The sequence below is a fragment of the Diabrotica undecimpunctata genome, chromosome 2 (assembly GCF_040954645.1).
Source record: "Diabrotica undecimpunctata isolate CICGRU chromosome 2, icDiaUnde3, whole genome shotgun sequence".
NCBI classification, from domain to species: Eukaryota; Metazoa; Arthropoda; class Insecta; order Coleoptera; family Chrysomelidae; genus Diabrotica; species Diabrotica undecimpunctata.
This window is the reverse complement of record NC_092804.1, coordinates 147,770,576-147,914,754: the sequence shown is the minus strand read 5'-3', so window position 1 is coordinate 147,914,754 and position 144,179 is coordinate 147,770,576. Positions and strand designations below refer to the sequence as shown.

Genomic DNA, 144,179 nt, shown 5'->3' with positions numbered 1-144,179 from the left:
TATTAGTTTATATGGATGAATGGAAGTGGCTTAAATTTCATCCTAAAACAAGCACATATGCAGTACAAGTCTATATTAATTATGAATTTTATGTTTGCGTATTTTTGTTGATTTAATATTTGTTATTATAGACAGTTTCAAATAACCACAGTAACTAAAACACCCTATCAATAACAAATTTTAATATATCTTTAAACATCCAGTTTTTGCTTATACAGACTTTTCAGTTTTAGGTCCTCATTAAAATAGCATCTTATCTTCATTTTGTAGCTTATGGTTTTTTCATAATACGATATAATCTAAATCCAACAACAAATTAATAACACATCAATAAATAGATGTAAGCTAACCATAAAAGTTATTTTTATATAGTCAATATTAGAATAATATCACAGATTCAGCTACTACAGATATAAAAAATCCTCCATCAAAGGAGATAGGCTCTGGTAATCATTCAGCATGACTAAAATTATTAAATTACTAAGGAATTAAGGGACTGGTACGAATATCTGAATATATATTATATATATTATATATATATATATATATATATATATATATATATATATATATATATATATATATATATATATATATATATATATATATATATATATATATATATATATATATATATATGTATATAGATCTCATATCAAAATAACAACAAGCCACTAAAAAAGGCAGAATTTCACAACTTCAGAACTTGTTCAGAGATACAGATATGTAAACATTGGTAGACACAATTCTTTATTGAGAGCAATACACTCCAGCTACTGTAAAATACTAGAGTTAAGAGATTAAACATTACCTAGGTGCAGTTATTCTGTTCATAAATAAAATTTGATAGGTTACAGATGCAACCCTACAGTCCTTCACATTTTCAGAAATATAAATAAAAAAGCAATTTGGATGCAGAATATCTGAGGTTTTATATAAGCGCTACTGACATCTATTCTCTACCATTAAAATAGTCCAAATAAGTAGCGCACATTCAATATTCAATGGGAAAACTACATAAGAAGATATAGATCACTTGGAATACTTAATTCTGTAGAATTCATTTATATACTTGTTTCCCTAAGAACACATGGTAACAGTTGTTCAATTCATTTTGTCAAAAAGCTGCCTAAGACCTAAGTCGGTATGTATAATATTAGCTGTTAAAAAAATCGAGCCTTTTATATTAGGCTATTTTAAGAATTTTTAAATTTATATGCTAACATTGTCACTCTAATTAAAATATTGTGAAATGTGATCAACTCCCATGAATAAAGTTATTCAAATTCAGGAATATCATCGAAGGAGTACCCAGGTACTTTTTTGTAAGCATAATATGCAATTCTCACATGGTAAGCTCCCGGAATAAACATTAGAATCCCTAAAACAATCATAGGCCACATTCGACTAGCATACTCAACAACTATGTGTCCAGATACCACCATGCTACCAAATACTAGAAGAGTGGTACCCACTACAAGAAGTAGGGTAGCCAGAACAATAGCCCTCCACGGAATTTGTTGAGCTGGTGCTTGAAATTGGGCATCTGTAAATCCTTGATCAGTTGTTGGTAATTTCGAATAATTAATGTCATTGTTTTTTGTTCCTCGTCGACGTGACATTGATATATCATCAAAATATTCTAAAACATACAAATAACTAGGTAAAACTTTATTAATATGAATAGAAAGGAACTTACCAGTAAACGAATATAAGCTCATTTCCTTTGTCAAAATTTAAAATAAGGCAAATAAATAAATTTGCAATTAGTAAACAGAATTAGTATATACTAAAAAATTAACCATTACAATATTTTAAAAATCAATTTGTCAAAAAACAGTTACTCTCAACTTGTCAACTTGCTTGAAAAAAACATTTTCCCACCTCTAGAATAATAAATAAACATGGCCCTGATTCTATTTCATTTCGATGTCGAAATTTAAAAGCGACTACGCCATGACAGTCGCAATCGCTAGCGATTCTCATTCATTTCGATTGTAGTTAAAACTGGGGATATTTACTTTATCATTTTGACACTGCTGAAAATTTGGGTTGGCCCTGTTGTTTATTGGCTGCACTACGCTTGTTGAATGTTTGTTTTGTTTACGTTACGTGAACGTCTTTTTTTTCTTGTTTGAGTTGTTAAATCATAAATAGTGGCCATTCTCAATTATATTTTGAATTGAAAGAAAAGATGGCAAGAAAAAAAAAGGCGATGTGGGAGATCCTTAAGTTATAACCACTAAGATTTCACTTAGTGGTTATATTCTAATATATTTTTAAATTTACTGCAGCTTAGTAATACTAACCCTAAACATTTTGGGTATCCTAGAGGCATAAACATCTTCCAAATATGGTTCTAATACCCTTATTAAATAATTTGCAGCTTGTTTATTAAGCCGGAATTGCTGCCTAAATTGAGCATCACTTGGTGAAAAAGAATTTTGGGTATCCCGTAACATTCTTCTTATCCTCCGTTATGAGCGTCGGATATCTATCCTCTCTAATTCCTCCAAAACTAGCAAATGTCCGTAAAACACAGCCATATTAATACTTTTTGCCTCAGTTTTCCTTGCAAGGATCAAAACACCGCCTACCTAAACTGAACCTAAGTTCACTTCTCCCAGTCCAGTCAGTCATGTCAGATTAATTTCGACTCGAAATTAAATTTCAACCACTTTCTTGAAGTTGAAATTAATTTCGATAAATCGAAATTTAGTGACGTCGTTTGGTTAGTTCAGCTGAAATCCACAAGGTTCGCAAAGTCGCATTTCGACGTCGCCATATTAATTTCGACATGTTTTGAGTCGAAATCTCAATTAGAATCAGGGGCCAATTGACAGATGGCATTATGATTATTTTGACATTTGGTGTTTCTGTTCTTCTTTATTTTTGGCCTTTACAGGAATGCATCCAACTGAAGATTGAATTCATTTTTTCATCTCTTTTTTACGTGTCGTCTTTTGCAGTATTCGGCAATCGTTTTTTTTTACTTTTTATTATATTATTTATTCAATATTTTGTTAACATATAAAACATATTCATTTATCATAAGAACTAGATAAACCATTCAATCACAATTTTCTATGGGTTTTGAAAGAAACAAATCTTATTTTATTTCTTTGGAAGGTAAAATTATTTTATATCTTCAAAGGAAATTATATAACAATAAAATAAATTTACTAAAACATAATTGTACGTCTAGGCCATGCAAGTCTCATGCTATGATCTGTTAACATCAGAATCAGAGGCATCAGAGCTATTTTTGTGCAATTTTGAGATATCTTATCACTTTCACTGTTGCCAACAGAAGATATATATCAAAACAGTAACTTTAGATTATTTCCATTGTTTGGATATTTCACTTGTAAAATTTCAGTCCAGCATCACGGTTCGTAGAAGTCTACGAACCGTGGTCCAGCATTCTGTACGAAAAACATGGCGGCTGATGAAACGTCCCCTTGTTTAAGATCGGGTTCTGTGGTTTTGACTGAGCCATTATTCTGTCAATTGTCACCTGAAATTTAAAAGAGAAAGATTGAAGACTGAGATTGAAAAGTTGTTACTTTTGAATTTATTGAACTGTTTTAAAAGAAAATTTTTGATAAAATGGATGTTCAACAGATAGACTGTCCATTAGATTTTAATTCTATGAAAATAGATTTAGTAAAAGCAATTCATGCTTGCTCACAAAGGGGATTATCTCATGCAGTGAAATGGTTATCTGAAATTAATTTCTCTTTAAAACACATACAATTATCTAAAGAAGACACTGCGGCCATATCAGACGATCTAGATGAAGAAATAGATGCCTATTTAGTTGCTAAGTCATATTTTGATCTAAAAGAATACGATAGATGTTCTTATTTTGTTAAAGACTGTGTGAAACCCAAATCGCGGTTTCTCTATTTTTATTCCAAATATTTATCCATTGAAAAGAAGAAAATAGAAGACAATATGATAGATACAAATTCTTCTCACGATCCAACTAAAAATGAGACTTTAGTTGAATTGTATACTACTTTAAAGATAGAATGTTTTGAAAACAGATTAGATGGATATTGTTTATATCTGTATGGAGTGATTTTAAAGAAGCTTGATTTAGTATCTGTTGCTATTGAAGTGTTCGTCAAGTCTGTTATTGCTGAACCTATGTTATGGAGTGCTTGGTTTGAACTGGGAAAGATAATTCCAGATAAGAATTTTATTTTTTCAGTTGCATTACCAGAACATTGGATAAAATCCTTCTTCTTAGCACACACTTTTCTTGAACAACTAAATAATGAAGAATCTCTTCAGATGTATAATAACTTTTTCTCCCTAGGTTTTCAAAATTGCACATATGTGTTATCACAAATTGCAATAGGGCATCACAACAGAAGAAGTAAGTAATATTCATTTAGATAGAATTTTTGTTATCTTTCCTTTCTAATTAAGTCACAGACAGTTAATTGGAGGTAGTCTTGTATGACCTACTCTTATTTTCAAATTCCTATTCAGGCAAGTTTCTGATATTTTCAGGCAGAACATTACATTTTATTGCCCAATAAGCTGGTCCATTTTGACACCTTTTCAAACGCCAATATGCTAGTATCATATTCTGTTTGTACCTAGTATTGTAACCATGCTGATCTTCGTGACTTCCATAAAGACCGTCTTTGTGGAACAAATTTACTATTTGTAGTGCTATGCACTTTTCCACAATTTTCGAAATAATGGGCAGATAATTTTTTGGCAGGTTTGAGACTCATTTTTTTGAAGATTGGACAAATTGCTTTTTTTAAGGGCAGATGGAAAATGTTCTTTGATGCAGATATTAATTAGATTTGTAAGTGAAATTATTATGCTATTTTTTATTGTTTTGATCAACTTTACATTCAGTCCAAGATTGTCATGGTTGTTTTTATTTTTTAAATTATTGATAATATCCCGTACTGTATTGAAAGTGACTATTTGAGTTATATCTATTTGATTCATATTTGAAACTGGGATATCTTTTATCAAGTTGGATGCTATCTGTGAAAATTAACCATTAAAGATATTTGGACTGATATTAAAAGGTTAGCTAGTATTTTTCTTAACAACACAATGTTCATTTATGATTGTTCACATAGACTTTATTGGATTACTGGAATTCCTGATGACATTGTTATTTGTCATGATTTTTGCATTCTGTATTGCGTCGATCGGATAGCCAAGCGGGCTGGGCGGCTGGCTTCTCCTTCGCTTCAATGCGAGAGATGTCAGTTCAAATCCCCGGCTCGGTGAATAGCAAACAAAAAGGCTAACGCAGTAGTTTAAAATTCTAAAATGAATCTGCGGCTTAGTCTAGAATATGCTGGTATCTGATCGGCCTATGGTGGAGCAGTACGGCAAGAGATAAGGGCTTGCGGCTAGGTGATACTCCTCCATAGATCCCTACCGGAAGGGCGTGGAACGCCTAAATACCGGGTATATATATATATATATATATATATATTGCAAGCTGTTCTAAAAAGTGTAGTTGATCAGCATTGCGGCTAAATAATTGTTAAACCAATTAAGTAATTTTATTATTTAGATTGGCCCTTACCTTATACCTCTTCTCTGGGAAAGATTCCAAATATGCTTCTTCCAGAACATTCATAAATCTGTTCTTGAACATTCATAAAACTTCTCATTCGCATCCATTTCTCTCACATTCACAGAGTCACAACTTATTTCAGATATTATATTATGAAACAGAAATAGACTTCTCTGTGTAATTGGCCTAAAAGTAATTTTTTCTTCCTGATACTTATCAACTCAGTGCAATGAAAAACCAACTGGCGTCCTGTGTGGTTAGAGAAACCCAGTTCACATACTCCATCTCCATCTCACACTGTATCTCAGAATCCAGGAGAATGTTATCAAGACAGTTTTCTCCTCAAGTCAGCTCAAAAATTGCTTGATTTAAATTATTACCTTCCAGTACATCTGAAGTCACCATTGAAGTTGTAATAAGTTGTTTAAAATTTCATTATAGAAGACTGTATGTGTTAAAATGAATACAAAACCTTGTGTGGGAAAAGATTTCACAAAAAACTATAGCTAACTACTTTAGATGTTCAGGTTTTAAATACTTTTTAAAAATATCCTCATGATGAAGTGACTGATGTTGATATAGAGGACAATATTTCTTTGGTTCAATTAAATCAGCTTGACGAGCTTTATCTACTACTGAAACGGGAGTTCACTATGGAGAATGATATTGTACAAGAAGTTCAAGAGGAAAATGGCGAACAGGAAGACTCTGAAGAACCATATATACCTTCAACTTTGCTGATAGTCTCAATGCTGTTAGTGTATTGCAACAGATTGTTCTTTTTAATAAACATTTTCACATGCAGGGAAATTATAATCTTCTTCTTCTTTTGGCATCATAACCCTGGATGGGTCTTTGCCTGTCTGGCTATGTCCTTCCAGGCTATGTCCTTCCATTCAGATCTCTCTTGTGCCCTTCTTCTCCATTGTCTTATGTTCATTGTTTTCAGGTCGTCTTCCACGTCATCCAACCATCTCGTTCTGGGCCTTCCTTTTTTTCGCCTTCCTATGGGCTTCCATTGTAACATTTTCTTTGTTGTTTTTGCATCGTTTTGTCTCTGCACATGTCCCAGCCATGACAGTCTTTGACTTTTCACAAATCTTACAATGTCATAACCTTCATTTAACTCATTAACCTCGCCGTTTCTCCTGATTCTCCATGTGCCATCTTCCTCTTGTACCGGGCCATATACTTTCCTCAGTATTTTTCTCTCGAATGTCCTGAGTTGGGCTTCATCTTTTTTCGTCATTACCCAAGTTTCACATCCATAGGTTACTACGGGTCTAATCAGTGTTCTGTAGATAGTCATTTTGGTTCTTTTGTCTAATAATTTCGATGTCATCAATCTTTTATTAGCATAGTATGTACGATTCCCGCTGGAAATACGTGCATTAATTTCGCTACTTACGGAGTTATTCTGATTGATTTCTGTGCCGAGATATGTAAAGGCATCCACTCGTTCGATAGTATAGTTGTCTATTGTGATATTATTTTCATTGTCAGTTATTCTTTTGACTGTCATATACTTCGTTTTTGCTTCGTTTATTTTGAGACCTCTTTTTCTTGCTTCAGGATCAATTTGTTTGAACACTTCCATTAGTCGTGGCTTATTCCTACTAATGATGGCTACATCGTCTGCATATGCAGTAATTTGTACTGATTTGGTGTTTATATGGCCGGTTATATTGGTTTTTCTGATGACTGCCTTAAGAACTAGGTTGAATAGCATGGTTGATAGGGCATCTCCCTGTCTTACTCCCATGTTGATGTTAAACAAGGGAGTCAGTTCTCCATCTACTCTGACTGCGGCTTTTGAACCCTGCAATGTCATTTTTATGAGGCTGATGTATTTCTTATAGGGAAATTATAATGATACACCTAATTAAAATCCAACATTGTTAGTATGTTTTGTCCCTTCGATGTTGAAGATTTTTTTTCTCTTCAGATTTTGACTGTATTTAATGTATTGACTATATATTTTTAATGAATTATTTTGAGTTTTGCATCAAATACTGTAGTTATTTTTGTTTCAGATTTAAATGATGCTATCGAAATTTTCCAAAGAATATTGGAAATCGATCCATATCGTTTGGACAACCTGGATACTTATTCAAATCTTCTGTATGTACTGGAGAAGAAAAAAGAACTGGCTGATTTAGCACACAAAGTTGTTAATATAGATAAATATCGTGTCGAAACATGCTGCGTTATAGGTAAATATCAAAATGCTATTAAAATACCTTAATATGGGAGAACTTATGCTTTATTTGATTCTTAGATATAATTTATTATCAAACCATACAAAACAAAACCGATATGTAATATTTTAGGTTTTTTCATAGGCCCTAATCTTATTATTGCACAATAAAAATTATTCCAGTCCATTTACTTGTGCGTCTTCTGGTAAACTTTCATCTGTAGAATATGTGGCATAAACAATAAATGTTTTTATAATAATAATCTTGGAGAATTAGTATTAAAGCCAATCACATATCATATAATATAAGAATGTACGAGTGTATGTTTTGTAGTGTGTGTGTTGAATTAATGCCTTGTTACTAAGAAGGACGACTGCAATAAGTCAGGTGATTTGACAAAGAAGAGATTAAAAATAAATGGTTATGTAGATTTTTCTATGGCAAGCGTCAACATCACAAACATACACACTAACAAACACAAATTTGGCAGTAGGTATAAACATTATTTTAGATGATTTCAACGATAAGTTAGATCAAGAAACAACTTATCTCCTAACTGTTGAACATCAGTCTCTATATCTTCAGATCTTATACTTATTGATAGACGACACGTTTCTGTGTATCGGATTTAAGAGTATATAAAGAAGGAATTATAGGAAAGAATTATCACTACCTTGTAATAACAAAACTTAGTAGTGTAGGGACCAAAGCTGTCTCGTGGTTGATCAAAGTCCATGAAGTTTCAGCTAAAACATCGGAATGAAATTATATGTAGATAATTTTGTAAATAACATAAGTCATGTTAAAAAGAGGAATGCTGCTAACAAAACTAAAATTTTTGTAAAGTTTCCAGAGTTGTAGCCACTAAAGTAGAAACCCTCTATTTAGAAGAGTGATATCATAGTTTAAACGCGGAATATCCGCGGAATTAAATGTACACAGCGGCCCTCGAAAACTGCCTGTTTTCTCGATTGCAATTTGCGTTTCCTCATAAGAAATTACAGAATATATAAAGTAGTATATTTATTTGTGCTTCTCTATAGTAGACTTGACCAGAAGTTGTCGTACAATGTAGCCAATTCTTGTTCATAAGTAGTAATTATGGTCATACAAAACCTGTATTCTTCCATGCAGCGATTATTACCGTCATAAAAATACAAAAAAACCTGATTTTTTCAATAGTAAAAATTAAGCACAAATTTGTAATGAAATAAATTTTATTTATATGTTCCGTTTCGTTACATATTTAAATTTATAAAATAAAAATCGATATTTTAAAACAATATTTTTCAATCGTTTGGCAACTTTGGAATTAGCGACGGAATTCCGTTTCAATTCAGATCCACAGAAAGCCGTAAGACTAGTTTTTGTCGAGCGAGTGCCCATCAACAATAGGTTATTTACATTGGCGTTTCTGAGGGTAGGGTATTTTATGCGATAAGTTTGTGTTATTGATAAAACATGTTATTGATAATACGAGTGTTATAGTTTGTCGTTTTATAGTAAATTTTTAGTTATATTCTGTGATTATTTGGTTTGAGTTTTATTGGAGTTTGACGAAAAACCGAGTTGTTCCAAGAGAAGACTGCAAAATTCTGATTTTGATTCCAAAAATGAAATGCCGCAAAAGAGACGGAAAATGTTAACGTCCGAAGAGAAGGTAATAATACGAAACGTTTATGAAGGAATTGTCGGCAGAAAAATGGAATTAAATGTTAGCCAAGCGGTCGACATTTGTAGCAGTTTAACAAAAGTATCCGTTAGCTGTATTTATCGTGTACTTAAAAATACATCGGAAAATAAAAAGCAAGAAAAAGGTAAAACTAGAGGTAGGAAAAGCATTGTTTTGGATGACGAGACAAGGAATATTATACGTCGAAAAATTCATTCATTTTATTTTCGGAGTGAAATTCCAACACTGAAAAATATTTCTCAAGAGCTCGAAAACGATGACTCCTTACCCAAGATATCTCGTAGAGTCTTAACCAGGACCATGCGTGAAACGAACTTTCGATATGTAAAACTCAACAGAAAAAGTATGTTTTTATAGAATTTTATTTTGTTTTATAGGATTTTATTTTGTTTTGTTTTATACTGTTTAAGTGTTTTGTTCATTTTATTTAATAAGACAATATGGCTCTTGGCGAACACCCATTTAAAAAAAGTATCGCGCCACAAGACATACCTCTGGGGTGGTGTGGAAACTGTCTTAAAATTTGTTTTAAAAAAATTTCATTGTGTAACTCTTTAAAGACGGGTCACGTCAAAAGACGTTTTAGCGTAACTTCCGCGACAGCCGGTTGGTATCAGTAAACTTTCTGCAAAATTACTTCTTTTTTATAGCTTTTTGTTTGTGACATTCTGTATTTTTAGGGGAATGTAGGAAATGAGCCACAAAATATTTATTCATATGTTTATTTATTGACGTTTCGATCTCTATATCCAGAGACCGTTTTCAATTATACAAATGATAGTACTATTTATTTTCTATGGCTTTTCGCTTGTCGTTCTGTACTTTTAGAAATTATGTTGGGAATAAGCCACAATATATTTATTCAAATGTTTAATTTACGGACGTTTTGATCTCTATAAAGAAACCGTTTTCAAACATACAAATGACAGATATATTTATTTTTCTATAGCTGCTTGTTTGTGGCATTCTGTATTTTTAGGGAGAAGGTTGGACATAAGCCACAATATATCTATTTACATGTTTAATACATTGACGTTTCGATCTCTATTCCGTTTTTAAAGATAGAAAAAAAAAATAAACAATATAAGATTATAAAAATATATAATAATAAACAAATAAAATCAATATAACTATCATTTATATCTTTGAAAGCGGTCTTTGGATATAGAGATCGAAACGTCAGTAAAAACTTGTAAATAAATATATTGTGGCCTATTTCGAACATTAATATTTGAAAAATAATATATAATTAACGTTAAAATAAAAGTAAGTGTACGTCACTGGATTTCCAAACAGCTTTCCGCATTTCTGGGCCTTTAAACGATGACTCACTCTCTCAAATAGTGAAATTATACCATAGTGTATATGTACATTCATTCTTTTTTATTGTAGGGAATTACTACAGTTTAAGATCAGATCATACAAAAGCTGTCCTATATTTTCGTAGAGCATTAAAACTCAATCCACAATTTCTCTCAGCCTGGACGTTAATGGGTCATGAATTTATGGAAATGAAAAATACAAATGCTGCTATACAAAGTTATAGACATGCTATTGGTAAGTCAAGAGAGGAATTCCTATTTATCTATTTGAATTTTGATAGTATAAGGAGTTCGCAAAAATGGTATATATTGCATTAAATGAACTTTCTGTGACATTAAGAGAAACTTGTTTTTAACAATAGATTTGAATATAAAACACTACTTTTAATTTTAACTACATTTATTGACAGCTTGTATATGTTTCGTTAAAAATTACTCCATCAAAAGGATGACTTCAATCTTAAATATGTTCTAGTACTTCTTCTTTAAGTGCTATCTCCGTTACGGATGTTGGCAATCATCATAGCCACTCTCTAGCTTACGAAGCAGGTGCTTTAAACAGTTGTTTTGAGCTGCAACGATACCATTATATGTCAGACAGTATACATCCTTGTCTATCATCATAAATACATTAAAAATTAAAATTATTATATAAAGTTTTTCATTTATTTGTTTTTATTTTTTGATTTTTAGAAATAAATTCTAGAGACTACAGAGCTTGGTATGGATTAGGTCAAACTTACGAAATTTTAAAAATGCCCAACTATTGTCTACATTATTACAAACGAGCACAACAGTTAAAGCCAAACGATAGTCGGATGGTTATAGCATTAGGAGAAGCTTATGAGAAATTAGATAAGACTGAAAATGCGTTGAAATGTTATTATAAAGCTTGTAGTCTAGGTGATGTCGAAGGCACTGCTTTACTAAAACTGGCAAAGTAAGTATGCTTTTAATATTTGTTTGATTATTATTGTAACGAGAAATATTTTCGCGGTTCGAGTTATACACGCTTTTTATTTACTAAGTACTTGTACAATTGTTATTACTTTATATAAAAAACAGTTTAAAACTACAATCTATAACAAGTAATCTCTATTGGTCGTTCTTACAAATCCGGTTTAGATAGGGAGAGTTAATTTCAAAATAGAGATGAAAATCAGTCGATTTCTATTACTTTTTATCGGTTTTTTAAGGTATGAAAATATGTATATGTATATACAAAATATGTATAACAGTATTATTCTTTTTTTACTATTAGACAACACACACGAAACAACACTTCTCAATACGTAAATAAACTTCAGTTTTTATCGATTCACAGATAAACTATTTAGAACATGGCGGATTGTCACAGAAATTTGGATTGCGAAAAAGCTCTTCGTTTCGCTTCTTGTTGGGTGATGTATTCTGTGATAGTATACCCATCAACAGCTTGTCGGCAACATTCATAATACTAAAGATGTGTGGCGTTGGTTCTTCCTAGCTGGCTATTACTATATTTGATATTAGCAGGCAATACTTAATTAGTGATTTTTTAGATTATATGATAAATTAGAAATGGTTGACAGTGCAGCCGATGCATTTACAGAATTTTGCTTGAGGGAAGAGGATAAAGAATCAAGGTGTGTAGATGACCGAGCTGAATTTTTTAACGCCCTGCAATACTTAGCCAATTACCATTTGAAAAAGGGAGAACTAGATGACGCATACACATATGCCTATAAGTGTATAGAATGTGAAGAGGTAAAATAGTTTATTCTTGTATATCTTTAAAAAAATTTTCGAATTTTCTATCCAAATATGTGTAATTTATAACCAATAATTTTAAAAATTTCTTGTGTTTTCAACGCCTTTGCTGTTGGTCAATACATCAGCAGTCATAAAGTCAGTGGCTGTATATTATACATTGATAGTTGCATCGGCAATTAATTCTCGTAAAAAATGATAGCGCGTATCATTGTGGTTGTTCAATCACAAATTAATCCCTTAATTTGTAATCTCACATTATTCTTACCTTCTTAACAGTGGCGGCTTTTGGGGGTAGGCAAGATAGGCCGGGCCTACCCAATAATTTTAAGAGCTTTAAAATTGAAAATCATATATTCAAAAATTATGTTAATGCATGTAAATAACTTTTAAATGTACTAAATCACTCAATCCATTAGCGTCCGTTAAAACAACTATGTTATTATATTACCACAGAAAGCATCGAATCGTATTTAGGCATTTTAAATATCATTAATAGGCCCGATCTGAACTGGCCGACCCAGCTCACATAAGATCCTCGTACAAAAAGCGTTTGAAGTTAAGCAGCTTGCCGGACAACGATTTATATTGTCGTGTTTATGCTTGCTGTTTAGGCACCAGACGATCGGACCTACGACGACCATCTTTGTCACTTGTAACGTAATTATCGAATTGTAATATAAATTTTCTTTTAAATTATGATAAAAAAATATGTAACATTATCTATAATTGTAACATATTTTTAAACAAACAACACAATTGAAACAAGTGCACGGTTGCCCAAATAAATTTAAAAAATTTCGTAAAATTCGAAGAAAAAAAATCACAAAAGGTAAAAGAAATAATAAATTAGACTTACTCACAATCAATTTAATTTAACTATCTAGACGACCGATTTCGCTTTCTACAATATGCAAAGCATCTTCAGGTCTCGATACAAAGTTAAATAAATGCTGAAATAATAAACCCATATTAGGATGTTGTCTAATAAAGATAAACAAAGATAGATGATATAAATTACAGTAATTATGCCAATATTACATGTCTGTGGTTTATCAAAATGAATAAAATGTTTAAGCAGACAAGGTAAGACCCACAAATTGGTAAAATAGTCTATTAAACTGTAATGAATTAATAAATGAACAAATAAATAAAACATTACTTACATGCCGGTACTCTATTAATTGATGGTTGAAAGAACATGGTACAAACTATCCTGTATTGTTGATTGGAGAACTCAAGTCTGCTATTGTAATTGTTTGACAGTAAACGGGGAAGTTCTTGAGGAGACAGATTTTATCCAATGAAGTAGAGATAGGTGTAATGTAATTGTTTGTTTGATGAAAGTAATGTTCTATACCATTGAGTTATTTAAAAGTTATTTATTTTTATTCTAGAGATATATTTATGAAAAATGTGTTATTTATTGAGATTTTATTTTTGAAGGTGACTGTTGTGAGACAATGAATGAGCTTAGATGTACAAATTGTGTGGGTGTGCAATTCTATTAACTTGTAAATATCAAATTTCTTTGATAAAGTATTGCTGTAATATGTGGCAATTGGTTGTAAAGTCCAATAATTAAAGTTAAAAATTAAAATTGAGGACACTTTAAGACACACAGAAAACACTTAAAAAGGGGACGAAACAAAAATTTAAAGGGGGGGGAGGATTTGGAAGCACTACATCTCTTACTTGGAGACAATGAGTTTTTTATGTTATTTATTAGATTTTAAATAAATAAAAAGATAAGATAAAAAAAAACTCATTGTCTCCAAGTAAGAGATGTAGTGCTTCCAAATCCTCCCCCCTTTTTAAATTTTTGTTTCGTCCCCTTTTTAAGTGTTTTCTGTGTGTCTTAAAGTGTCCTCAATTTTAATTTTAATTTTAAACTTTAATTATTGGACTTTACAACCAATTGCCACATATTACAGCAATACTTTATCAAAGAAATTTGATATTTACAAGTTAATAGAATTGCACACCCACACAATTTGTACATCTAAGCTCATTCATCGTCTCACAACAGTCACCTTCAAAAATAAAATCTCAATAAATAACACATTTTTCATAAATATATCTCTAGAATAAAAATAAATAACTTTTAAATAACTCAATGGTATAGAACATTACTTTCATCAAACAAACAATTACATTACACCTATCTCTACTTCATTGGATAAAATCTGTCTTCTCAAGAACTTCCCCGTTTACTGTCAAACAATTACAATAGCAGACTTGAGTTCTCCAATCAACAATACAGGATAGTTTGTACCATGTTCTTTCAACCATCAATTAATAGAGTACCGGCATGTAAGTAATGTTTTATTTATTAATTCATTACAGTTTAATAGACTATTTCACCAATTTGTGGGTCTTACCTTGTCTGCTTAAACATTTTATTCATTTTGATAAACCACAGACATGTAATATTGGCATAATTACTGTAATTTATATAATTTATATCATCTATCTTTGTTTATCTTTATTAGACAACACCCTAATATGGGTTTATTATTTCAGCATTTATTTAACTTTGTATAGAGACCTGAAGATGCTTTGCATATTGTAGAAAGCGATACCGGTCGTCTAGATAGTTAAATTAAATTGATTGTGAGTAAGTCTAATTTATTATTTCTTTTACCTTTTGAAATGGACTCACACAAGCAACACATTCATGATTAAAAAAAAAATCACATTTGCATGATTTCTATATCGCCTGATTGTATGCAACTTATATATGTGAGATTGTTTTATAACTGATAGATAAAAATGAGTTTTTATGACGCTTTACCAGGTTGCAGTAATAGTAATGTTGATAGTGAGTGTTTGGACATTGTTGTTTCACTATTGGAATCGCCATTAATAGAAGAACTGAAATTGATAGAAAAAAAATTATTATGAATGAAAGGCCTACTCCAACATTGCGTATTTACCAAAAAGATGGGAAAAAGGTGCGTACTTTTAATTGCTCTTGGTATGATGTCTACAAATGGTTGTCTGGAAGTATTACGAAAAACAGACTATATTGTTGGCCGTGTTTGTTATTTTCTAATAAGAAATGTGTATGAAATTGTGAAGGATACTTTATTTAAAAAATATGTCTGCCTCTTTAACATTCCAGTTGCAAGGAACATTTAAGTAATTTCCTGTCCTTTAAGGGGGTACAGAAGAGGGCGTTTTCTGTTCACGATTTTCTAGATGAAAAATCAAAAATCGCAAAAATTAGATACAACGCAGAAGTTAAAATAAACAGAGACATCATTAAAAAATTAGTTAGGGGGGTCATGACCCCTTGACCTCTCTCTCTGGATCCATCACTGATTATACATAGCTATATAGAAGCACTGCTTCTTAACCTTTTATAGTTTCACCGTGTATAATTGAAACATTGTGAAACATACCGAGTAATATTTTACTCGGTAACTTCCTAAGTGTTGCAATAACGGCCTAGATTGAATTATATTGTAAGCTCATATTTCAAAGTTTGTTACTATGATAGAAGCATTAACCTCTGTGCTGAGGTATACATTATTTGTGAAATTATAAATTGGGGATTTTAACTAATTTGAGCGCAGTCTATTATTGAAAGTTACCTAACCAACAACTAGAGTGTAATTATCAGTAGCTGCCAATAAAACTATAATTTTTATTCCACACTTCAACCATTTATTTACCATCGTCGATCGAGAAGAATCGGACAAAGGGGCATTAGAAAACGATTCGATACTGATATTTACATCGAATTGTCCAGTGGTCCTTCGACAAAACATTTCAACTTCACTGTATCCAACACAAGACGATACTTCGCTTCATCTGCAACGCGAGACGATTTTTTATTATATCTTGCAACGCATCATAGGTACTCTGATACGTACCTATAATCTTAAATATTACTAATTAATATATTTTAAATTTTTTATCATAGGTACGTAATTTATTGAGTAACGAATTTAACCTTATTTTTAGACCAAAGAACAGGGTAAAGCACTATTAAAAACTATAGCAGCAAAACGAACTGAACAAGAAGCAGCTCCACCGAGAATGAGTGAATCAAGTACCAGTCATATGGATATGATATTTTCCCCCAATCCATAGTTTTCAAAGTAGTTAATATTTAGAAAAGTTCTAATTACCGAATATATTTTTTGTATATATCTAATATATAATAAATAAATAATCATACATATATGTTTATTTTCTTATTCAGGTTGTTAATTATAATACAACACAATCAATTGCTAGGAAATTTATATTCACTACATATCCTCTACAATAATAATGAACGAATATAAAGCTATACTGAAACTATTTTTAATTGAAGGTGATTACTTGGCAACATCGCATTTAACGAAGCTCTTAACGATAACTTTTCAGCGAAATCATATTCCACTTATCAATTTTGCAGAGGCGTACCAAAAAAAATTTAATTATTTATTTAAACACATAAGTAATTACGTAAAAATTAAATCTAAGACCGACATAATTATTAAATTCATCATCATCATAAGTGGATCGAGAATCCGTTGTGAATCTTGGCCTGCTCACAAAGAAGTCGCCACTCCTGTCGATTCCTGGCAAGAATCTGTAGGTCTTCTTCCACATCATCAATCCATCTCATTCGTGGTTGTCCTCTGCATCTTGTGCCCTCTGGTTTTGAAAATGCAATCTCTTCGTGTATTCGTGATCTGACATCCTAGCAATGTGTCCAAACCATCGAAGTCTCTGTCCTTTAACGAATTTTACAATATCAATTATGTGTCTTTTGACAGGTATCTTATAGTTGTATAACAAATTAAAGTAAAATTTTATTCTTATTAGAGAGTACCTAATACAGAACTTCTAAAAACAGAAAACTTTGGAAAACACTTATTTTTTCATTAGGCTAAACAATCTGAAATCTTAACATACGATCTCGTCATTACACATCATTCTCTATTTATAGAATTGCTGTGTGCTGTAAACGTTATATTTGTTTTTTTTTTAACTTAATTTGAAAGTTTCCTGGTGTTTATTTGTTTATATAAATATAAAAATATATTATGAAATTCATATAAATATTAAATGAAGTAAGCTAAACTATTATCATGTGAATGCGTGTATATAGTAGTGCATTTGTTTATTTCAGTAAATTCTTGAAATATGAAATGAAGATGGCACTAACTACTAAAGAGTTAATAGCTTTGTTAGAAGAAGACTCAGATTGTGAAAATGCTGACTCACTTAATGTGGTTTATTTGCCGCCGAGATTAGATTAGAAAGTTTCTGATGTAGAAAACATTGATAATATTATTTGTGAAGAATCAATAAAATCGGATATTGCAGGTTGTAACGAGTCCGTTACTTAAATAATCGTTTACCTTCTTTTTGTGACTGGAATCTTTTAATTTAATTCTAAATTAAATTCATATTAAAATATTCTTAAACTAAATATTTAAATAACTCCCAGTAAATTTTATTTTCTGATATTGGCATTAAACTGCGCCCTCAGCGGTGAAATTCTGAAAGTACATTTATTCTGCGAAGTGTAAAATCTCAACTTGTCACTTGTTAACTGGATGTGAGTGAATAAACATCTCAGAGTAGAGCGGCTGGGAGTCCATTTTTTTTCCCGAATTTAGTTTAAGTTTATTTTTTATGTGAAGAGCTGTTATTTTAGAAGAAACCATTTGAGTTATTTTGTTGTTTTGTACGAGGATATTTTCAGTTGGATCACCCTAGCCGGTAAGATAACATTACAAATAAATTATAAGGAAAAATCCTTCATACCATCCGCCATTGTTAGTAAAATTCAGACTTATTTTAATTTCGTCTTTGATAGGTATTTCATATATTTGAAACATGTTATATTTCACCTTATTTCATTAAGGAAAAGTTTTATACCTAAATAAATTATAAGTATTAGATTCTATATCTATCTCAAATTTTTATTTCCTTTCAAGAGTTAAAGTAAACAATTATGTATTTCAATTTCATACCGTTTAGACCGGCTAATATTTCTTTTTTTTCCTATTCTATAATATATATAGATCATGTTTTCCGTTAAAATTATCTATTTAATATATCCATACATTATAAAAACATTGTCACACCATTCGAAGGTCACTATTTACCGAAAACCATTAAGGTTTTTATTTCAATAAGGTCACTTCCTGACATTTTTTGTATCGCCTTTCAAGATTGATAACCCTTGTGTTTTTCCTTACCTTTTGTACGTACAAAAACTTGGAGTAACACAACTGTTTTTTTAGCCTACTCAAGAATCCAGTTACAAGTCAGGGGAAGAATTATTTTTTAGTTGGGGTTATACTTAATAAAGATAAGGGGAAGGAGTTTCAAGTTGGTTTTTTTTATGGGAAATTAAGAAGCAGTTTAAAGGGACGTATTTGTCCAATAGTACCTGATCCAGGGAATACAGGTTTGGTATCTTGTTACCACCTGAGTCCAGTTCTCCACTCTTCGAGGGAAACCGACAGGAAGAACTGACTTATTTTTTTATTATCATTCAATTACTTTAAATAATTTTTTTATGTCCTCTTCAAGGTTTAACTTTTGGTTCAATTTTTAATAACAAAAACTATCCTTAATAATAAATATTTTCAATTTTTCCTAAAAAAAAACATTTTATCATTGTAATCTAATTTAATTATTTATTGTTTACCAAGGGATGAGGTTATAACTCTCTCTTGAATTTCTCTTTGTTAGGTTATTGTGTGCACACATATCCCAGAGAATTTTTTTCTTAAAAACCTAAACAATTTTTGAACGAAAACTAACTATTAGTGAGTAGTATATAATTATATTTATTATTTATACATTATTATTGGATCTAACTTTTGTCACAATTTGAAATTTTTAAGGGGTATATCAGGGGTAAATTGTTTTATAATTATTCAGGGATTTTACTGTAAATATAGATAAGTTAATTGTATATAAGAGGTGATGGGTCATATATAAGTGTTTAAAATAGTCTGTACATAAAATTGGTATTTATTAAAGTTGGGTTAAAACAATTCAATATCTCAATTAATACCTATCTTTCATATTTCAGCAATACAAGATATCTCGGAAGAAAACATTTAACTTCCTGGCGCCCAACCATTCACTAGAGCAGCTTTTATTTTTTTCATCTGTTTATTTCTTGGTGGTTTTCTTGTCATTAATTCTTATATCTTACGGTCTCTGTAGGGCATGCAAATTGGCCGAATCCTTCTTTGAGTGTCAAGTGGTCATTCTCCTGCATAGTCGCTAGCCAACACTTAATTCTGCTATAATTTAAAATTCATATTTACTCTTTATTTCTTTTACATAATTTATTTCTATCTAATCCCTTCCATCTTCCGTTATTCCCCATATTAGTTCGTTGGTGTATCAAGGTGCATTTTAGAGTTCACCCTTTTGCTACACTGGATAGAGTCACCCAGACTTCCTCTAGCACAATTGTTGCTACATTAACATATTTTTGTTACATTGGCGAGCCCAACGTGGTGCCTTTTCTCAGTTCAGACCGTACATTCTGTAGTATATTTCTCTTTGCAAAATATTCTTTATTATTTCTAATTTGTTCATGTTGCTCTTTGTTCATTTTTTTTAACTTCCTTATTTATTTATCTTTTCTTATTAGATTTACATTTATAGGTATACTTGTATTGCTGCAGTTTACTTATATTCATATTTAAACCCTCACCTTCTTAATCATTGTGTACAGTTAACAATCTATTTTACTATTATTGAACTATAAGAATTTAATAATTTAGATATTACTATTTTTATATATATATATATATATATTAGCCAATATTGGTGGGTTTTTATATTCAATTATTTGTTAATCATATACTTGTTGAAACCATTGTGTGTTGCTTCAAGGATTGTGTTATATTTAACTTAACTTTACTTAATTTTTTAAACGCTTAATTATATATAGATATATATTTTTTGGATAACTTTAGTTCCTTGGATTGATTTTGTGGTGTGTTGGTATATATATATTCATATTTTTTTTGGAAACTTTAGATTGTTCTTCGATTGACTTTGTGGTGTGTTAGTACATTATTTCTTTTGTCTATCCTATCTAGTCATCTATTATTTTTTTTTTTTGTTTTCATAATGTCTGCATTCAAGGTAGAACATTTATTAGTCAAGGAATTAGATTATGAGTTGAGAATTAGGGACATCAATATTGATGAGTCTTCCAATGTGGATTTAAAACGCAAACTATTGCGTGGAGCTTTAAGGCAAGAAGAAGGAAACAGAAGCTTTCGACAAATTTCTGCCACAAGTATTCCTTTTCTAGAACAGCAAGAAGAGATTGATGAGACTGTGGATGATTTGGCTAAAAGGATATCCGATTTTAGAGGGACTGTCCAAGATAGCCTATACTCCAGGCTGATATCACGTCTAGCTCATGTCTCAGGCCGTGTTCATTTATTGTCGTGTTCAAATGAGGATCAGCAATCTTATAAACGCTCAATTTCAATCCGAATTCTTAGCCTAGAGGGTGAACTTGATTCACGAGTAAATCCAATTGCTACTTCAACTCCTATTTCTTCTGTCCAAGCAGCTAACTCATTTCTACACCCCAAACCTGTTCAGGTACATAAATGGGGCATTACATTTTCTGGTGAAGGTCATTATGACCAAGTAATTTCTTTTTTGGATAGGGTGGAATGTCTTCGAGTATCGAGAGGAGTAAGTGAAGATGATCTTTTTGCAGCTTCTGCTGAATTGTTTACAGGCGCAGCTTTTACGTGGTTTAGAAACAACCGCAATAATTTTTCTAATTGGTCTGATTTGGCTCAGAAACTTAAATCTGATTTTCTTCCATATTCATTTCAAGATGACCTTCTAGACCAAATCAAAAATCGTAAACAGAAGCCAAATGAGTCTGTTACGATGTTTATCAATAACATTTTGGGTATGTGTAGTCGCCTTGAGACTCCTCTAACAGATTCTGCAAAAATTAAGATTATTCTAAAATGTCTATTGCCTTTTTATCACCAGCAATTAGCTTTAGTAGACATCACCAGTATAGCAGACATCACCGAGAAATGTAAACGTTTGGAGGAAACTTTATCTTGGTCTTCTCAACCTCCCACCACTTCCAAACACTCTTCTGACTCTTTCGGTCACCAAAATCCTTTTAGGCACCGTTCTTGGCAATCTAAGGGCCCTGAGCGTAATATCTCAGTTGTAAGTTCTGTAGTGTGCTGGAATTGTCGTGAGTCTGGCCACACTTTTTATGATTGCGGCATCCCTCGTACCCGTATTTTCTGCCACGGTTGTGGTAGGGAAAATACCCTCAAACGAAATTGCTTTAAGTGTTCGGGAAACGAACGATCGGAGGTCCGTCCCCTGAGCGTTTCTCCGTCCACACCCCCATCAGGGAATCAAACCGTTACATCAAACGAAATCACTGGTCCAACCACGTCAAACCACCCAAACCCACCTTCCAGTCGGAAAGGGAAAGGGGTTGTTCCAAAAAAACCAACACACACCACACCAAGTCATTCCAAGAAGTAACTTCTCAATATAATACATTTGATTCGCATAGATTATCTTCCCCAAATATCTTCCCAAATTTTAGTAATAAACATAATAGTAGCAGTGTAGTAGTTCCAGTATCTATACCAGAGTCTACCACAATTCAGGAGGATTCTTTTATTTCTGATTCTTCTTGTTTGCCTATTGCATCCTCTGATTGTGTAGGTAGAGATAATAAGTTTAGTTTAGTACCACTTAAAATTTTTGATCAATCAGATAATAATTGTTTTGATTTGAATTCGTTATTAGTGAGAAAACATAATGATAATAGACCTTATCTTCCTATTAAGATTTTAGGACAATCTTGTTTAGCTCTTTTAGATAGTGGCTCGAACATTTCTGTGATAGGTTCACATTCATTAGTTTTACTGAAAAATGCTGAGATTTCTATTATGCCCATTTCTTCTCTGCAAGTGTCTACTGCAGATGGTACAGTTCAGTCTATTACAGGCAAATTTGAAACTGAAATCACAGTAGCAGATTTATGTAAACAAATTACATTCTATATTATTCCTTCAGTTCAGAATTCTATAATTTTAGGTATGGACTTCTTAAATGCTTTTAATAGCACACTAAATTGTTCTAATTTTTCCTTTTCTATTTCTCAATTTAATCTGTCCTTACTTAGTGCTATTCAGGATTTTACTAGTTTATCTAGTTCAGAACAAAGTCAATTAGAGAATATGATCTCTAAATTTACAACCCTTTCGTCAAAAGACAAATTAGGTCGTACATCCTTAATATCTCACACTATCGAAGTGGGAGATACCACACCTTTTAGACAATATCAGTATCCTATTCCTCAGGCTTGGCAAGTTGACTTGGAAAAGGAAATTGATTCCATGTTAGAGTTGAATATCATTGAACCTTCCACGTCTTCTTACTGTAGTCCTTTGTGGTTAACCAAGAAAAAAGATGGATCTTTTAGGGTTTGCTTCGATGGTCGAAAGTTGAATAATATTACTACAAATCGGGATGCTTATCCTATTCCCCGAATAGACGTCATTCTAAGTAAACTCCAGAATGCTAGGTATATTTCTTCTATCGATCTATCTAAAGCTTTTTTACAGATTCCTTTGAGTGAGGAAAGTAAAAAGTATACAGCTTTTGCAGTTAGTGGGAAAGGATTATTTCAGTTTGTCACTATGCCTTTTGGTCTTGTTTCAGCTCCTCAGACAATGTGTCGTCTGATGGACTTAGTCATTGGTCCTCAGTTAGAGCCCTATGTTTTTTATTATTTGGATGACATTTTGGTTGTCACTCCTGATTTTTCTCTTCATATGGAAATTTTGGATAAGTTGTTTTTACGTCTCAAAGAGGCTAATTTAACTATTAATTTAGATAAATGTCAGTTTTGTCGTCCTAGTCTTAAATTTTTAGGATATGTAGTCGATAGTAAAGGTTTAAGGACTGACCCTGATAAAGTTACAGCTATCAAAGATTTTCCTATACCTAAGACTACTACTCAAGTCCGTAGGATATTAGGCATGTGTGGATATTATCGTCGGTTTGTGCCGTCTTATTCTACTTTGTTGTCTCCACTTACAGATCTCCTTAAAAATAGGAAAAAAGGCCAAACTATTACATGGACCTCAGAAGCCGATGATGCTTTCCGGCGTATAAAAGAAGCTCTTACTAGTGCACCTGTCATGACATCTCCGAATTTTAAAGAGCATTTCTATCTCATGACAGATTGTTCCAACACTGCTTCAGGTGGTGTACTATTTCAAATGAAGGATGGTTCGGAACATCCAATAGCTTATACCAGCAAAAAGCTCAATAAAGCACAGAAAAATTATTCCACCACAGAGAGAGAACTTCTTGCAATTATCCATGGTCTTGATGCCTTTCGGTACTATCTTGAGGGTCGTAAGTTTACTATCATCACAGATCATAGTTCTTTATTATGGTTACATTCCATGAAAAATCCGTCACAACGTTTATCCCGTTGGATTTGTAGGCTTTCTGTCTTTGATTATAATATTGTTCATCGCAAAGCCAATGGTGTTGTGGTTGCAGATGCGTTGTCACGTACATTCGATATCAATCTTTTAGATCTGTCCACTTTATCTCCAGATAATTGGTATCGAAAGATGATTCATAATGTCACCCAAGAACCTACTAGATATCCTGATTTCAAGGTAGAGAATAATATCCTGTATAAACATGTAATCAGTCCAGTTGAGTCTTTATCGAATATGTCTGATTGGAAAATAGTAGTCCCAACAGCAAATAGGGATGAAGTCTTGAGAACTTTTCATGATGATGTGACATCAGGTCACTTTGGTTTTTATAAAACATTTAGTAAAATAGCTGAGTTATATTACTGGCCTGGTCTGCGCAACTCAGTTAAGAAATACATCTCTAGATGTAGAGTTTGTGCAACATGCAAGCCGAGTAACCTACCTCAAGCTGGATTAATGGGTTCGTTTAGGAACATTAATTTTCCTTGGCAAATGATCTCTTTAGACCTTATTGGACCGTATCCACGTAGTTATTCAGGTAATACGTATTGTTTGGTTGTTGTAGATTACTTCACCAAATTTCCTTTAGTTTGCCCTCTTCGTAAGGCTACAACTCCAGCTATTTTGAAGTTCTTAGAGGAACAAGTGTTCTTACTATTTGGTGTTCCCCAAATAGTATCATGTGATAATGGTCCACAATTTGTTTCTAAAGCATTTAAAGATCTTTTAAGTAAATATAAGGTCCAAAAGATATTCTACAATGCAGCTTATCATCCGCAAGCTAACCACACTGAACGTGTAAATCGTAGCATTGTTACTGCTCTTCGATCTTACACTTACACTGATCATAGAGCTTGGGATCAGTACATTCATTCAGTTGCTCAAGCCCTTCGAACTTCTGTTCATGAAACCACTCAGTGCTCTCCAGCTTATGTTAATTTTGGTAGGCATGTTCCATTGTCAGGTGATTATTTCGGTTTAATTTCTGAAAATTCAACAACTCTTCCTCAAATTTCTGAGAAACTTCACCGTATGGAAGATCTCCAAAACTTACCTCCAATATTCGCTGACATTAGGAAGAAGTTGAAAGCTTCTTACCATAGAAATCAGCATCAGTATAATTTGAGGAAACGAGATTTGCGATTTTTTGTGGGCGATCGAGTTTTGAAACGGAATTTTGTAAAATCAAATAAAGGTGATGCCATTTCTGCTAAGTTTTGTCAGAAATATGTTCCCTGTACTGTCGTTAGGGTAATATCTCCTTTAGTATATGAATTAAAAGACAATTCGACAAATAGACGAATTGGTCAATTTCATATAAAGGATTTACTCCCTGATAATACAACAGATGAGGCAACATCTTCATCTTCAGAGGAAGATTAACTTAATGTCTATTAAGTTAACTTATTCCTATGAGTGTTATTGTTTTGGCTCGGTTTGGTTACGATTTGATATTTTCTTAGATTTTTGTTATTAATCACCAGATTTGATATATCTACAGCTTATACTTTGATTAGTATCTGTTTATAATTAGTTAAAATTATTAAGGCCATTAGAGTGTTTACGTATATTAGATGTTGCATTGGTATGGAACTTAATATTGTAATGCTACTATACTGTGCTATATGTTTATGTGTTGTATAACCTATGTTCTCATTTTACTTACTTGTTTTGCCAGTTGGAAAGAATGTTGTATTTTTTTTTATGGATTTGATTCAGTTATTGGTCATAATCAAGTTATATAGTAACATGTACCTGAATTTGCTATGTGGGATGTTTTAGTCATTAGGAATTTTTATAGACAATCATTATGCATAATTTTAGGACACTCCTATATTATATAGACTATTCTGCCTGTGTATAGGTGAATGAATACGTGGGTTCGAAGTTTTAGTTCAATTGTTGGCCTCAGTTGTTCAATGAATTTCGGAATTCACCATTTTCATGACAAGTTTACAGTTATCTAGGCAGTAGAATGTCTTCCATAGACAGTAAATTATTGTTAATGTTAATTAGGATTTGAATATTTAGCTTTAATCCTTAATATTTTCAGACTTTGGTCTAATATAAGAATTGTTCCTTAGCTGATTTATTATTCTTACTTATATAGTTTATTCAAGTCATGGATTGCTCCCTTTACAGCTAGCATGTTTAGATTACAGTTATGGATAGTGATTCCATATTTTGGCAACAAATGACCATTTATAGTTATTTTCACTTCTTTCCTCAGGCACTTATCTATATTTTGGTATATTGAATTAGGAATTATCCTGTTCTCTTTTATTAATATCAGAACGAATTATAAATCTGCAGTTTCTTCAGAAATTGGTCTACTCGTTCTTGATGTTCTGTTTTGTTATTACTCCTACCTTAACTCTTACTATTTTGCTATGGTTGTTAGAGTTACTGGCACATTAAACTCTTTTTAGTGCTCTTATGTTAGATATTCTTATAAATTTGTTGTAGCTACCTGCTATAGTTATCGAGTATCAGCATAAGTTAATTTTGTTGTTTTTTCTAGTTTTTATTTTTGGTCTTTATTTTGGATCCCAAATGTACTGATGGCAGATCATCAGGATGGAATCGATTTTATGGCTGTCCTTTTGTTTAAGCCGTTAGTCCCACATTTTGATCCAATAATTTATTTGATGAATTTTAAGGTTAGGCACATATTACCGGATGTGGGTATATGTGGACCTACCATATTTGGTTTATTTGGTTATAGTGTGAATTGGGTCATTATTTGCCTGATTGATTATCTTTGGATATGCTACTTTATAAATCTGTTGTCCACTGTATGGTCAATTTTGGATTTACCATCCAATTCGACACTTATATTGTTGTCTATACATTTGGTATTTTTTATTGTTACTTATATTGTTTTATATAAGTATGTTGGTACTTTTATTATTACTTATTATTGTGTATCGGTCCACCCATTTGCCTGATTGATTATTCCTTGGATATGCTCTTCTATAAATCTGTTGTCCATTGATGAGTCAATTTTGGAACCAGGGTCCGATTGCACATTATTTTGGATTATTTGCATTGAGTATTTGTAGTACTAGTCTATACTATGCTATGTTAAAGCTTTACTTTAATTTTACTCTAGATAGTATGTGACTTTGTACTTAGTTACATGTGGGTATCTTTATATGAAACCATATCTTTGTTTCTACATCACTCATAATCTGTGGTTAATGATAATCGTGTGAATCGATGTAGATTGTTTTGGAAATATTTTAGTGAGTTAATATAGTTTATAGCTGTACTTGGCAAATTGTTGCCATGGCTATAATTTATATATATATATAAGTTTATTTTTTCTTCTCGATTCTTGATTGCTCCACATATGGTTAAAGTATTGGTTAACCTACATCTAACCAATCAGTCAAGTAAAAAAAAAAAAAAAAAAAAATTTTTTCACTAAAAATTTTTTTCTCCAAGTAAGAGGGGAATGTAACGAGTCCGTTACTTAAATAATCGTTTACCTTCTTTTTGTGACTGGAATCTTTTAATTTAATTCTAAATTAAATTCATATTAAAATATTCTTAAACTAAATATTTAAATAACTCCCAGTAAATTTTATTTTCTGATATTGGCATTAAACTGCGCCCTCAGCGGTGAAATTCTGAAAGTACATTTATTCTGCGAAGTGTAAAATCTCAACTTGTCACTTGTTAACTGGATGTGAGTGAATAAACATCTCAGAGTAGAGCGGCTGGGAGTCCATTTTTTTTCCCGAATTTAGTTTAAGTTTATTTTTTATGTGAAGAGCTGTTATTTTAGAAGAAACCATTTGAGTTATTTTGTTGTTTTGTACGAGGATATTTTCAGTTGGATCACCCTAGCCGGTAAGATAACATTACAAATAAATTATAAGGAAAAATCCTTCATACCATCCGCCATTGTTAGTAAAATTCAGACTTATTTTAATTTCGTCTTTGATAGGTATTTCATATATTTGAAACATGTTATATTTCACCTTATTTCATTAAGGAAAAGTTTTATACCTAAATAAATTATAAGTATTAGATTCTATATCTATCTCAAATTTTTATTTCCTTTCAAGAGTTAAAGTAAACAATTATGTATTTCAATTTCATACCGTTTAGACCGGCTAATATTTCTTTTTTTTCCTATTCTATAATATATATAGATCATGTTTTCCGTTAAAATTATCTATTTAATATATCCATACATTATAAAAACATTGTCACACCATTCGAAGGTCACTATTTACCGAAAACCATTAAGGTTTTTATTTCAATAAGGTCACTTCCTGACATTTTTTGTATCGCCTTTCAAGATTGATAACCCTTGTGTTTTTCCTTACCTTTTGTACGTACAAAAACTTGGAGTAACACAACTGTTTTTTTAGCCTACTCAAGAATCCAGTTACAAGTCAGGGGAAGAATTATTTTTTAGTTGGGGTTATACTTAATAAAGATAAGGGGAAGGAGTTTCAAGTTGGTTTTTTTTATGGGAAATTAAGAAGCAGTTTAAAGGGACGTATTTGTCCAATAGTACCTGATCCAGGGAATACAGGTTTGGTATCTTGTTACCACCTGAGTCCAGTTCTCCACTCTTCGAGGGAAACCGACAGGAAGAACTGACTTATTTTTTTATTATCATTCAATTACTTTAAATAATTTTTTTATGCCCTCTTCAAGGTTTAACTTTTGGTTCAATTTTTAATAACAAAAACTATCCTTAATAATAAATATTTTCAATTTTTCCTAAAAAAAAACATTTTATCATTGTAATCTAATTTAATTATTTATTGTTTACCAAGGGATGAGGTTATAACTCTCTCTTGAATTTCTCTTTGTTAGGTTATTGTGTGCACACATATCCCAGAGAATTTTTTTCTTAAAAACCTAAACAATTTTTGAACGAAAACTAACTATTAGTGAGTAGTATATAATTATATTTATTATTTATACATTATTATTGGATCTAACTTTTGTCACAATTTGAAATTTTTAAGGGGTATATCAGGGGTAAATTGTTTTATAATTATTCAGGGATTTTACTGTAAATATAGATAAGTTAATTGTATATAAGAGGTGATGGGTCATATATAAGTGTTTAAAATAGTCTGTACATAAAATTGGTATTTATTAAAGTTGGGTTAAAACAATTCAATATTTCAATTAATACCTATCTTTCATATTTCAGCAATACAAGATATCTCGGAAGAAAACATTTAACTTCCTGGCGCCCAACCATTCACTAGAGCAGCTTTTATTTTTTTCATCTGTTTATTTCTTGGTGGTTTTCTTGTCATTAATTCTTATATCTTACGGTCTCTGTAGGGCATGCAAATTGGCCGAATCCTTCTTTGAGTGTCAAGTGGTCATTCTCCTGCATAGTCGCTAGCCAACACTTAATTCTGCTATAATTTAAAATTCATATTTACTCTTTATTTCTTTTACATAATTTATTTCTATCTAATCCCTTCCATCTTCCGTTATTCCCCATATTAGTTCGTTGGTGTATCAAGGTGCATTTTAGAGTTCACCCTTTTGCTACACTGGATAGAGTCACCCAGACTTCCTCTAGCACAATTGTTGCTACATTAACATATTTTTGTTACAAGGTACATATGAAATACAAGTGATTGGAAATTCTGACGATTCTGATTATGATATTCCTCTGAACCACAGATAAAACGTCCAAAGGAAAAACCAGGCAAAAATAGTAAATCCAAATTTGTCCCAAGTTGTAACAACAGATACTCCTTCGTGCTCAGTAGTAATTCAACATCAGTCTGATTGATATTTAGACAATATAAAAGCCAATCATGGAAGCAAGTCATATTGAAGTTGTTTCACTCTTTTTTTATAAAAAAGTAATTGAGTGCATTCTATATTTTACAAATATTTATGCATCCCAGAATAACCGTCACGATTTTAAAATGAATACCATAGATTTAAAAAAAAAATGATTAGCATATGTATATTAGCTGTTTCACGCCCTGCTTCAAGTTGATATGCATTGGTCAAAGGATGAGGATAAAGAAGTGCACATTATAAGAGAAAGCATGAGCCGACATAGATTTATATTTATAATTTATAATAGTGAAGAAACCGCTACATCAGTGTCAAACTTAGTACATGGACGTCAATCTAAATTTGCTTTACCAGATAAAACTCGATTCGACAATATTGGCCACATTACAAAAAGAGACGATAGTGCAAGATTGTAGGATATGCAAAAGTAATACTATTTATTTATGTAAAAGGTGTAGAATGCATCTACACCTCGAATGTTTCGAAAATTTTCACATTAAAATTTAATTTACATTTAAGATACAATATGTTCCTTTATTAAAAATTGTACTGTTTTCCTTCAAAATGAGAAAAAAATCTTTTTGGTTGTAAATTAGTCTTAATTTATGTGTTTTTAATCCAGTCTAATAAATTAATTGTCAAATTTCTCTTTGTATATTGAGCGGCCGTTAATGGGTTAATACTTAAGAATAAACTTGCCTCAAATTTACTTTACTTACCTCATAACTATTTTAAAGTTAATAATAAAGTCTAATAAATATATTTTCAAGAAATAGAACACACTACGCCTATGCACATATAAAATGGGGAACGAATAAATTAAAATATCATATTTCTCTCATTCCCATTCTTTCTAAGAACGTAAATATATATAGACCAGCAAAATATTGATAAGTTTACCGATCTTGCAAACTATTCGATGAACTTGTCTCACTATACACTAGTGAATCGCACCAATTTATATTGTTACGGGGACAAATTTTATGGGACCGATCTTACTTTTTCACTTATTTACATGGGCGAAGCATACACAATAAAAATGACCCCGGTAACAATTTACTGCTGACATTTTACATGGTTGTCGCTACCGTTTGGTTCAATTTGTAGATTCTTCTTAGAGTGCCATATCCCTAGGGAACGTCGGCGACTACCATGCTTATAATATTGTTATACTGATCTCGGTCTTGCGCTACGTGTACCAATTGGTCCGCTGTCAAACCTGTCCACTGCCGCAAATTCCTCAACCAAGAGAGTTTCTTCCGTCCTATCCATTTCTTTCCTTCGATTTTACCGTTGAGAATTAGCCAAAGGAACTCATATCTTGGTCCTCTGATTATATGTCCAAGATATTCTAATTTACGCCTCTCAATAATATTTAATAGAGTTCGTTGATGTCCCATTCTTCGAAGAACTTCTTCGTTTCTGGTTCTGCTAGTCCATGGAATTTTTAGTATCCTTCGATACAACCACATCTCAAACGCCTCGATTTTATTCATGATATCGGCGTTTAAAGTCCAAGTTTCACATCCATACAAAAGTACAGACCACACGTAACATCTTGTAAACTTTTCACGGATTTCCAAATTTAATGAGTTATTGGATAATAGAAGCTTGAATTTTTGAAATGAGTTTCTTGCCTGTTCAATTCTATATTGAATTTCGAAGGATAGATCCAGATTTTGGGTAATCCAACATCCAAGGTATTTGAATCTCTGAACTCTCTGCAGCGGTTGTTGGTTTAATATCAGTTGGGTTTCGCCGATATCCACTTTACTGGTCACCATGTATTTAGTTTTATCGATATTTATTGACAGTCCCCAATTTGTGCATTCCATGTCAACTCTATTGATTAGCTCCTGCAGATCGTCGATGTTTTCAGCTACAATCACAGTATCGTCGGCGTACCGTATAGTGTTAATTATTTTTCCTCCTATGATAATTCCTTTTTGATCTTTTAAAGCTTCCCTAAATAGATTCTCAGAATACACGTTAAAGAGGGTGGGAGACAGTACACAGCCCTGTCTTACGCCTCAATACTGATTGGCTTTGATTCTCTGTTGTTGGTATTAATAATGGCTGTTTGGTTCCAGTAAAGTTTGGCAATAAGTTTGATGTCTTTCTCATCTAGTTGGATGCTCTGCAAGGCGGTAATTAGTCTGGTATGCTGAACGCGATCAAATGCCTTTTCAAAATCAATGAAGCACATATATACGGGTTTTCTTACCTCCCAACATCGTTGAAGGAGTGTTTGCATAGAAAATAGTGCTTGTCTAGTTCCAAGGCATCTCCGGAACCCGAACTGCTCTTGACTAATTATTTCTTCGCACTTGTTGTTAATTCGGTTTAGAAGAATATGCAACAGTATTTTAACGGCATGGCTCATTACACTAATGAGTCTACAATCGCTACATTTCTTAACGTTTGGTTTCTTAGGTAGAGGAATAAAGATCGATTTTAACCAGTCCGATGGAATTTCACTGGTATATATTTGATTGAGAAGTACAGTGAGTTCTTTTATATTGTCATTTGAGAGTAATTTTAGCCATTCGCTGTATATTTGATCTGGTCCACTGGCTTTGTTGTTTTTGGCTTGGTGTATGGCTTTTTCCACTTCAGGTTTTAAGATTGATGGTCCTGTATTTGCACTTAAGTTAGGTAGTGATCCTCGATCATCCTTAAATAATGCTTTAATGTAGTTTTCCCATTCCTCCATTACTTCGTCTTCTAGGGATAGTGCATGACCTTCATTATTCGTTAATGTTATGGGTGTATTTCTTTTGTGTACTGTAACTTCTTTTATTTTCTTATGTGTGTTAAATGCGTCATGTTTTCGTTGCAATTCTTCTAGTTCCTCACATTTTGCTCGCATCCATAACTCTTTGGCTTCCCTGATTTTTCTTCGAATCAGATTATGCTTTCGTTTATACTCTGAGCTATTTCTATTTTTAAGCTGTCTTCTTTCGTCCATCATTTCGATTATTTCATCTTTCATCCACGCTTGCTTTTTATAATGGGTGACAGTTCCACTTTGCGTTGCTGTATCGATGATACCAGTCTTTATGTTATCCCATCTTTCTTCGACTGTTGGTACATTGTATACCTGTGTGATGTTATATTGAATTTTTTCGTTCATTGTCTGCTCAAAGTGATGTTTAAATTCTTCTTCTTTTAGTTTTTGTCTATCGTATTTCTTTGTAATGGAAGGCTTTTTGATTGTCTTTAATTTTAGGTCAATCAAAAAAAAAAGCCCTAATTTGTAGATTAGTCGCCTTTAATTGAATATTGTCCGACTATATCCGCCCGTCTCTTGCCTCTTGGGATTAATTTGTATTTTTGTGTGGTTTACTGGAATTATATCTGACGCTATCGATGTCATCATTTCCTTTGGATTCTCTTTGTTTTTCCATTAATTCCCGAGAAGTCAAATGTAGGACAGAGAAAGCAAGATCTGTCTCTTGTCTCACTAATACACAAGGCATCACACAAACGTTATGTACGGATTGAATTGGTCGCAAAGGGTCTCCATTGGCTTTTTCAGTAGTAAAATAAGCGTGCCTCCATTCCAAAGCTGGTCTTTTCCAAATAAAAAAAAAAAGAATTTGTATTTCCTACCCGTCACTGCACAATTATTATAATAGGATTAGTTTAGGATTAATAGAAAGTCTAGTTATTGGAAAAAATAAAGTGTCACAATTAGCAAATCAATTTTTTTAATGGATTATTCTTATGATATCTACCTGTACCAAAAGGAACAACGAAGCGGTGTTGTTATGGAATATGTAAGAATGATACACGCTCTTAATCATTTAAAGACAGTCCATATATTATTTTATAAATTTTCTAAAGCCTTTATTTCTTTATAAGCATTGTTATTTTTTTAATAAATAAAAAAAGATTTATTTAATAAATATTTCTTTATAAATTTATAAACGTATGACGTATAATATATAGTATACGTCATTGTGAAATCTGTCTGTACAAAAAACACGGCGGCTGATGAAAAGTCCTATATCTATCACACGAATGACTTGAAAACATTTTGTACTGTTGACATTTAAACACTTATTTGACAAAAAATATTTAATAACATTATGGATAATAATAAATCATTTTGTTTACCCGTGGATCAAGGAAAAGGGAGACGCCGTTCCAGTGATCCTACACCTGTTTTCCCAAAGTGCAACCATTCAACGGGAAAAATATATCGCTGTTTAATGCTCACAATCATAGATAAATAATATAGTATATAGAAACTCACAATGCAAGATATTAAAGATTGTCATGCTCTATTTTATTCTCTGAAAACGAAGACTGAACATGACAGCTTTATCTTGAAATATATGTCTGTCGGTGTTCCTTCAAGATCTAGACCAAAAAAAAACAGGTTCATCTAGAAAGTCGGTAGCTATCCAGTACTTTGTAAAAATAAGGGAAACGAAGGACTTTAAGTACAGGTATGTCAAAATGCATTTAAGGATATTCTTCAAGTTTCCAAGGATCGCATTCAAATAATTGGTCGCATTTTTTTACAAAAAACGGCTTACTCCCGAAAGAAAATCAAAGAAATAGGCAGTCAAAATATTTCTTAAGAAATTGCAATGTTCTGATGCCCACTATTGTAGAGAAACCAACAGTATTTGGCTTCTGATTTAACTATTAATAAACTATTCACAATGTTTAATAACTAAGTATCTGAAAACAATTTGAAAATTAAACAAACTTTTTAGAAATATATTTTGCCAAGAATATAACATCAGCTTTGGTCCGTCAGCATCTGATATATGCTCCCGGTGCAGTTCTTTAACCCTTAGTCTCCCACGCCGTTTAGATTTTTTTTACTTACTTACTTAGACGTTACTTCCCAACGTCTTATTTTAATGGTCATACATTTTTACAATAAGCTAAAAGCGTTGTTTATTGCGGACGATCCTTTCGAGTACCTACAAGTCTTATTGTGTATTTAACACAAAATAGTTTGAATAACATTCGAAGTTTTAAACATCAGCTAAAAACTACGGTTGTGAGTGCAGTTTTATGCGGTAAGTATTAGTAAATGTTATGCCTGGGATATAAGGGTACCAGAATTTGATGGTACTTTCAAAGTACCGTCGGGAGGCTAAGGTTTAACTGAGAAAATAAAACAAGAAAAGGATACCGAGGTACGTAATCAACCTTTCAGGATACTGAGGCTGATAACGTGCTTCAAATTGAGACAGGCATTCATGTACTTAAAGGTAAAGCATTTTTCACTACGAGGATATCAAGGCCAGATATCGTCGTTTTATCTTTTGACTGACAATTTGAACTACAAGACAAGAACAAATCGCCTATTACAGCTGCAAACTGTACACATAAACTTTACTGTCGTACAAGGTTCCTCAAAAGCTAAACTTTACAACAACAGTATGTTCATATTTACCTGGATAGATAAAGAATTTCGCAAAGCATCAAATGAAATTGCTTCAGCAATTTTTCATTACTTATTAAGGTATTTATTTATCTACTTAAAACAAGCTAAAATTATGTGCGGACGACAAAACAGAAACTTAACTATAGTTGCAATATGCATTTATTTTCTAGTTCAAAACGCACCACCACACACTGAAAAAGTTGAAGTGGTATTTCCTATTAGAGGACATTCGTTTCTACCATCCGACTAAGTTTTTGGTATCATACAAAAGAAATTAAGAAAGATTAGTGAAATTACTAGCCCTGAAACGTATCTTGATATTTTTATGCCTATATTAAATTGACAGATTGTGGAGTAAAGCCCTGAAAGGAAGTTGCAAAGCAATACTTGAAAAGTGTTCAATCCTGGCATTTAAAGTTTTCAACTGACAAAATAATAATAATTGAAAGAAATGAAGACAAAATAAAAGTTAGAAGCGAAGAAAACTACAACAGCGATATAGGAGAAGCAAAACCAATTTTTAAACGTGGGAAACGAGTAACCCAGATAAAAGTTGTTGAGGTTCTGACAGGTGTGGGTGTGGCAGTAAATAAAAAGAAAATTTAGGACGTCAAGAAATTATTAGACTCCCACTACAAATATTCTCTATCCGACTTGTGACAGTTGGGTCAAGGAAGCGGCTACGTCACTTCAAAGAGAATCTTTCCCTCAATATTGTAGTTATTTGCCTTTTTGCTTCCCTTTTTAAAAAATACCGTTATGTTTATATGTTTGCGCCGAAAATGAAAATAAGTCGGTTCTTGTTAAGAAGTGTTGATTATTCTGTTCTAGGGGATAGTTTGTCCAATTTGAGAAAAAAATAATCACTTTTCGTTTGGTAGTCTAAGAGATTAGACTGACTTTTGGTTGCGTCGTCTAAAAGTTTGAACGTATTTCTTTCTCTGGGAATTTATATATAAGTGTGTTTATATAGACGCTTCTATTGTATCTAAAGTAGTTTGATCTAACACACGAGAAGATCAAATATACATTATAAACTATAGTGTTTGATACTTAAGTTGAATAAAGTTTAAATTCAGTGCGATTTAAGAGGCAACATTATCTAGAATTACTGAAGTGGTCTTAATATTAATATTACCTCCAACTATCTCCAAAAGTAGAGTAATCTACGGGCTATCTTCGACAACATTTTCCTGATCGGTGGTTAAAGCTAACCACCGATGCAATCAATTCCTCTAAGGAACAACTATTTCATCAATACAACTTTCATATCTTTTCCTTAACAAATATTAATTACAAACATTCACTATTTAAATAAAAGCTGTGCGAGTAGTTTCTTGTGAACCAAGTGCGGTTTCAATTGTACTTGCAATAAATGATAACTTTTAAAGCCAGTTATCTCGAGATAAGCCTAAAACATTTAGGAGAGATATTTATATGATTTACTCTTTTGGAATTTTTTAAAACATCAAGTTCTCCTTAATGTTATATTTTATTTATATGTGCATGTGTCATATCTATCATATTGAAAGATTTCACATCTTTTTACATGTTACGGAGATTTATTTGTATTTCTTGTTTTTGGAATTCACCCTTCTGGTGATTCATTTATTGAATATGTTTTGTTTTGTTTACCTACTGAATTTTATTTATCTACTCCTAATAAGTTTCCTGATAATAGAGTATCTCTGAATATTTTGCTAATAAAAATAATTAACTATCACGATATCTTCGACCAGGAGAAAGATCAGGCTGTATATGTTTGTAGGTAAGCACACTTATTTAATAATTAACTGTTAATCTTTTCTTGTATTTGGTCTCAGAACCTAATTATCTCTCCTTATGTCTTTTCGTTTCTAAGGTTTCTTAATTTTACCCTTGTAACCTCTAAAAGTTAAGTGGCGCCCTTTTTCTTATCTTCTCTTATCTTTGGTAATTTTACCTATCTCTCTCGTTATATATTTCCCTGTCTTTTCTAATGTATTTTATCATGTCTTATCTTTATTATTTCTTCTGTTGGATCCATTCCCGGTTCCAAAAGCTAGTTTCGAACCCCCGACTCGCTCTCCACCAACCATATAGCACCATCCAACAAAGGTTTCCGCCGAGGTTACAAGGATAAATTTCATGGTTTTATGTTCTGTGAGTTGAAAAAGTACATAATATAAAACAGTTCGTAATATATATATATATATATATATATATATATATATATATATATATATATATATATATATATATATATATATATATATATCGCACCCCTGCGAGAAAAGTGACACAAACCAAAAATACTGAAGTTGAGATAAATCAACTTAAAGGTTGCTGTAAAACTTATCCTTATATTTTAAAAGGTTTTTGCTCAAAACAGTTATATTGGTTGATTATGTTATATTGTATAGCATTATTGTATGCACATGTAGGTCTACTTTTGTGGAATTTGCGTCATTATCAGGTAGATATAGGTAGGGTCTTTGAGTTATGTCACTTTTCTTGCTTTATTTGTTTATTTTTTTTGTTATGATCCTGTACTGTTAGTTACTTTATAACACCAAACCATTGTATATTTTAACTGACTGTAACATAATACGACTATCAGACCTTATATACCTGGAAAAACTACAGCTTAAGGAAGATTAAAAAATAAAACACGTCGAAAATTATTGATTTATTAGAAAAATGCAAAACGCAAAATTAACACAATTTAATAAAGAATAACTAATAAGATACAACTAAAGTCATCAATACAATTACAACTAAACATAGAACTAAAGTAATTAATGCAATTAAAGTAATTAACGCAACGTCGAAAATTGATTTATTAGAAAAATACAAAACGCAAAAATGAATACAATTTAATAAAGAACAACTAATAAGATACAACAAACGAAAGTAATTAATGCAATTTAAGAAAACATATTCATAGATGTGCTTATACAATGTAATAATGCTTTTCGCTGAGATAAGTGATTCAATTTGAGCTTTCTTTAGATGAGAAATTTGCATTTTTTCTTATACGCTACAACGCACTCCGGTGTAGAGTTCTGCATGCTTCTTCTGTTATGATTGACGTTGATCTGCGCAAATTCTTTTTGCTCGTATGTAGTTTTTACAAAAATAATGCCTGGGTTATTCTTCTGCACTTTAAGTATTTTTATGTCACTTGTTCGGATCAGTTCATTGTCCGATAATTTATTATAGTTTGAACCTATTTGCTGAGACAGTGTCTTCAAATCCATAAAGTCCTGGTTACCTAATTCGGTTACTTTATACGGATTTCCCTTTTTTCTTGCAGACTGAATTAATCTGACGTAATCAGTGGGAATATAGATGGGACCTGATTTAAGTGCTCGCTTAATCTGCTTTTCTATGACATAATGAACATTATCTCCTTCATTTTGCGTGTGACCTGCAATTAGAAATTTATGTGTAATAGATTTAATATTATATTTTTGTACAGCGTATAGGTACATTCCCATTATAAACTTGTTCTTTTGCTGACCACAGCAATTGTCTGAATAAAGTATGATTTCAAGATTATTGTTGTTGGTGACGTTAGCTTTTTCTTCTAGGTATTTCAGAATGCAAAAACCTATCTCTATTGCTCCTCGAGCACCGTCACCTTCATGCCAAAAAAAACACTGTACATTATCTGACTGCAGTTCAGTGACAGTTAAATTGTAGCTATTAATTTTGCTTTTATAATAAAATGTTGATGAATTCCCTCTTGGTGAAGGCAGAACTGCTTGAAGGTCGTAAGCAGCAACTATAATGTTTCCTTCGCTTAGTACTGCTCTTTTTTTATCTTCCTCTTTCTCTGCTCTGGATAGATCTTTTTCCCTTAAATGTGTATCATATTTCTGATTTAATACCACTTTTTCGTCTTCTGTGGCATTGTTGTAAGAGTTGCAAAGATCACACATATCTTTTTTCAGGGTGAAAAATGATATATTAAAGTTGTTGTTGAAAATTCGTGAATACATTGTGATATTTGCATAAGGAACGTTTTTTTGAATACATTCATTTTTATAGTCGCGGTGTAAGTCAATAAAATTATTATAGTAGCTGTTAATAATAGAAAATTTGGATGAAATATAAACCGCACAACTTCAAAATCGCATTAAAATAATCTGCATAAAAAGAGACCTTACTGTATATAATAATAATATAAAAAAGTGATTTAACACCTAATTAGTTTAATATTACTAAGATAATATTACTAATTATGACCGTATAGAAAATTACATTAAACTTACCTTATTCACGAAAAGTGACACAACTCAAAAGTGACGATTTTCTTGATTGGTTTAGGAACACCTTCCAGTACTAACGCTGAAGTGACACTGTTCTTGCTGTAGCGAATGACGAACTAGCCTTCGATAAAAGTGACACAACTGCCCTCACGTGGACAAATTTATAGTTAGAGATGTGACGGTTTTCGTGAACGTTGGGACACTTCATTGATACGTTTCCATGGCATAACCCCAAAATTCCCAATTTTTGACTTGTGTCATTTTTCTTGCCGGCGTGCGATATATATATATATTACATACGAGTGAACGAACCTTATATTTAGATTTATAACAATAAAAACTACGCTCAAAGGGTAGGTACCTAATGTGACAGGAAATTCGATTAAAAAAGCGGTAATATTATGTATACAAATTTATTGAAACATAATTTTAAATTAAAACTACACTTTTGTTGTTATTCAATATAATAACTGCGCCTCCTCTCCAGGCCCAGCAAACTATACATTTGGCAATAATGCAAAAGTTAGCATTCAATAGAATTGTTCGTTGCGACACTGTATCACTGTACACTTGTGTCCATTGCACTTATCAGTCAGATACCCCCTTGAATGAAATCAAATAAGCAATTCCGTTTCAAAAAATCAATTTATATTATACACAATACGCAATTTCCTTATATTAACATTTCAAAATATTTTTTATATATACAGAAATCCACGAGACTACCACTATTTTTGTCTACTAATTGTTAAAAATAAATAACTAATATAATTGGTTTTATGTCTATTTGATTTACAATGAATAACTTAACACGATAACAATTATAACTAAAAATAATAAGGATAACTAAAAGACATTGATGTAGGACCATCCGTTTGGATTCAGGACGTAAGACTAGACAGTAAAACAAGTAGATACATAGATTTGTTAAAAGAAATATCAAAATGTTTTTTCAGTAAATACTGGTCTGCAATCTTTTCCAATATCAACTATGATCAGAATATACCAAGGTCGTTCAATAAGTCTTTAGAAAATCTCATAGATGGCGCCTTATTTTATTTTTCATTAGCATCTCAGCAGATAGTTATGAAAATTTCAGTTATATTTACTACACAATAAACGGTTTTAAATTTATCGTCATTTGTTAAAACGGTATTTTATTTTAAAAAATGGAAGGAAATGAAGTTTAAAAAGCTTAAAATCAAAAGTTAACCACAATAAAAACAGCCAAAATTGAATACCTCGGTCACATCATGAGGAACAGCGAAAGATATGGGTTGCTGCAATTAATTCTTCAAGGAAAAGTAGAAGGAAAACGCGGACCACGAAGGCGAAGAATTTCCTGGCTGAAAAATCTACGTACGTGGTTCAACACAACAACCACAAATCTTTTCAGAGCAGCAGTTTGCAAAATACAGATTGCCATGATGGTCGCCAACATCCGAAATGGATAGGCACTACAAGAAGAAAATCAAAAGCCCTGTACAATTGTACATCCACAAAATTATTGATAAAATCGCCGTAGTCTTTTCAGATTTACGCGAAAAATTGGGTGTAAACATCTTGGCAAGATGTGTACCGCCCTTGCTCTCCCATCCCCTTCAATATCTTCCCAACCACATTATCACGTCTATTTAGCTCTTCATCTTTTTTCCAATCTTGCTTCCCACATTAACAGGTATTTGGCTGTTCATAAATCCTTTCTATAAACTGTGTTATTGATTCAATATTCTGGTCTGTCGTAATTGTTTTATTTCTCACTCTGTCTATTCCTGAAATACTATTTATTCCTCTCAAATATTCAATTATTAAAAAAAATATATTAAACTCCTTTATAAAAGGTATATAATTAAAACACCCAATTGGGCTACATCACAAAACGTTTTCGGAATCTATGTTCCGTCATCAGTGTGTCTAGGTGAGTTGCTATCAACAAGTCCTCGTAGATACTTTGTCTCAGGACCAGCAACCTCATGTAGAGTCTTACGTTGCCATGTCATCAATTCCACTTGTAACTTTAACATCATAACATATACGAGCGAATAATGTAAATTAAATTTAAATTAATAACATTTAACGGGTTTTTAACCAAATATTTAGTGGCTCAAAACATGTACACCTAGACACACTGATGATGGAACATAGATTCCGAAAACGTTTTGTGATGTAGCCCGATTGGGTGTTTTAATTATATACCTTCTATAAAGGATTTTAATAATTTTTTGTGATACATGGTATACTGCCAGCTACAGGAACTTAGTTTCCTTGTGAATTCAAATATTTCATTTCAGCCTCTTGTACCCTATTTTTTTCCGGAATAAACCAAACATAAATATTGGATGCTGAAGCATCAAGAAGATGACGACGATTCAAATAGATATTCTATTGCTAACATAAAAATACTAAAAACTGATTAAAACGAAAATAGAAGGTCTCCAATAAAGTGTCGCAATTTTTTAAACCACAATCTGCAGAATACAAAAAATTTAAATACAAAGTAATTTGAAACGAAGGTAAACTAACTACAGAAAACGAGTTAATTAAGCAATACATAGACACGACTAATTTCGCTAGCAGTGAAAGAAAAACTAAATAAGAGTAACTTAAATGCTATCCAAAAAAAGATTTTAAACCTGAAAACAACTTTTAAATTAGTATTTTTAGTGTTTAAAATATTCATAGAGTTTCATACGTTACTGAAAACCTAGATTAGTAAATATTTAAAAACTCAAATTGTATGAGGTTCAATGAGTGTGGGATTGATAATATTATACAATATTTATAACATAATGAGAATAGAAATTATCAAGACGAACTGGTAACAAATTCTACAAACTAGCTTGCAATATTCCAGCTAAATAATTTTTCTTTTAAAGATACTGCTACAAAAGGGAATACCAGTCTACTCAAGAATTTTGAAGATGTTATGGGGTTCAAGGTAACATGTTGTAAGAGCTAATGATATATTCTCAATGAAAGCAACATTTAAAACATATTAATACAGTAGAGATATGGCAATAAAACTGTGATATTGATTTTTCAAAAATGTATGTATTCCGTATATTATTTGCGTTATTACGATGAAGTTTGTATTCTGTATTTTTCCGTTGTATTTTAGAGCACATCATTTTGAGACAGAAGTTTTAAAATGTTTAGACAAAGGCTTTAATATTCGAAAAATCATAAATTCGCAGACAAATGTCCAACGTGGTGGTTAATTAGAGGCGTCTTTAACGAAGATTAGACTGTATAGACTATTACATTAACAATTTTTTAAATATAATGTAACCAAACTCTAGTTTTTTAACTGTTTATTACAAGAATTATTACTAGAATACCAAAAAATTTTTACAAAGTTTCATAAATATATTATTACACGGAAAATTTACAGAATTCTTAGAGAATAGTATTTAATCCAATAATATACCATAATGGGCTATACCAAAGTAGGTTGTACGGTATTATTGATTACTTAGAACGCATATTTAAGCACCGTAATATAGCTGTGACACGGTGTCTCTTTTCGTGAAGCTTGCTTCATGCGTCTAGAAGAAGAGGTCTGCGCACACTGCGCATGTCATGAAATATAGTTAAAGCTAGAGACAAGGTATCGCCTCTGCTCCCTACACTAAATGGAGATCTTTTTTCTTCTCCATATTCTACAAGTGTTATTACTGTTTATTTGACTTGTGTTAACTTGCTTGATCTCTTTAAAAGTGATTTTAAATATTAAAGGAAGATTTTGTACCTGTGCTATATCATCATTAGTAAAATAATTTCGGTGTCATTTTACGTATTTATTTTTTTGGATGCATAGCTTTCTTATTGCGGGCTACGGACGGAATGAATAGATCGATGCAAAGGATTGCGCCGAGGTATGAAAAAATAAAAACCAAAGAAACGCAATGTACGACAGATCGCGAGACCACACACTACGTGGCCCATGCGTGTTTCTCAATGAAATAAAATACAAAATAAAATCGAATGGAATTGAATTAATTACTATTTAAATGGGAATAAGCCACAATTAAAGGTTAAAATAAGTTTATTGACGTTTCAATTTTCACTTCGGAAATCGTTCTCAAAATACAAACATTAGTAAATTAAATTGTATTTTGAGAACGATTTCCGAAGTGGAAATTGAAACGTCAATAAACTTACTTTAACCTTTAATTCTGGCTTATTCCCATTTAAATAGTAATTACTTTAAAATGCCACAAGAAAGTAGCTTCAGAACAATATTACGAATTGAATAAAATACTATCACTCCGTGCATAAAATTAGACAAGAATTAGACTAATCACATACAAGCTCGTGGTCAAGAACCAAACTGGCCTCTCCAGTGGTAACGATCCCGCAAAAGATTTAAAAACCCTAATCAAGAAAGCAGCAATTTTGTCGCTATGTCTAAGAAATGTTATTTGGAATGATAGATACAAGAGAGAAGAGTGTAAAATTAGAATATATAAAACTTGTAACATGCCTATTGACACACAATATGGTATGCAAGATATTAATATTGAAGATAAAGTCGCAAGAAAGGCAGTCGAAGAGATGGAGGATATCTCTCAATGAATCGGTATTAACAGATCCAAATATCTTAAACAGCAAAATTGTTTTTTTCGAAGCCTTAGTTAATTTTGAATTTAATTGCAATTAATTCCACGGTTTAGAACGTTAAGGAGTTTTATTTTTATATAAGACTACAAAAAAAAAAACATGTTTTACTGAACAACACACGCCGATTACAAAATTCTAAAAATGTGATATGATTGTCCAATATTGTTGTAAATAGGATAGAGTTGTAAAGAACGTGTCCCTCTTGATGCATGTAACAACTTACTAAAAGTGACACCGTTTAAACAAACTTTCATTCACACAGTACTTAATATCCGCAACTATTTTTGTTCCTCGTTTGTTCGCTATCAAATATTTTTTGTAACAAGCTGCTACGGAGAAGATATTACTGAAGCGAAAGTCGCAACTATTGAATAACATTTATTTATGGTTATTTTGAGACCAACTAAACCGATCCTTTTGATTCACACGAAACGTTTATATACTGTTAAATGTCTACAGTACGCCACCCCAAATTGTTTTCTGAACCATAATAAAACATAACCCTAATACATTAATAAATTATCGGATGTATGAGTTAAGGCACCCGTACATTCATTTTATTGTTTTAGTGACGTAATTATTTAATATGGTAGGCGGGCCCCATTTTGTAAACTTATTTTAAACGGGATCATATGGCAACTAATATCTCATTGCAAAGCTCTTGTCACTTAATACGGTTTTAGTTTTTTGTTATCCCATCGATCCGTTTCAAAATGGCGACCACTTCATTGTCCAATACTGCCCAAAATTATGGACCGCCACTAAATATTTTGATGAGTCTTCGATTTTATGGAATACGCTGAAACTAGTGTGTTTACCTTTCCAATTACCCATATACTAATAGAATTCTTGTTTATATATTAATATCTTTCAAAAATATGACGTCATCTATTTTTTCTTAAAGCACAATATACGGGATGTTATAAATAATTTTACAAAATAGTGCACATTCGCCATTTTGCACAATTACCTCAATAAAACTTCATAAAAACAATGTATAGGTGCCTTCATTAAGTTGTTCTAAAATTTATTAATTTAAGTTTTATACTTCAGGAAATAAAGGCGGAACTTTAGACACAACCTGTGTAACAATTTGCTTAGGTACCACCCACCTCTAATCATATGATCCTGTACAAATTAAGCGCGATTTAGTAAGGTGAAGGACTAGTGAAGAGTAACACAACTCTTTTTTGCTAATTAATCTAGACTGTACTCCAAGTACCACATTTATGTTCACTGTTTCATCAAAAATGATAATTATGCTTAAGAGTATTTTTAATTTTTGAGTTCAGGCAATAATAAGTACAAAATGTATATGCTAGAAACATCTTGTAGATAAAATTTGTTGAATTGCTTCAAAAAGTTATCTATAATTGTGACGGCAAAATAATTTTTTTCCACTTTGGACTATTACATAAGGAAAATGCGTATTTACATTCAAATAAAATAAAACAAGTAAGGGACAACCAAAATTCAATTCTTTAAGAATAAATTATACAGCAATATAGTAAAAAATGACACATTGCCTCACTAGGTGAGTGCTAAATACAATATTTTATATTATTCGATTGTATATTTTACGTTTTCAGGCTATTACACAATTTTTCCGACAAATAATAAAGAATCGATAAGGATATTTTAAAACTTTTGCAGTATTTCAACTGAAGTATAGATCGGTTGGTTTAAACCAACAATGAAAGAATCTGAATATTATATGCTGTAAATATTTCAAAACAGTGCAATAAACATTGAAGATCAAATACTTTTAATATGAAGTTTTTATCATTTGTAAAACATAGTCAGAATCTACTCCATTTTCGTAATCGAATTCCTCATACAACAAGTGTTGTAATCAAGCAGTAACAAGCAGAAGTGCTAAAACTATATGGTTTGACTTATGTCTTATCATATCTTAAACATTTCCAATACAAGGCTTACAAGATTGATATTTTTATTTAACATTTTTTACCAATTCTTTATCGAGTACATTCAAACATTTCCCCAATATAAAAAGGTCTACCATTATCCTTCACAGAACGAACACATCTAAATATATAACATAAAATAATTCTAAGAGGCGAACTTTTTCTATTAATTTGCTTATCCATGTCTGTTTAGGTTATTTGAAGCAAATAATATGCTTTGTAAAATTGATTAAAAACTCGACCAACTATATACTTTTCTTAGACCAATTATATTTTTATATGCCTAGATAGTCTTTGAGGGTACTCAAAAAGAACAATAATAACTCTCCTGTAGTAATAATTAGAAAAGGAAGAAGGAATGCTATATGTCGCCTAATCTAAGATATATGCGAAAGTTGCGTTACAAAAATGGAACAGAAAATCCTCTATGGGAATACCAATAAATAATATAGGACTATATATACCTTATGTTTTGCAGAGTAAGGAGACAAGCACACGAGTAATTTTTCTGGTTTGACAGTGTCATTGAAAATGGAATTGGTTGTTTTAAACGCCATGGTACAGATGAACTACTAATTTTTATCGATATTGAGCGAGCATTTCAAATTGCTTTAGAAAACAAACAGCAGAGAATTAAAATAAATAAGGTCATAATTAACAATATTTGTTACGCCGACGACACAGATATTCTAGCAGTTAAGACAGAAGATCTACAAGCGCTGGTTACAAGTATTAATCATATAGGAAAGGGATAAGTCTGGAAGAATAACGTCAAAAAGACTAAATTTATGATCATTCGCTGGCAGCAACATGAGCCAGCACACCTCATAGACGATCAACACATTGAAAGAGTTGAGGAATTTAAGTACCTTGGATCCACTCTATCATTCAAGTTGGATTGTGATGATGAAATTAAAATGAGGGCAGGTACGACAAAGGCAGCTTTTATTAAAATCAAGAAATACCTCATTAGCTAAGATGCGCCTTTAAATATTAGACTTCGTGTGGTTAAGTGTCATGTGTGGCCAATATTATTGTAACGTGCATAGACACGGTCAATAAAAGTACAACCAATAAATAGAATGAAGCACGCGAAATGTGGATTTTGACTATTTAAAATATCGGATGGACCGAGTGACCAATAAGGAGATGTTGCGACGGGATGGAGTAAGCCGAAGAATGTTGAGTGTAGTGAAACAGCGCAACATACTCCCTCTTAAAACTTATATTCGCGAGCAAGATTGACGGCAGAACAGGTCCGAGAAGAAAATTACATCCCTGGATTGGAAACGTAAGAAACTGGTGTGATCGAAGATTCTGGGTCCATTTTCCAGCTATCTAAGGAGGGAAACCTTAGAATAGTTGATTAATACAGTAACTGAAACGCCTACACGCTGCTAAGCGTATGGAAAAACAAGAAAAAAATCGAAGCGCTACATTTATTTGATAATAATTACTACAAGTGCTAAGATAGTATATTATACGGAAAATTTAGTATAATCATATGATTTTATAGTCATTCTAATATAGCCAAAGAACTCACTTTAGAAAACTGACCTTTTAATAACCATTCTCTTATTATAGTGTGTACTGTCTTCTTTGTTAACATTTTCTTCAACATCATACTGGAGCAATTGCAATACATGCACTAGACTCTGCAGCCAGTGGCAAAACTGTCAAACCACAAATAATCGCACGTTTGCTTGGACCTTAATTAGTTGTAATCACCAGCCATTATGATGACCTGAATTATATGACAAGGAAATTGATAGAGGAATATAATGAATGAGGTTTTTAGGTAGACGTAGATAAGACGGTATTAGAACATGAACATTTAAACAAACACGGAGAGCGATAAGTTTCCTAAATAGTGTGTTGTGGGATTAAGTCATCACAAGAGATAACAAATAAAAAATAATATATTTATATTTTAGTTAAAAGTATACGGACATAACAAGGCAGAAAATATGATCAGAGCCCATATACTGGTCGAGATTGGCTGGGGTATCTTGAAGAAAAAGAATAAAAAACGAAATATCGTGACATAAGACTTAAAAAGAAATACTGGTGAGGTATGGATATGTATAGTGCATTGATATAAGTTGACCCCAAAACAAGAAACAATTACAATAAAAAGTAATGGAAATCGGGAGAACAAATATGACCAGGAAGATCCATAATGAACTGTAGGAAAGGAATTGATAAGGAGATATGCGGAAGAGACCTGAAGGAGGACTTAGAAGTGCCTGTGCTGGAGACTGGAGATCACAAGACGATACGTTGTAAAACGTTTTAAGACTTCAAACTTTGAGTCAGTTAAAAAAAAAACAGCCCGTTGTGTGTTTAAAGAACGGACGTCTATAAGAGGCATACTCTACAAGATCGCAATGAATACCGAACAATATATTTAATAAATAATGTAATCCTGTACAATGTAAACCATTTTTGAAAGTATTACATTGGTCGCGAAAATAAAAATTGAAAGGATTATATGATAATTAGTTTGGCCTCGAGAAACAGATTAGCAACCAGGGAGACAGTGTTTGCACTAAACGTGATGCCCCATCGATGCTTAAATGTGAATGCTAATGTACATTTATTTTGTTAAGTTCGAGAAAGATATGACTTTCGATATGGTAAGAAAAGAGTCAAAATTCTACAAACAAATAATAACAAACCTTTGCTGGAATTAACGCTTTTAAGTAGTAATAACTAACGAACCCAGTCCACAAATAGAAACCAAGGTAGGGGTGATCCCAAGATTGTATTATATTTCGACTCCTCTTCAATGAATATAGCGAATAATTTGTTCACCAAGCACTATTAGCTGAATGTGATGATATAATAATAAACAAAAAAACTACTACAGTTACTATTTAGAAGACTGTATAGAAAAATTTTCGTGCACAGAATAAATGCATCCAGGAATACGGACGGGGATAAAATATAGAGATCAGATGAAAAAATATAAATAATACTAACTTGTTTCATTAAACTTTTGTTTTTTGCATGCGCCGTATAATATATTCCTAGTCAAGAAACAGAGAGCCAACCTCGTAAACAGTGTGTGGCATATTAATCATTTCTAAGCAGCTGGCGTGTCCTAGTCCAGTGAATAAGTTCGAAATCAGGATGTGTTCAGGGTGTAATTATTTGGACTCCCATTTTCTTGACTAAGAATAGACTCCAGTGTAGTGTAATTACTTGTTATCTACTTGTTTTACTAGCATATGATCATTTTCAGTACATATCCGATGTTGCTAAATATAAAAAAGAATATTTTTAAGACGATGGTCAACTGTGACAACTCATGGTCCATTCATATAGTATCAATATGTATCCCATCAATATACTACTGGTACAATTGACCCATTTGAATATGATATGTCAATCCATTTCTGCCGAAATCTATTTTGCATTTTGCCAATATGTATGCTGAATAACTGACAAGTAACATAAATTGTTTAAATTATTTTCTCACGACAGTCAAAATGTCATTTTGTATTATTTATATCAAGTCAATTGTAATTGCTAGCCTAGAATACTTATGGAATAGTTATATACAATACTTTTATTTAACTGTTTAATACTTCCCATATTTATATTTATACACAATTGTTGTGACATTTTAAATGTTGTTTATATCACTACATTTTAAACTAAATATCTCTTAAACAACTTTAAAAAAACTAGATAAAACCCTTAGAAAAGAAATATTAAGCAATTTATTTATATATTATACAGTACCATAATTTACATACTTCAGTTGGAAAATTTTTATTGATATATCTTAAAATATCCTCATCAATAAATCAAGAAAAATATAATCTGAGCAATAGCCTGTTCTGAAAGTTGCATACACTTTCTTATGAAAGGTAGAACGAGTGTTGACCTTCTGAAGCTGCTAATTTTAATTTCTCTCTCATCACTTCAATACTTGTATAATCCGGTAATTTGAGGTAGTTCACGCATGTCATCACAGATGGTAGAAAATCGTCGGGGTTCATATTCCCTTCTAGAGTCTTCCTTACTACAGTCAGTGGAGGAGATAATGCTTTAAAACCTGAAAAAAGAAATTTGCAATTTTTATTCTGTGGTTATATGATGTAAAACAAACAAAATTCTACAAATTAAAAAAGAAGAGAATTATACTAAATTATACTTTGACACATAAATTTCGGGAATGTACATGTGTTTTTTTAAACTATTTTATTATCGTCTAATCAATATATCATCACATAAATTTTTAATCTCAAGAATTCATGATTTCCTGAGCTTCAAATTGCCGAATTGGCTCTGGTTTCTAATATATCCCAACCTAAAAGTGCAAAAATAGCGAGTTTTGTCCATTTTTGAGGTTATGTCGACCCGTTAATTTTTACTATGCTAAAATAATACGCATAACACCTTAAAGTATAAATCTTCCTCTTTCAAATGGGTATGGGTAAATAAAAAGAATGGGGATACATTTAGGTGTACTTTTTTTATAAAATCGATCTCGCTTTAATTCAAACTGTCGTTTGAGTGTCTTACGTCTATGTTCAACTGAAATGTGTAATCTGTCACACATTTCCAGACTATTTAATAAACCGCCAATGGAACTAAAAACCTTGAACTCATTTAGATTATTAAAAAAAAACTAAAACAATATATTTCAAGTGCAAATAGATACATGGTACATATATTGATAGATATTAAAAATAATTAAAAACAAACTTTTGAATTTTTTAAAAGCTATTGTTACTCTAACTATAAATGAGTTATCCATAGTATATAATTTTATCTTAGTAATTGTCATATATATGTATAAAGACCTCACAAGTTTTGGGCTATAGTCACGTGCGGATTTATTTCCTTGTGGATGCCTATGGTTACTCTTATCAATTTTACACTTCAATTTATTTTTAGATTTATTTAAATCTGTTAAAGATTTTATATTTAATTATTTGATGTACATTGTTATATTTATGTCGAATAAACATTATTATTATTATCCAGATTTAGCCATACGGGTCACACTCCCTCTGTGGAAAATTCACTCATCCTAAATACCTACAGTATCAAAGGATTGAGCTCTGGTGAGACTCTTTCCGTGTTATCGAGCCCTAGGCGAATTGGTACGTCGGAGTATTTCCCAAAAATTTTCTTACGCATCTGGATATTAAGAGCAGTATTGCTTTCCGCATGGTCTTATAGAGATGTTTATTAAGACTCAGCTGTTTTATGTTCTCTAATAGGCTCTTCGGAATAAGTCCAGTAGTAGAGAGAATAGTAGATATCGTCTGGGTACTTGCCATTCTCCATTGTCTCCTTATTTGTATTTCCAGATCTATGTCATCATCATCATTCTCTCTTTACAATCCTGCGTGGGTCCTAGTATCCTAAATTTCTCTACAGTCGTCCCTATCCATCGTCTTTCTCCGCCAAGCACGTATTCCCATATTTCTCATGTCTTCATCGATGTTATCAAGGAACCTTGTTCTGTGTCTTCCTCTTCTTCTCTGGCCAATGTGTCTATCAAGGAGCGTTTTTCTAGCCGGGTCATAACGGGCTGCGCCGAGGGGAGAGAGGCTCCCCTCGGCGCAGCCCGTTATTTGTTTTAAATGGTTCAGACAGCCTAGATCTCTGTACTGTAGGTAGATTATTATTATTTGTACATCCCCAAGACCTTGAAAATGATACAGGACGCTCTTTCTACTTGAAGTCTTGGCGTAATCGTTCTCCCATCTCTTCGCTGAATGCACCTACATTTTCTGGGAAATAATTTAAACGAGAAAACAGAAAGTGGTTTCTGTTTTCAGTTGAAGGTGAAATTTCAAGCTCATCAAGAAGCCTAGATTTTCAAATTTTTTTAGCATTATTGATACGATTTGTTGGATTTTTACAACATTAAAGAAGTTTCGATGGTGAGAAGGCTAGGAATAATTTAGGCAACTTTTCACGATAAAACCTTTATTTTACAAACACAACTTACACTAAACTGATTGGATTCCCAAAGGGAAGAGCCATTTATATTTTTATGTAACTTAATATATTTTTCTACTATCAACTACAATTTTTTTTTGTGTTGAGAATTTATTTCGCCAACACGATTGTTTTGTAATCTGCATATCAATGATTTCCTAGAAAATTGTGGACAACTAACCCCATGCGTTTTATTTTTTTAAACTTTGATCAGATAAAAGGCATATATCGAGCACAGTTTAATTTAATCTTGCCCAAGTACTTTCGATCCCTAGATCATTTTCAGGGGCATTTCGTCAATTGCGGCCTATCGAAAGTACTTTGGCAAGATTAAATTAAACTGTGCTCGATATATGCCTTTTATCTGATCAAAGTTCATTTATTCGAGCATTCAACCTTATATTTATTTTTTTTTTATTTTTTTGTTTAACTGTCATAGTTTTCTCAAAATTGTCATCTTTCATGAGCTTCCTAACGTCAGGGCCTACAAAAACAGTAGGGGTGGTTTTTTAATTAATCTTACGAATTCCAGGGTTAGGTGAGTTTGCCTGCTTGTAGACTGAAAGGGATGGTTTCTAGGAGTTGATTGGGTTTGGAGTGTGTACATTTGAGATTGTTGGATTTGAAGTTATTTGATTTGGGTTGTCAGGTTTGAGGTTGTTGGTATACGGTTTTATGAGTTTGGTATTTTTAAATTTTCCTGTCATACTATTAATCATATGGTTTGTAGGTTTTTATGCGATATCTCGGCGAAAAAATAAGCTAAGTAAACTCAAATAATTTAAAAGATTTAAGATTATTACTATACTTTAAGATTATTAGAACAGTTTCTCGGGAAAAAATTATATTACCATGCTACATAACCTCACAACGACTAAAAACCGCTATTTTTGGGTTAGGTTAGGTTAAATATCTCAGAAACCAAAGAAAATTTGGAGCTCAGATTCGCATCCAGCGCACAGAAAACCTTCTGAAAAATATATTCTGATTATAATCATATGGTTTGTGGTTTTTCTGGGAGAAAAATTATATTACGATGCTACATAACCTCAAAACGACCAAAAAACAGCTATTTTTGCACTTTAAGGTTAAGTTAAATATCTCAGAAACCAGAACAACTTTGGAGCTTAGATTCGCGTCCAGATTACAGAAAACCTTCTGAAAAATATATTCTGATTATAATCATATGGTTTGTGGGTTTTTTAAAAACTGATTAATTTTAAAATGCGAATCTCAGTGAAAAATAAAGATATCTGAGTCAACTCAACGTCATTTAAAAGATTGAGACTTATTCTTTAAGATGGTTTTACGAGTTTCTGAGAGAAAAATTATATTACGATGCTACATAACCTCAAAATACCTAAAAACAGCTATTTTTACACTTTCAGGTTACGATATCTCAGAAACCAGAGCCAATTTGGCAATTTGGAGCTCACTCACTGGGCCCGAATATTGATAGCCAGAATTAAATTTTGCAAAAACTATTAAAAAGTATGCTGGATGGATGCTGATAAGCAGGAAGCAACAGCCTGCTCGACAGGTACGGATAAGTAACATACTAATTGACCATGTAGAATCTTATGTGTACCTTGGCACCAACGTAAATGCAAAATGGGAACAGGCCACAGAAATTAAGGCGAGAATAGAACGAGCTAGAGCAGCATTTAGCAATATGAAAAAGCTCCTCATAAGCAGGGATTTGTCTCTTCCCCTAAAACTACGTCTAGTTAAATGCTACATTTTTCCGATCTTACTGTATGGTGTGTGAGGCCTGGACGCTGACGGAGACGCTCACGAGAAAACTAGAAGCATTCGAAATGTGGGTGTACCGACGCATTCTTCGTATATCCTGAACCGAACATGTCACCAACATAGAGGTAATCCAAAGAATCGGAAAGGAGAAAGAAATCGTGAATACAATTAAACAAAGAAAGCTTGAATATCTAGGCCACATATTGAGACACGATAAGTACCGTCTACTGCAATTGATTGTCCAGGGAAAAATAGACAGTAAGCGAGGGCCAGGCAGGAGAAGACACTCGTGGCTCCAAAATCTGAGGAAGTGGTTCGGGCTCACATCGGTCGAACTATTCATAAGCGCCGCAAACAAGATCAGAATTGCCATGTTAATAGCCAACGTTCGCAACGGACAGGGCACTTGAAGAAGAAGATTAAAAAGTATTATCTCATACTCCACATTTCACCTGTCAGACCCGTCTATATAGTTGTGTCGAGTAAAAATCTATCTTCATAGACCTTTATAGACTTTAACAAGTATACAACTGATCGTCCAAGGGAAAATAGACAGCAGAAGGGGTCCAGGGAGGAGAAGACACTCGTGGCTCCAAAACTTGCGGCAATGGTTCGGATTGTCATCTGCTGAACTATTCAGATCTGCCGCAAACAAAGTCAGAATAGCCATGTTGATTGCCAACGTTCGGAACGGACAAGGCACATGAAGAAGAAGAACAAGTATACAGTGTGTAAAAGCCAAATGGAATAAATTCATTATTTAGGTTACTGTACATATTTATAAAAAAATCCCGAAACACGTCAAATTTAAATAATAACTTGACATTCTTTAACGTGAAAATGAAACCCCTACCTTCAACCCCCTTAGAATGAGAGGTACAACCCCCAATTTTTAAAATAGGAAGTATAGGCTTGCGATATATCGTTTGAAAGGTCTTTTCATTCTACATTCAAAAATGTTATCGCTTTCAAGGTTATTAAGATTAACCCCTTAACGTACACATTAATTTTGAAGTTATGGTCAAAAAATGATCGAATTTTTTTTTTAGTAAAAATGTTTTGTTTTGGTTATAATTGAATAAAAACATATTTTCAATGGCGTAAAACCTTTACTTTTTGTGGGGGGGGGGTGTATGCAAATCCGTTGAAATTTAAAAATTTTGTTCAGACGAAATACTTTGAATAGGTAAATAGTAGTAGTATGATTTATATGAACAATACAAATATTCCAACATATTTTATTGACACACACACAATATTGTATTTTAGATGAATTATAATGAAATTTAGTAAAACAAAAAATATACATATTACTCTAACCTACCGAATATTATATACAAAATTTACTTACCAAACAATATAATAATATGTTGAAAATAAGGCACAAATTAGTTCAAATGCAAAAAACAGTAAATATCGACTTCAGACGACTTTACACCGGCAAGACAGAAGGCTTGTATCAAAACAAAAGTTCGACAATATTCGTTATAAATGATGATGATTGCAAATTGCAAGTTATGAGATAATAAATATATTTTAAAGTAACTCAATACTGACTGAGTCATCTATTTTATAATAGAAAAATAATTTAGATATATGCTTACATATGTCTCTTTATACAAATATCCACTTTGCAAGGCTTGAAAAATTTTATGGATAAAATTTAACCAGCGCCCGTGTCCCAGACGAGCGCGTACAAAATTACCAGTAAGGCGCGCCCGTGTCTGAGACGGGCACGTACGTTAAGGGGTTAATAAGGATAAAATAAATTAAAATCATGTGGTTACCGAAATTCGCTAAAATATACTCAAAACTTATTTCCCGTTTAGGTCTTGATAATGAGAAAGTGAACAAAAACCATAGCAATGTGGTTTTTAAAAGGTAACCATTAAAAAACTTTAAAGAATTTCCGTGGCAACGTTATTTTAACACGCATTAGTAAATTGTTTTATTTAAGTTGTCAGCATTTTAATTTAAGTAAAAAGTTCGTTCAATTCAATTCTGAAAATTGGTTAGATTAACGGAAATGCATAAAATAACAGTTTTACAAATGATTGGTTACGGAGATATAACACCCGAATACAACAGGAAGTAACTCGCCTATTTCATGAGAAATTTCCTAATTTACCGCCTATATCCCAAGGAACAATAAGTAAAATAGAGAAGCAGTTTCGCGAGTTTGGTCATGTAAGGCAGATAAAAAAAGCAGCTGCCAATGCACTGAGTGATGAACTCAAATTAGATGTGTTGCTTGAGTTTCAGGAAATCCACATACATCGAGTAGACAGGCATCCACTACATTCAATGCTAGCCATACATCGATAGTAAACATATTAAAAGAAAATAAATTGCATCCCTATAAGATGATACCTACTCAGGAGCTCATGGAAGACGATTTTGATAGGAGAACTTTTTTTTGTGAGCAAATGATGGACATGTTGGATAACAATATTATCCAATTAGAAGACGTTATGTTTTCTGATGAGTGTACTTTTTCACTTAACGGTAATGCTAATCGGCAAAATTACCGCTACTGGGCCACGTAAAATCCTCACTGGATGAGAGAAGAACACACTCAATACCCTCAAAAGGTTAATGTTTGGGAAGGGATTGTAGGAAACAATATCATTGGTCCCTTTTTCATTGAGGGCAACTTGAATGGCAACAATTATTTGGCACTACTTCAAAATGATGTCATTCCAACGTTGGCAAATTTATATCCTGATCCAGGAAACCCTCAAGTTCCAGCGAATACGATATGGTTTCAGCAGGATGGAGCACCACCACATTACCAACTTAATGTCCGGCAGTACCTCGATACAATATTTCCCAATCGGTGGATAGGGAGGCGAGGATCGATTGAATGGCCAGCGCGATCACCTGATCTTACATTATTAGATTTCTTTTTATGGGGATATGTGAAGAGCCTTATGTACAAAACTAAACCTTCTGATTTAAATGACTTAAAAGAACGAATAACGCTTGCGATTAGGTCGATCACGCCTGTTATGTTAAATAATGTTAGAAGACAGTTTTATTTGAGATTAGGATGTTGCCAAGACGTTCGCTGAACATTTTGAACATCTACTTCATTAACATTCATAGTTTTTTTTCGTGTTCTACATTTTATTACGTTTTGCATTACATTTTAGTTTTTGATTGTATTGTAGCGAATTTCGGTAACCACATGATTTTAATTTATTTTATCCTTATTAATCTTAATAAACTTGAAAGCGATAACATTTTTGAATGTAGAATGAAAAAACCTTTCAAACGATATATCGCAAGCCTATACTTCCTATTTTAAAAATTGGGGGTTGTACCTGTCATTCTAAGGGGGTTGAAGGTAGGGGTTTCATTTTCACGTTAAAGAATGTCAAGTTATTATTTAAATTTGACGTGTTTCGGGATTTTTTTATAAATATGTACAGTAACCTAAATAATGAATTTATTCCATTTGGCTTTTACACACTGTATAGACTTTAAACAAGCTTCTGATAGTGAAGAAAACAAAATTGTGAATGATATTCGAAAATAGGTACCCCAAAAAATATATCAGCCTAATAACAATGACGTTGGTGTCAAAAGCTGCAGTAGGAGTAGATGAGAAAATTACTCAACGTGGGTGTGAGACAAAAAGCACTATCAACTAATTCTTGAGATCATAAAAAACAATGTAACCGACCAAATTAATACCTAATCGGTACAACTTAGTGCATATGCAGATAATGTAATGATAACTATCATTACCAGTGTCAAGCTACGACTAATGGAAGCGTTTAGGGAAATTAATCAAGAAGAATGAAAAAGGGGGCTTAAAATAAGTAAAAGAAACACCAAGTACATGAGAGTTAAAAGGACACCTGAAAATGGAAATAATATCGCAATTATTGACCACTATACCATCGAACGCGTGGATGCCTTCGATGGAAAGATTATTTGGGTATAAAAAAATCAATCAAAAGAATTTCCTATGTAGCGAAATTGAAAAGACCCAGAACGAGATGGTTGGATGAGGTGGAAAACTACCTGAAAACTATAAACGTAGGACAATGGAGGAGGACACAATAAAGGTCTGAGTGGAACGACATAGCCAGACGGGCAAAGACTCATCCAAGGTTATGATGCAAAAAGAAGTAGGAATTTTTATGTTGTATGTTTCAGACAGTGACTCAAAATATTGATAAGCTCAGTGTATCTACTGTAAACAGGTTATATTCAAAATGATAGATTAATTATGTTTGCCATTCTTTACAAGTAAGTGAAATCACTTCATTTTTATTTCAAAATAGTAATCTGAGGTTTTTTTTCGGTGACAAAAAAAAAACGAATATTTTTCTTTTTACAATATCATAAAATAGTAACGAGAATTATTTTCCGATGAAACATGTAAATTATTTTACACAATGGATCGAACATAACACGTAGATTTAAAAATTCTGATTTTATAATATTTATTTATTATGTGTAAACTTACCTCCAACCGGAAGTCTTGGACTACCAGTTAAGAACTGTACAAACATTCTCTGCTCTTCTCTATCATACGAACTAAGCACTTCAAACAGGAATCGTATAGCTCTAGAATCCGCTGTGTATCCATGATCAGGTCTACAACACTCCATCAATGTCTTAACGTCCCAACCAAGAATGTAATCTTTCGGACTTCCACAGAATACAGACTCTAATTCTTCAGGTAGAAACACCTTCAAATTATGAAGGGGAAATACCGATTCGAAACCTTCCCTGAGCGATTCCATTTGACGTGAAACGCCTTCGTGAAGTAACCAGTGAGACATTAGTTTTACATATAGGTGGAGATTGTGGATTGTCACATGTGTAGATTTTCCCCCTTTCATTAATTCTATATTATAACCAGGTACCACAAAGTCTATGCCGAGATCATCTATGGAGCAACCATCGAATTCCAGTTTCTCGATCTAAAATTGTAATTATAACTGTAGTGTTATATTTTTTAATAACAAGAGTACTATCAGTATACAGAACTAGTTGAATATAAAATATAAATATTTATTAAGTTAAACAAGAAAAGTTTTTATTTACCTCGCTCATTCTCTCATCTTGTGTATAATCCATATTAGCTAAAATCTCATCTCTCTCCTTAACGATAAAGTGCATTTTACGTAGTGTTCTGTGCAGTTCCGGATTGACGTGCCGTAGATCCGACAGTGTCAAGCAGCTTTCTTGACCCAGAAGCCATCGATAGAATGCGACGGAAAATGGAAGATCCAACTAAAAAATAATAAAATAGTTGATTCCAAAGTATGTAATTTTTAAATAAATTTTCGGTATTTCAAAGCTTTGGTATGAAATCTCTTAAGAAAGAAACCGGACTGATAACATACGACTAACTCGAAAATAGACAATGGCCTAACGGATAATGACTTGAAAATTTGCACGTGGAATGTAAGAAGACTTTATTAGCTTTGAGCTGCAGCTCTGCCCATACAAGAAATACACAAAACCAAAGCAAACTCGCTAGGGAATCCTGAAAAAAAGAACTACAATATTTACTACAGTGGACACCTTACCCGTCACGAGTTTGGTACCGGAGTTATTGTGAGCAGGATTAAAAACATCGTAATTAACTTCTAAGGCTATTGATCACAGAATACGTCAAATAAAACTTTGGAAAGGCAAGGAAAGTTTGCTAATATTAGCATTCTAAGTAACGCCCAAGCGAAGAAAAACAGAACGACGAAAAATACATGTTCTACGAGGCACTGGACGAAGAGTACGAAAAGCCCAAAAAATTATGTTAAAATAAGAGCAAAAGACTTCAATGCCGAAGTCCAAAGAGAGAATTCTCGCACGATCGTTAGAGCCTACATGCAGCTACAAATAACAACGGAATTAAAAAAGGGGAAGAGAAAAAACAAGAGAAAAAATAATATTCAAAAACTGAAAGATCTGGACATAGCAAATGTATAGAGAGCAAATAGAAGATATAATAAGGATAGAAAACGTAGAAGATATTAACCAGCTATGGAAAAAAATACGAGATATTGTAGAAATCGGTTAAAATATTGGCTAAAAACAGGACATAAAAAAGAAGTCGGTGGTTTGATAATGAGTGCGAAATGGCAACACACAGAAAAAACGCTGCATACAAAACAATTCTTGAAGTAGGTTGCACATGGAGAAAAAAAGAAGAGTATAGACGCCTCAGAAGAGAGGGCTAGCGTATCCATGGACTTAACAAGAGGAAGTATGAACAGAAAACATTAAATGAGATACAAAGTTTATTTGATAAAAATGAAACCAGAAAATACTAAAAATCTCTAAATAGTAGCAGTCAAGAATTTAAACCAAGACTAACAAGTTGTAGAGATATTACCGGCGAAATTCTACATGCTACAAACTCAGTTCTTAATAGATAAACAGAACATTTCAGCGATCATCTAAATTTAAATTACGTTGAATTGGCGTTACCCTTGCGGATTCACTCCTGGAAAGTGATAACCAAATACACGCACATTGGCAAATTTTAGAAACTAGAATATAATATAGATGCACATCACCTCTTCATTAACTTTCGGCCCTCGGTAATAATGTAATCTTTCATTCTGCGTTTAAATTTTTCAAAAATACATATTAGTTTTCTCGGGATTCGAAAAAAATGAATGCATTTAAAAAAGCATTGGCCCGAAATTTTGCGCCTACGCTCTTAACATATTACAATATTGGTTAAAAAATTTTGGCAGTAAAACAGTGGATGTTGCAAGTCTATATGAAAAACAGAAAATAACTAATATTAAGCAGTTACAAAGACATAGTAACGAAACTGGATGAATGATCGCGAGCTCTCAATAGTTTGGCCGGTGGGAAGAGTTGATTCGAAAATGCGTCATTCGAAAAAACAACTATGATATTGTAATTTAACTGCGCAAAGAATACATGGAAACACATGACGGTACTTGACATTTCTAAAACTATTAAACCTTTCTTCGAATTCTCAATAACGTATGATCTGCGATGTCAAAAATCCTCATGAAATTTGTCGTTTTATTTAATCAAAATTAACTTACCATTCTTGAATCCATAACAGCTTTAGCCATGAACTTTCCTAAAAATCTGAACTTGCTCTTAATTTTTGTAATTTGACTAACTTTTGCACTTCTAGATAAAGGCATCGGGAATAATCCAGTCGGACTATTAACATATTCACTTTCACTCGCACTAAAAGCATTCCATAACTCCAAATTAACTTTCTGTAACTCTTTTGAAACCAAAGCGTAAAATTCTAAGGTTGGTCCTAATCCGGTACCAACTTCATTTTCGTATTGCACTTCAAGTAAGGCTTTAGACGACGCCAAATCTTGCATTACTTGTTCGGCCTGTTTTAGAATATCATCACGAGATATCGTACGTTTTCGTCTATCCAGTCTTGGAGTCACACGTTCTTGAGAATCGCTTGAACTAAGTTCCGGTGACATGTCAAGCAATCTGCAAAAATATCAATAGTTAATAATTTAGATTTAGCCCATGTATAAGCTTTATCACTTTTATTTTTATAATTTATAAAATTATATATTGCCTAAACTTGTAACAAATAAGAATAAGCAATATTCAATATGACAAATACTGTCGTTCCGAAATGTAAAGTATAAAAAATGTATACCGAATACAAATTAATAAACAAACTATAAATAATTATACTGTATTGATAATATATTACTATTCATAATAGTCGGTACATCTTTTATAAAGACGGATAAGTTTAAATTAGATGTCCAATATCAGTGCCTTGTTATAAAATTGGATAGCGTTGAAAAGGCTGTTAAGAATGTTATTCAACGAATCGCTGACAGTTTTTGTAAGAAAAATACAGTAACAATAACTTAACAATTGATTCGTAATATATTACTGTGTAAGATAATTCTGACTTGAAACATAAGGCATAACAATTGAGAGATGGCAAAGCCAACTCTATTTCTTAAGCCATGCTGTTGTACATTTAGCAACGTTATGAGGTAAGCCGGTTTTTGGAATGCTTGTTTTGTTGATATATTATAGTTGATATTTCACAAATTAAGGCAATTAGAAGGGTTAATGTTTTTTGGTAATTACTGGTAACGTTGAACTGATAAATTGTGAATCATTGAATTACTAACATACCTGAAGTTACGTTTTAGTAAATTATTTACATTGATTTTCTAAATGTACAGAATTATTATGTATAAACGATAAATGCATGTATTAACATCTCGCTAAAACAACATGTTTCAGATACGTAGGAAAAACGTACTTTGCCAGATGGCAAAAGACGTGGGGCAACTGTCTACATTTGCTATACCAAAGGATTATACCAGGATGGAAATATGGTTAAAAATCATTCCAAAGACCATAGGATGCCAAATGACAAAGTACTTGTAGAAAAGAAACATTTTATTTTCTTGCCAACCCTACAAAAATCATGTATTACGAAAAGTGGAACGGATACACTTGGAATTCCCAAAATTGGCGGAGGATGTTGAGCCACCTATTTTCTCAATGTGGTTTCATATTTGCCCCACTTAGAAGTGAAGAAATCGAATAATTCAGAATCTAGGAGACAAGAAGCATTTCAATGGCATGCAGAGAAAATGGATATTTTTCTTTAGATTGACTTCATAGCAAGTTAGAAGTAGGAACTAAAAAGGATGAACTGGAGAGACAGATCTATAAAAATTACATTAGATAGCCAGGCGGCATTAAAGGCACTGGAATCGAATCGAACTGACTCCAAGTTAGTTTGGAACTGTCTTCAGAATCTGATTGTGATCGAAAAAAGCAACAAAGCAAGTTTCCTCTGGGTTCCTGGGCATACTGGTGTTGAAGGAAATAAAAAAGCCGACTTACTTGTCAGGGAAGGGGCAAAATAAACATTCATAGGGCTAGAACCTGTCGTTGGAATAACAAGAAGCACAGCCAAAAGGACGATATTGGACTGTGTGGAGCGTATGAAACGTAACTACTAGTACGAACAAATGGATCTTAAATATTTGAAGGTTTTATACCTTTAAAGAAGAGATTCAAAGATCTACTAGATATGAAAAGGAACGATCTGCGAATTATCGTAGGTGTCCTAACAGGACACTGCCGCCTCAAGGGGTACATGTATATTTGAGTATATTCTGTATATTTGAGTATTATCAATTTGAGCCCTACAGCTCCGTAGAATTGTCACCAAAGGCCATAGTACACTTTGTAAAAAAGGCTGGACTGAAAGGACAATTTTAACCTAGGGATGAGCCATAATAGTCCTCTTAGGGAAGCGGAAGGGTGATTACGAGCACACTCGTATGGAACGTGACCTTGAGTTATGAAGTTATGAACGTTTCAAAAGTGAAATTAATTCGCATTTAAATAATTTTAAAACAAAGTACAGTAGGCGACTGACAGACAATGGTGTTTGATTTTTTTATTTTAAATTTTGATGACGAAAGTGGTTTTTATTCTGGCTGTGCCCGTGAAGTTTCTTTTTTTTTTTTTTTTTAATTGTAATTTACTCTTTGCGTTCATAATTAATATGTCTTTTATTAATAAATTTAATGTTAAATTAGCCATGTAACTTGTTTAAACAATTATTGGAAACAAATGTTTTAACAATATTTTTAGGACGATTTTTATTGGAAAACATAGGTACACTTGAATTTACTATAAATTGTTGTAAATAATTGACAATCGTTAAATTTTATATAAACAAAACAAGCTACTCTACTATATAAATTTCCTTTGCTCCCGATTTATTTTATTTTAATATTCTTTTTATCATATCAAAATTTATTAAATATCTTAATTTTTGTTTTTTTTTAAATATTGAAATTATTACTAATATATTATACAATGAAAATAGTCCGAGTCAGTGTGTCAACAGTCCGTGTGTCTGTTGTATCGTAACATCATCTAGAATGATGGTGATGTAATTATTGATCATATTGATAATAGACTACCTAAGCCCTGAGATCACTATGGGCGGTGGTTTTAAAAACCTTCCCAAACATTTCTAATTTGTGTGCATTTGTCCCATAAGAAGTTGGAAATATTGGTTTTTTAATTGCTTAAAGAATAAATAACGACTTTTGGTTGTGAACAGTATTGTTATTTTAATACAAATTTATAAAAAAAATAATTTACTAGCTTATAATATTAAATGTACTTACCTCTGTAAGGCACGATCTCTATCAAAAGATGTAGCATAAAAAAGTAGTTGACGGGTTTCGAAGGGAAACAAAAACGGACAAACTGAAGCAATTTGTTGTAACCAATTGGGCAAATTGCCCGTCATTATGACTAGAGGATCCTGCAACTGTCTGCTGGCTTTGGCGGCAATTTTGCTATTGAGGAATTCCAGAGGGGGTAATATAGCCTTATATTCAACACTAGGATATAAATAAGTCCAATACATATTAAGAGCGTTTAGAATGCGTAAGAGGCACAACACATCCAAAGAGGCATCTTGAATGGTAACTGTTTCCGGAAACTGGGTAACCAAAAAGGGATCCAAGGGGGATTGGACTAGAGGTGTAACTCCTTCTGAAAAATGGGAAACATGGTTAGATGATAATTTATTTGGATGTTTTAATAATATTACCATTCCACAGTTCATCAGCTCTACGCCTTGATGTGCTCTTTCCAGAAGAACCTTTTCCTTTCCTGCTAGAATGACTTGTCGAAGCGCTGCTACTACTCTTCATGGAAGTAGAAGGTTCTTCTTTTAATGGTCGATAATATATTATATGTGTTTGGACCCAAATACCAGCATTGCCTGAAAATTTCAATAGACAAAATTGAATGGCAACTATACTTGTCACAATTATATGAGATATAATACTCGTGAGAGTTTGAGAACAATTATTTATAATAACAAATAAAAGCGTCTCTCGACAGATTGTTTTTTATGCTGGTAGAAGGCTAATTAAAGGCTATAGTACTTTCGCGCAGTAGCAGCCTTTAAATTTTTTAAAAAGTTTTAAAAGTTTAAATTGTGCTTAAAATGTGGCTTCAAATATCATATAAAAGTTTATAACTTATTCAAAAAAGCAAATAGTATGCTAGTACCTAATAAAGTAGTCTTGGAACTGATGGAAAATTTCCTAGAAGGAGAACATTATAGTAAACAAGCGTTGAATTGGCGAGAATAATTGTTGAAGAACTAACACACCTAGTAGTCTAGCCAAGAATTGAAAAAAAACGAAGTTCGTTATAGTGAATGTTGGATCTTGGATTTTTGAAGAAATATCTCCGTAAGTAGGATTAGAATATGCCCCAGTTGAAAAAGAATTCAGGAAAAATTATAGAACGAAATATTGACGTGACAGACCCTTTCTATTTAACAATGTATCCTAAATATCTCGAAAAATCTGTCTACGACAAAAATGGACAGAAGTAACATTTTTCGCAATTACATTTTCTATCCAAAGTTGCTTTTACAGTGAGTAAACTTGTTTCCATGGCGAAGCGATGAAAATCAGTTAAACAAATTAGTAAAAATTAAGTTTTGGAAAATTGCTTACGACAAAACGGACCCCTTCAAAAGTTTATGAAAAATTAGTACAACAAATTTAAAGTTATCGCACAAAGAAAAATGTTTTTTTTCTGTTTTTGCACAATAGTTTGGTAATCCAGCTCTGTATGAAAAAATCGAAAATTTTCAAAATTTAGCTTCTTATAAAATTCTTTGTTATATAAACTGCTGATTTTTTTTCAAATATAACCAGCCCATAAAAATATTTTGTGACCGGTGTCTACGCGCCTTTTTGACTTAAATTTCTACCCCTAAAGCGAGAGAAGGGGCAAAGAGAAGAGATAATTATAACAAAGGTAAGTGGTTATTCATATTGTTTTTTTGCTGCTAATAATTTACGAAATATGCCAATGGCTTGTACCTACTTGTATTTGCATTTATTTGAACTTATTTGAAAATCAGCTAATTTTATATTTCTTACAATAACAGCTGTTTGGAACGAAAATGTATGAACAGAAAACATCACATTCTTTTTGGAGGCAGCTTCAAATTTTTGATACCAAATTTTAAAAACTTGAAGCATGTTCTGATTTCCCTTAAGCTAATTTCCAAAGCGTTATTTTTTTTTCGAATTTTCATTTCGACTAAATAAATTTTTTTAAAAATAATTATACAAGCAACTTTCTATAGAAAATTTAATTACTAACAATTTTACTTGTATCCATTTTCGCCGTAGAAATATTTTCTGAGATATTCAGGATAAATGGTGGAAAATAGGAAGTTAACATTGATTTTTTTCGTTCTAAAATGGTTCCCGAATGTTCCACATCTTTTGCGGCTAGATGATATTCAAATTCTAATTATAACAATCTTTTGGATATATTTCACTACAACCAAACCTAAACAAATACCGAATGCAGCAAAATCATTTATATGTGATTTAATGTCTTCATAATCTATTTCACTTTACAAGTAGGTAAAATGGTTTGGTAATTGAACAGTAGTGGTATTGATGTGTTGTGGGTGTTCCTTTTCCCCAACATAAGACGAGAACCAAAACTTCTATGTACATTTAATACGTAGAGATAATGGAGACATGTGATATGATTCTATGTTTAGAGCGAGTTGCGATATGATGATCTTAACTGAGAAAGACGAGATTAGACGCGCAATAGCGTCGGAATCTCCTACTAAGGACGAGATAATTGTCATTAACCGAGAGTGTGAGATAATTCTGATTCTGTGGACAGGTAAACGAACCTAGATTATTATCGCGTCGGCTTGACGCTTCTTAGAATATATATGAAATGGTCTGATTTATGAGGTAATATTAACTTAAAAAAGGCATTTAACAAAATTCGTTTCAACAAAATTTTTTGTTGAAAAAGTCGCATTAGGTTTGTTGATAAAGAAATATGTGAGGGCTGGATTGTGATATGTCACAAGACTGTAACAATAGGAGCATGACATTTGTATAAAATTGCTAATAATTCATCTATAAAGATTACAACTTTGTATTAACATCTTGTTATTAAATAGTTATAAACAGTCGGGCCCAGAAGAAAACGATGCAAATCATAAACTAAAGACATTAAAAAAAGGGAGCGATGTAAGTTTTCTTACAAAAAGCATATAAATGACCATGACAGAACATATACTATGCCCCATAGTAATTTAGAGAGAAAATGAATATAATTAATTTATTACTATTCGCCATCTCTTGACGGCGACCTCTTGAAGGTTGTTCACGTTTTTAAAAATATTTTAAAATTCGCTAAAATCTTGTTTAAGTAGTAATAAATGAGTAATGATTACATTGTCTCTAAAACCTACAGCAAACGTTAGTACACTAATTATTCTTGATACTAGTGATACCCTCCAACTTTTTCATTTATTTTCCTACCAGAGAAAATTATACAAATAAAAACTTACCTAAAGGAGTTTCATTATCAGTATCAGTCTCACTCTGGTCATTTCCGTTGTTACTAAATTGTCTCACAGCCTGATAAACAGTCATGTTGTAAGGCAGCACGTTGTTACCAATAAGAAATTGCAACTTGTGCCTGGTACCAGTTTGTGATATCACAACACTGGCTAAAGTATCGTCTATATCGTCGTCCGTATCAGCATCGTCACTATCCGCACTATCCTTATCTCGAAGTCTACCATAACCTCTTACAACTAGATATCGTTCGATTGCCTGCACTAGAGCTAAGGGATCGATCTTCACCGTACCTCCTTTCCACTGTTTTAGATTGGAGCAGTCTGGATGTCTTTGCAGATTACACTATAATGATAGAATGTTTTAGTTACATTGATTATTAAATGTTTCAATATTTTTATTGGTTTGTATGGTTAAATATCTATAACTAGATATAACTTTTCAAAAGTTCATGGTAACCATCCCCCTAGTGTTAAAATACGTTAAGTTCCTAAACTAAATGAAAAATGACAACTTAACATGTGCGTCCTCCTTCAAGAATATTCTTTGAGGCACACAGATTTGTAGGTCGCTCTATAATCAGAAATGTTATCCACAAAGGGCTAGGGTTAAGGATAAAACATGATAACAATAAATAAAATGATTCAATACTGATCTAATGCCCTAAAGTTAGAAGTAACATCTTGAAAATAATAAGTATTACTTACTTTTAACTGATGTGTATTGAAAAATTTTAGTGCACTAGTTCCACCTCGACCAGCACCTGAGCTGGCAGGTAAATCATGTACCTTGACTGGAAATTGTTCCAATTGTGAAACACACCCATTCAATTTAGCGACTAGCGCCCCCATCCATGTGGAATTCAATTCCGGTATGTCTATAATGTTGCCATCAATTGGACAACCAGCAAATACGTTCAAGAATACCCTGAAAATAAAGATTATAAGCAATTAATGGCACTTTTCTTTGATATTACACGTATAATATTGAAGAGTATTTATTGATTAATTTAATTTTAAACAAGGATATTTTAACAGTTCAAATTAAATTAGAACTTCACCAAATGTATTACCATTACAGTATAATCAAAATTTGTTTTAGCGGCCCGGTCAAAAGCTTAAACCCATGGTTATATACGACATCTACAGTCCCTGGCCAAATTATTAGACGCACTCCTGTTTTTTAATAATTTAATGTTTTATTCGAGTTTATGTGCAGTTATTTCACATACAAACATACATGAAATGGATTTTTATTCAGGAAATTTATTATATATTTCGTATTTGTCATAAATGGCAACACGGTCTTAATCAATTCTTACCGGAACGTAAACAAGTCTAAACCTGCTCCCATCGCGTTCGCAGGTGCTTCGGTTGCGAACGTGTCTCTGTGGCTTTATGTGCTGTGTTTGTTTATTAAACAGTTTTATATTACACAGTTATTTGTTTATTTCGTGTGCAGAGTTTAAATAATCTGTTTGTACGCTTTCATCATGGGTAAAAAACGCGATCTTTCACCACGTAAAAAAGCTGAGATAAAGGTCCTAGTGAATACTAAACGTAAAAAAGCTGAGATAAAGGTCCTAGTGAATACTAAAATATTTTCAAACCGCGAAATATCACGAAGATTAAAGGTTTCTGAAGCTAGTGTACGACGCATAAAGAAGAAGATTGAATTAGGGAAAGAATTGAGCCCGAAACGAAAGAAAAAATGCGGCAGAAAGCCTATTTTCACTCTAAGGTCAGAAAGATCTTTAAAGCAGAAAACAGATTTGCTATCACAAAATTGATAAAATCGCAACTCCAAGATGTCAATGTAAATGCTTCTGAACGTACTGTGCGAAGAAAATTAAAAGATTTGGGTTTTATGGCCTGCCGCCCCGCTAGGAAGTCCAAGTTAACACCTGCAATGAAAGCAAAGCGTCTGAATTGGGCCAAACAGTTGCGTGATAAAGATGTGGACTTCTGGACGTCGGTAAGTCTATAATTTCTTGCATATTTCATATTTCTTTCACAAATAATGCATTTAACCAACATAAAGACCAGCACATAATTTTTTTTCTATTGTTGACAGGTCTGCTTCGGTGATGAAAGCACATTTGAAATTTTGCAAAACAAAGCTCAGTTTGTGCGTCGTCGTCATGGAAAACAGTTTCATCCTGACTGTGTTGTTCAGACTGTGAAGCACCCTACAAAAGTGATGATTTGGTCAGTCACTAGCGGCAAGGGTACTGAACGTCTGTACGTGGTAAAAGCAATGATGCGGCAAGACGGTGCAAAAGCGGATGATTCCGAAGCTCCAAGACTGGTTTCCAAATGGGGAACCATTCATTTTTATGCAAGATGGAGCTCCCTGCCATACAGCACGGCCTGTCAAAGCTTTTTTGACAGAACAAAATATCTCTTTGTTGGATTGGCCGGGTAATAGCCCTGATATGAACCCCATAGAAAACGTTTGGGAGTTGATGAAAAGAGAAGTGGCTAAAGACATGATTACAAACAAAACGCAGCTCTTAGAAAGAATAATTTACGTGTGGAATCATCATCCTCAAATGCAAGAGACAGTACAGGCTTGCATTAATAGTATGCCGCGAAGAATTAATGCTCTAATAGCGGCAAAATGTGGCTCAACAAAATATTAACACTTAATTGTCGTTATTTCTGTTTTCTTTCAAGAGTCAATAAATACATATTTGTTCATTAACAATGATGTTTTATTGGTAATAAAATATAGACAATTAAATGGACAACCAAATAACATACATTGTTTCTAGTATATAGAAAAAACCTATTTAGTATCAGCTAATAATTAACATTTTTTATAAAATCTTATAGTACGTCTAATAATTTGGCCAGGGACTGTATTCTAAACCTTCGTTCACAACTGCTCCAAAACCAGCGATCTTTCTGGGATACGAACGTAATCAGTAATTTTATTACTACAATTTAATTTCTCTAAATAAGTGCAACTCCAAAAGTTCAAATAATGCAAAGTCCTTTGGAGATAAATACCACACGTTAAATTAATTTTAAATTGCACACATGAATTAAAAAATTGCTTACTTCAGAACAGAAAAAAGATTAGCTTAAGAGCCCCTTCCCATGTCAGTTGGCCCACCTATGGAGTTTACAGTTTATGGCGATTATCATAAACAAATCATAAAAGTCATAAGCTCCCACATTAATTAATACAGCATTTTTATCAATATTTATTACCCTTACGATTTTTTATTTATCTTCAACAATAAAAAAGTTTTTTTCTCTAACTGGTGGCTTTTCATTAACTTACATCAACTTTACTTTTCATAATTACCTTAAAACCAATGTAAAGTTTGTTTAGCAGTAAATGGTTGACTTCAATGAGTACTAACTATAAACATTCTGGGTTAACCGATAATAGTATAAATAAAAGGCCCGGTTTCAGGTAAAATTTAAATGTTTCCTGGCAATACTTGTCAATCTTCATTTATTAATGTTGATTTAATTGCGTACAATCCAAACTCATTATAATTTCATTAATACAGATAAGGCTCATATTGACGAAACTGTACTGATAAGAGGGTTTTTCGAATTCGATGGTAGTGGGCGACGGGTTTGCTAATCACCTTTTAAGTGGTTTTCAGGTATTTATATAATAAGTTTATGGAACTGAACACCAACCAGTATTTAAATACGAGTTCTTGATAAAATTTGTTTGTCTTTATGTATCACGGGAAGTGTTAAGTAGTATTACTCATTTTATTCATTACGTTTTCTATCATTATACGGCGTCCGTGGGATAACAATAATGGGGCTTCTTCTAGTGTTCCGGTAAAGAAGAAACATTTATCTGTAGATGCAAAGCAAATTGTAAAAACTATACACAGTACCTTACTTAAAAGAGGATTTGACACAACTTCCGCTACGAGTGAAATATGCGATTTGACGAAAATACCTCTGACCACAGTAAAAAGAATTACATCAAATACTATAGAAACAAGAAAAAAAACGTAGATTCCAGTTCCACCAAATGTATGGACGAAGCCGATAAGGACTTGATCCGTCGATACCATGATACCGTCGATACGTTGATACCAAGTCTATACCATGTACGAAGAACAACGCATACCTACATTAAGAGCTCTGAAGCAACGGCTTAATGTTGACGAAACCCAAATAAGCTATCGCCTCACCAGCTTATGGAAAATTTTTGAAAAGTATGGGCTTTCGATATCGTATAATTGACAAAAGACAAGTAATGATGAAATCTCATAGATTGCAAAAATGGTGTTATGAGTATATAACTTCGATAAGAAAATTCCGTTCTGAAAATCGTCCGATAAAATTTACCTCGACGAGACATGGTTTGACACACATTCAACGCGACCTAAAGGATTTGCCGATTCCTCCAAGAAATGTAAGACAAAAGCTACGTCAAATAAAGGGAAAAGAATAACGATTTTACATGCTGGATCAGAAAATGGTTGGGTTCCCAATACCCTGTGGCTTTCTGCAAAGAATATTATATTCCTGCGTCGACTACCATGAAGATACAACGGCAGGACTTTTTAAAGAATGGTTCAAAAATAATCTTATACCAAACATTCCTCAAAATAGCGTGATAGTAATGGACAATGCAAGCTATCACAGTCGCCAACTAAGTAAGGCTCCAAACTCGAATAATACCAAATTGGAAAATACAAAATTACATGAAGACGAATGATATTTATGTATTTTGAAGAATGTTACACCAAACAAGAGCTTTTAGAAGTTTTAAAGGCATTTTCCATAAAAAAGTATATGTTTGTGATACATTGGCAGAGGAAATGGGATATACAGTGCTGCGGCTTACACCCTATTATTGTATGTTTAATCCCATAGAACATATCTGGCACGAATTGAAGTCTAACGTGAGGTCACAAAATATTTCTCCAACGTTAAGTAGTACTGTTGTAGAGTTAATAAGAAAATGTGTCAAAGATATTCTTCCAAGTAGTTGGAGAAATTCAGTCCGAAACGTAATAAGTAAAGAAAATTCATACGTTCATGTAGATCATAATATAATTGAACCGATCATAATTAATTTAGATGGGGATAGCGATGGCGAAACAGAACTATGTGTGGAGTCATCAAATCTACAAATGTTACGATTAAAAAAACGGTTCTTTTCAGAACCACAAATTATGATTAATGTTTGTTTTTCTATAATCTTAGCAATTAAAATAGATTTAATTTATTTTAAAACTCATTTGAAAACATTAATATCGGGTATATAATTTTGTGGATCCTTTGCTTTATTATAGGAGTACCGTCTAGTCAGTGTTAATTGTCAAAAGACCAACTCTGTCTCTTCATTTGCTTATCGCTCCGGACCGGTCTAAACAATGGGCCAAGTCTGATAAATTTATTAATATTTACGACCGCACTAATTGAAGTTAACCATTACAATGTGATACTGTAAAACTTATTTTCATTTCTACGTTTTAAAATGGGTCCGAGGTAAACTTATTAAAGAGGAAATTTGTTCAATTATCATCCGATTTTTTTAATTCTGGAAAATCTAATTCGGAAATGGCAATTGTCACAGTATAGCGTAATAAATATAGTCATAAGATATAAAACTACAGGTTCGGTAGTCATAAAACCAAGAAATATAGGAACAAGTAAAATGACCGAGGCTGATCACAGGCCCTTAGACGCGTATAGTGAAAAATGGCCGTGCAACTTATCTAGAATTAAGTGTTTTGTGGAATATCGAATATCGTTGTTGGAAGGACACGTTTCTAGATCAACATATCACCGAGGGCATACTTCAAAAAATAGTTTAAAATGGATTGAAGGCCATAGTGTACCACTTCTGAAATGGGTTTCTAACAGTCCCGACGAGATAAGAAAATATTCTTTATAGCGCGTTATTACTCTATGTGGGTTAATGAAATTGTGTCTGCTTATTACTGAATTGTTAATATTTTTTTATAATGACACCACACATTTAACATTTAAAAATTTTTGGGCTCTATCTATGAGAGATAATTTAAATATTTGTCGGTGTGAGTTGGTTTTCTGTAGACTTTGGTTGCATATCCTGTATCCTCCTTCTTGATGAACACATCATAAAAATATGACTTACCTAAGTCTTTGCTCTCTATCAAATGGTCCGTTTACATCAGCTAAATACGAAAGAAGTGCCTTTATAAGGCCCGAATAATTTACTTCGAAGGGGGATATGTCCGACTCCATCAATATTTCCCTAAGATCCAGAAGCGCTTCGCGACATGCTGGAGCTGAAAGCTTGTCGATAGCTTGTTTTAAACGTATTATAACAGTGGTAGCTGGGTGGGGATCATCTTCGGTGCTAGCGTAGGTTTCTATAAATTTGGATGCCTGAAAATTAAGAAATATATCAAATTCTTATTCCGTTCGAGAACTCTTACAGATAGAATTTCTCTGATTATATATGATACATTGCAATCCATACTACCATTTTCTTGTATACATTAATTTATTGTTTGAACAAAAAATAAGCGTTGTTAAACTTTTGTGCTCTCTTCAGTATTATAGCTAATATTATAAATTACTTGCAGTATCTATTGTAACAATATTAAATTAAAGATTAAATATGAACAGATTAACTTACTTAGTTTAATTGAAAGAATACTTTTAGGATTTCTATTATACAGTGCTAGTCAAAAGTCCGTTCCTCACCTCGTATCTTTTGAACGGTTATTGTTATAATAGTGAAATTTGGAGGTAATGAACACACGTAATAGGGAACATACAACAAATTAAAAGGATACAATCGACAGAATTCTTCTTCAGAATTCGAAAGAGCAAGTAAGAAAGAATGAGTGAAGGGAGGGAGAGACAGAGAAAGAGAGAGGAAGGTGGTAATGAAAGAAAAGTAAGGTTGGAGGGAGAGGTAATCATCAAAAGCTTGGACACTTCCCAAAAGTGTTTAGCTCTCTATGAGTACTCATGAAGAGAAATAAATTTATTATATATTGATAAGACTTGAGATTTTTAGATGTTTTAATAAAAATCGGTAAGTGGTTTCTTAAGTGGTAGTGAAACACTCTACCATTTTGGTTACTAAAAAATTTTAAATTCTTACATTCAAGCAAACGTTTAACTTATTGATACGTGTAGAAAATACCTACCAAGAATATTTCTAAGCTTTAATACATCTATGCTTATAATAATAAATATGTTTACCTGATCTCGAATCCATGTCCTAGTTTTTTCCCTGTTTCCGGCAGTTATGTGTGAATTTGATGCAGACTTTGATAGATTATTTAAGGAATCTTTGCTGTAGTTACGGTCATGTGAAGAATTCAGACTTCTTCCCCACCTAGCCGGATTTAAACTTTGCAAGAAACTAGTTTTGGAACCGGATCCAGAATACCTAGGTCTTGAATTACTGAAAAGAAACATTCAAGTTTTACTAACATTCTACACATTAAGTAAATAAAGTGTAATAATTTATCTAAACATATACTGAGTGAGATGACAGAAAAATTAAATATGTAATGAAAACGATATTAAGCGAAATTAAGAAAATTACAATAAAAGGCAAGTCCAGAAGCAGCAGGAGATGATTTGCGTTTGGTCTACTTCACTTAAAATATACTACCAATGTGTTTTGCATATTCGCTATGTGTAAGTTCGGAAGAGCGACACCTAGTGTCATAGATCAGCGAAATTATTAGCAATTTTAATATATTACTCGTATGTAAACTGCAAATAAAATGACCTAAACTTGTTTATTCATTACAATAATTATTGTAATTTTTATCCATATTTAACTTCGAAAAAAATTTAATGGATTTTTAATTGTAAAAATGGATAAATATATTTTTTTATGTTTAGATTTCATTATTTGAACATTAAGGTTATTAAAGGATAAACATTTCGGAAGAGCGACACCTAGTGTTATAGATCAGCGAAGTTTTTAGTAAACTGTAAATAAAATGACTTACACTTGATTATTTAATTCAATAATTATTGTAATTTATATTAGAAATCCACTTTTCTCTTTGCATTAATTTTTGATTATAATTTGGAAACGAATAGACTATTTCTTGTTGTATTTTTACAATTTCTAATATATTTGTGAAATCTCACTTTCTTCAATGATAGTACTTATAAAAATGCAAGTAAAAGTTAACAGGTTAGGGTTAGAGCAGCTAGAAAAAAAAAATACCTTTTTATTGATGAGAACTAACAATTTCGTTGTATTATAACTTACCTTGGTGTAGAATTTCCTATGGAAGCAGCTTTAGTGAACAAATCCTGCATAAGTGAAGGAGAAAGGGGCATGTCTTCATGCCTTGTTTTTGATCGACTAGATCCTCCTGCTCGCTTTGTCACTCGTTTTCGTTTCAGTACATCACTAAGACGTACATGAGAAGGACTAGGTGATCTCGTTTCGGACTCTTGTAATCTGTAACCGAAAATTAATTGTATAGCATTTATGTATTAATTAAATTTATCGAAATTAAATATCTATGATAGATATACGTTATTTGTACCAACCATGTAAATAATGTATTGCAAGCCATGTTTGATGTGATCATAAAGTCGAAATACAAATAACAAGGTGACAAATTACATAAGATGTAAATATTCATGTTCCTATATTTTTCTCATATTAATCCACACTTCTCTTTAAAATAAGAAGTTAAAAATGATTTTTACGTTTTTAGATATTATAGTCAGAATACTAGACGCAAATCTAATGACATTCAAAGTGGCAGAGAGCGTCATAATAGATTTGCTTCTAACTGATTCTAATGAAATTTTAGTTTCTACAAACCTTTGCGTATCTGGTGTAGATGTATACATTGTAGAGGAAACTGGTGTACCTCCTAATACAGCGGAACCATTAGCAGTTTGTAGAGAAGCGTTTGTTGAAGATTGCGATGTTCCAGGTTGAGATTCATTTAATGTAGAAGAAAACGATGTGGCACTACTACTTGTTTTCGGTGGACTGACTCCGAGAGGAACCTACAAAAATTTAGATAATAGAACAATCACAACACAGTATATGTTAAATTTTCATCGCCCATGCTTTATTACAGATATCCTTATTACAGAAATAACTGTTGAACTGACCAGTTAGCATAATTTCACTTAGTTTTTTCAGAAATTTAATTTCATATTTTTACTTAAACTCAGCGCAATTTTATTTAGTCCTTCACCCCCTCCCCATACCACAAAAACTTCATTTTTTTTTTCGGTGGGTTACAATCAATTTAAAAATTCAAACAATTCACACGCATAGTTAGTTGAGGCTTTTACAAAACGTGTCTATTTTTATAGATCCATAGGCTGAGTGTTCAAAACCTAAAAATGCATTTTTCTTCGAAAAAAGTGTATAACTTTTTTTTTGGAGATGGCTGCAAGTCTATTTCTTTATTTGGTGTATTTTATCAAAAAACATATTTCCGATTTTTCTCAATAAGGTAAGTCACCTTCAAAAACCCGAAAAACTGTTTTTTAGGATTTTACCCATTTTATAGACTTCAAAATAGATAAAATCAATATTGTAATGAAGCTATTTTCTACTAAAATTATACTAGAATACTTGAACAATTTTGCGCAAATAAAGTTTTTAGACTTCCTTTTTTTGAAATTTTGAAAACATGCCAGTTAATGATGTAGAAAGGTAAAAAAAATTGTACAAATCCAGTAAAAACCCCAAATAACGATTTGCTTCTTTGAGGCCTGAAAATATTATTTTTTATATGAATTGGAGACGCATTGATTCAAGTTGTAAAGAACTCAAAAAATATGATTAACCCCGCATAAACACGCAAAAATCCTTAAAACCCTGAAAAACGGTTTTTTTTGGGGGGTTTAAAAGTCTTTCGCACAATTTTTGAATGTCCTGAAGGACTTCAAATTAAATATAATCTATAAAAAACCGTAACTATCTATTTTGAAATCTATAAAATGTGAAAAATTACCAAAAACCTCTAAAAATCAGTTTTTCGAGTTTTTGAGAGTGGCGCAACTTACGGAAAACTCTGGAAAAATCGAAATTTTTTGATAAAATATACAAAATAAAAAAAAGTGACACTTTAATGTCTCAACTGCACGTGTGAATTTATTGAATATAGCATTTACAAAATATATGAACTCATATTAAAACTTTATTTAGTTTTAAAAACACTGTATGACTTACCTCTGGATCAGCGAGCCTGTTGATTTGATGTAAGACCCCTTCTCTTCTAAAATGTACTCCAAATTCATCAGGTAACTTAGTCATCAAAATTTCAGCCATTTGCAGAGCTCCCACGACGATTCTTAAATCACTAGAAGCCATCATACCTGCTATGTGACTACTAACCACTTGATTTTTCAATACATCTCTGAGTAACTCTGAACTAGCATAATAAACCATTCTTAACAATGCTCGAAGACATTTGCATCTTACTGCTGGACCTACAATTTTTCAGACAGGTTAAAGAAATTGTAACATCGCTAAATATATCGAGCTAACATGATTATGTCGGGAAATAAATCGCCACTTCGCCAAAATTTTCGTTTTTCTTTTGAAGTACTTACACAACTGTGTAAATTGATAATAAAAGAATATGTTAGAATGTAGTTAGTGTCAAGGGTCCTGTACATTCTGTTATTGTAAAATGCGTTAGACTAATTAAAAAATAAATTATCAAGATAAAAATTATTTTTTAACTTACATTATCGGTATAAGAACAAAAGAAATCTTTAAGGAAAACACCCAGAGAAAACAACCCTTATTGGTGTTTTTTTTATAAAAATATTTTATTGTTCACCTTATTCAAATGAGGAGAACATTTTTCTACAAACAATTTAGAAAATTTGAATAGGTATTTTAAAATCAACTTTCCAAAATTAGGAGCTTAGGAGGATCCATTAATAACAGATTTTATTCAAATTTATAATAGTCTTTGATTATTAATTTACAGAATCTCTGATACAAGTACCATTTTAGCCTGTAAAGTTTCTAGTTCTGCGCCTGATAAGCAAGTATATATTGAAAACCCCGAAACCAGCCGCTACCCTGTTACCAACAATAAAAAATTTATTTTAATTGTATTCGTCTCTATTTTTGTCAGCAATGGTCAATAACAACTATATTCCATAAAAAAAATTTACCCGCACCACCGATAATACCATAACGATAATAACAAATGCATAGTGTTCAAGTGGTGGAATTAACAATATGTGCAACTTTTTAATGCTAGGCGTTTTTGTACAATGAAAGAGACTAGTCTACTCCTAATAATGCCAAATCGACATTTGTGTGCATGATTTTTTTGATAATTTCTTTCATAGAAACACTTGTTTTATTTTTTATTAGTAGAAATCAAAGCTAAATGATTTTTTGCAGCAATACTTTAATTATTTACAGTTTTTAACAGAAGTATTATTAATTCACTTACCTGCACTTGAAGAATACACCTCATACAGAACAGAAAACAAAGACCGAATGAAAGCAGCTGCAAGACCTCTTTCTTCACGCAGACAGGCGACACGAGCATCTCGGCTTGCACTTACAGGTCTGCTGGGAGCCTGCGTTGGTTCAACAGGACTAGACTGCACACTCATGGGAGTAAAACGTCTCTGTAACATAATTTTTTTTAATACTATCGAGTTTGCAACGAATTGTTAGCAATATAGTAATAGTTAGCAATAGTAAAACTTTTAAGCAGTGGCGTTCCTGTTGTGACGTAAATAGTCGAGTTTCGGTTGTAACGTAAGTAGTCGACTCCATTTGTCGTCAATTTAATAAAGAGACATTGTTTACACCTTTTTAGCGTTTTTTTATTTTCTTACATTATCAAAATATTGATAAAGCGATATATAAGGATGTTCTTCTCTTCTTAGAGTGCCATATCCCTACGGAACGTCGGCGACTACCATGCTTATAATATTGTTATACTGATCTCGGTCTTGCGCTACGTGTAGCAATTGGTCCGCTGTCAAACCTGTCCACTGCCGCAAATTCCTCAACCAAGAGAGTTTCTTCCGTCCTATCCATTTCTTTCCTTCGATTTTACCGTTGAGAATTAGCCGAAGGAACTCATATCTTGGTCCTCTGATTATATGTCCAAGATATTCTTGTTTACGCCTCTTAATAATATTTAATAGAGTTCGTTGATGTCCCATTCTTCGAAGAACCTCTTCGTTTCTGGTTCTGCTAGTCCATGGAATTTTTAGTATCCTTCGATACAACCACATCTCAAACGCCTCGATTTTATTCATGATATCGGCGTTTAAAGTCCAAGTTTCACATCCATACAAAAGTACAGACCACACGTAACATCTTGTAAACTTTTCACGGATTTCCAAATTTAATGAGTTATTGGATAATAGAGGCTTGAATTTTTGAAATGAGTTTCTTGCCTGTTCAATTCTACATTGAATTTCGAAGGATGGATCCAGATTTTGGGTAATCCAACATCCAAGGTATTTGAATCTCTGAACTCTCTGCAGCGGTTGTTGGTTTAATATCAGTTGGGTTGCGCCGATATCCACTTTACTGGTCACCATGTATTTAGTTTTATCGATATTTATCGAGATCGTCGATGTTTTCAGCTAGAATCACAGTATCGTCGGCGTACCGTATATTATTAATTATTTCTCCTCCTATGATAATTCCTTTTTGATCTTTTAAAGCTTCCCTAAATAGATTCTCAGAATACACGTTAAAGAGGGTGGGAGACAGTACACAGCCCTGTCTTACGCCTCGTTCAATACTGATTGGCTTTGATTCTCTGTTGTTGGTATTAATAATGGCTGTTTGGTTCCAGTAAAGTTTGGCAATAAGTTTGATGTCTTTCTCATCTAGTTGGATGCTCTGCAAGGCGGTAATTAGTCTGGTATGCTGAACGCGATCAAATGCCTTTTCAAAATCAATGAAGTACATATATACGGGTTTTCTTACCTCCCAACATCGTTGAAGGAGTGTTTGCATAGAAAATAGTGCTTCTCTAGTTCCAAGGCATCTCCGGAACCTGAACTGCTCTTGACTAATTATTTCTTCGCACTTGTTGTTAATTCGGTTTAGAAGAATATGCAACAGTATTTTAACGGCATGGCTCATTAAACTAATGAGTCTACAATCGCTACATTTCTTAACGTTTGGTTTCTTAGGTAGAGGAATAAAGATCGATTTTAACCAGTACGATGGAATTTCACTGGTATCATATATTTGATTGAAAAGTACAGTGAGTTCTTTTATATTGTCATTTGAGAGTAATTTTAGCCATTCGCTGTATATTTGATCTGGTCCACTGGCTTTGTTGTTTTTGGCTTGGTGTATGGCAAAAACAACAAAGCCAGTGGACCAGATCAAATATACAGCGATGTTAGTACTACATAAACCTAATACTATTTTTATAGATATATAAATTTGGTTTTGTTTTATTTTATTATTTGTTATTCTATAGATATTAGTATTGGATTCTAGTAAACTTGTAAAATAACCAAAGTTTTTTCATCAAAGATGAAACAAGTAGGTTCAAATGTGCCAAAGATTTCAAACTTGAAATTGTCTGGAAGCTATTTTCATTATGCAATATTAACGGTTTGTTACTTTAGTTCTTTTTAGTGTCCGCAATCATATAAACGCAAACAAACAACTTTAGTTCTTCATTTAGGTTCAATGTTGTTAAGCCCGAACGAATTGTTAATAATATCACATTGTTACAAGTATTAACCAATTGCTATTAATATAATATAATTTACCTGTACAGGTCTAGATGTTCCAGTATCTTCATTGATTTGTTGCATTGAATGGAAATCTATAGTGTAAATTCTTCCCAAAGTATTTAAACTAACCTCATCGTCGCTATTCATATGGGCAGCTTCAATTATTCTGCTGTCGACAGCTCCGTAAGGATGCCACAGGCCGCGATCGTCTCGCCACTGCCAGATCGGTTGATCTTTAGCGACGCTAGATGGTCTTTCAAGAAGAGAATCTACAGCAAAAATGCCATCTGTTGGTAACTTCGGCATAAGTTCTCCAATAAGTGCCGTTATTTCAAATTGTTCTTGAGGTTGTCTAAAAACAATAGCTAAGTTAATAAAATGTAAGATGATAAAATTTCTCTCAGACATATCATAAATATTGATATGTCGAGAAACAAAAATCTAAAAACCAGTGTGTATTTATGAAAGGCTGGCCATAACGGTAATACAGCAGCGCTTCAAATTATACAGGCACTTAGCTTCTAGAGTACACGAATAAGCATCACCAAGACATGATATCGTATCTCTCATTGTACTAATTATCTATATTAGCGTTCTCAAAAAGATCCAACAACGCTTATAGACGGATATAGGTTACATTAATGGTGTGAAAGAATGTAAAAAAAAACAAATTTGTTGTTAACGAAATAAAAAAGAAGAGAAATGATTTCAATTGACAAACTATTGGAATGTATCACAGACAGAAATTTGACTCAGAGAAAGAGAAAGTACATTGACCCAAGACTCATGAAATCAAAGTTTCTAAGAGTGAGTATTTCTTGCTTTACATAAAATCAGGCACAACAGAAGAAAACGTACAGATACTAGATGTAGAAAAAAAAAAGGTCGACTGCAGAAATCGTTCAAAGATATGAAGTTGGATCAGCAGTTATCGCCAACGGGTAAATCACAATCCAAAGAGAAAATTAAAGATCTCAAAGAAATATTAAAGCTAGTACCACAAGATTTAAAATTTTTTAATTTCTTAAGAACAGCTAAACAGGGTGACTTTATTGATAATGTTGATGATTTTGGAGCAGAAAATGTGGGCTTTGATGAAGAGGATTAAAATTATTTAAAACTCTTAAATGATATTACAATTTTTAATTATCTGTTGTCAAATACTTTTCCATATGTTTTGAATTAACAAAACATGTTTTATAAATTAGTATGTGGGTTACTGTGTTTAAAAAAAAAACAGACTTGTATATCCTAAAAAGCAAAAGGGATTTATCCAACATTTTCTTTTTTTATAGAGAAATAATTTGTATTTTTTTTTTAATTGTGTAATTTAAATGTATCTAGACATCGTCTGCAACAGACAACGTTTCGGCATTATGACAAAGATAATATGTTTCACTCCTTTTTGAGTAACTTAACTTCTGTTCCGGTCTGAGACTATGAGTCAGAGTTTGCTAATATCCCAGCAACACAGACTGACAAATAGGAAACGTCCTAGGACGGCGTCCAAGGAAAACAGTTTTTTACTTGTACAGATTATACTAAAGCCTTACCAATTACATATGTAACGATAATAATAATAGTAAAAAGAATGTATGCATTAATATACACAGTGCATTAAAACTTAATACAACGACTGCACCTGTTATGCAATGTTTATCTATGCCACAACTTTGATACAAATCTATAAGTTATAAGGAGGTTATCATTAGCGTTGTCTTTCTGAAACACCAGCGTTACTACAATAGTTACCAAATGTGTGCGTAACTAACATATGTACCCAGATCTAACATATGTATCCACCATTGTGACAGCTATTATAGTAACGTCACTATATCGATTGGAAAACACTTATGCGAACCTCATTAAAAAATTTGTAAGGAAAAATTGTGGCAATAAAAAACCAATGAGATTTCGTATTGATGTACTCAATGGAATAATATGGTGATATTATCATTATTACATTAGATACACAACGTGACATTATTATATTATAAATAATTTTTTATTGTTACATTGAGTTCCAATTAATTTCGCATGTTTTTACTATTTTGTAATCAACAATTCCTCGAAAATTCATAGCGATTTTACTTTATTCGTAAGTCCTATTATTCTTATGTTCCCATGAAGATAATCATTAATGCATATTTACCATTGTTAACGAATTAATATCTTCATTTGTTTTCTGATTGTTTTTCGTGATAAATATTACCACTTATTTGCTCTATCTGAATATATGAACTTTTACGATATTTAACTGATTGATCTGCTATTTGGGTCTAAGACGAAACCAAACAACCAAATATAATTAAAGTCGATACAGACGACTTATTAGTGTTATAAATTTTTAACTAACATATGTAGTTACAAGGATACTTGTGGGAGGGTTGTCGGTAAAAATTCGTAGGAGAAAAAAAAAAGGATACTTGCTACTTTATTGAAGACGTTTCGTAAATGAATATAAAAACATTTAAATCAGCTTATATCCATAAAGAAAACGGCAAAGAATAATTTACAAAGATATGCAGCTCTAAAAGATGGAAGTGAAGCGAAAGTCAGGAACCATGAAAATTACCAGTTTAAGTTTTTTATAAGAAAAAATCAGAAAGTAAGTTTTTATATAAAATAAACCAAAGACAGAAGTATATAAAAGATTTGCAAAAAACAGAAAAAAAAAATTTTCAAACAGAATTCCAAAATCAGTGATATTGATTATATTTAATCGATAATAAGTTTTATATTTCACTTTGGGTAGCATTATTTGGTCACGTTGGTTGTTTCAAATTAAATAAAGGAGAATCTTTTTACAGGCGAAATCACCAAGCGAACACTTGAAAGGTGTACCAACGAAAGAGAAAGGCACAGGTCGCTGCTTACAAATGTGTATCTACTTTAAGCAGAGTCCATACAATTAAGAGTAATATTAAATTAAACTCCAACAAACAAACAAAAACACTAACTTATTGAATATAGTTGAAATATTTTTTGTAAAGAGCGATGTGTGTAAAATTCAGACGAGACACTAAATTTTTATGGTTTGTATTATTTCAGCGTCGGGAGAGAATTTGTGATAAATAAGAGATGAAGCCATATGTATCAAATCACAGACACTGAAAAATTAAAATACGGCACAAGATTCGAGAGAAGATTGAAGAGCGTGTTACTTTGATGAATGAGTACCTACTGGCTCCCTTTCAAAGTTAAAAGGTTTTACACAAACCGTTCAAAATATTAGCAACAAGTTTCCACACTTTCTATTGGATTATCAAATAAGTTCTTTAACCTTCAAGGAATTTAAGTCAATGATTGATACTTTGGAATCAATTACACAGTTTCCAACAGGCATATAAAATAAATATCATGAGTTATTAACGATGATTATAAATGTTATGAACATATCCCACAAAAAAAAATAACTATAATTCCTTGGTCTACTGTTGATGACAAAAATGTGCTCTGTCTGTCCCATTTGAAACGATAGTATTCAACACTACCTTAAGTTAAACATTATATCATTAGTTCTTCAAGTTCCTACGCTGTATAAGTATTAAATCTAGTATCACACACATCCATTGATTTTATAATTTTAGGAAATCAAAAATCAATCTCATTCATTTAAAAAAATCTCCACAAAAAATTTATATTTTGTAACATTTTATCTTACCTTGGTATTAACTCAATTTCTTCCTGATTTACTTCAGCAGATCCGGTCAATAAATACACCAAAGTTTCTGCTATATTTTGTTTCAACAGTGTCAGTGCAAGGTCTGGACAATTTGCACACATTACCGATAACATCCTTAAAACGGTGATGAATGTTCCAGTACTAACTATCGGAGGAGTCACAACAAGTAGTTGTTGAAGGTTTGTCAACAGTTCGGTACTTGCTATTAAAAGAAAAAAATTATTACATAAAACTATACACATTCAAAAATGCATTAAGATCGAAATTACATTTCAATAAAAAGCTCGTCCCAGGTTGCCAGAAAGAATTTTTCAGAATAAAGGAGAGACTTGGAAACGGGGGTCGTTGTAAAGAGGTAAACGGGGAATGAACTGACCAAAACTCTACCAAATAAAAATATAGAATGAATAAAAACTCCACTCCTGCACAAAAATATCAAATATTTTTTAATTTTCCATTTTTTTTGTAGTCACTTTAAAATATCTTTAGATTCCTGATGTTACTCATATAGTGTGCTGATATACTCAATTGGTTTGAAATATTTTGACGTTTAATCAGCGTTTAGTGTTATTCGTGCATTTTATCATAAAAAACCTTCATGTAAAGCAAAAACCATAGTAATTCGGTTATTTTTAGTTTAATTTATTAGGTTTAATTTAATATTCTTCTGATTTAACTAAGTTTAAAACAAGTGTGCCATCAATTCGACACTGCTAAAACCCAAGCAGCACATATTGTAATTTCGTACGAGGAAGGATATACACAATCACAAGGAAGTCAATCTACGGTTTCAAATACGTTAAAAAGGTACCATGAGACAAGAAATTTTGTATGAAGGTCTTTTTAAGAATGCTCAAGGTGCACAAGCGCAATTGATGACCGATTCACCTCAGAAATGAGCTACTAAATGTTAGACAATCTGAGTTTAAAAACAGTTCGACGAAAATTAAAAGAAGTCAACTTAAAGCCTATATGCCCTGCCAAATTTCCACGACTTCTCCAAAATCATAAATCTCGTCGTTTAGAATTTGCAAGAACACATATTCAGTGGAATATCGACCACTGGAAAAATGTTCTTTTACTCTGGTAGGTTTTTGTATTGTCTCTTGTTTAAAACTTGCATTAAAAAAAATTATGACACCAGAAGAAATAGCACAAGCTGTTGATTTACAGGATAATGAAGAAGTAGCACAACCTGTTGCTTTCATCATCACCATCATCAGTTGGCGCTACAGCCCTTCGTGAGCCTTGGCCTGCTTCAAAACATTCTTCCATCCTTCCCTATCGAGTGTCTGTCTTCTCCAGCCCCTCACTCCAATCTCCCTCAGATCTTTCTGTGCATCGTCCAGATATCTGAGTTTAGGTCGCCCCCTTCTTCTTCTTCCGACCGGCCTGTTTAGCATAGTTATTTTAGTGGGATCACTCTCATCCATCCGCATAACGTGGCCCACCCACCCTAGGCGGTTTATTTTGATGGTCTTCACAATATCTGCATCACCAAAAAGTCTATAGAGTTCAAAGTTATATCGCCTCCACAGACCCTGTTCGTTTACTCCGCCATATATGGTCCTCAATACTTTTCTTTCAAAGACTCGTAGTAACTCTTCATCTCGGGTCGTCATTGCCCATGTTTCCGATCCGTATGTGAGCACTGGGCGTATTATTGTTTTATAAATTTTGCACTTTGTTGCTATTGACATACTTCTCGCTCTTAGTTGAGGGCCCAGGCCAAAATAACAGCGGTTAGCCACGCATATTCTTTTTTTTATCCCGTTGGATGTGTTATTTTTGTAGTCTACCAGTGATCCTAAGTAGCAGAGTTCTTCTACCATTTCTATCGTTTCGTGTTGCACCTCAAGTTATTTTGTTGAATTCTTGATATGGCCGGCATATATTTAGTTTTCTGGATGTTAATGAGAAGTCCGATGTTTTCTGCGGCATTTTTGATACGTGTGAAAGCCTCCACTGCTTCATTTTGGGTTCTTCCAATTATGACGATATCATCAGCGTATGCCATTATTTGTATACTACGGGTATATATCGTACCTTTTAAGTTTATTCCCGAATCATAACTTTTTCTAACGCTAGGTTGAACAGCGTGCATGATAGCGCATCTCCCTGGCGCAGTCCTCTGTTGGTTTTAAATGGTTTTGAAACATCCCCTTGTACGCTCACTTTACATTCGACTTTCATCATTGTCATTTTAATTAATTCTACCAATCCTTTTGGTATTCCTAATTCGATCATCGCCGAATATAATTGGGACATGTCAATACTATCGTACGCTTCCTTAAAGTCTACGAAGATGTAATGGCAGTCTATGTCGTACTCCGTCGTTTTTTCTAATATTTGTCTGATGGATGATATGTGATCAATGGTAGATTTATTTTTCAAGAAGCCTCTTTGGTAGGATCCTATTATATTGTCAGTATACCGTGCCAGTCGTTCGTTAAGTATAAGGGACACACTTTTGTATGATGTATTAAGAAGGGAAATCCCTCTAAAGTTGGCACATTCAAGAACGTTTCCTGCTGTTGCTTTACAAAGATGCAATACAAAGATTTCGGGAAACCGGACAATACACCAGGAGGCCAGGTCAAGGTAGACGAAGAACCACAAGTCAAGTTGAAGATCGCTTTCTTATGTTACAAGCGTTACGCGATCGTTCATTATCAGCACCAGTACTTGTTTAACGATTAAATGATGTCCATAGAAACACAGTTTCCGTTTATACCGTCCAGAGACGCTTAAATTAATATGGATTAAGGTCCAGAATATCTGTCACGGGACCTCTATTAACAGCGGATCATCGGAGGCAACGTTTACACTTGGCTCGCGAACATCTTAATTGGGGTGTTGACGATTGGAGTACTGTGATTTTCACGGATAAATCAAAATTTAACAGATACTCATCAGATGGGCGGCCTAGGATATGGAGAAGAGCTGGTGAACGTTATCAGCAATGTTGTTTTACTCCGAGAATTCAATTTGGTGGGGGTGGTATAATGGTGTGTGCAGGCATTTCCCTAGTGGCTCATACAGAACTTGTTACAATTCAAGGGGGCAATTTGAACGGTTAACAGTATATTCAGCAATGTTTGAAAGATAATGGTAGTGCCATTTGCTCCATTTGTTGAAAAAAAACTTTCGTCTGATGCAAGATAATGCTCGTCCGCACATAGCAAGAATAACACGGGATTTGGATGAAGTTGGGATTCGTTTATTACCATGGTCCCCAAGAAGTGCCGACTTAAATCCAATAGAGCATGCATGGGATATTCTGGGGCGACGTATTCGACGTAACCATCGTGAGTTTGAAACCATGAATGATTTGGAGCAAGCAGTTCGTGACGAATGGGAGCAAATCTCTCAAGCAGACTTTGCTGCCTTAATTCGAAGTATGCCTGATGGAATGAGAACCGTAATTAGAACTCGTGGAGGTAATACACTCTACTAAATACAGTTTTCCATAAAAAAATTTATATTTAAAAAAATAATAATTTTTGTTTCTTTGCAGATTTTCAAATTTTTTGAATTGTCTATTGTTTTTCTGTGTAAGATTCTTGAGTTGAAATAAATTTTACTTTTAAATTTTGTTTCTTAATTAAATACTCACTTGGGAACATCTTAAACTTTTTTAAACGCCAGTTTTTAGGAAAAATCTGAGTGTCCAGTTAATTTTGCACCCTATTGTATATCAGGAACATTTAAAAATATTGGTATACATACCTATTTCCTGAAGTCGAGACGGTTCCAACTGAAAACTGTCAACTAGACGCGAAAAGGCTAGGCATACACTTTCCACGCACTTCTTGTCTTGTTGTGTTAATCTGGATGCTAGAAGGGGTAAAGAATCTTGAACGTACTGAAACTCCTCTGAAGATAGATTTAAGCAACAGTTAGCAGTGATTGAAAGTGCATTACGTTGAGCATTTATCGAGAAAAAGTCGAGGTAAGTTAGGCAGGCTGATACTCCTCTCTAAAAATAAAATAAAATATAAATTGATGGTTTCACAGTTTTCATTAACGATGTACTCGTATAAATAAATAAAAATAATAATAAGTATTTACCGCTTGGAGGATCGCTTTCGAGTGCCTCCGAGATAGCATGTCTAACGCAGTCAGAGACTGCTCTGCTACATCCATGCATTGAATGACTTGCAATTTTTCTAAAAATACAGGGACAGCATCCACTACAACCGCTGATGATCTTGGTAAAGCTTCCATCATATAGGTAAGAGCTCGACAAGCATGATTCATCTACAAAAAGTTAAATACAGTAACGTCTGATTATTTGATTCTCAATTTTATCTTAACTTAATCAGATTTATACTTAAGTCTACTACTATTATAGTTTGGATGTTGTCTGAACGGATCCGATTCTAGGAAATTGAGTAAGTCAATTGTTATAAATGTGAGAAATCAAATAAGAAATTCAAAGAGAACTTACAATATCAAAATTATGTTCCATCCCTAGTAAATTGATAAGAGCTGGAACAACTTGTTTTACAGGGAATCCAGTTAGTATTTCCTCATTGCCCATTACCAATACTTGACACATTTCAATTACAGCTTGGAGTTGTTGACCTTCATCTCCAGTTGCTTGAAGACCAGGAATAAGTGCTTGAGCTCTAGCTACGGCTGCAAAATTATTTTGGTTTCGTTAAAATTTTATATCATTAATTTTTCAATTAAATTACACTTTTTTAAATTGATAAATCTTTGAATTCTTTGTTGGTGTGTCAAAAACAAAATATAATGAATCATAACGAAGTATAGTCAAAGTAACATAATATTGTAGAACGCTTTAAGTGCGGCGAAATTTGATCCCATTTTATCTTTTTTGTGCAAAGCGTTTTAGTTGAGAAGCAGTTCTTTTAGTGGAGTGTAGGGTGCTGTTTGCTGACATTTAATTACTTTGACTAGTAATGTGGCGTCCGTGGGATAATATGGCTGCAAATATTGCGCACGATAACAACAATGATTTTGTAGAAAGTGCTAGTGTCGGTGTGAATGTAATTCCTGAAAAAAAGTACCCGTAAAGAAGATTCGCATGAATTGAAATACTGAAACACAGCAAGTGTCTTTCAATGTGTACAAAAATCTACATTGGAAATTCGGCTTCGATGAAAAACTGTTGGTCCAAGCAACTTTTGATTTAACAGAAATTCCACGTTTAACTGTATACAAAATAAATAAAACAACCCTGTCATCGCAAGAAGCGATGACACTACAAATTTTTAAGAAGTATAGATGCTTCATTTATATAACTATTGAAAACCACAATATACGACTGCTACAGAAGCAATGAAATACCTACAATAGAAATAATAAAAAGAATTTAAAATCAACCGGTCGGAACATTAACTGCTGTGATAAGATTGGATAAAGAAAATGGACTTTAAAATTCAAACAATAAATAAACGTCAAGAAGAAAGCCAATAATAGTAAACACTAGGATCGCGGTTAACTATTGTACATTGCAGAGGAAGTGAGGGATGGGTTCCGAATGCTTTAAAACTATGTGGGAAGAAAATAGAGAATTGTAACGTTGACTACTAGAACTCGCTGATGCCAAACTTGGAGCCAAATGGTGTAGTAGTGCTCGACAACGCTTTTTATTATTCCTGACGGTTCACCAAGTTACCAAATATATCTTCAAAGAAAACTGAACTGACAAAGTTTTTTAATAAAAAAAAAAAAAGAAAGAAAATAAGTTAAGTGTATAAGTATGTTAAGTGATTCCTTCTTAATTGTTGTGTTATGCAATTAATATTCCCACAAATTACAAGTGTAATAATGAAGAGACTCGTTCTCGAATCAATATCAACAAAAACTATTCTACGTCAGTTATCAATGCAAGCATGCGGTAAGAGGGTGGGTCAAAGAACGAAGAAGAGGCCTTCGTCCATACAACATAATATCCATCGATCTACGCAAAGCTTTCCACACGGTCACAACGATCTATAGAACGGGCAATGAATCGCTTTGGGTTAGACGCTAGATTTAAGCGGTATGTGGTGGACTCGTACCAGAATTGTCGTACGAGGGTCGCTGTCGGAAGCAAGTACACATCGAACATCAAGATGAGTCGAGGCGTCAAACAGAGAGATTCTTTGTCGCCCTATCTCTTTAACATGGTGGTCGATGAGCTGATATGCAAGCTTGAGGGAGACAAGCCTGGCCTTCCAATTGCAGATGGCAGGAAGATCTCAGTGGTGGGTTACGCTGATGATTTAATCCTGCTATCCGAATCGGCCAAGGATGGTACCAAACAGCTTCGGACAGCCGTCGAATTCTTCGAGAAGAGAGGGATGTCGACAAACGCTGGTAAGAGTGCAGCTATTACGGTTAACGTCAACCGTTGTAATAAGCACTCTTACTGCGTGACGCGCTCTCTCTTTTCTGTCGGCAACGACAGGATTCGGCAGCTGCAATCGAGTGAGCTGGTTGGATACCTAGGCCGAAGGTATAATGCTCTCATTCTTCGAGCGGGGCTAAAACCAGCACAAAAGCTGCTGGTACTAAAAACGTACTTGCTACCGAAGTATATCGACATGTTGCAGAGTCCTACCATCAGTATGAAAACGTTGAAGGGCTTTGATAGGTCCGTGCGTATAGCCGTTCAGAAGTTTCTGTCCCTCAATCGTACGTACGTCGATGCTTACATTCACGCTCCCACAAAAGAGGGTGGCCTGGGCGTCATGGCCATGCAGGTCCCAGCTATCATGAGAAAGAGACTGACTAAATTAATCGGCTCAGCTACTGATACGACGTCATCAACCCTCAGTCTACCATATATGTCACGTCTCTGGGAGAAAATCCTTAAATTTACAATATCTTCAGGCAATTTAGCATCGATCGCACGTGAATTAAGCCAGAAACTTGAGTACATGTTAAATAGCACTGGAAACAGAATGCATCCTTGTCTCACTCCTCTATCTATGGAGATTGTCTCTGTCAACTGGTCATCCACTTTAATGTTGGCAGTTTGGTTGTAATATAAATTATATATAATTCGCAAGTCTCTATCATCCAAGCCAGCTTCTTTCAAGATGGATATGAGCTTGTCATGTTTTACTCTATCAAATGCCTTTTTGTAATCGATAAAACAAATATATACATCACAGTTGATATCCCTGTACCTCTGAATAAGGACTTGTATAGCGAATAGAGCTTCTCGGGTGCCTAAGGTATCGCGGAATGCAAATTGTGTCCATGACACTTGTTCTTCACATTTTTTATATATTCTGTTATGTATCACTTTTAAAAATGTTTTAAGTAAGTGGCTCATTAGGCTAATTATTCTGTAGTCTTCGCATGTTTTGCATTTAATTTTTTTTATATAGTTACGAAGGTTCACATTAACTAGCTTTGGGGAATATTTCCAGTTATATATATTTTGTTAAATATAGTCGTTATCCATTATATTCCTTGTTCGTCCATAAGTTTCAGGAAATATGTATAAAATTTGTCAGGTCCTACAGCTTTATCATCTTTAGTTTTTCTAATAGCTGCCGTGACTTATTGAATGGTAATCGGGGGTCCTGTTTGGCATTCTATGTCTTCAATGGCAATCTGCCTTTCATCTGCAAATGTTACTTCCACATATTTCTTCCAAGTGTCTAGTCTCTCTTCCACACTTAGTAGTGGATTACCTTGGTTGTCTGCCAAACATCCAACTATTCTAGGTTTGTATAAGCGTGCAGCTTCATTAAATTTTTTTGTGCATATTGAATGAACCGTGTTTCTGTTGTAATAGCTATATTTCCGCACATCGTTCTCTCAGCTGTGTGTCGTTAGCTATTCTGATTGCTTTTTTGATCTCTTTGTCTATTCTTTTGTATAATGTCTTGTCCTGATCTTTGACCTTTTGCCTCTCTTCCATCATATCTAGAATCTCATTTGTCATCCAAGATTTTTTCTTAATTTTTGGTGATTTGAGGAATTTTTCTTGTATGTGTTGTGAAACTCTATGCAATTTTTTAAGCTTCTTGTCTATTAAATCCATTTGAATAACGGTATTCAAATTGCTATGTATATAAATATATTAGACCACCAACAATAGAATGATTTATATTAAGTTAATTAAGATTAAGGTCAGTACTTTACAAAAAAATGAAGAATTTTATAAGTAAACATTATTAAAGAAGTTATAACGTAAGAAAATAAGAACCAATACAGAAACCGGAAGTGTAGTACTAACGTAAGATTACACAATTTTATTTAATAGTTAATGTGCTATGAAAGTTATCAGCATTAAGGTTCAATTATAAATTTCTGAAGATAAATTTACTTACAACTGTTTGTGCCCATACTTCTGTGTAACATTTGTTGCATTCTGGGACCAAGCGCACCGAAGAGATGTGGTGGTAATCCCCTGGCTTCCAAGAGAGCTTGTAATCTTCCCACCTCGCTATCATCACTTTCGGAATCAGCTCCAGGACCTGAGGGGCCACCACTGGCAGGGACTGCTTGCGTCGCTTCTTGAGGAGATGGAGGCTCTTCTGACGCTGAAACCAGAAAGGATAATTCATATTGCATATCATCGAGAAAGGAGAGAAAGTTTAAAATGTCTGTTTTGTCCATTTTGTCTAAATCATTTGATCGGGTGACACTGACGTTGGAAATAACATTGACAATACGTCACTGAAAAATTTGATTTGTAAGATGACAAGATAATTTTATCTGCCTACTATATGACAGCTATTAGTAGGTTCTGTATTACAATAATAGCAGTCATAAAACGACGAGCGGAACGAAGCTACCATCAGAACGCACATGTTGATTTTTTTTTTGATTATGAATATTGTGGAGCTTAAAAACTTTCCTAAAGTGCAGAAAGTCAACAAAAATTTTACGTTCAATTTTAAAATGACTGCGTGACGCAGTAAGAAGAAAACGGCTATTTGTTTGTGTGAGAAGCGACTGGTTTCTTTATCGGATAAGGCGACAGTATATTCATCGAACCTAGTGTAAAAGTTTTTGCCAAAACACAAGAATATACAAATCCGACCATTTACCAACAACCAGGACATAGAACCCACCCTAATACACCCTTTACATGCAGCTCACTTCCGCGGCAGTGAGCAGGAAAGTTGGCAGCTTTAGTATGTAAATACATCGCTAGCGCTGCCTTTCTTTACGCATGCCACTGCCGCTGTTGTACGCTCCCTTCGTTGGCGGTTTTTTTAACGGAAATCAAAGAACTTGCGGTCCGAGTGACAGTGACTGTTTTTATTGACTTTTTGTTTATTGTTTGGTAAATTTTTCGTTAACTATAGTTGAGTGGAGCACTGATAAGTGCTGAAGTTTTTAGAGCTATATGCTAGTAAGAGATTGTTGTGGGATTCTTCACATAAAGACTACAAAAAAGCACAATGTACCCGATACGGTCTGTCCTTTAAATTTGGTCCTTTAAAACGATATTAACTGCTTTACAAACTTCGGTAACTGTCCCCAGTGGCCAAATATCGTAATGTTATTGCCAAGCGTATTTTTGGTGGTATTGGAAATCTTACTTGATGTCTGTTTTTTTTTATCATGGGCTCAATTTTCTGAAGCAAAAATTCAAAATCTATGCGTGACATTCTGCAAAAGTTAAAAAATTCTCCGGATTCCTCAGTTCATTGAAAAAATTTGTCATATTTCCTCTGTAAAAAAAGCCATTTTCAGATTATCCAAATAAAATACTTTTTCGTCATCGACGTTTTATTCTACCTCATTTGTTTTTAAAACGTTAAGATAATTTTGTAATCTTAAAACACACTGGTACACTGTGATGGTACACTGATGCAGCATTGTGGTAGCTGTATGTAAACAGTCATTTGCTGAAATGTTGCCGTGAAGTTATTTCGGACAGGACAGTGGGCAACAGCAATGACTGCATGTAAGATTTTTTTGTGTTTTCAAAACTAAGTGTCGCTTCAAGAGTAACGTTTTTATGACATAAAAAAGATTCATACTAATGCGACGACGGCCTTGAAGGCAATTACAATAAGTGAATTTCAAACTTGTTTTAGTAACTTAAAAGAACCGATGCGCGATGGGAGTATGTTGTCAAGTACAATGGGGATTTCTTCGAAGAATGTTACAAATTGGATGAGGAAGAAATAAATTATTGTTAAGTTACCAACGAAGTTCAGATACTTCGTTTATAACCTAAGGAAAGACGTTTATGTAAAAATGTCGAAAACACGTAATATTCAATTTTTTATTTATACATTCGAAGATATCTTTGGCCGCAGAAACGAGAACGATTTTGGAATAGTTAAAAAAAAATTCTTAAAAGATAAACAGTGTTCAAAGTAGCCGCTTTTAAATTTTTACTTACTAATATTCTGTGCACGTATTTTAAACTCAATATATACCAGTTGACTGTATATAAGTAACACAACGTTTTACTAGATGTCTTTACTCCCGATTTGACAGTGAATCATTAGTTCATTCACATGTGATGTAGGCGTGTAAAAAGTTGTAATTATGAATACAGTTAAGTTGAAATTTATCATTCTTAGACGCAAAAAACATCAAATAATGTTACAAGTACACCGGAAGAATAAACAATATGATTTTTAAGACTTCCGGTGTTTTAACTATTTTGGTAAAAATTATATTCTGATACTAACTCATTTTAAAAATCCGATCTGTGTAAATGAATTAACATGTTCAATGCCGATAAGAATGTTGAGAGTATCGGAAAAACTGGTACTAGTGTATTACTAATATGGACATAAAAAACTAATAAAAATTATCATAATTATATAAATTTTGAAGTATATATATATGTCAAACAGTATTTTGAACGTTCACTCACTAGTTGACTCATAGGCCTTTGAGAATGTATTCACACATATAAGCCGATGACTCAACAGTTGAGTCATGTAACTAAACCAATATTACAATCTAAATTTAGAAATAAAAACAACATAGATCAATCATATAAAGTTATATTGCATATTAAACAACAACATATTTAAAAAACCATGAAAAATGTTTTAATTGATAGTATGAAATAGTCTGAAGTAGTCTCCAAGCAAAGCCCAGGTTTATCGGGACACAAAGCACAAAAAAATGGAGTGTTTTTACGTCATTACGTTTTACGTACTATTATTTTCATAGCATATTCTACATATTCTCCTCATTTGTCTTCCTTTAGGATCAGAATGGTATTTTTCCGGAAGGTGAGTAGTAGAGGTCTGAAGATTATTTTTTTTTCTACATCGGTAGGTTTTTCCTCAACTTCTGATGATAAAATCTTTATAATTTTATGCCGAAAATCGTAATAGAAGAGATTTTTGTTAATAGAGTGTTCATTGAATAAATGAAAACTGTTTAGTAACATCGTTGACATTATATGAATGCCAAATTTTTTGTACCATCTAACCGTTTTCCGTTTAATGACATATTACGAGAACATCTGATATTTGCGATCAATCCCTGACATGTATTTATTATACTGCACAATAGCATTCGGCTTTTCAATCATCTGTCTTCTCTTGTTCTGTAGACTAATCATTTCACCTTTAAATTCTGTAGAAATAAAATATATTTGTCACGCCACTTTCCTTTTGCGACTCCGTTAGCATATTTAGTTATAACTGCCCCTTTAGTCAATTTTGTATTTATAACTTCTGTTGGGTTTCCTTTTTTGTTTAATCTTAACGTTCCTGTTACGTAAGTTTTTTTATCAGAAGTTCTTTACAAAGAGCAAGGCTGTTGTAATAATTGTCTGGATTCCTCTGGATCTTTTACCCGCTACGTTACCTTCAACTATCATTCGCTCCATGCCTTCTCTTCTTCTAGTTGTATGTCCAAAATATCTCTGTATATTTTGGTTGATAGTTGTAATGAGTCTAATTTTTATGTTAAGTTCTGCTAGAATTAAGTTATTTGTGCGATGTGCGGTCCATGGTTAGCGCAACATTCTACGGTAGACCCACATTTCAAATGCCATTATACGCATTGAAACGGCTTTTTTTATTGTCTAAGTTTCTGAAGCATAAGTGGCGATAGGAAATATCAATGCTCGAACAAGGCGTAATTTTGTGTTTTTTGTGATGTCAGTGTCACTTATGAGTTTGGCTGTTGCCGATTTGGTCATTGTGATGCGTCAACGGATCTCGTTTTCGCATCCTCCACTGTTAGTAATAACGGAGCCTAAATAATTAAATTGCCTGACCACTTCGTAACCTGCCATGTTTCTTATCTCTGACTGGTTGTTTGTTAGTCTATCGTTGATCATCACTTTAGTTTTCTGCATATTTATTTTCAAACCATATTCCGTACTCACCGTGCCTAGCCTATTCATAATTTGTTTCAGTTCTAAACAATTGCCTACGATTGTATAAAAGACTATCATTATTGTTTCAACTAAAGCATGATTTAATCATCGATGTATATAAGAGAGTTACATTGTCGAACTAAACAATAATATGAGGAAAAATACTATAAAAAAGTAAAATATATCAAAAACTCATTGTAGATAGCTTATCTATACTTATCAATTTTCAATAGCTTCCATTGTAAATACATTCTTTGGGAAATAAAGATCATTATCAAGTCATTAGGAGAAGCGAATCAGTTTTAATCCCCATTGTCCACGCAAAGCAAACATGTTTCTTTGTCGATTTGGGTACTCGCCATTAGACCAAAAACTATGAAAGCTCAGTTATATCTCATTTTCGCAAGCGGATCATGGAGCCGTTGCCGGTATCTGTCGTGAATTTCAAACACGGTATGACTCTTCGTGTGCAAGTAAAACGTGTGGTGTTAAAAGTACTGAACTATCATCTAAATTTAAAAAGTGGTGACAGCTTGACTATTACTGTGGAAAAAGTTTCAAAAATGTGCGGTGTGAGTGTTCGCAAAATTTATGACATCCGCAAAGATGCCCAGCAGGGCGAACTGAAACCGGTACAAAAAAGGAAGAAAAACAGTTTCCAATCCAATGCACGTGAGAATACTTACAATGAGGGAGTAAAATCTCGAACAAGGAAAATAGTCCATTTGTTTTTTTGGAAAACATACCACCAACCGTTGACAACATAATGAACAGAGTGAAGATGATGAGGACCTAGCAACTGCTAAATGACATGGGTTTTGAAGATCGTAAAAGGGGTCGAGATTCGATAATGATGGAAAGAAATGATATCATATCCTGGAGACACAAGTATCTCAGACAAATTAAAACATTGAGGAAGAAGGATAATGTAAACCGTGTTTATACCGATGAGTCTTGGACTAACGTCGGTGCTTCAGTCAAAAAGGAAAGGAGAGACACAACGATCAAGAATCCACAAGATGCCTTCATAAAAAGGCTCACTACTGGACTGAAAGCTCCAACCCAAAGAGGTCCTCAGTTTGTTCTTCATCATGCTGGAAGCGAAACTGTTTTGTGGCATGGGCCAAAATTAACTTTCTGACCAAGAAGGGAACCGCTGATTACCATGACGAAATGGACGGGGTCTATATCAAGAATGGTTTGAGAAGACGATAATTCCAAACTTGGCAAAAAAAAAACAAAGAAAATGTCGTTTTGGATAACGCGTCATGCCACTCCAGCAAATTTGATTTCCCGAAAAAGTTGTGGAACAAAAACCAAATCAAGGATTGACTAATTGAAAAGACTATTTTCTTCGAGGAAGATTATCTAACAAGTGAATAACTGGATACTGCGGCCGCATTTAGTACAAAATTGAAAAAATTGCGAAAAAATATGGAGTTAAAATTTTGAGACTGTCGCCTTACCATTGCGAGCTGAACCCGATTTAGATGGTGTGGGGTCAAGTTAAAAGGTAAAACGGTTGATAAAAGAAGCTTACCAACGCGTCTCTAAAGAGCAGTGGCATAATGGAACCACGTCAAGAAAGTAGAAGAAAAAATATTTGCGGTGGACAATTTGAAGGAAGATATTGAACCGGAGATAATTAATATAGGAGATAATTCAGAGGATGAGGACGATTTAGATATGGATTGTGATTAGTATTAATTAACGAGAAATATCTCAGATTTAATGCTCATTTGTTTTTTAGTACGTATAGTACATTTCAGTTATGATCTTCTTGTGTATTTTATGTATATAATTTGTTTTTTTTTGTTTATTCTCTTATTTAACTCAGTTAAATTAAAGAGTAAAGATTTTTGAAACGAATAGCGTACGGTCCTGATTTCTCAGTATATCGCCAAACTACCACACACCTACCAATGTACTGACATGAGCGGCATAGCTGCGCGCCGTAAGACCAACACTGCATTCTAACTGTGGCTTCCACGATAGATTGGTGACGAATATTTAAAAATGGAAATCAGTCAGACCGGACTGAGTACAGTGACCAATTCTATTAAATCTTTATTATAAGTCGTTTTCTAGAAACCTTAGATGTAGACAAGAATAAATATATATATTCAGGGATTCTACAGTATTCACTGCCTTCCCTCGCTCAACCGTTTCCATCTCTCTCAGAAAATCTTCTAATTTGAAAAGTATATATTTAGATATTTACTAAAAATGTCATGTTGGGGGTTTACAGAATAAATAATGGAAGTACCAAGAAGAATGAACATTGAACTAACAACCACCTTAATAAACGAAAGGCTGCTTTCTTATAATTTTTTATTGCAATAATTAATATTGTAAGTTAAAAATACAACATTACAAAACAAGTTGAAGGAAGAGGTAGGCAAAAAATTCCAGTGTTAAAGGAATCTGGCCCAAGATGATTGCTTCAAGATAAGAGAGGAATATCAATAATCGTTGCCGGCGTATATTATCGAGAAGGCATAAAGAAGGACTTTCTCTAATATTCGACTGGATCAAGATAAATATGGTGAAGTTATGATTATCTAACTTCTTTATTTGCTCATCAGAGTTTTCTTAATCAATTTTAATCAATAAGAGTTTTCATATATGTTTCCCTGACATCTAGGAATTTATGATTCACATGTGAATTAAGTATATAAATGTGAGCGCGTGAGAACCTGCATATATCAGCACTTTGGTAAGTTTTTGTTCAATGTTTTGTGAAGTAACAGTATCTTTCTATATTCATGCCGTTTGATGGTAGGCGATAATTATAATAATTTTAACAAGTCTATTTATTTCGCAGTCAAAGCTTTTTATTGATAACAATCAGCAATCGAAGTATGCACTGGTGAGTTAACTCAAATTCATCTATATTCCCGTAAGTTTGTCCACACACACACACACACACACACACACATATATATATATATATATATATATATATATATATATATATATATATATATATATATATATATATATATATATATATATATATATATATATATATATATATATATATATATATATATATATATATATATATATATATATATATATATATATATATATATATATATATATATATATATATATATATATATATATATATATATATATATATATATATATATATATATATATATATATATATATATATATATATATATATATATATATATATATATATATATATATATAATTACTTACTTTGATTTTACGTTTTACGGACACTTTTTGCGTCTAATGTTCGCGTAGTCATATCGTTTAAAATTGAATTAGGTTTATTGTTTATAAATATATACGTCATATTTTTTATTTTATTTACATCTATAGTTGATTTATCTAAGATGATTAAAGTTCCATCCATTTATATTGATAACTGCATTCATTAAATATTGTTACTTAAATTAATAAGCTTAAACTAACATAAGCATTTTCGGTTTATAATATAATATGTATATATAAAATATGGCAATTATATTGTAGCATTTTACTTTTGTAATCAGTATACAATATAATCGCAATTGCAAATTAGAAATGTTTCATTTTATCAGCCATCATGACAGTCATTTTTGCAACAGTGTTGCTATCATAACTGATTAAATATCTTGAGTGACAACCAGGCAAAGATATTAGCGGCAAATATCCCATTTACAAAACTAAAACTGGTAAAAAGCCAAGGACCTTCACAATAAACTGTAGAAGTATCTCTTACTCATATGTAGGGGCCTGAGGGAACGAACTAGCGAACCCGCTAGCAATACTGGCTCTACACCAAGGGTGGCCAACTCACAGCACGGTTACCGAGGAGGACTTGTTGGAAAATTAAAAAGAAATAATTTTTTCATCAAAATCACTAAAAAAATCATCTTATATCATCTTATATACTTCGCCAGTATCTTGTGTTATAAAGCAGGAGCTACAATATTTCCCAGCCACATTAGTCACCGTTTTGCCGATTCATTGTCATTAATTATGAATGATGAACGTGTCATACGTTATGATCGGTTGATTTTTCAGAACAAAATCAGTCTGATGACTAATCTTGGGAATAATCAGAAAAAATTTGGAAGTTATTTATGAATAATCTTACACAGACTTACGTAAAGTTAAATGCAAGAGTCGTATAATATCAGGTGTGAAAAATTAATTTTATTATACAAGCAACATGCAGAATACAGTGTGTTTGATGTTATATACAGGGTGTTTGATGGGCCACAGCTTAACCTTAATATTCCTGAGGTTATAATTAGTCGATTTAAACTTACCTTAGTACGAAAGTTGATAATGACCGAAATACAGGGTGTCATATTTATTTTAACTTTATTTTTATTTATTTTTCAATATTTCCTGACAGGCATGGGATAACAACACGAAATTTGGTAAATTCTAGTTTTTTGGGACGAGAAACCTAAATTCCTAACCAAAAATTATGTATTACCCAGAGAGCGCCACATACGTCTTCCTTCCTTTTATTTTTTATCCCTCACTCTACATACTTTTTAGATCAAAACTTTTATTTTCTTAATATGTTTACCTAAAAAAGATATACTACATTCATCTCGCTAAACTCAACCGTTTTCGAGATAAACGCATTTTAAATCTGCGACGCAAAATTCAATTTTATACTTATCATTGTAGTTACATCTAAAAAATAAACTTAATACCTACCATAATAATTGTGCAATTTGTCATGTTTATGTTATTGCGATACATTTTTTCCATATCAGGAATAGATGTAAAAGAAATACAAAGACTAACATAAGTTAAAATGATATTTTAACCAGACTACTAAGCTAATAACGAATGAACAATAAAAATAATAAAAATAACATTAAAGATTACATTACAGTTTCAAAATCCGCTAAATCAAATGTTCAAAATGTCCTCCATTTACTTCCATACATTTTAGACATCTCTTTATAAAATCTCTTCTTACGAGAAAAAAATTCGGATTCAATCTTCTAATCTCGTTAGCAGCATCCACTATTCTTTGCCAAAGCTCATCTCGTGTATTGATCACTGGTCCTGAATAAACAAGATGTTTCATATATCTCCAAATACAAACGTTTAAGGAATTTAAATCGCAGCTCCTGGGAGGCCACGGACGCTCACTGTCTCGGCCAATCCATCGGTGAGGAAAAACAGTATTTAAATAATTTTGCACTTGTTAAATCACATATTTAATCTGATGTTTAAAGGAACATCTTCTACAACAACAAGGAGCATCTAAAAGTTAATGCAAATCGTTTCGAAGAAAATTTAAATAGTGTTATGCGTTAAGTCTCTTTAGAAGTTCAAAGGGGCCAACGAAATTATCACACAAACTATCTCAAACGAAACATTGATTTTAAATTTGTCTTAAAAGTGCCGAGACAACGTTGCATTTGGATTTTCATCTGCTCAAATATGGCAATTTTTTCGATTTATTATCCCTCTTCTGGTAAATGTTGCCTCATCCGTAAAAAGAATTTTTGAAAAAAAAATCTGGATCCTGTCCTTGGTTATTTAAAATAGTTCCGCAAAAATTTATTCTGGGCAAAAAATCACGTGGTAGGAGATTCTGAACTGGGGTATAATGAAATGCTTGGAGTTGTTCGTGCAAACTACTTAACGTATTAAAATTAACTCAGCCCAACATTGCCAGCTAATCGACGGACTCCAATTCCTGGATTTTCTTCCATATCGTTTAAAACGACTTCTTGTTGAAACAGTCTGTACTCTTGGTCGGATTGTTCAACTTTCTATCGGGTTGTCGTCGATTGGGATGTGTCAACGTAATACATATCTAGCAGCCCCACGTTGATTAAAATTATGTTGAGCATAAAATAAAATTTTGCCACTATATCAGTCATTTCACCACTTGAAATCAAGTTACGACGTGACATTTTACAATTTAAATTTCATGCAACACAAAAGCACAACTTGGAATGCGAAAGTGGTATTAAAAACACAGCTGCAATGACATAACAATGATAACTTGTACAATGATTGTTACAAAATGCAAAAAAAATACAATGCGTTTATCTCGAAAACGGTTAAGTTTAGCGAGATAAATGTAGGATACCTTTTTTAAGTAAAAATAATAGGAGAATAAAAGTTTTGATCTCAAAATTATGTAGAGTGAAAGATAAAAGAAATTGAACGTATTAAATGAGCGCTGAAAGACGTATGCGGCGCCCTCTGGGTAATACACAATTTTTGGTGGAAAATTCAGGTTACTCGTCCCAAAAAACTCCCACTTACCGAATTTCTTGTTGTTATCCGATGTCTATAATTACATATTCAAAAATAAATAAAATAAAAGTTTAACTTTGACACCCTGTATTTCGGTTATTATCAAACTTTCGTACCAAGAAAAGTAAGCTTAAATCGACCTAATCGATCCTTAACTAGAATTTGTAAAAAGGTCAGTTAGATACTTATTAAATAAAAAAATTATATATTCCTTGTGCACAAAACAAAAACCTACATCCAAATATGATTACGTCCTTAAAAAAATAATACTCACTGTGCACCATAATTTCGTAGAGGTTATTCAACTAAGTGTTACCAAACATTACAATCGTATAACATTACAGCAGAAGCACTAGTAAAAATAAATCAAAACACGACTTTTACCCGAGAATCACAAGGTGAGACTAATTACAAAAATGAAACTCATATTGAATAGATGGCAAAATGAAAGTGAAGTTAAATATTGTTAAATTGCTATTATTATCACCGAGGAAGGAACTGTTAGAGGCATATAATGTATCCCCACCTTAGAACGAAATTACCGCTGTTTTAAGTTTTTTTACCGAGGAAAACTTGTTAGGACCTATATCTTGCATTATTAGCATGCTTATTTTTAGAATCGTGGTAATTTCATTAAGAACGATAGAAAGGCTATAATATATATCCGTTATAACTAACTAATCACAATAAAAAAGAGTTATATAAATCATTATATCCACTAAAAGCAATCTAGCAATCAATTACCAGATGATATATTCATTGACAGAAAATCTCCATGAAGTGTCGCGCATTTGTATCGTTTCAGAGATGGATGACGTGAAAAAATGTGGCATTCGAATCGAATAAGGACCATAAACTATTAGGGTTTCTACAAACTGTCAAACTAGTATAAAATAACTATACAGAGCTAGGATAAAGTATGGAACCAATTTAATATCTTTGAAACGAAAAATGCATGCACTTCAGTAAACTTTGCATGCAAATACAATGATACATAAGGCATTTGAGGCCATAGTTTTGTTACACTTTTACTTCCGATTTCACCGCAAATGCCCTCATGGGATGTTATTTAATGTAAATTGGACACCCTTCAAGCATGTTGGTTGCCTTATGTAGTAAACATGAATTTAGATAACTCCAAAGAAAAAATCCAAAGTCCGGAAAACTGTAACCTCGGAAACCTTTTTTGGATGGTGCTAGAAAGGTCACCAATGGAGACACTGCGGACGGCAGTCAGATGGTTGGTGGAGAGCGAGTCGTGGGTTCGAAACTAGCTTTTGGAACCAGGAATGGGTCCAACGGACGAAATAAGTAAAGATAGGATAAGAGATATTGGAAAAGATACAGAAATAAACAAAAAGATAGATGGGTAAAATTACCAAAGATAAGATAAGATAGGGAACAGGGCGCCACTTAATTTTTTGGGGTTTAAGGAGAAAATTAAGAAACCTTAGAAAAGAAAAGAAATAGAGAAAGATATTTTGGTTCTGAGACCAAATATAAGGAAAGATCTCAACAGTTAGTTATTCAATAAATTTGGTCAACACTCTACATAAACAAATAATAAATATATTAGGTGGACTCCGTCCATCTAATTACCTACGAAACTTAATCGGCCTGATCTTTCTACTGGTCAAAGGTATAGTAATATTTAAAGGTAAAAAGCAAATATTCAGTTATGGTTATATCAGGAAACCTTGTTAGGAGTCGACAAATAAAATACATACATAAAACAAAAACAATATATTCAACAACACAATGATGTCGGTAGCTATATGTACATACAAGTAATAAAAATACACCATCAACTATGAAATGGTGGTGTACACATAAAAATAAGTAGTAATATGAATAATAAGTACCTTTACAAATACAACAATATAGTAATGCACAGGTTCAATTATCAGCGAAGAGAGCCTGATAGTGAGTAAGAAACAAATTCAACCACGGTTGATTAAAGGTCTCTCTTTGCTGTTTAATGGCATATCTCGAGACACTGGGCTAAAAATGCATAACAATTATAGCAAATAACAAAAATTAATCAAATATAAATTTATAAGAATACAAAAAGGTTACCGAAATAAAAATTTAACCAAACCGCACTTGGTTATGTTGATTATCTCGCACGGTTATTTAATGATGGAGAACTAAATGTTCGTAATTATGTCTATTGAAATTTCTTAGTAGCTGGTGGAAAGTTCGTAAGAAAATATTGAATGTAAAAATCAGTCGTTACTCTCAACTACAGGTGAAGACATGGATGAACTTAGATTCGCCCAGATGATTGAAAAACAATATGATAGAATACCATATTATTCGCCCAGATAAGTGGAGATACTAAGATTATGGTAACTTACAGTAATTCTTGATGACTGCTGCACTATTTCACTGAAGTTAATTTACTTTACTATAATATTTTACTTGTATCAAGCACTGAAGATAATTAAAATTAAAGGTACTCTATAACTATATTTAATCTAATATAGTATTAGATTGAAAGAACTCAAATATAGAAGTGTATACACACTTAGAAAGAAATTGTACAGATAACCCGACACAGAGACGATAATGAGCAAAGCACCTTTACTCGACGAATGCCCACCGGGAAGTAACTTGGTTCCTCTAAAATTTTACCAAACTACCCAAGAAAAGGTGAGGGTATCTCCCCCCCAAAAATGATAGGCCAGCCTAGATGGGTTTCGAAGAAGGTAAAAAGATTCTAATGATCACCGAAAATAACGGTACCCTTCTAGCTAGGAACGTGATGAAATATAAAATCCCTTGCATTAGGTTATTATAGAAAAACATTTCTACATGCCCCGACGATATCTAACAACTTTATCATAAAGGAACCCGGCCTTAGAGCCGGAAGGAATTACCCGAGGATTACCTAAACCGTCATTTTTAAATAAGTAGGTAGATTGTTCCCCTTAATATTTCGGTAATTTTCAATAAACTTTCCTAATGGTCAACCGACTAACCGCGCATATATTATTTGCAAATACGGCCATCGGCGTCTCAGCAACGAGGTAAAAGGATTAGAAATAATTTAATATATTAATTATAACAAAAAATGTTACAAAAAAAAGCAGGCCACTCTATGAATCCTCTTCATTCAATCCATCAATTTGGAAAATTCGCATTCCAAAAATCTCAACCTTCAACATTTTTGGATTATACTTTTCAATCTTCAATATTTTCCTTATAGCACGTCGACTTATAACATGGTCCAGTACCAAATTTGTTGTGAAAGTGTAACGTTATAAACGTCACATGTTTGTTATTTTTGTTTTATTAATTATTTTATTCCAATTTCCTTTAATTTTATTCATTTATTAACTTTATCTTTTATTTCACTATTTTTATTCTAAAAATAGTTGGCATTTAATTCTTCATACAACTCTTCAATCAACTAAGTATCCTATTTAATATTTATTTTTCATTCTCAATGTTGATTTATTTCAGTTACAATTCCTTTATTCAGACCCTCTTATGTTCTGAGATGATAGAGCATATATAAAATTATGTCTCACTTCAGTAGACAATATATCTGTCAGGTAACAATTCTGCTCTGTCATGTCACACTTCAATGCTGAAGAAATGGAGTTTAGTTTTTGTATTGTCTTTTGGTTAAGCTTTCGATTGAAAATTCATTTACATATTCAAACTTTTCCTGGGTTTTTAGCCTAATTTCTGTCCACCTTATTGGGTGAAGAATTCCGCAGCACATGGTCGACTATGCATCAATAACTGCAGCTGATATTTAGAACCTAATAGCCACCTGAAGATATCTAGAACATGAAAGTATCCACATCTACATCTAACCACTACATTCTACTACAATCCTGTCCAGCTACTTGAAGACAACATCTGAAGCCATATTTAAGTATCATTTAAAAATCTTTATGTAAAGCTTATAGGCAATGTTTTTTTTTGCTAAACATTGAAAGTAGTATGGGATTTTTTTCAGTATTAACTCATTAAAAATATTACACTTCTTTATGAGTTCTAAGATCATCGTTACCGATCATCATTAATATTTCAATTCGATCTTTTACATTTAAATAAATCATAACCATCACCAATCTACAATTTAAACGAGACATACAACCAATGAAAAATGATGACTATTCTTTATGGAAAGCCACAAAAAATCTCAAAAGAATCCACCTATCACGAAAAGTGAGTAGGGCACGCATTAATAAACAGAAACCTGACAGATTTGCTGAGCATCTAGAAAGTGCTTTTCAACCAAATGCATGTGAGCCTTTATCTGATAGAATAAAATATAAACAAGAAAACATCGAAATTAAATTTACTAATTCGAAAGAGATTGCAACAGAAATAAGAGAAAATTTAAATCCTAAGAAAGCCCCCGGGTTTGACTTGATAACGGGAGAGATACACACCTGTTTAATGCTACATTTAGGTTAAACATGCACCCAAGATGTGGAAAGCAGCAGAAATGATTATGATTATATGACCAGGCAAATCGCCACATAAAGTCACGTCTTATAGACCTATCTCTTTATTACCAATTATTTCAAAATTATATGAAAAAATAGAGGAAAGGAAATTCATACCAACTCACCAATTTGGATTTAGAGAAAACAAGTATTGCTCTACCATCTTCCCGTATGTAGCACAAGCGTTTGATAGGGTAATTAACACTACCAAAACAATTGTCACTGTTATTAGCATCATATATTACAGAGAGTATTTAGAATAAAACAAGCAGATGCATATTCAAAACTCAAAGAAATCAAAGCAGGAGTGCCACACGGACCGACACCTTATATACAGAAGAAACCTTTCTGTTTCAGAAAACAACACAACTGCTACCTTTGCTGATGACACTGCCATCTCAGCAACGGTAGAAGGTTACAATAATGCAGCAAGAAAATTACAAGCATGAATGGACCAAATAAATAATTGGACAAAGATTGGAGAATTAAATTAAATTAAAAAAATTTCTACACGTAAACAACAAAAAATAGGAATATATATATATATATATATATATATATATATATATATATATATATATATATATTATATAAGTATTTGGGTATTGCACTGGATGCTGGACTTCAATGGAAAGCCCCTCTCAAAGGGAAAAAACTCGGAAATAAAATACACACAAATGTGCTTTTTAGAAAATCCAAGTTGTCAATATATAATAAATTACTTTTGTATAAATAGATTATTAAGCCAGTATGGATATATGGTATTCAGCTCTGGGGTGGTACCAATAAAAGCAATATTATTCTGATAATAAGATTTCAAAACAAAGTGCTAAGGAATATTGTAAATGTTCACTGGTACATCAGAAACCGCGATATCTACAGAGGTCTACGGATGGAGACGATGGACCCAACTATAATCAAATTTGCCCAAAGTCAGAAGCAGAGACTTCAACAACACGTGAACATCGAGACTATCCATAACACAAACCATACAAGAAGACTCAAAAGGAAGAAGCTTTTTGAGTTGGTGTTGTCATCAGTTTTAAGTGCATTTATAAGTTCGTTAGTACCTAAGGAACTCTAGTGAGTTCTAAAAAACACAAATATTGATTATGATTATACAGTATAGGCCAAAATAAACAGTAGTGAACTTGTAATTATTTTATTGTTTTAAAAAATAAATATTATTGACACTTTATAACGTGCTCTAAATGAGCTCCTCCTCTCTCAAGACAGACTTCATGCCGATATTCCAGATTTTTCGTAATGTTATGGAATAAAGGTTGTCTCGAGTCCGCGAAAGAAGGCTCTAACGGAATCCTTTAACTCATTGATGGTTTGTGCTGCCCGTTTAAAAATGACAGTTTTAGCCATGCCCCAAATGTATGCGTCTGGAGAATGTGCAAGATAGGGGAAGTCAGTAAATCGTGAAATGAATTTGTTTGGAAAATGTCCCTGAAGAAATTGACGAACTGCGACAGCAGTATGGCAAGTTGTCCCATCCTGCTGGACAAATTGGTATCGAAATGCCAAATTTCGTGCACGACAAAATTGACGTAGATTAGGGATAAGGCAGTCTGACATAAACAACCCTTCATACAACAAACAGCCTCTAAAATTTTTGAACTATTTTTTGACAGTAAAGTCATCGCTCTTCTAGTATCAGAGACAAACAACTATTTACTGTGCCGCACTGTCTTCTTTCGACAGTTGTTGATCATCATAATTATTTGAAGCTGTTCACAGCTACTCTAAAAAGCTGGTTAGATGAGCAATTAAACCACTACGAGATTGGTAGCAATGACATTTGTCTCCATCCAACACAGTTTTCCCAAAATCTTTCCCTGCATAATTATAATCTGCAGAAGCTGCAGAAGAAAATTTCCATGGAAATCGATAATTTTTTTTAATGCTTAACAGTGTGCTATTTGTTAAGTCCAATGTTGTATAAAGTGGCTAACTTAACAACTGCTCAGAAGAAGTTCTAAAAATGCCACAAGATCGTGTGGGTGTCAAGTTTAAGGCATGATTTACAACGTTTTTTTTGTTACGTTTTCACAACAATAAAATAAGGAAGTTTTAATAAACTTCCGGTATAACCCAAGTGGTAGGAGGCTCTAAATATTTTAGATTAATTGGAAATATCTAAAAATACATTTCTAATTCATAAACTGTCTAATTGGTACTACTAAAACCTCACCCTGTGTATACACATACAGGGTGAGGTTTTAGTGCGACATCGGTCAATGATTCTATTATGGTATATAATATCCAAAAAACTTATTTAGAAAAAATGTAGGCAATGATATTCTCCATACTTGGAAATATGTGGAATTTTACAGGGTGAGTAATAACTACGTGGTATAGCAAACATACAATTTTTTAAATGGGACGCCCTATATGAAGACTTGAAATAAAAGTGCCAAAATCATTATTTCGAAATAATCGATTTTTTTTCTTCCACAATGAATGTATTAGAAATAACTTTCTCAAAATTAAACATAGATTTATTCAAGTGAATTATGTTTTTGTGCATTAAATAATTTTGCGAACTTTTTGTAAAATAATTGTAAAAAAGAAATAAAACAGCTATAAAATCTTAGAATGTGCAATCACAAAAATATAAATATTGGGGTAAATAATAATGAAAGACACAAAACATGTAGGTTCTAAGGAGCATTGGGACTAAATAGGTCTTCATAAAATTTTCTATTGTCTTTCTTCAAATAGGGAACTATTGCCAACACGTTTTATTTTTTCTTTCTTCAGAAATTCTACTCTGACAGGTAAGTTAGAAAGAGTCATTTCTGCAATAGTTTGAATTATAACATTTCTCTTTAAAACCTTTGTTGATTTCCAAGTTTACAATTCATTCAGAGTTTCTCGTATTTTAACTAATCCCGGATTTTGTCGGTTAATGTTGATCCATTGAGCTTTTGAAATTGGAAGCTTGGATGTACTGTTTACCTTATAATATAAAATAAATAATTGTTTACGCATCACTTCTTTACATACATGGCGTTGATTTCATAGTAATTTCGAAATAAAAATGGTCATAACTTGTTAAATACTCTGTATAGTATTGCAAAGCCCAATTTATAAAAACAAGAATTACGAGAGGAATATAAATATGAAAAAATATATAGGGTGTCCCATTTAAAAATTTTTATGTTTGCTATACCACGTCAATCACCCTGTAGAATTCCACATATTTTCCAAGTATGGAGAATATCATTGCCTACATTTTTTCTAAATAATTTTTTTGGTCATCTTGTACCACAATGGAATTATCGACTGATAAATCACTAAAAACTCACCCTGTACCTTGTCATTGTCTATAAAGACGTAAATTTTCAGTTTTTGTTTAATATTTTCAAATGAATCTGTTACTTATCTAATAGAAATCCCTATGATTTAAATAGAAACTCTTATCTGTGGTTTACCAGCTAGGAATATTTTGGGTATTTTTATTGATATAAAAATCTTCCGTCGTTTCATTATCCACAGCTGATAAGCTTTCTATCTATCTCTCATCTTGTTTACAGGGTCAGCTTTTATTTTAAATCCAATGTTTTTTTAAACTTTTCAATTTGAAAACATACCTTAACATTATATTTCCAGTGATACATCTTAAAAAAAGATAAAGAAAACAACTATAAAAAATAATAGGCTTTAATTGGGTTTGACACCGTTCAACTGACAGCGTTCTTGTTTATATTATCTGTTTCACCTTTTTTGGCCGATTTCATATTGAAAGCCACTGCAGTAAAATGAAACTGTCAATCAAATTACCAATTGCAGAAAGAAACAAATTTTTTAAATTAAAATTAACTTTAACCATTAACTTAACAACCATAAAAAAATTGATTTCACGTTTAGGGCTTCCTACTGAGACGCTGTGATGAGTCCTCAATATCCGGATAGAGTTGAGGCGACAGACTGCCTGTACTGCAGTATGAATTGATAGGCTGTGAACTGCAATAATTGCTTCTTGAGGTTACCTTAAGACTGCAGCAGACATTATCAAATGAAATGCGATAATGCAAACAGACAGATAGCTATAATCGTGTTAGTTTGAACATTAGTTAATAAACGCCAGGACGAAATATTTCCAGTCCACTACCTATAAACCCCAAAAAGAATGTATCATTACAAAAAGACAGGTCTACAATTCTTGATAATTGTTCTAAAATTTAAGAAAATCAAATTGTCAGGTAAATACTTAAAATCGCCGAGTTACACTGAGAAAAAGTTAAATTAAAGATGGGACAACAAAAGAGATAAATACGTTTAATTGCTTAGCAGGTTTGATGCTTGCGTTAGAACATCAAGGTCAACCTCCACGATTAGTTTTTCGACCGAAAGGCAATTGATTAAAGTTCAGAATTACGGATTCTAGCGTTATAAGAATACAGAACTATATGATATCTTACCTGAAAGTCCGTTGTTCGGCATTTCCGGTTGATCAGCGGCCATGGCTGCGGCAGCGTGTGTGGCAGGAGCCGAGAGAAGTGCCGGGGCGGCCGAACCAACCTTTTGCTGCCTCACTGCCCTTCTCGAGCTGCTGCCGCTGCCACTAGCGCCACTAGAGCTTGCACACGAACCCGTTGTTGAGCTGTGCCCTGCAACAAGACAAAAAATTTTGTAAAAATTGCATAAAGTTGTTGGAACATAAAAATTGACAAAGGAGATGTTACAAAAAGACTGGTTGCGTGCTGTCTCCATTGCTGTTCAATCTATACTCATAACAGATTTTTAGAAAGGCGCTAGATCTTACAGAGAAAATAAAAGTGAATGGTGAAACCATTAACAAAATTCGATATGCAGATGACACCATAACAATAGCCTTTAACGTTTACAATTTCTTATCAATAAAGTCGTAACAACGAGCGGAGAATATGGACCGAAATTGAACATTAGGAAAACGAAATATATGGTCATCAGCAAGTCGAAAAACCAACGCACGATAATATGGGCAAATAATCAGGTAGTATAAGGAGTGCCAAAGTTCACATATCTGGGATGTACATTGAACGAAGAATGGGATAACTCTCAGAAAATAAAATGCCAAATCGAAAGAGCCGTATTTGTAAAAATACGCCTAATGCAAAGACTGGTCCACAGATTTAACACAAGAGCAAAAGAATTAATATGACAATCTCATCTCAGAAAACTAAAACAATCGAAATCAGCAAAGAACCAACCAGATGTAAAATAGAAATTGATGGCATCAGTAATGAACATGAACAAGTCTTCTTCTTCTAATGGCGCTACAACCCTTTGTGAGTCTTGGCCTGCTTAACAATGTTCTTCCATTCTGCACTGTCGGATACTTTCCTTCGCCACTGCCTGATGTTCATGGTTTTAAGATCCCTCTCTACGTCGTCTATCCATCTTTTACGGGGCCTTCCTCTTGTTCTGTTTCCTAGTGGCTTCCATCTCTGGACTACTTTTACAGCTCGATTATCTGGCATTCTTTCTAGGTGACCAAGCCAGTTTAGTCTTTGTGACTTTACAAATCTGACAATATCTGCGCTCTGCATTAGTTAAACATGAACAAGAAATGGAAATAAAATACCTTGGAATGACACTGTCTAGCAATAAAGACCTGGACAAAGAAGTGAGATATCAAGTACAAAAAGCAAAGAGACTGGCAGGATGACTTAATAACAGTATATGGCAAAACAGACATATTAATACTGAGATGAAGTCAAGAATTTATAAAGCCAGTGTAAGACCCATAATGACATATGCCTCAGAAACAAGACCCGACACTGCCTCAACACAGAGATGAGAGTACTAAGAACAATTACAGGAAACACGTTGAGAGATCGAAAAAGAAGTAAAGACATCAGAAGAAAATGTAACGTACAATGTATATACGAATGGACACTAAATAGAAAAAAGAATTGAATAACCACAGCAGAATGGAGAGACCAATCGGCAGAAGTATCGGACCACCGCGCAAAAGACGGAATGACAACATTCCATAGAGGTATTAATCCGCCAATGAACAAGCAGAATTGCTTATAAAGAGGAAAAAGAAGACAACTACAAATCCAGATATCTCGGAAGCTGGATGAAGATATGGAAGGACCCTGGCTCAGTCCAGTCGAATTGTACAGGTAAGAGTAACAGTTATGAATATGAGAACTCTACTTAGCAGCCAGACTATTAATTTAATTGCACTCAATGCTGCTGTATGGAGACATGGACAATAAAAGCTAACGCCATAAAGCGCCTTGAAGCCTTCGAAATTTGGGTGTTACGGAGAATCATTAATAATACCTGGACGGATCATATAATCAACACCGAAGAAGGGGAGAAGATAACTGCTGCAAATAGTGAAGCAAAGGAAAGCGGCCTAGCTGGGTCACATATTTCGGAGTACCAAGTACCGATTTTTAAAATTGATTATGGAGGCGAAGATTGAAGGAAAAAGAGATATCGGGAAAAAGAAACTCATGTCTAAAGAATATAAGGGAATGGACAAATTAAGAGCGACTAAGAGCCCCACAAGACCGAGACGAGTATGCCAGAATTATCGCCAACAGGCAGTAAACGAATGAGGCACCTTAAGAAGAAGCAATAGAGCTAAGCGGAATGGATGAAATAAAAGTATAGTGGTGTGTCGTGTAACAGAACGATTCCAATGAAACTGAAAGCCAGATTCTACAAAAATGTAGAAAAAGAAGAACATCGAATGCATGTGGCGGAAATAAGAATAAATATATTAGGGAAGTTTAAAGTACGTGTCAGACGGTCAAATACTTGATCAAACTAGTTTGACTAAACCAAAAAATTCACAGCACATGACGTCACATGATGAGTTTGATCAACTCCTGTAAAAATAGAAGATCTATTTTTCAAGGTCAGTTTGATCAAACTTTAATTTTGATTGGTCGAAAAATATTTAAAGACAAATGACAATCAACAGTTAGATATAAAGTGATAAAATTCATTTTCCTTTTTTTTCTTTGATTGAGAGTGTGTGCTTGATTTGTCTTCCTATTTTGTTATAAAATATAAATAAAAGTTTAAAATATCTTGGAGCCAGCAACAAGTTACTACATAATTGATTTATATCAAGAAAAAAGCTGTTTATATAATGGGAATCATCCTGAATCATAAATAAAGCTCAAGCAAAATAAATAAATAAAAAAGACAATTAATTTCATTGGCATACGTCAATTTGGTCAAATTTGACTGATCGTGTGACAGGAAGATTTTTAAAATTTGAACAAACTGTAATGATGACGTCATTACGTCAGTTTGCTCAAAGTAGTTTGATAAAATATTTGACCGTGTGACACGGCCTTAAGTGTGTCACCAATTGATTCCAAAATGAGATAACAGACTAAGATTTTCAGGGCATGTTCAACATTGAAATCACAGAATAAATTTAAAAAAAAAAACGATTAATGATATTCATTGTTTTTAAATACAATTATTTGTTTTTAATAAATTATTAACAATTAAAAAGTCCAAAATATAAAATTTGCAGTAAACTTACATACATTGATTTTTATACAATCGACATTTAATTGATGTTGGTGTTCCTAATGGTACTGACCATGTCAAACAGTAGTTTTAAGTAGAATACATTATTTATCAACAATATGCACTTTCTTCAATTTAAATCATACACCACAAAAATATTTTTATATCAATTTATTACTACATGCATACACTAAAAGCACAGGTATTTTAATTGTCATAGTTTTTGTAAAATAAAACTATTTAACTATTATCTTTTATCAAGAATTTTATCAAGAAAAAAAAATTAATAAATAAACAATTAATTTTAATCTTGATCATCTAGTATTTCATTACAATAACAAACTCGTCTCAAAAATATATTGTCTTTTAGACTCATATTTTTTATATTAATTTAGTTCTATATGTAATCCACATAGCAATCATTAGTAATAATATTTGTGCAAGTTACCCACTAATTCCCGTATTGTTTTGCTTACATGTATTAACTATATTATAAATATTAAACTCACTTTTTACAGGCCAAGCGACAGCTACTATTGCCGCGAAAGTCGGTACTGCTGCTAATTTAAACTTGACATGTGCTGCTACTAAAAAGCAACAAAGGATATCTGATCTTTCGGAAAAAGCCAATCGATAAGGACTACCTGGAAACGGGCAAAACAAAGAGCAGATAATGACTACCCGGAAACAGGTAAATCCAATGGAGAATTATAGTAAAGAGAAAGTTGTTTAGTTATTAGATTGTTCAGTTATTGATAATTTAAAACTAATTTAAGAAGTCAATTAGTAATGAAACATTCAAGATAAATAGAGTAAGGACATAACAACGTTACAACTGTATCATCAAGAGCATTGAAAACACAAGCAACACGATATAATAGCGTAAGACAAAACAAAATCTGTAGATATGAAAGCTCAACCCATAGTCAAGCCAGAGTAACACCCAAACTACTGTCCATAATTATTTACATTCACCCTGGAAAATTACCATAAAAAAAATTGATAAAAAACATGATAACATGAAAATAATGTTCGCGAAAACATTGCGAATATCCTAGAACTGGCTAACGCAAAACTGACAGATAAAAAAATCACAAGCAGTTCTAATCAGAAGATCAATCACTGATGTCATAGGCGAATTTGTTCCAAAACCAAAGTTAACCTCCGATAAAAATAAATTACGAGTATCCATTTAACAGAAAATCGAAGAAATCAAGGAAGCAGAGTAACAAACAAAACACGAAGGTTAAATAACTATAGGAAAAATGAATCTTCAAAATCCCCAAGAAGACGACAAACAAAGAAAAAGCAGTGGGAATGAAACCATAAACAAACACACACACGCGAAAAATTTGGCAGAAGCACGCAAGATAAAGTGAAGACATCCACATCGAGTTCCACTTCAGCACTCATAACAAAGGAGGTAACAAATACATACTGAAACAACACAGGTTCAATACTAATCGATACAGAAGTATATCACCTCCAATCAGAAAAAGAGAAATTAAGTATAATTAAATTCAAATCGAGTGGCGAAAAATTCCAAAAATAGATAAATATTATTTGATTTGATCAATGGCGTCCCGATGGCATTACAAAAATCAAATAAAAAAGTGTCACAAAGAATATTACCAGGGCACTTAGAACTTGTTATGGTGTGTCAAGAGAAATTTATATGGAATCACCATTTATTTCAAACCAATATTATTTTTTTTTGAAAAAACTTGTTATTGTTGCGAAGAATAAAGGTTTTTATTAAAAATTAACGAACCGATAAAACAATGAGATAACACAGCTCGATACGTTATAAATTATATGCTTTTGTTGTAAATTAAACGACAATAAATAAACTTACTTTTGTGTTCAAAAACGAAAATATGCCCTATATGGAGTTAATGCATGTGCAAAGGTGAAAGATTATTGGTCTTGGGGTGCAAAGAATGTCTCAGACTGACATAGCGGCAGTGGTAGACGTAATACAGGGCGTTGTGTCGAAAACTTATGCTAGATATCAGGAATTAGTAACGCTTAAGACTAGACTAAGACAAAGACGAAAAAAAGTAACAATCGTTTCATGATTCATAACAATTTCTCACCCACAGCTGAAAAGGCAACTTTTGGAAGCTACAGGTGAAAGTATTTCAATTGAAACGATAAGCGAAAATAGTATTTAGTTCCGACAGATGGGTTAAACCATCTGAACCAGTAAAGATACTAGGTGTTACTATGGATACAAGGTTGAACTGGTCGCACCATATTGAAGGATTGTGTAAGAAGCTCGCCTTACAGATTTTTGACATGCGCAGATTGGCTACTTCTGTGAGTCGAGATATTCTTAGTTCAGTCTATTTTGGAATGTTTCATAGTATCCTGACATATTTCATAATTCTTTAGGGAAACTCGTCATATGCATATAAAATTTTCACTTTTTAAAAAGGAGCAATCCGAATTATTGACTCAGCAGAATATCGCGCCAGCTGCAAACCCTTCTTTAAAAAGTATCGCATTCTTCCTTTAACTTCAATATATGTTTGAAAGTTTGTTAACTGTTTATAATAATACAAGATGTAAAAACACATGCTGATCAACATCAGTACAATACAAGAAACGAAAGTCGTACATTATACATTATACCATATTCCAGATTGTGTGTTACTCAACTTAATACAATAGATTATAATCTGTATAATTGTTGTTTAAACCTGAACAAAAATATTGATATTAAGTCAATGAATTCTACACATTTTTATAAATTAGCAAAACACTTCCCACTGGAACACTGTTTCTATAGTATAAACGAATTTGTTTTTTTGAGCTCCTAGTGTGGTCGTTTTTGTGGAAACTATTTTACACCTAACTGAATTGTTGTTTTTTATATTTCTATTTCTCACTGTATATGTTGTATTATGTGTTCTTGTATTATTTCTTAGTTATTTCCTATGTATACATACGTGGCTTATTTATATTGTGACATGGCCTGTAGTGTTTACGATATAAAAATTGTCAATAAACGTACCTATCTATAAGAAAAAAAACTTCTTGCCCAAGGCTGTACAGCAGTAGACAGGTAAGAGTTCCCGAGTTATTCAAGCAGTTCAACATTGATCGCCTAAATTGGTGTCTTCAACACCAAAACTGGAACATTGGAAATTGACAATATGCGCTATTTTCAGACGAAACCAGGATTTGTTAAAAATCAGATGACTGACGAATTCGTGTACTTAGTGGACGAGAAAGACAAGCAAAAGACAACTAACTCTTCACCACCAAACCCATTAAACATAGCAAAACGCATTGCCTGACTGTCCAAATCAATAATAGAAAGTTCATAAAAGAGAAGTATGATATCAGCTCAAAACTTCACGTCAGCATAGCCTGCCCATCATGAGGCAAATAGACTAAGGAACTTTTCAATGCACTAGACTAGAAGTGTCGCAAAGCTGCAGGAGTTGACAAAATATTTCCCGAGTTCATAAAACACACTGGTCCAAAAACTCGAAAGTGGCTCATATACTTCTTAAACCAGTTACTGACGACGCAAAAGCTCTCTAAACTATTCAAACAAAGCAAAGTCATCGCAATCTGCAAAACAGGCAGACACTTCCCTACCAGAAAGTTACAGACCAATCGTCCTTTTAAACGTCTGCGACACGATGTTTAAGAGGATAATGTACACATGTACAACTTATGCGAGGGTTTTTGCAATTTGTCAGCGGAAAGATTGCTGTAGAACAAAATTGATTTATGCCAGGAAGGAACTGTAGTGATCAAGTTCTTTCTTTAACAACATTTATTGAATATAGCTTCCAAAAGAAAATCAAAACGGCAGTAAAGATAATTCATAATGTCGTGGACCTGATGTAATCATTTAGTAACGTCGATCTTCGAACTAAACAACGAAATCAGGCATTGCTAAAAACATGCAGTTCTCTTCAGTGTGTTATCGTCGCGAGACAGAGACAAACTAGTTTTGTGTTAGTGAAATAGCTTTAATATTTTTTTTTGTTGTGAACAATCGTTTTTAATATTTTATCATTTTTTGGATCATTCTGAATAAAAAAGATTAATTGTAATTTTTCTCTAAAGTTAATCGTTTTCAACTTTAAACAATTTAAAACTAAAAAAAAAACGAAAAATGATGATTGTAGGCTCAAAAACACACAATTATTTTTGAATTCACCAAACCTTGTTCTATCAGTTTCTGATACTTTAGTTTGGGTTTATTTAATTTAAAAACATTGTTTTTAGTTGTTTGAGTCGCTTATCACAACCTAAAAATGGATTTATACAAAACAGTACCACTTTTTGTATGAACGAACTTCTTCTTCTTCTTCAGATGCAAATCCACTAATGGATGTTAGCGATCACATTTTCCGTTAATTCTCTATTTCTTGCAATATGTATCAGAGATTGTATGTCGTTAATCCCTGTCCATTGCTGTATGTTTCGGAGTCAGGACATTTTCTTGCGTCCCATTCCTCTTTGCCTTCAATTTTACCCTCGATTATAAGTTGGAGGAACTGGTATTTTTCATTTCGCATGATGTGACCTAGATACGCCGTTTTCCTTTTCTTGATGGTTTCGAAAAGTTGGCGTTCTTGGTTTATTCTTTTAAGGACATCTATATTTGTGATTTTCGCTGTCCATGGTATTTTTAGGATACGGCGATAGAGCCACATTTCGAAAGCTTCTAATCTGTTTATATCCTTCGTTTTGAGTGTCCAGCCCTCTACGCCATATAGCAGCACTGACCATACGTAGCACTTAGTAAACCTTAGTCTCAGTTGAAGATCGAACTCTGAACAAGTCAGTACCTTCTTGAATTTTACGAAAGCTTGTCGAGCTTGCTCAATGCGACATTTTAATTCCCTGTCCGATGCACAGTCCTCAAAAAGCCACGATCCCAGGTATTTAAATTTACTCACTCTTTCAATGGACTTAGTATTCAGTGTTATGGTGGAGTTTTCAAGTGCATCCAAGTTTCTGGAGATGATCATAAATTTGGTTTTTTTGGTATTAATCTCTAATCCCATTCGCTTACTGTATTCTCCGATTATAGTGACAAGTTGTTAAAGATCAACTATGTTGTCACAAATTAAGACACCATCATCAGCATATCGTATGTTGTTGATCAATACTTCATTCACTTTGATTCCCATCTTTGCATCCTCCAAAGACTCTTGAAATATGGCTTCCGAATAAATGTTAAATAAAAGAGGGGAAAGCACACATCCCTGTCGAACGCCCCTTCTTATTTGTATGGGTTTGGATATAGAATTGTCTATTTTTAACTGTGCCGTTTGATGCCAGTACAAGTTTTCAATGCATCTTATGTCTTTTTGGTCTATATCAACTTTCTTGAGGATCTGCATTAACTTGTGGTGTTGGACACGATCAAACACTTTTTGGTAATCTAAAAAGCATAGGAACACATCCTTCTTCTAATCGTAACAATTTTGGACCAGCACCAATGACCAAAGTATGAGCGACCACTTGAACATTATTCTGCGGTATTTTATGAAAGTGATTATGCAAAAAATCTCATAGGAATATTTTTCCCAAAGAATTCCAGGTTTTCTTCTCGTATAAACAAATTTTATTGAATTTAAAACCAAAATCCCATTATTTTTCTACCATACATCGATTTATTTATTTATTGGTCCTCTAGATTTTTTTCAGTTCTTAAAAGGTTTATTTATAAGCCAAATTAGTGCAATGTAAATATTTTACATTTTTTACACAGCAATTCTTAACGACAGTGAAAATGGAAAGTCGTACATTTTTATTACATCTTTCAATGTGAGACAAAATAAAAATGCGATGACTAACTGGAATGTTTAAGATAACATAATATGTTATGTTTATTGGAAATACTCAACATCATTAGCACATGCAAATCCTACCCTGTCGCTAATTTACTATGGAACTAAAATGGTAAATGTTTTTACGAGTCCATTAATTGTTTCGGGTATGCGTATTTACGAGGTCCACGAGGTTTTGAAACATTTTTAGCTTTCATTGATCTGAGTAGCGCTAACGACACTGTGTGCAAAGAAGGTTTACTCCTTAAATTGTAGTGGGACAGAAAAACTAGTAAATTCCAAAGCTTAAAGAATGGCTTACCCCAAGGTCGCCACTCTTGTTCAACATTTGGACCTCAGACACTCCCACTACAACCTCACTCAAATTTACATATGCAAATGACATGGGTTTGGGTGTGCAACATCGAGAACGCCAAGTTATTCTAGAAGGCGACCTAAATATTAACACATATTTTAAAAAATAGGGTCTTCAACCAAATCCTAAAGACAGAAGTTACAGCTTCCCATCTAAATAACCGCGAAGCAAACCACAGACTGAACATACAACTAAAACACAATCCAAACCCAAAATCTCGGTGTAATTCTACATCGCACTTTAACTGTCAAGCAACACTTACATAAAACTACAGCTAAAGTAAAAACTCGCAACAACCTCATTCACAAGCTTCCAAACACTTCTTGGGGAGCCACTGCATATTGTGCTCCAGTCTGGCTAAACAGTTACCACACTAATGTCCTAGGTGGATAATTAAATCAAATCATAAGATATATCAAAAGTTGGAAAAGAGGAAGTACTTTTGAAGTGTGTGAAAGATTTTAATTCCCAGCTAATCGCTTTCGGTTTACAAAGCCATCTTCGGAGATATGCTACAAGAGAGTATATACAAGAGAATATAAAGTATTCTACTAGGAGAGATCATGTGATAAGCAGAAAATTGATCATTCTATTTTTTCTTTTCTTTTTTAATGAAAAAAAAAAAAACACACACACACACACACACAAAGGACTATGAACTGGACTCCACAAAAAAAACATTAAAAAATTTGGTTATACACTCGTGGACAAAAATATCGAATATTTTGGAATTTTCCAATTTTTTTTGTAGTCACTTTATTTCAAAACAATTCTAGATTAATGATGACATTCATATGGCTGATGTACTCAACTAGTTTGAAATATTTTGACGTTTATTCAGCGTTTAGTGTCATTCGTACATTTTATTATAAAAACATTCTTCACGTAAAGGAAAAATCATACTAATTCGGTTATTTTTAGTTTAATTTATTGAGTTTAATTAAATATTGTTTTGATTTAACTATGTTTAAAACAAGTATGCCACCCATTCTATACTGCGATGAAGCCCAAGTAGCACAGATGGTAATTTTGTAAGAGAAAGGATATGCACAAAAAGATATCGCACGATGTCTCAGGAGAAGTCAATCTAGTTTCAAATACTTTAAAAAGGTACCGCGAAACAGGAAATTTCGTACGAAAACCTGCTCAAGGATGCCCAAATTGCACAGCCGTACTTATGTCCGTTTTTTGGTTCTTATTTCTACACTAAATCGTTCATTGACATCGATGCACCTCAGAAATGAGCTATTAAATGTTAGACAAGTTAATGCAAGTTCAAAACAGTTAGACGAAGATAAAAAGAAGCAAACTTAAAGCCCAGACGCCCCGGCAAAGTTCCACGTCTTCTCCAAAATCATAAAGCTCGTCGTTTAGAATTTGCAAGAACAAATATTCAGTGGAATATCGACAACTGGAAAAATGTTCTTTTTACTGATGAGACCAGAATCCTATTATGGAAGCTAGATGTTCAAAACCACGTCTAAGAGTTGGAGAACGATTCGTCCACATGCCGCTGCCATAGTGAGTAATTATCTTGATGAGGTTCAAATTCGAAGATTGGATTGGTCAACGTTTAGCCCTGATTTAAATCCAATAGAGCACATGTGGGATCACCTAAAATGCCGCATACGACAAAGAAATCCCATTCCAAATACGATAGAGCAGCTTCGGCTTCCTGCACAGGATAAATGGAATGCAATTTTCCAACGATATGTCCAAAATTTACTTGCAAGCATACCGAGAAGGATGCAAGCAGTAATAAGAGTTAGAGGGGAGAATACTCGTTACTGATCATGCCCTTCTTTTAGTTAAAAAGACTTGTTTAAGCAATTTAAATTAGCATTTAAGTTTAAAATAAAATAACTTTATTTATCCAATATTAAGCATTTATTTCTTTTCGCAATTTTCTCCACATAAAAACTTAAAATTGTTCATTAAACATTGTTAAAATGAACTCCATTTCAGAATAAACGACTTGATTCGCCAGAATTTATTTAAAAAAAAAATAAAAATTAGAAAATTCTAAAATGTTCGATATTTTTTTCCATGAGTGTAGTACGGGTGTTAGAACACGACCAATTTTTTGCTGGAGTTGAAGCAGCAGAGACAGTGAGCAAACTCGAATGCCAGCCCTTTAAATGATTTTTCAAAGATGGCAATTGACATGTCATTATAAAATTAAGCTTTTTAAAAGATTTTCGAAAAATTGTTTAATTAAAAAACATGTTTTCTCGAAACACTCCGCTCGAAAATTCCACTTCTGTTTCAAACTTTCTGTAGCTAGGTTGTGTGATGCCTGGATATCTAAACTCCATCACTTGTTCTATTATCTGATCTTACAGCTCCAATTGACATCTTAGTAAATTTGCTGTTGTAACCATGCATTTTGTCTTTTTTGGGGAAATTAACATGTTAAATTTTCTGGTGGATTATATTAAATTGATGCAGAATACGTTGTAAATGATCTTCACTTTTAGAGAATAGTATTGCGTGGTCTGCATAGCAGATTATTTTAAGTTCTTTTTCTCCCCTTTGGTATCCTTTTTTAGGATAACAAATGGGAGTTTATGTGTAAAGTTCATACAAACATATACATTTTGAAAACTTAAATTTAGTACAGCTTTACATCTAGTAATACAGCCAATAAGAGATGTTTAAGTTATCGAATTTTAGTATTAAAATTAGTACTTACAAGTTTTTGTATATAAATCCGATTTATTGCCAACACTATATTTCACAACACAGTAATATAGTAGTAAATTGAACACCAAATACCTTTGAGGAATAAAAATAATCTACCCATATTATTTATAGATCATTAATATAATGTTATAAAGGAATGTTATTGGAATAGATACGATAGGTATGAAATCAGTATAATGATATGATAAAAAAAATCACAGAAATGAAAATGCTCCTATGTTAAGAACGTTGATGACTAATTGGACAGACACGAAGTAAAAAAACATCGATTCATATATTATAGATACTATAAAACAATAGTTGCATACACGACTAGATATATACCGAATTTAAGACGACACGAAAATTCCGAAAATTTAATGGTTTATATTCTGGCGTTTTGCAACTTATAACAAAACATTTATTAAATTAATCAAAACTGTTTTAAAATATAAATACATTAAGGAAACAAAATAAATAAACATTAAGAAATATTAAAATGGAATGAATACCACTGTGCTATTTGAGTTTAATTTGAAACCGGCAGGGGTCGCTGCAATTTGATCTCATTACTTGCGGATTATAGTATGAACAAAATTCTGTGAACTCATATCAAACCCTTTATCAGAGCTGGTGTTAGCAATGGGCGTATTTTGACTCCCATTCTGTTAAATATGTAAACTTAAATTTATGCGCTACTTACCAGGGAGAAAAACTCTACGGTTCTGCACAGAAGTGAAGGAAAATCATAAAGAAATGAAAATAGCTTACCTTAAATATATGTCCACTAAGAGACAACAAGTATACGGCCATTACAAGACTATAACAACACATGGGAACCAAAGAAAGAAGAAAGTAAGAAGAACCAAAAATGATAGCTGGGAACGATTTTTAAAAGAAATGGAAATACATAGAAAAAATACATCGATTGAACACCTAAAGAAGCTAACTACAGAGGATCAACAAATGGCAGAACCAAAAAGAAATAATTATAAACGAAAAAGAGAAAAGATCTGCAAGAACGAATAAATCATAGGATAAGTTTGATAGATGATAACAACGTTTTCGTACTGGGATTCTAAAAATTACAATCGCGCCAGAACTCGTCGACAATGGATAGTATATGGCCGCTATAATTACGTTTTGACGGTCGATGCATTTGAATGGGTTTGGAATTTAAGAGGAAATACAAGATTTCTGAAATAATAAAACAGACAAAGAATGGCACAAATGTGTAATGTTGTAATGTTTTTATAATATTATGATTACATACTTTAACACAAAATGCATTTTTTTTATAATTCTGTCCCCGCTCTAGAATTTCTTAAACTTTGTGGCTCCCCATTAAAAAAATTTGCCCAGCACTGCTTTAATATATAAGAGAAATGTTTTGGTCACATCTTGCACCAGAATTTTAACATGAAATATTTTGCGCAAGATACAATACTCTCTCAACACTTGCGGCGTTTTAAGAAAAACAAACGTGATATGTGACAATGGATCAAACATGAATTCTCTATGACGCCAGTTCATCAGTTCAAAAGAAGGGAAAGATGATCTATCAGCTGGAATAATTGTGGTGTCAGTATTTTAGAATGCAAGAGGGATTTTAAAGATCAACTATCTTAAAATAGTCAAAACCTAAATTTTTTCAGTTATATACGCGGTTTGTCAAAAAATAATAATTGTGGATATTGTTAACTCCTACATAAAATTGATATTTTTTTAAAAACCGTATATGAGCCAATAATTTAATATCGGATGATTGTTTTCTACGTTTTAGATCATTCAGAACTTTTTATAAAGAGTAACTTCTTCCATAAAACTAAACACAAAAAAACCGTGCATGACACTTAAGTGCTAACAGAATTGAATACTTTTTATAGCGTGTTATTACTATATACGGGTTAATGAAATTGTATGTCTGTTTATTACTGAATCGTTAATATTTTTTATAATAACACCACACATGTAAGTTCTTTAAAATTAAAAAAATCTTAATTTATTTTCTATAAAAATGTTGTTTTATGATTCTATTAATTTTCAAAATTTCTTAAATATATATGATATAGAATTTACTCATCTTTTACATTTTTATTATTATCTTGTATTTTTGATTAATTACTTTATTTTGATCATTTCTAAAGACATTATTGAGGATGCTTACGGAAACTGAGATTGGTGCCGTAGAGCACCATCTTCGTTGCCATCGAGATCTGGAGACTGAGGAAGAACGACAAGCAAGGTTGGCATAAGAAGCACTACTTCGCCAAGCTCGCCAGTGTGTGCAAACTCCTGAGGAAGCCGCCAGTAGAAGGGACCGTGACGCTGAGTGGCAACGTCTCCGTCAAGCTCAGGAGACCGATCGCAATCAGAGAATCCTTAACAGCGACAAGAACGACAACTACAACAACCTCCTTCATAAAAAAAATACGCAACCAAAGGGTGGGTGTTGCACAAAATCACTTGCAGAAAGACGCAGAAGCAATGCTGGAGCAATGGACGTTCGATGCCAATTTTGTACAGCCAAGCAATTCATCGCAGAACATCCAACGGATGGAAAATTTACCATGTGCTGCCAGAAAGGAAAAGTTATAGTTCCCCGCAATCATCATCCGCCTCTTCTACAAAACCGAATGACAGGAAACGATAACGCGAGTAAAGGATTCATGGAAAATTACCATTTGACAGGGACGCTCTCGTAGCACGACAACGGACAAAACCACTAGGTAATTATACATTTGCAAGAATATATTCATGAGAGTGAGTTATCTGATACTTCAAGTAGTGACATTTCAGGTATTATAGGAACTGAACATTTACTTAAAAAAATTTACAATGAAGTAAAAACTTCCAGAGTAATTGGTATATGTTTAATAAAACATTAATATTAAAAATCCAAACGGATTAAAATTGTTCAGAACGAACGTTTTCGGTCTTATCAGATAGACCATTTTCAGTAAACTTGAAAGTACTTGCTAAATAATCCCATCACAGACTCACAGGCAGAGTATATGTTTAGATTAGGTACATATTAAATGCTTAAAATTATAAATTGAAACGACATATTGTCGATCTTTAAATATTAACTTTCCGGGAACACTACAGCCCTTATCAAAACTACACCCGCATCTGGGTTATTCAGAAGACACCTGGGAACTCGAGCGGGTAATGGTGCGAAACGATCATCCGTGGGATTATGCCTGGACACCTCTAGGGCCTTATCCTTTCTAGTAAAAGGTGGTAAACTCGGTTCGCTAATCCCAGTCCGAACTGTCTAGTGAATTTAGTATTTATTTTTTTGCGAAGTTAGTTACTTTTTGACAGACGTCAAGTGGCTGGAAATTACTATACAACCAAGCACCCGTACTCATAGCCAATATTAATAGTAAACAAACTAAATAGTAAATAAAATAGAACTTTGCGAATTACCGACAATCAATATTTATTTATCTGCACCATATAATAAATAGTTATGTTAAATTATAACAACTAAAATATATTTTTTAAATATATACTACCCAAAATTTGATGGGTTTAGTATACACTTCGACTATTTAGAATAATTCTTCTTTTTTTAAAGAAAGAAGTCTGTAATAGCAGGATACTTGAGCTATTAATACTGAGAAGTAGGAATTGTTGTGTTGTAGGTTTCCGACAATGAATCTGTCAAAATATGCCCGAGCTAAGCGAATGGAGTTTAAAGACATTTATTGGAGTTCCGGGAGTCGAACAAATCATAACAATGTGATTTTACTAGACAATCACAGTTCCATACGATTGTCATATGAGTCCTGACTTCTTTTCTAGATTATTGGTTTATGGTGGGATCGATTCTTGCCAGGAGACCAAGTATTTAGATGGACTAACGTGAGATATTATCACATTTTCGACGTTGGAACTCGATGATTATATGTAGACGATTTACGTACATAGCAGGGTGCTGTAACTGTTGTAGAGCAGTTTCCAAGCTGCAATTTATTGCTCAGCTTGAGGATTCGTCTTTTCAGTTAGGTGGGACCGTGATATATATTAAATAATAAAGCAACTTGAAAATAAACGGGGAAGTACCTAAATAGAACTGTATAATAGATTGCAATTCTATTAGATAACTGCAATATCTGTTATATAAAAATATATTATGGAGGATTACTACTTACTAAATATCTACTTACACAATTTTACATTCAACATTACTATTCAACAAGTCAAAGAGAAGGCAGTATGTTGTTTTATATTTTTTAGTTTTAGTAATTCTTACTATGTAAAAAAAATTAAAAAAAATAATATTGTAATACCTTTGGATTCCAAATTTGTTTTATTTTGGTGAAAGATTGCAAACAGAAGGTAGAATTAAAAAAAATTGATTCAATTACTCAGGTTCAAACATTTTGAAATCTATAGACAATTTATAAATCATCAAGAGAAAACAGCTGCACAATGTGTATTCAAAAAAGAAAGCGAAAACTGCAGCTGTTTTTTATGGCCTCTGACTAACAAAAACCTTCCTAAAATGACAAGTTTCAGAATCACCGTCGTAGCGGATGTTATTGCAAAACCGACTATGGAGTAAAATTTCTTGATTGGGTAAAATTTCACGATTAAAAAAAACTACCTGTTTTACCTATACATTAAAATGGTTCAGACGGCTCTCCAAAGACGCATATTAGATATTGACTAAAGATAACGACCTGTAGATAATAAAAGTAAGTACATACCTTTGCTAGTCCGAGTGCTACGCCTCAACACTGCACCGCTGCGTGTGAGGCGAGAGGGCTCTTGGACGTCCCTGGTGGTGGGCTGACTGCTGCTCGTCCCCAGCGCTACAAAATCTCTTTTTAAACGAACTGGTAAAACTTTCTTTGGTAAATTGATCGTACTGCTACTTTCAACTACCGAAGAGGAGATAGAGCTGTTCGATGGTATCTTGCTGTGACTTCTTAAGGGGTATTTGTGAACCTAAAAAATTGAAAAATAAAGTGAAATTATTTCCTCCAATCAAACATAAAAAATATTTGAATGTATTATACATGAATATATCCTTATCTCGTATAATCTATTGTTTATAAACAAACATGAATTTATAATGGAAAATGTATATAAAAATTTAAACAATGTATATGTTTGTTTCAATAGTACCTAAGCATCGAAAATGACTCTTTTTTTTTCTATTTTGCCCATACAGATTCAACTTCCATAATAATTAACAAAAATAAATCAAACTTTAACCAGTGAATATTTTATACCTTAATGCGTCAGAAACGATATAAAAAGGTTAGCAGACATGAAAGGATGTATTAAATGATTAGACAATGACAGTGAAAGCAATAAAAATCTCTTTATGAGTTCGCCCCTAATGATACCCAACATGTTGAATTTAGACATGTTAACAGTTTGTTTCTGCGAATTTTCAATACCTAAATATAATTTGAGAACGTTTTCGGTCTTATCAGACCATTAACAGTGTAAACATCATAATAGTAATTGAAACTATAGTCTAGCGAACAAAAATGAAATTGGTCATCCAAAATTACGCGTCGTAAGTGGTGAAATGTAGCCTAAATCACGCGTTAATCATGAATTCTCGGAAATTTTGAATTCGATCATTGGCGAAGCGTAAGAAAATGTTTCTTTGCTGGTCCCTTTGGTCCCTACAGTGTAACAATGAAATATTATATTTCTGCTTATCAAAATAGGATTTTGCATAGAAATAAGTATAATAATATTAAGTATATTAAGAAAACTTTTGACCAAAACAAGAAAAGATTATAAACGTAATCCTACAACATCAATGTAATGCTTTTCTTTCATCTTTATATTCTTGGTTTTGCGATAACTCGTTGCATCTTAATGCAGAAAAAACGCAAGTTATACATTTTCACAACAAACAAAAATACCTGGAAAATCTTCAGCTTATTTTTAACAACATGCAAATAGCTACGGTGTCGTCAGGCAAGTTTTTGGGAATAACGATTGACAAAAGTTTAGATTGGAAGTTGCATTGTGGAGCGGTTGTTTCGAAGTTGAGTTCCATTAACTATCTAATTAGAAATTTAAAATAGGTTCTGACGGAAAATCAGCTAATTATGATTTATTATGCACTTGTAGAGTCCAGGCTAAGATACGGGATATGTTTTTGGGTATGTCTGGTTATGCAAATGGTATTTTCGTCATACAAAAGAAAATATTGCGTTGTGCAGCTGGTGTCTCCCGACTTATAGTTGTAGAGAATATTTTAAAAAATATAAAACTTTAACATTGGCGTGTCTATACATTTTTGAATTATGTGTTTTTATTTTTAATAACTTACATCAGTGTAAAACGAGTGGTGCATAATTTAAATACTAGATATTGTAATAAACTTTATATACCATTTTCAAAAGGTAACATTAAATTTAAATCGCCCAGGGTATACGGGCTACAGGTGTTTAATCATTTACCCACAGTTGTAAAGTCCACCAGTTCAATAAATGTATTTAAGAGGAATCTTAGGCAATTTTTATGTGAAAAAGTGTTTTGTACAGTAGAAGAATTTTTTAAATCTTAGATATTAGCTGTATTTCATTTAGCTTTTAAATTCATTTCATGTCTTGTTTAGTCTAGTTTAGTGTTTAGTTTTTAGCAATGTATATTTATGACCAATTCTATATAAACTATGTCAGAAATAAAATAAAGAATTTGATTTGAAGTATACGATAGTTGCTAAATGACTACAATGGAATGTTAATATAAAATATACTTACTTGTGGATAAGTTAGATTTGCAGATGACGTACTAGCTCCTAGGGAGTCCTCGACAGTGGTGTTATTCAGTTTAATAAGAATTTGTCCCCTTCTATCACTCTTTCTAGTTTTCTCCTTTTTGTCTCGTAGATGCAGGTCTAAGTTAATGAACTTAAAAGTATTACTTTTGTCTTCCGTTGGTCTATCTTTCGAACTTATTGAAGTTGATGAACTCTTTCTGTGCTTCCTTGAATGTCGGTTAACGTCAGCAGATATATTACTTAGTGAACTAGAAGAGTCTGTGTTGTTGTTTCTTACACTATATTCTAAATGATCTTGTCTATGGTTAATATCTAAACTATACCTAGAATTTTTCTTAACCTTCGGTTCAATCTCTGTACCGGGTTGTTCGGAATCAGTTTTATTGTGTTTCTTTGAAGATTTGGAATTTTGCGTTGATGAGTGTTTATGGGCAGACGAAGAAGTGGAGGGAATTTCTCCGTGAGACTTCGTTTTTGATGGGTGGGGGTCTGGTTTGTCTGATTTCTTATTTTGAGAATTGCCAGATTTGGAAGTTTTAACCTAGAAAATATTGCAACGTTAATTTTAATAGTAGTAGAGTGTATAGAGAGTATAATACAAAATTCACACAAAAAATAAGTTTTTTTCAGGACATCGCAATAACCAGGTATTTGACCAATTTTTCCGTTAATATTATATACCAATAATACGCAAACCTATATGCTTTGTGCAAAAATTTCGGGGTGGTTTTTAATTATTAACAATTTAGTGATTTGACAAAAATAGCAATATTCATCGGTGATTCAATTCTTGTTTTTGCAAGGGAAATCGCGCAGCGAAATCAAAGAGCGCTTGAATGATGTGTACGGTGACTTTTCTCCTTCGATGGCAAACCTCAAAAATTGGTTTAACGAGTTCCAACGTGGTCGCACGTTGGTTTTTGATGAGCCACGCCCAGGTTCCCCTGAAATCGGCTACCACGGAGGGTAACGTGACAAAAATTCACGATCTCATATTGGCAGACTGCAAACTGAAGGTAAGCGAGATAGCTGAGGCAGTAGGCATCTCAAAAGACCGAGTATGTCATATCCTGTGTCAAATTTTGGGCATGAGAAAGTTGTCGGTTCGATGATTGCCGCGTTTGCCGACTCCGAATAACAAGCTTAACCGTGAGACCACTTCAGAGCAGTGTTTGACTCTATGTAAGCGTAATCAGAAGAAGTTTCGTAACCATTGACGAAACATGAATCCATTCGTACACACCAGGGACCAAGAAACAGTTGAAACAGTTGCGACGTCCGGCGAACGTGCTCCGAAGGAGGCGAAGACTGTCCTATCGGTCGGAAAGGTGATGGCCACCATTTTCTAGGATCCGCAAGGGATGATCTACGCCGACTACCTAGAGAATGGCAAAACGGTCACAGGGCTCACTACGCCGAATTATTGGACCGATTCGACGCGGAATTGCAGTAAAACGACCCCATTTAGCAAAGAAAAAAGTAATCTCCACCGTCCAAATGGTCCATGGTGGAATTGGTCGAATTAGGCTACGAACTGTTGCCCATCCACCAGATTCTCTAGATTTGGCCCCGTGTGACTTCTTTTTGTTTCCAAACTTGAAAAATGCAGTCGCCGGGCAGAAATTTAAGTCGAAACAGATCGTCACTGCCGCCATTGAAGCCTACTTTGCTGACCTCGGGAAACGTATTTTTTACCGTCAAGCTGATACAAATTTTATTGAACTTTGATTTCGCGCGCGTAACTGACATGCACAATCGACGGTCGCTTTAAGCGTTGTTTCTAAGAGAACTGGGGATTCTGCACAAAAAATGCTTATAAACATTTATGTTTCAAATTATCTCTGCTACATTTTTTATTTGAAACATTTTTTTCTACGGTGTACAGATTCTTGGTAAATCGATTTTTTTGCGTTTTAACCCCCCTGCCAGGGGGTTTCAGGGGGAAGTCCGGGGGTAAAAGTGGTAAACTTTCTTGCATAATTTTTGGGGACCCAAAATTAATACGCTGAGCAAAATTCAGCTTGTTCGTATGATTTTTAGAGGTTCAGTGGCATTTTCGTCTCTAACGACTGGAGTAATATGATATTCATTGATCTTGAAAAAGCATATGATCGAGTTTCACAGGAGATTCTGTGGTAGGCGTACAACAAAAAAAGAGGAGGAAAAATTAGCTTGTTGGTAATAAAGAATGAAAATGGGCTAGGATCTCGGACTAGAACTGTTTCAAACTTCAAGAATTAGGCGAGGAAGACCAAAGAAGACCTGGGGGAAACGTTTAGAACATTTACAAGCTGAAATATTGAAACTATTTGAAAACAACCAACTCAAACTCCTAACGAGTCTACTGAACAAAATCTATGAAACTGCAGAATTTCCTACAGATTGGCTAGTTTCCACCTTCATCCCTCTCCCCAAAAAGGCAAATGCCACCGATGCTCTGATTACAGAATTATAAGCTTAATGAGCCATGCACTCAAAATCCTTCTTTCTGTTATTCACTCTCGCATATATAGAAAACTTGAAGAAAACATTAGCAGTGTTCAGTTTGGGCTTAGAAGCGGATTGGGAACGCGAGAGGCCCTATTTTCCATACAAGTATTGATACAAAGAGCTCGAGACGTAAATTGCGAAGTCTACGCATGCTTTATAGACTTTCAAAAAGCATTTGACAAGGTACAGCATCAAAAATTATTTCAGATACTGAAAGAATCTAGTATCGATGACAAAGATTTATGCCTAATTAAAAATTTATACTTACAGCAAAGGGCAACTGTATGAGTAGACAACGAAACCTCACAAGCATTCACGATAAAACGGGGAGTACGTCAGGGCTGCATTTTATCACCGACGTTGTTCAATACTTACTCGGAAATGCTGTTCAGGGAAGCTATTGATGGTTTAAGAGAAGGTATAAAAATCAATGGTGAAATCATAAACAATTTAGGATATGCGGGCGATACGGTTTTGATTGCTGATAATGCGGAGGATCTGCAAATATTAATAGACCGTGTAGTGGAAGCCTGTGACAGATACGGCATGAAATTAAACTGTAAGAAGACCAAAATTCTTGTAGTAAGTAAAAACGACATATGAATGGGACCTAAATAAGGAATGGGACCACTCACAGGAAAAAAGATGTATAGAAAAGGCGAGAGCTGTCTTCAATCGCCTCAGAAAGATTTTATGTAATATGTACCTGAACATTGATATAAGAACACGAGTCTTGAGATCCTATGTATTTTCTATCCTTTTATATGGAGTCAAAGCTTGTACCTTGACGGAAGCAACATCCAAACGATTAGAAGCCTTCGAAATGTGGTGCTACCGCCGCATGCTCAGAATTTTCTATATCCATCATGTTACAAACAACACCGTGATCCAACGTATGAATAAAGATCTGGAAATTATGCGTTTCGTGAAAATCAGACAGATGACATACTTAGGGCATGTGATGCGCAATGAGAAGTATTAACTAATTCAACTAATTTTACAAGGCAAGATAGCAGGCAAAAGATCTTAAGGCCGCAGAAGGACATCGTGGTTGAAGAACATCAGACAGTGGGTAGGAATGACTACCATGCATCTATTTAGAGCAGCTGTAAGCAAAGTTGTATGGACAAACTCATTGCCAACATCCACAGAGGATAGGCACCAAAAGAAGAAGAAGGGGAGAACTGTTTGTCTTAAGTTGGTCATTCAGAATTATGTCTGTTGTTTAATTTGTTAATTACCATATATTCTAATAAAGATAGCTTAAGGCCTTGATTTTGAATGTGAAGAATTCGCCATTAAAAGAATGATTATGGTCTATAAGGTGAAGTGCGTATGTAGAATCTGTTTATATTATTGAAAGTCCTTTTATGTTCTGCTATACGTTTGTTAAGAGTTCTACCAGTTTGACCGATGTAACTTTTTGGACAGTCGCCACATTTAAGTTTGTATACACCACTGTGTAAGTGTTTTTTATTTTGGCTCTTGTTTTTAATATATTTGTTCTTGTGTTCTAAAACCTGGTGTTTTTCCTTTCTTTTTTATGTGTTTGGCTATTTTTGTTGATATCTTGCCTGTATATGTAATCGAGCAGAAGGTACTGTCTGTTTTATTTTTAATTTTAAATCAAAAACTGCACACTTCTTGTGTAGTTTTTGATTTAAAATTTAATTGTTTGTTCGTTGTACCCATTAATTACTGCTATTTCCTTAATGATCTTTAATTCTATCTCAAAGTTGTATTTTGACATCGGAATTTCTATTAATCTATGTAACATGCTATGATAGGCTGCCAATTTATGTTGTGTAGGATGGGATGATGAATTATGTATAGTCATGTCAGTATGGGTAGGTTTATGAAATAGGGAGAACTCATGTTTGTTTTTAAATCTGATAATATTAATCACTCCACTACAAATGTATGTCGAATTAATAGACAAGATGGAGTAGGCACCAGAGACGACAACAGTTTGTCAACATATTGTTACGAACATGCATTCGGCGTGGGCCGTGTAACGGTTGCATCTCGAAAGCCACTAGAAATTTCCAGCGATCTATGGAGCGCGGGAGGGATCGAGCCGTCAAATAGGCGAATTAGAGGTGGGATACTCCAGAATGTTCTAGTACATAATTACTTTTATATATAAACATACCTTCTCCGAGTTTAGTCAGTTGATAAGATATTACCGAACTGTAACCTTATAAATAAATATATCTATATAAATTCGAACCGCTCGTTTTATTTAATCTCGCTATAATATATTTTTGTCACAAAATTTTTTCAAACAGGTTAAGTGAGTTTTGGAAGAAATGTTACCGCTTCAGTGGAGTTTAGAGCACCGATTTGTTACAAGCAGGGAAAGCAGAAAACTTAAATGTTATTGAGTAGAGCTGCCTGCAATGTAAATCACACTTTGTTTATGGATGTTTACTATTATACAATTTGTCACTTTGTCACTTAAAAAATAAATAACAATAGACCTAAAACTTTAGTGTTTTCGTCATATAATAGAACCCGTATTACATTCCCAAAATTTGAATTAAACAATACAGAATAAATGTAACATAAAGCTAGGTTCGTTATAAAAAATTAAATAATTTTTGGATACAAAATAACGAATACTACAGAATATCACGCAAGGAAAAATATAACAAAAGCGTGACAAATAATATTAATGTTTAAAAACATCAGTGCAGAGCTGTTGGTAAAACACGATGACTCTGAAAGCTACCAACATAGTAACTGCACCCCCCGTCAAAGCAAAGCATTTTAAAAAAATATGAGATATATTTACTTACCTTATGTGAAATTCTTGTAGAACTGTGGGCACTTTTGTCGGTAGGAATCTTGTCGTCTTGAGATGAAGTCCGGAGGCGCTTAGCCTCAGAACGTGGCTGCGTTGGCAGCACACGCTTGCGGCGGCTAGTGCTGGCGGCAGCGAGTGTGTTAGCTGGATCTGCCATAGACGAAGCGTTCTAAGCTCCCCGACTTACTAGCGACACTCATTCCCTTTTTATTCAACTTGCTCTTGTATTTTTATGCGATGCTGCAAGAATCATTCAAAGTTTTAAATTATATTTGACATTTTCAGTGACATTAAAAAGTGTAGAGTTGGCTTAAAGTATTAGAATGCACTAATAAGTGTAGTAAAAAATAAGTAGATATAATTAAGTATAGCTATCAGTAGCTGTTTGTTGAAGCCATTTTCTTATATTAGTATTAGTCCATAATACTTGGATCAGCATTAAATCATCTATATAAAGTATATATAATACTAATAAAGCTAGTAAATACTAAAAGTAAATTTCAGACAGAAAACCAATATTTTAGATATCTGGAATAATCTATTTGATACTGATAGGTTGCACATAATTGTTAATGGAACCAATACAAAAATAGAAGCAGAAAGGCAGAAGTTCAGTCGTGATCGAGATATATACCCAAAAAACATTGATGAAATTAGGACCCTTTTAGGTCTTTTATATCTTGCAAGTAAGAGTATTACACCGACCTTAATTAACAGAATTGTGGAAAACGGATAGCTCTAGGTATAGAGGTTTTCCGACTGACAATGAACATCATGAGATTCAGAAATTTACTAAGGCACATGCGAACTGATGATATTAATACAAGGCATGATAGAGTTAATTTGGATAAAAAGAGATCTTATTACCAAGATCATATCTCATACCTCTCATTCGTAGTATGTAACTGTGGAAAAAAAGCAAGACAATAAGGATTCGACTAAAGGAGATCTGTCATTTGGATGAAGATGTTGTGCCAGTTCAAAGAACCCCGGGAGCAATTGGGAGGTGTGGTGACCGTGGATGGATAAAGAATCGAAAAACGAAATATTTTTGTTTGATTTGTAAAAAGTATCTTTGTTTGGAACATGTAACTCCAATTTGCAATTACTAACAATATTCCGGCTTAATTTTATTATGTTTTTTGCCATGTCTTATATTTTTTACGATAAGTCTTAGTGAAATAATATTTTATTTTTTATTTAAGATAGTTCTTGAATATTGATATATTCTAATTTTAAATTAATTGTAATTTGTTTAGTAAAAAAGAGAATAAATCAAACTATTACAAAAATTGTGTACTATTTTTTGTGCTACGTAAATAAACATTTTAAATAAACAAAATTTGTCAATAATAAATAATGTTAAAGGAAACTACAAACAATAGATCATTTTATTGAAATTTAAACAAAATGCACCCAGAGGACTATTTTTATGACTGGTGTAGTAGTCTGTGTGCGACTACTGATACGAAAAATTAAACTGTGTCTACTAAAAGGTTAACAGTCATGTTCTGCGTAACTCTTGGTGTTAGGTTTTTGGTTACTATATGTATTTCATCTTTTCTTCATTTATACGAAGACCCAGACTACCTGTTTCCTCCTCGAATTGTTAAAACACCTCTCGCACGTCTCTTGTAGAATGAGCAGCTGCATTTAGATCATCAGCAAAGGCCAACAATAGTTTTGATCCTCAATTGAGGTAGATGAAGTAGACATCGAAATCTCAAAAGAGCAACAAACAACAGAGGAATTGGAGGAAGTATACCGAGGAGCAAAAATGGAAAAGCTTCTGATAAACACAAAATTAACAACGAACTTATAACATACAGAAGAAGGGAGCTGAGGGAAAAAATACTAACACTATTGAAAAATATATGAAACGAAGAGAAGATGAAGCAAAGTCTCATTGTTTTTCGAAATATTCGACTTTAATTTCATTACATTTTTATATTATGCTCAAACCAATTATGGAAACATTTTCTTGACTCCAAAGCTGATATCGTAGAAACATGATTTGGAAAGGCCTCAACAGCTTCTTGAGATGATGTAAATTGACGTATCATTTGTTTGAAAGTGGGAAAAAGAAAGTCATTCAGTGATATACAAAGATTATGTGCTGTGTTTATAGCAGGTTGTCTAGAACTCTTTCACGACATAAAGTTGGTCCTTTCAACTTTCACACATACTTTTATCTCCTTTTTTTGTCATATTATATGTTACTATTCTGCTTATTCAATAACTAGTAAAAAGTGACTGAATGGACTAAAGTTTGTACTAAAGTTTTTTTTAATGGAGAGAGAATTTCAACTTTATAAAATCTTATAAGCCAAAAATCTTTAAACTGACATGTTTGCTTAACCTTTGCATTCCTGTTACCATTATAATATTTTGCTATGTAATTGCCATACTACATTTCTAGTAATAACTTTTAAGTAATATTGACAACAAAAAATATAAAATTAGTTTTTTACAAAATTTTACAAAAAAGTTTTTTTTTTGTAGAATTATTCAGATATATTATTAATATCTTTTGTAAGTCTTAGGACCAACAACAAATAAATCAGTGAACAGTATTGGTTGAATAAAATTGATTAGTCGAATATATTTTATTGAGTTTCAATAACTATTTGTACTCCAGAGTTAGTTATTCGTCAAATAAGTTCTAATATACAGATTTTTTCACCAACTGTACTCGTTGGCGCAAGCGTTTGTAATCATATCAATAACCTTTATTATTGGTTGATCTTTTTTTGATTACTAAAAATAGACAGACAACATGAAAGCACCAAAACTTATTTAGAGGAGGAAATGGAAAATCTCATTTCAATATTTGAGAAATTTGGAAAACAAAAAGTGTTTGGTCCAAACAGAGATATGCGTCAAGGGAGAAAATTTCGAGTTCTCAGAGAACAAAGTGGAAATCGAAATGTTAAAATAAACTTATTTTAAAGTAAAATTATGGCGTATTCCCGATTAAAATAGTAAATTATATTTGATGTCACAAGAAAATATCCTCAGAACAATATTGTTGAGTTACGTATGCTCCAGACGCATTTGTTTTTATACTTATGTAATCTATCGCTACAAGGACACTCAGAAATCATGACATTTGGTAGAAATTATTTTGTACCTTACTTAATTCACTGCGGTTCTGGGGCACTTGTATAAACCGAGGACGTAAGAGAGCAATCTAATGAGACAATTTTGTTACAATGTAGCAGACGACTGCCTTCTAAGTGTTCAAGTGATCACCAGTACATATTTGAAATGATCCTGAAGCATAAAAAATAAAAAGCAATTAGAAATTGATTTCGCACATCAATTGATCTATTTTGTTGATTAGAGGATCCATAAATTTTTAGATAATCTAAACCTAATTTTAAAAAGCACATTATCAAATTCAATAAAAGTGTTCTTCTCTGTAGCAACAATCTTTGTTTAAAAAATTTATTTAAAAAATCCTTTATAAAAGGTATAACATAAAAGAACCCTTTCAAGCCACATCACATCACGTATTTTCAGAATGACTATTCCATCATCAGTGTTTATCTAGGTTTACATGTTTGAAGCCACTAACTATCTGGATAAAAACCCTTTAAATACAGTTAAAGTAATAATTTAAAGTTACATTGTTGCTGATAATATTCTAAGATGTTTAAGTTATAAATAAAATTTACTTCATTGTAACATAGGACTCCAACACTGGGGTTGCTGGCCCATAGACAAAGTAACATCACTTTTTTTTTTAATTTTTAAATACTATTATTTTTCTTCGAATAGTCTTTCTAATACTTTATATTGAAGTTAGTATGAAATTAAAATAAGTAATGTTTTTAGGATTAATTTTTTTTCAAGTAAGTATGCCTATTTCCAAGGTTCCTCAGGTTTTTAAATATGTCTTTTTATTATATTTTATGAAAAATTTTTAATGAAAATTATATTAGATAATAGATAAGTCCAAGACATTTTTGTGACATAATTATTTAAAACACACAATTTAAGTCTAAAAATATTGATTCAGATTTTAAAAATTTTGCATTTTTTTGATGCTGTTTATTAGTTGTGGTAGATCATGAATTTTACAAAGGCAAACAAGAAACATGAACAGAACAAAAAACATTTGAGGTATGGCTTTTTTAATGTAAAAAATAAAACCAAACATCTTTTGCAGACAGCTTTAAATATAAACCTATAACAAATAAAACAACTATGTCTAACTAGACTCCTTATTAGCAATTAAAGAATTCTGTGGTTATATATTCTCAGAATATACAACCACAGAATATATAAATTTTCTACTTAGGAAAATCTAATTAAACTCTTTAAGTAAACTCTTAAAGGTAAAACATGACTGACTTACAGAAGTACTCAAAAACAAGAAGCTGGATGTGAGGAATGTAACATTGATATCAAATTTATACTACAGCCAACGATCAAATGTGAAAATTGGAAAGTGTCAAAAGAAGTGGAGATAAGGACAGGGGTCAGGCAAGGTTGCATACTGTCGCCATTATTGTTTAATGCTTATTCTGAAGAAATCATACAAGAAGCTTTGGTAAATGAGACAATCTGCATAAAAGTGTATGGAAGTATAATTAACAACGTTATGTATGCCGATGATACAGTCATAATAGCCGACAACTTAGAAGACTTAAAAAGAATAATGAACAAAATACTAAGATATAGTGGAGAATACGGACTCTCTCTTAACATCAAAAAAACCAAATTCATGAAAATTAGCAAGAACAACAATACAAACGAAATATTAACGGTAGACAGCCAGCAGATTGAGAGAGTAAAAAGATATACTTACTTGGGAACAATAATCACAGAAAATAACGATTATACTGCAGAAATAAGAGTCAGAATTGAAAAAGTACGTGCCAAGTGCGTGAAAATGAAAAAGATTTTATGCAGCAAAGATCTGATATTGGCCCTCAGAATAAAGCCAATTACATGCTATGTATACAGTGTACTCTACTATGAAGCTGAATCATGGACATTAAACCGGAATACAATAAATCAAGTTAATGCGTTTTAAATGTGGACATTTAGAAGATTGTTAAGAATTCCATGGGTAGAGAGAGTGACGAATACAGAAGTGTTAAGGAGAATAGACAGAGAGAGGGAAATGGAAAATACAATAAAAGAAAGGAAATTGCCATATCTCGGATATGTGATGGGAAGCGAAAGATACAACATCTTGAGACTCATAGTTCAAGGAAAATTAGAGGGTAGGAGAAGCGTAGGAAGATGATATGTTTCCTGGTTGAAGAACCTGAGGGAGTAGTTTGCTTGCAGCTCAATTCAATTGTTTAGAGCAGCTTCCTCGAAGGTAAGAATAGCCATCGTGGTTGCCAACATTCGTCGCGGAGATGACACTTAACGAAGAAGAATAAAACTCTTCCACACATTACAGAACCACTAGGCCGAACACAAAAATACACTAATGTGATAAGGTAGAGCGAGAGTGTTTAAGAATTAATAAAGATGTTCATAATAATTTCATATTTAAATACTGCTAAACCCATAAATTGTTTACAACACATTTTTTTTTAGAAATTATGTAATTTTATGAAATTTCCAAAACGAAGTGGCTTTTTGCAAATGTTCAAGTTTGACTGATGATCATCTGATAAAACCAAAAAAGGTCTTGAAAATTGTAATCCCTTTGGATACTTTTTTTTAAACTATAGTACCTTTATAGCCAACCACTGAGAATATTCAATTTTAAAGTTTTTTTTTGTTTTGACATTTTATCACAAGGATTATTTGTCAAATATTTAAAAATATTTTATAAGTTCCACTCAAACTGTAATTTTCATTTAAAGTGGTAAAAACAACTTTGTTGATATTATAAACTATTAACATAAACAGAAAAGGTTACAGAAACCCAAAATATGTTGGCCAAAGTGTGTATGGAAAAAACAATACCATTTATTATAATAATAACTGGACCTTATTATTGCACAATGGAATTTTCCAACCCACTAATAGATAAACCACAAATGAATTTCACATAATATCATGAATGCAAACACATTTTAATTCAACTTCTTTTATGCCTTTCTCAGCTCTGGAGTAAGATTTGTTATTGTAATAATGTTAACAGTACTTCAAATAATTATAATAGAACTTTATATAATAATGAAAAATGTATCTAAAAGAGCACAACTCATAAGGACAATCTGTTTTTTTCCATAAAAAATGTTGAATAATCTTTCTATACTTATATATTTTTCAATGCAATTATTATCTTCATAAATATTTATTGTTTATTACATTACAAAACTAGAATAATTACATTTTCTAGGAATAATTACATTACAAAACTAGAATATAAGTTATGACATATGGGAGACTTGAGAAGAATCAAACTTCGATAAGGAGTTTCCAGGAAGAGCCCTAACATTCAAATCATGAAAACTTCACAAAATTAATTGTATTAATGAATAACTTTAAATAATAAGAAACTAAATTAATTTATTGTTACTTAGAATACTGATTAATACACCAAATGATCTGGAAGAGTTAACTTGGTGTTATAAACATGGAAAACATTTGTTAAAATAATTTACCAAAACCACAATGAAGTAAGCCTAGCATGAATAAAAATAGCGACTAAACACTAAACTAATACCAATAAGATCCTTATAAGCTTACTTCACATAACTACACCAAAAGTGTTTTGCTAGATTTACAGTATTTGGAAAGTTATGTGATAAATTCAAATAAAATCTTATGAATTTATATTTTAACTGTATTAAAAATATATTGTGTCTGTTCAGCAGTATGATACAGTAACATTGTATCTTATCCAAGCAGCTAAATCAAAATGAGTATCTGAGAGATAAATAAACTAAAAGGAGAAATCAGGAAAACAGATTTGTAGAGACAAAGCCTAGGAAACATTAATATAATATTAATATGTAGATGAGAAGGCTAGGTGATAATTCCAACTTACATTTTATCTATAATCATATAATCTGCAATCTCACCAGAACAAGTACTGTTATTGGTTATTGGTATTGCTTTTCATAATTAGTATAACCAAGTAAAAAATAAGAATACACAATTCTAAGTATTAATTAGAACACTCTTAATTTCTACTAGTGAGTCATGAATAAATAAATAAATGATATTTTGAGGTCACAATGAAAAGTGATTCCCACTTTTTCATTATAAAAAGAATCAGGTATTCATATCCCAGTATCCCTTTTTTATTATCACAATTAAAATTAGCTCTTTCATAAGTTTTAGTCATTACACCTTTTTAATCTCAATTTTTGTTTCACAAAGAAGGCGAATCCATTTTACAAACATTATATGACATTGGTATCAAAATGAAATAAAACTATTAACGACGACCAACCAACTACAAATGGTAAATTCGTAGAAAAAGCTGAAGTAATTTTTTTGTCTAAACCTACCGAAAATACACTCCATCGCATTCGCATGCACTTGATTTGTTTCTTTTAGATTGGGGATTATAAATAAATGGGCCAAAAATACTAACTAAAATGAATAATTTTGTTCTACACTGTTAACTTTATAACTTGCAACACGAACGGCTGCCTTGAGTAGCCAGCCAGCGATCACAGCGAACTCCCGTTTACACCACACAAACGTCTCCAGACCTGTTTTCCAAAACCAGTTTACGACTTATTTCAAAACATACAAATTTATAATATTATAAATATAACACTAAAATGCTACTTGCCTGTATTTTGTCCACTGATTGATTCACAAAAACATATGATCCATAATGCACCATTATTTTTCCAGTTACTACTATGATAAGCAAGTTTTACAATAATAAAATCCTATTAGAGACATCTAGAAACTTATGTAGTAACTATTAAAGGAGTTCTCTAGCGTCGTTACAGAAAACTGTACTGGTAAAGCAAGCTGTATGGATTTCTAGTGAGGTTTCGCCCATTGTGTGTAGGTGAAAGCATAGACATTACTATTTATTTAGACTTTAGACAATAATCCGTTGTAAAATTCTAAACATTTTTTATGTCTTCCATATATTTATAAAAAAAGGAAATAAATGATGTCGATGAAATATGAAATCATGATGTTCTTTTTAATTCTCAGGAAAATATGTACCTAAACCAAAAACTGTCCTGGAAAAAGGATATATTTATCATATATCCAAAAAAATCGAAAACGATATACTTAAGCATGATAACGGCTTTTTATCACGCAAATCGGGGAGTGGAA

General features: G+C 32.8%; 3 protein-coding genes across 6 annotated transcripts; 1 reads left to right on the top strand and 2 right to left on the bottom strand.

Annotated features, from left to right (window-relative positions):
* Positions 1-582: 582 nt before the first annotated feature.
* LOC140435030 (transmembrane protein 230-like) lies at positions 583-2,824 on the bottom strand. Its single transcript, XM_072523705.1, has 2 exons — positions 1,700-2,824; positions 583-1,642 (listed from the first exon to the last, which is right to left on the bottom strand). Exons 1-2 carry the CDS (start codon positions 1,719-1,721, stop codon positions 1,278-1,280), a joined length of 387 nt encoding a protein of 128 aa, XP_072379806.1. The 5' UTR covers positions 1,722-2,824; the 3' UTR covers positions 583-1,277.
* A 665-nt stretch (positions 2,825-3,489) lies between these two features.
* On the top strand, positions 3,490-16,704 carry Cdc23 (cell division cycle protein 23). Its single transcript, XM_072523704.1, has 6 exons — positions 3,490-4,384; positions 7,597-7,776; positions 10,847-11,011; positions 11,470-11,716; positions 12,318-12,522; positions 16,495-16,704. The coding sequence occupies exons 1-6, from the start codon at positions 3,610-3,612 to the stop codon at positions 16,621-16,623; spliced, it is 1,701 nt and encodes a 566-aa protein (XP_072379805.1). The 5' UTR covers positions 3,490-3,609; the 3' UTR covers positions 16,624-16,704.
* Positions 16,705-45,572: 28,868 nt separating this feature from the next.
* ctrip (E3 ubiquitin-protein ligase ctrip) lies at positions 45,573-143,784 on the bottom strand. 4 transcript variants are annotated; one of them, XM_072523701.1, is made up of 25 exons: positions 143,674-143,784; positions 135,946-136,193; positions 130,638-131,198; positions 128,613-128,853; positions 111,969-112,157; positions 92,826-93,038; positions 88,976-89,166; positions 88,597-88,785; positions 88,255-88,504; positions 84,505-84,727; positions 80,877-81,192; positions 78,569-78,749; positions 77,323-77,582; positions 75,952-76,142; positions 75,385-75,579; positions 74,352-74,556; positions 73,270-73,523; positions 67,869-68,088; positions 67,152-67,506; positions 64,347-64,520; positions 63,916-64,288; positions 60,799-61,216; positions 58,814-59,002; positions 58,230-58,689; positions 45,573-50,099 (listed from the first exon to the last, which is right to left on the bottom strand). In XM_072523701.1, the coding sequence occupies exons 2-25, from the start codon at positions 136,108-136,110 to the stop codon at positions 49,903-49,905; spliced, it is 6,210 nt and encodes a 2,069-aa protein (XP_072379802.1). In that variant the 5' UTR covers positions 136,111-136,193; positions 143,674-143,784; the 3' UTR covers positions 45,573-49,902. The 4 variants fall into 4 exon arrangements, with proteins under 4 accessions (XP_072379802.1, XP_072379803.1, XP_072379801.1 ...); XM_072523702.1 differs by lacking the exon at positions 143,674-143,784 and adding an exon at positions 143,384-143,547 and having other exon boundaries at positions 63,916-64,285; XM_072523700.1 differs by lacking the exon at positions 143,674-143,784 and adding an exon at positions 143,384-143,546.
* Between the last annotated feature and the right edge of the window lie 395 nt (positions 143,785-144,179).

Excerpts from the sequence above, each read along its gene's own strand:
- LOC140435030 (XM_072523705.1), bottom strand. The coding sequence starts at position 1,721 with ATGAGCTTATATTCGTTTACTG. Across the intron at positions 1,643-1,699 it reads GAGCTTATATTCGTTTACTG|AATATTTTGATGATATATCA; the intron begins GTAAGTTCCTTT and ends TGTATGTTTTAG.
- Cdc23 (XM_072523704.1), top strand. The coding sequence starts at position 3,610 with ATGGATGTTCAACAGATAGACTGTCCATTAGATTTTAATTCTATGAAA. Across the intron at positions 7,777-10,846 it reads CGAAACATGCTGCGTTATAG|GGAATTACTACAGTTTAAGA; the intron begins GTAAATATCAAA and ends TTTTTATTGTAG. Across the intron at positions 11,717-12,317 it reads GCTTTACTAAAACTGGCAAA|ATTATATGATAAATTAGAAA; the intron begins GTAAGTATGCTT and ends GTGATTTTTTAG.
- ctrip (XM_072523701.1), bottom strand. The coding sequence starts at position 136,110 with ATGGCAGATCCAGCTAACACACTCGCTGCCGCCAGCACTAGCCGCCGC. Across the intron at positions 67,507-67,868 it reads TCAATACACATCAGTTAAAA|TGTAATCTGCAAAGACATCC; the intron begins GTAAGTAATACT and ends CTATCATTATAG. Across the intron at positions 59,003-60,798 it reads CTGTTATGGATTCAAGAATG|TTGGATCTTCCATTTTCCGT; the intron begins GTAAGTTAATTT and ends ATTATTTTTTAG.